Genomic DNA, 122,009 nt, shown 5'->3' with positions numbered 1-122,009 from the left:
AATACCAAATGGTCATCATCATCATCAATCGGCCCTGAGTTGTCCATTGTTGAACATAGGCCTCCTCTAGACTTTTCCATCTGCTTCTGTTCTGCGCCTCTGCTATCCAATTGGTCACGGTTCTTTTGAGGTCGTCGGTCCATCGCGTTGGGGGTCTTCCTCGGCTTCACTTGTCAGCCCGTGGTCTCCATTCAAGTAATTTTTTTGTATACCTGTCGTTTTTCATATATCTCCATTTTTGCCTTGTAATATGTTCGATAATGTCTTCCACTCCGGTTCGTCTACGAACTTTCTCGTTTCTTATTCTATTTCTTAAGCTTATTCCAAGCATTGATCTCTCCACCTTTCGTTGTGTCCTTCTCAATTTTTCGGCTGATGTTTTTGTGAGAGTTAAGGTTTCTGCTCCGTATGTGAGGACTGGTAGAACGCACTGGTTAAAAGCTTTTATTTTTAAATGGATCGGTATATTTGTTTTAAATTCGTCTCTCATTTTTCCGAATGCAGCCCAACCGAGACTTATTCTTCTGAGTAGCTCGCATGTTTGGTTATCTCACGTAAACCTTATTTCGTGACCCAAATACACATATTTTTCCACAAGTTCTATGGGCGACTTTTCGATTTCTATTAGCTCATTGGGGACGAGATTGGTCATCATTTTTGTTTTTCCATAGTTTATTTTTAAACCGACTTTCTGGGTTACTTGCTGTAATTGTTGTAGCTAAGCATAACTCTGGCTTCTCCTAAGTTGTTTGTTATGAGAACAATATCATCGGCATATCTGAGATGATTGAATATCTTTCCATCGATGCTAATACCCTTTGATTTCCACTCTAGCCGTTTAAATGCGTACTCCATAACTGTTATAAATAGTTTTGGCGACAAGGTATCTCCCTGCCGCACCCCTCTGCCAATTTTTATCTTCTCAGTCATGCAATGGAGGTTAACGGTTGTTGTCGCATTTTCGTATATATTTCGAATAATATTTGCATACCTGTGATCTATTCTGCATTCTGATAGTGCTTTTAAGATAGCAACTGTTTCGACTGTGTCAAATGCTTTGTGGAAGTCGACAAAGATAAGAGCAAGGTGTCTATTATATTCGATAGACTTTTCAACTAGAGTTTTAAGGCATTGCAAATGGTTGTTTGTTCCGTGTCCCGCTCGAAATCCTGCCTGTTCTTCTGATTGATAGAAATCAAGTTTTGCTTCTAATCTGTTTGTTAATATTCGAGTAAAGAGCTTGTATAGGTGGTTAAGCAAACTAATTGGCCTATAGTTTTCGAGATCTGATTTATCCCCTTTTTTGTGGAGGAGGATTGTAACCGAATTCTTCCATTTGCTTGGAAAGTTTTCACTATGCAGACATAGATTAAATGTGTTTGGATTCGGGACATCAAAAGTGGTCCTCCTAGTTTAATTGTCTCAATGACTACACCATCTTCCCCCGGAGCTCTATTATTTTTCATATTTTTGAGGGCATGTTGAATTTCCTCTCGTGATATATCTGGTATATTCTCCGATCCTACATTATGTACCTTTTGTATTGGTTGTTCGATGCGCTCTGGAATAACTTGACTTTTATATAATGTTTCATAGAAACTTTCCACTATATGTAATATGCTTAGTCTATCTGAGATAATATTTTCATTTTTGTCTTTAAGTTGGAAGATTTCTTTTTTGCCATTTTCCATTGTTCTCCTTAATGCTTTCATGCTTTTGTTGTCTTCTATAGTTTTTATAATCTTCTCGTTGTTGTATTTTCTAATATCCCGTCTGATGGCTTTAGAGATTTCTTTATTGATGCTGTTTATATCTTGTGAGTCAACATTTCCTTGACTTCTCAGCATTCTACGATCTTCCATTTTTTGTTTCGTTTCTTTACTAATTTTTTGTTCTTTTCCATGTTTAGGGCCAAATTTTTCCTGAGCTTGTGTTAATGTATCTACTATTTCTTCGTTTAGGTTATTTACGTCTTCTCTTGTTGTATTTCTGAGTAAGTTACTGGTGATATATTTTTCAAAGTCAAGTTCATTCGTTGGGCGCATCCAAGGTTTGAATTTTTTACTTTTTATCATCTTCAGTCTTTCTTGCTTAATATTGATTTCTACAGTTGCTCGGACCATTCTATGATCGCTTGCAACCGCAAATTGATTTAAGACTGTAACATCAATCTATACCTTACAGTCTATACCAAATGGTATAGTATTCCAAATCGAAAAAATCAAAAGAATATTTTTTGTCGATGGGTGAAAGTTAGTTAAAGTTGGAAAAAGGGCTATTAAACATTCTGAGGATTAGAAGTTTATTTTTACAAGCACCATGTAAGAACAACACCTAATTATACTAAACTTTTGTTAGTAAATATAAACTCGCTACTATTTTGTACACTTTTAGTACGATTAATATAAATTGTATTGTGATAAATCTGTATTAAAATAAATCATTCCCTCATATTTTACTCTATTATCATTAATTGGCGGGGCTAGAACTACTACAATGTTAGTAACACTCACTGTAGCTATAGGCTCAGAAATGAAATTGAATCTATTTGATGGCATATTTTTCTTTAAGCATTTGACCTCACAATCTGTTTGATCCACATTATCAACTAATGCCACAAAATTTTTAACACGTTTTTTTTTTCAACACTGAAAACACTGGATGCCGTTGGCTCTGCAAAACTCAACGACCTCCAAGGATATATGCGACTCATGGTTGTGCATTACAAGTAAAACTCGATTTTCTGGGGAACATCTAACATTTTTCACAAACTGTTTCAAAACTTGAATAAAGTTTTCACGTGTTATCCTACCGCTGGGATATGCTAAACCTAAAGGTCCGTCATCAGGAACTGGCTCAGGAACATCATTCTGGCAGCATCAAATCTTCGTCGCGGAAAAATCCAAACTGGTGGTAAAGCATTCCCATTTGCACAAATAATACCAACATGGGCCATGAGTTCACCTCTTTCCCTGGATGTTACTTTTCCTATTTGATGTTCACTTTTTTTTGCCTACTATGCTACTACCTTTTGAACGTAAAAATTTTGAAAAAATTGCTTATTTGATATAATGAGAACAATTTTATGTACCTACCTACCTCATCTAAGTTATAAATTTGAGCCGGTGTAAAGAAATAGCGAGTAAGCACATCTTCCAATTTATTCTGGAATATTTCCCTCATTTGTTCTGTTAAAACTAGTCATACGTGCTAAGCTAGTTGCTTGTGGATTTCTTATTGATAGCCGTGGGTGTTGTTGCATGAAATTTGTAAAACAACACTCTGATGCCAATTTTGTCAGTTCTCATTTTTCTGTTTTTATTTTTCATTTCCAACAGCGTATTCATATTCTAAATTTCCAGTTAATTTGAGTGTAAGACTATAAAATATTGACGAACATTTAAGCAAATAATTTTCTAATTGAGTTTACATCTCATTTGTGAAAATTTGTGATTTATGAAAATCTGGTTTAAAGTTCGTTTGTTCCATTTCAATTAATTTTGCGCTCTTGACGTAATTTGCTAAGCGGCTTTTGGTCATCCCATAGTGCCTTCCGGATACCCAAGTTATTTTTTATTACAGCCTCGACGGCTTGTTTCATAATTAAGGGGTCAAAATCTCTATTCGTTTTTTTGTTGTAAATGTTTGGTATTTTTAACGGACTATCCTACAAAATAAAAAGCCATATTTATTATTTCATATGGACACAATGGACAGAGTTAGGAGACTATGGACCTCTGTCCATTGTCTACTCTGTACACACAAGAAACATTTTGTCGTCACGGAATGAAACGTGTTCAGAAATTGACTTTCAAAGGCCTTTGACTGTGTTTATCATGATATTTTGCTAAAAAAACTGCATTTTTACGGTATAAGAGGTACTCCTTTGGAACTAATTCCATCGTATCTAAAGGATAGATACCAAGCAGATAGATACCGTACCAAGTACGGAAATTGTCTCTCTGAATTTAAGCAGATCAAGCATGGAGTTCCATAAGGATCAGTTCTGGACCCTCTATTATTTATTATATATGTAAATGACTTGCCCAATTTCATGGCTCCATTTAAAACAGTTTTATTTGCAGATGACACTACTTTTGTTTTTCTGATAAAAATCGTTCAGTTTTAGAAACCACGTCTGAGTTTGTAAATTCCAATGCTTAATCATGGTTCTTAGCAAATAAGCTTAAACTAAATGATAACAAAACTTCAAAATTTTTTTCGTCTACTTTTGATGTGAGTGTTGAAAAAAATAATATCAAATTGTTGGGCATAACAGTTGACAACACATTGACTTGGTATAACCATATTGACCATCTCAAAGATAAACTTTCTAGTATCTACCTTATTTTTACTCAGACAATTAACCTTGATACCTTAAAAAAAAGTACTTTTCTCTTTTCCATTCATTTTTAAGCTATGGTATTCTGTTGGGGAACTCTTGCAATGTCCTAACAATATTTACATTGCAGAAAAAATCAATAACAATAATTGCAAAAGTTAGCTATTTGGAATCTTGCAAAAAGTTGTTTATTAACTATAAGATAATGCCCTTGTCAACGTTATGGCTATACAGCGTTAATGTAGAAATACATAAAAACGTTGATACTTTAATTAAACACTCTGATTTACATAACTATAACACGAGAGGTGCAAATAACATCAGAACAGTTAAGTATCGTTTGAGTAAATCACAAAAAAACTCAATTGACTATAATATATACAATGTCCTACTACAAGGATTTAAAACAACTTCGATGAATAAATTTAAAGTAGGTAAGTCTAAAAAGATACCTTTTGATATTTGCTTTTTACTCTGTTAGTGAATACTTTGATCACTTCAAGGCAGTAACACGAACATGGATGTACTCATTATGTTGGTATATGTTATTGTATGTATATTTTATGTTTTATTTTATGTTATGCGCAATAATGTATTTTCATCTGCTATTGTATTTTGTGTATGTTATATATTATCTTTGTTACTTATACATATAATTGACTTGCTACAAACACATGTAAAATTTGTAAACGTAGTTAAATAAATCTTGAATCTTGATTATTGAGATATAACCTCAAACATATGTATTTATCAAACTCTCGCCAACATACAAGATTATAAATACTTTTCATATTGAAAGCATAACTTACATATATGTGATCTAAAATTACATATTACTTAACAAAAACACAAAATATTCAATATATTTAACACTATATTTTTACTAGAGTTCTTACTCGGTACAGACGAAACCTTATTTACAACGATTCTTTTAGCAGTTCAGTGAAGTCGCTAATCATATTTTTTCCTAGAAATTTAAACGTGTTCATTATCTCCTTGTGTCCAAAATCTCCCAGGCCTCCCCTACTAATGAATATAGAGGCATCTATATTTGTTTATCAAAAGGAAAATCTCCACTACGATTAAATGAAGATTGATTGAAAAATCCGTATATGAAGTCCATCTGGTACAGGATTGCAGCCAATGGAGACAGAACGCTAACAATATTTAGAGTGTCCCCACCCACAACCTGACAAGGACTTAAGGAATGAGGAGGAGTCGGATATTTGTTGCCAATACTTTACCAAAGAAAATTATACGAATAAACAAGTGTCATGATATCTTTGTTTTATTTTTTTGGTTTCGGGACTTTAGTTTGGAATTGTAATGGAAAACAGATATAGTCATAAAGTAATAAATAAAAACTTTCCTGTACCACAATATATACTATGTCTGGTATTATGTTATACATTTATATATAAAAATGCGTAAGTGTATACTATATTTTTGGACAGAGCGAATATATTTTTTGACATAGAATAAGGTTTTATTTCGTATTTTATGACTATATTTATTTTACATTAGCATTCTTTTTGAATTTTGACGCCTAAAATTCAGAGCAATTTTTTTTAAATTTGCCGCCTAAAATTCAGAACCTGTTTTGAGTTTGCCACCAAATGAAATTAGTTTTAGCCCGTCCGCATTTGGCGCTAGAAACTCTCTCCCAAAACTTTTTATGGGACTTACCGTACTAGAGGACTCTGTACTCTGATATAATTATGTATTCACCTTCAACTAAATAATTGGAATATCACGTTTCATTTTATCATCTAAATATATATTTTTTAACATGCAAGTTCGTACATATTCTTAAGAAATTATTCGAGAAGCTAGAATTTATTATGTTTTTTGTTTTTAGGTTCTTTAGTGTAACTCAAAAATAATTATAAATTTATATGGAAATATGTGTTGCATTAAAATATAAATATTTATTGTCATTTAAACGTTTGCTCTCGTTCTAGCTTTGTTTAAAAGGCGTGCAAATAGATATTTTATGATTTTAACTACCTACTAACTATTAACAACACAAGCGAAAGCAATTGCTGGGGCCCGATAGAATATATTCCAATTCAAATACTCCCGGTCTGTAGCTAAGTCACAGCTTTGCACGCAATTCTTAATTTAATATTAAATTCAATTCATTTATCTCAGTCAAATGAGCTTTAATATTACTTCGTTTACTGTTGGAAATATTAACGTCACTTTTCTTTTACATACTTCACAATATCACAACAAATAATATGCGGCGATGAGACAGACTTGACTTTCATAAAAGGGTAATCCTTTTTCTAGTTCTGCATTAAAATGGCATTTTTGTCGAGGCGGAGACATAATTCTATGTATATTCTAAAATGTTTTGCAAACAAACACTAATAACAGTACAGTAATACAATACGTAATTATACTTCAACGGTCCAACACGATGACGATGAATGACAAAACCATACTATTCGATATTCGGCAACAATCGAAGCCGAAGGTCATTATCCGAATGTTTGTTCAGATGCAACGTTGCACAGTGGGCCAAAATTTAAGTAAAAGTTCCAAAGAGAATTAACTGAGGACAAAGTCTAAGATAATTATTGTACTAAGTACATTCGTATGTCCTTAGAAAGGCTTTAAAGTACATTAGGACAATATTTAAAAATAAGTATTGTCCTACTTAAATAAGTACATAATGGTCACCATAGGTATACTTATATTCTGGTAAGGAGCGTATTGGATTTTAGCTATATGCTGTTGTATTGGCTCATTGGCTGTGGAATGTTGTTTTGGTTTGATCGGTCCCGCCGGCGGTCAATTAATCGATTTTTGTCACCGCACGATCGGATCGTTATGAGCTGCTGGGAATCGGTCGTTCAATACTTTGAAGTGATTGAATCAAAACGAAAGAATCAATCACGATTGATTTGACACTAATATCTACCACTTATATATCATACAGTTGTTTATTATAATTTGTTTCCACTGAATTGATACCTAGAAATTATTAAAATACGTACTTAAAAAAACACACGTATACTTTTAATAGTTACACCAAATAAATAACGTATTTTCACAAATATTTAAAATGTAAAATAATAGGAGAACATTTATATGATTTATATATGTTTCAAGGCAACTTCAATAACTTCAAGAGTAAATTGTGCATCCTCTTTAGTAACACACATTGGAGGTTTGATTCTTAATACCTAAAATAAAAAGTTTATTTAGAAGTTAATAGTTATCGTATTATTTATTAATATAATAGTAATTACTTAATAAAGTATAATAAAAAAAAGAAATAATTAATTTTCTTTCTTCTGAAAGACCTATAAATAACATTTGTTATATTTACTTACATTTCCATGTAAACCTCCCTTTCCAATAATTAAACCAAGCTCTAAACACTTTTCCCAAAATGTCATAACTTTCTTAGGGTCTAAAGGTTTTTTGCTTTCTCTATCCTCCACTAGTTCAACACCTATCATTAACCCTTTACCGCGGACATCTCCAATCACAGAAAATTTTGATTTTAATTTTTCTAGTCCCAGTAATAAAGGTATTCCAACTATTTTACAATTTTCTTGTAGTTTTTCTTCTTCTATAATCTAAAATAAAGAACAAAAATATAGTATCTGAATATTGGAATGATTAGTTTAAAGTTTTGTTGTAAGATCCTTTTCTACAACAGAAATATCTTAGCCATCCTGTTGGAAGCGTTTCAAGATTTTGCTCCCATCTGATATCTCATCTTAAAGTTCCTTCTCTAACTTCTCTAATTAACAGTGTGGAGTTTATGAAATTCTGTGTACAAAGTGCTCTTGACTTACATAAGACAAACAAATCAAATAATGTAAAACAGAATTTATAAACATTATGCTTCAGTCCGCAACTTCGATTCATTTTGTACACTGGCCTAATGTCAATAGTATAGATAGCGTCAAATATTTTACCTTAGGTATTAAAACAAAAAAGAGACAAGCAACAATATTAAAAAATGATAACGAAATAATTATGGGTACAAAAGACAAACTAGAGATATGGAAAGAATACATACAAACTCTTTTTGATGACGATAGACCTTGTTCTCCACCATCCACAGATAATGGAATAAATGAAAAAGGCCCAGAAATAACCAAAGAAGAAGTGATCCACGCAGTAAAATCTCAGAAAGTTTGAAAAGCCACCGGTCCAGACAATATCAATGTCGAAATACTAAAACTAATTGCAGATAACGAAAGTAACAGCCTAGACTTAATAACAGCCCTATTCAATAAGATATATGACACAAGTAAAATACCAACAGACTGGCTAAAATCAACATTCGTAGCATTACCAAAAATCGAATTCTTCACAATGCGATGATTATCGAATATTAAGCTTGATGTCCTTAAAACTTTTCTCAGAATTATCCATACACGCATTTACAAGAAGTGTGGGTTCCAGATGAGTGACACTCAATTTGGATTTCGAAACGGATTAGGAACAGAAGAGGCTCTTTTTGCTTTAAATGTGTTAACGCAACGATGCAGAGACATGAATGTAGATGTATATGCATGTTTTATTGACTATCGAAAAGCATTTGACTGCGTTAACCATCAAAAGATGATCGAAATTCTGAGAACAACTGGAGTTGACGAACAAGACTTGCGAATTATCTCAGAACTATACTCACACCAAACGGCAAAAATTGAAATAGAGCACACAACATCCGAAGATATACAAATCCGACGAGGAGTGAGACAGGGTTGCGTCTTATCACCACTATTGTTTAATTTGTATTCAGAGTCTATATTCAGAGAAGCATTAGACGAGGTCCAAGGCGGAATTAAGATTAACGGAATCAGCATAGACAACATCAGATATGCTGATCATACCGTCTTAATAGCAAGCAACGCACAAGAACTACACAATATAATAAGTGCGGTAGTTCACCACAGCGAAATGTTTGGTTTACATCTAAACGTTTCCAAAACTAAAACTTTAGTATTTTCAAAGACACCAATAAACGTACATGTGTATGCCAAGGATCAAATAATAGAACAGGTAAATTTCATAAAATATTTGGGAGCAAAAATATCAATAGTCGGTGTAATTCAAAAAAAAAACAAATCCTATCAAGAATCGAACAAGTAAGGAAAGCATTCATGAGCATGAAAACATTTTTTACAAGATCAGACCTTAGTCTAGAGCTGAGAATTCGAATGATCAGATGTTATGTTTTCTCTGATTTGCTGTATGGCTGTGAAAGTTGGACAATGAACTCTGAAATAGAAAAAAGAATAGATGCCTTTGAGATATATATACAGACGAATGTTGAGAATTCCATGGGTACAAAGAGTTACTAATGTTGAGGTACTTCGTCGCATGTGTAAACAAAAAGAATTACTAAGAATAATCAAAGAGAGGAAAATGCAATAATTGGGTCATGTGTTGAGAGGCGAAAGATACGAATTACTGCAAGTTATACTGGACAGAAAAGTACAGGGCAAAAGATCAGTAGGAAGACGCCAGAACTCGTGCCTGAAAGACCTGAGCAGATGGTTCTACCGTTCATCCGCAGAAATCTTTCGCGCAGCAGTTTCCAAAACTACAATTACCATTTGGATCGCCAAACTTTGAAAGGAGACGGCGCCATGGAAAGAAGATTAAAACCACAGAAATACTTCCGTTCATATATATACCAACTCCAGAAATATTTTACAACAATCTGGTTCATTTTTAATTTGATGCTATAGATGGTTATCAAATTTGTCGCCTTAAAGGTGAGATAATCTTTTAGCTCCCCAACTTATTAACAAGTATAGGTAATACTCGTTATTTTTATGGAATCGATTTAATGGTAAATAGAAAACGATAAAAAATAGACACTTGGTATAAAATAAGCAACTTTAGAAGTTATTTAAGACTTAAACGACAGAAAAAGAATGTTCGATAAAAATGTGTTAAGGAGCACATAATGAAGTAGCTTATACATATCGTTAGTGGGCTTTGGACGCACTTGCAATCATTAAATTTTTGTCGCGCTCAATGTTTAGTAAAATATTTTTAGTCTACTAGCAAAACTTAACGACTTACTTCACACAAGTAATTATTTATTTTAAATACAAACATATACCTCTAATACTGATATTCCCACCGCACAGGCAACAGGATTGCCTCCAAAAGTGTTGAAGTGTATAGCTTTGGTTAAAGCAGCTGCAATTTCTTTGGTGGTGGCTACTGCTGCTAATGGATATCCATTGCCAATACCCTTTGCCATAGTAACAATATCTGGAACTATACCGTGACTCTCAAAGCCCCAAAAATGATCGCCTGTTCTACCGAATCCACTTTGTACCTAAAATGTAAGTTAACTGTTAGCACAAACTATATACATACAAAATAAATGTAAAATAAAATATGTAAAATATAAGGTATACCAAAAATCGTGCCAGAATAAATCAATCAATTTTAAATTAAGTCGCTCAGAAGCAGAGTTGTCTTTTGACCACAAAGACCAACACAAATATACATTTAATAACACCCGTGGACAAAGATCTATGATAGATTATGTTATAACCAACAGAGATGTACATCTATCGAAAATAATCGACGTAAGATTCCTCAACTCGGCAGATGTAGGTAGCGACCATAGCCTAGTATTTTGTAAAATAAGAATCATCCTGAAATACTTCCCACCCAAGAGAGCGGCACCAACACAAACAAAAATCAAAGTCGAAGAACTAAATAAGGAATCCACGGAATACTTATAAAGGAAAAGAATATTAGAGAAAATCGCTGGGAATGAACTGAGAAAAACTCAAAAATAACATAATTAACGCAGAAACAGAATTACTTGGAGAGAGAAAAGTAACAAACACTAACATATCAAAACAGAAAACACCATGGTTTAGAGAGGAAGTGAAGATAAAATGTAAAGAAAAAAAGAAAGCCTTTTTGATCAGAGGACAAAGAAAAGAGATGAACGAACTAATAAAAACGAAACACATTTAAAAGGAAACATGGGTAGACAACTTTCGATCCCTATTTGCTAAAGGTGACGATAATGAACCACCAACACCAGAAGTGACGACAAACGAAGAAATAAATATTGAGGAGGAAGAGGTAAAGGAAGCATTAAGGAAATTAAAAAATAGAAAATCACCAGGAGAGGACAGAATACCGGACAAAACAGAATTTTTCAAAATAGGAGTTCAAGCATCCTAATAGCTCTCTTCAAAAAGGGAGACAAATCGGACCCGGAAAATTATAGAGGAATTAATTTATTAAACATAACACTAAAATTAATAACCAAACTGATAACAAATAAACTGGATGAAATTATAACACGGAGAATAACAACAAGGTTTTAGGTCGGGAAGATCATACACCGACGCTATATTTATAATGAGACAAGTGCAAGAGAAATCATTAGAATACAAAAACCGACATATCTATGTTTAGTGGACCTTAAGAAGGAATTTGACCGGGTCAAATTAAAAGACGTTATCCACTTACTGCACGCAAGAAAAATATCTCTAGGAATAATCAAAAAGATTGAAAATATCTACCAAAACAGCACAATAAAAGTAAAAGTAGTAGAAGAACTAACCGACCCTATTGAAGCTGGCAATGGGATAAGACAAGGAGATTCCCTGAGTTCTCTATGTAAGACTATGTACTCTAAAAAGTAAGAACTAAAAAAGGATACCAAATGGGAGAAACACAACTTAAAAGAATCTGCTATGCAGACGTCGCAATACTACTCTCCCAAAGTGAAGATGATTTACAATGTATGCTGCATCAATTTAATATAACCGCCAGAAAATTTAACATGTTAATTTCCCCAAAAAAGACAAAATGCATGGTTACAACAGCAAATTTACTAAGATGTAAATTGAAGCTGAAAGGTCAGATAATATAACAAGTGATGGAGTTTAAATATCTAGGCATCACATTATCTAGCAACGGAAAGCTCGAAACTGAAGTAGAAGATCAAGTGAATAGAGCAAATAGAGCCGCAGGCTGCCTAAATAAAACACTATGGAGAAATAAAAATATCGGGAAACAAACGAAAGGCAGAATTTACAAAACAGTCATCAGACCAATAATGACATACGCGGCAGAAACAAGACTTGACACAAAGGGGACAAAAAGGATGTTAGAAACAGCAGAGATGAAAACAATTAGAAAAATTGATGGTAAGACACTATGGGACAGAGCTAGAAGTACAGATATACGACGTAGATGCAAGGTGGGGAACATCAAGAACTGGGTAAGAAATAGAAGAGTAGAATGGAACGATGATATAAGCCAAATGAGAACAAATAGAGTAGTAATGATGACAAGAGACGGTTCCCCAATAGGAAGACGATCAGTAGGAAGACCACAAAAACGATGGAACGACAATTTACTGGAGGCACATTGAAAAACAGACAGAGTCATGTCTATATAAAAAGAAGAAGAAGAAGAAGCAGAGTGGCCCAACTGATTTTTTGTATAAATCAGATAGGTACTACAATAGGTAGTACATTATTTATAACCCTAAAATGAAGAAAGCAGGCTTGTTTTCTAAGTGATGTTGCAAAAAGTATAGATTAATATATTAACTTCACGACAATTTAATTAATTAATAGAGAATATTTTTGTTATATTTTGGAAATGCCGTTGTCTGATGTATCCAGTACTACTGAACCCAACGAATTTGAAACAGATTCTAGCTCTGACTCCATCCACCATCTGATGATGAGTCTTCCACAACTAGGAAAAGCTTCAAAGAAGATGGACTTGTGTAACCTAGTTCAAGTAGGGATAAAAAACGGTAGAAAAATAAGTAAGATCTAAGTCTAAGTTGGAAAGAAATTCAGGAAAATCATATTTTAATTCTCGTTGTAGAATTATGTCTGAGAAACAATTTTATGGAGTGTGTAGCTGTTCACGAAAGTGTCATTTATTGGTATCTTTCTAAGAAAGTAAAAATATTTTCTAAAGTTCCTACAACTTATCTGATTTTAATTTACAGACTGCTTACATTATTATACAAGTAAATTTTGTTAATAATGGACGATATACAGCAGCTTAAAATCATAATAAACGTTCTAAGATACGAAATTATACATTACCGAAAGAATGAGGTGATATGGTAACTGTTTGAAAATCATTTTTCAAAAAAGCTCTACAAGTTTTAGATGTTCCTAAGAAATTTTGCTATAAATAGATTTTCAAATTATTTCACTAAAAAAAACTTTAACTCGTTTATTACCAATCGCTTATAAACAAAACTAAATTGATATATCAGCTTGAAATTTTATGTGTAATCATTAAAAGTGTCGCTGAGCAGTATTGCAGCCAATTATTAATTAGAAGCTAGCTCATACTATTCTTTTTTTCAGTCTAGAAATTACTTACCTCATCAGCTACATACAATCCTCCTTGGCTTCTAACCCGATCATAAACACCTTTTATGAAATTCTTTGGATACTGCACGACACCTCCAAGTCCTTGAATAGATTCGGCCCAAAAAGCTGCTATCCCAGTTTTTGGAATATCGTGATTTAACTCATATTCAAATTGTTCTAAATATTTTAAACCTGCTTCACATTCTACAGTACAGTCACAATGCCTGTCTGTTTGTACAAGACTGTCGCGGCATTTATTTCCTCCCCATATTCCTTGATAGATATCGGGATTCATTGTCTACAAATTTAAAATAAAACAAATAATTAAAAAAGAATATAACGTCAGAAACGACTTGAGACCAATAATTAAATTATAATTACAAGTTAAGAAGCAAACAGTTGGCAATACACTCTTATCGATAAAACTCAACTACGTAACTCAGGTTTTTAAGCGATAAAATCAAAATAATAAATAAGGATAATAATTGACAACCGTACTAATTATTCACTTGAAAAACCGCAAGGCAATGATGTGACATTTTCACCCCTTTTCTTTTCTAGTTTTGGTTAAATCGTTAATAAATTTCTATTGCGTTTAACACTGGTTGTTGCCATTTCAAAACAGTGACACGTGTTACGAATATAGCGCGTAACTAAATCTCATACATCTGGCGTAACACACATTGACAGTTGACACGCGATTGATTTTCAGGAATTCCCCGAGCTATCAATATTGCATTATGCGTCTCCCTAACAACATATAAAAAGTTTCCGTCGACCGATTTACGGTGTAGATATTTAGATAAAACCTCAAATGCATTTTGAATAATGGGAAATCATAGCAAGCGCACGGGTAATCGTATTTCTATTGTAGAACCGATTCATAAAAAACGTGTAGTTTGTAATCCAAGCCATAAAGTCTTACATGCTTAAAAGTTAGAGCGACCAAGAAGAATTAAACACTACTTTGTTACATACCTTAAACATTCCAGCAGCTCCTGGTACAGGATATTTATAATAATTATTTGATGTCATTCCCATGACCTGATACGTCATTCCATGGTAGCAGTTTTTTAGAGACATGACATCGAACTTGCCTGTGTAAGCTCTGGCCATTAGCAGTGCTAAATCGTTAGCTTCACTGCCACTATTTACAAAATATATACACTAAAAGAATTATTACTGTAGAATTATTAAATACTATGCTTTAATAAGATTAGAATTAAGAATGACAAGGTCCACCGATTATAGAAGAGAATAAAAGTCTGAAAGTCCTGAAAAGACAGCTAAACAATGGAAAATGTGAAATACATAAACTAAAGAACAAAGAAGGAGTCCATATCAAATAGAGAAGAACTACTACACATAGTTGAAGACTTCTATCAAGAACTACACCCAAGTCAAAGGGAAGACCAAACGAACTTGGAAGCCGCCGCATCACGCAAAATCATCAACCAGAGTTCAGACCTCATGCTAGAGATCACACCAAGCGAAATCCAAGACGCAATGAAAAAGATGAAAAACAACAAAGCAACAGGAGAAGATGGAGTCGTAATAAAACCTATAAAAATGGGCGGACGTGCCCTTCTCAACCAAATAAAAATTTTATTTAACCTTTGTCTAACAGATTGTTGCATACTGGAAACATAGAACAATGCAGTAACAATTTTACTACACAAAAAAAGACAAGGCGCACCTAGAAAACTATAGACCAATCAGCTTATTGAACTACATCTATAAAATGTTTACCTGAATAATTACGACAGAACTAGAAAGAATGTTGGATTTCTACCAGCACCGAGACAAGCTGGCTTCCGCTCAAAATTCGGAACAAACGATCACCCACAAACAGTAAAAACCTTAATAGAAAAATCGATAGAATATAACAGATCACTGATACTTATCTTCGTAGACTTTCACAAAGCTTCGATACCGTGGAATTAGACAGGATTATAACTGCTTTGAACAATAGTAGAATAGACTACCGGCTTGCAAAGTTAGTACAAACATTGTATCAAAACGCCAAAATGCGTGTAAAACTACATGATACCACCAGTGAAATTCATATAAAGCAAGGTGTGAGACAGGGCGACACTGTCTCGCCTAAATTATTTATAACGGTCCTCGAATACTCCTTTAAAATGCTAAAATGGGAAAATACGAAAATATAGGAATAAAAATAGACGGGAAATGCTCAATCATCTGCGTTTTGCCGACGATACAGTACTTATTACTGAAGATCTACGTGAAACACAACAAATGCTACAAGAATTAGAAAACGTATCTTCAACAATAGGTCTAAAAATGAACATCAGTAGAACCAAATTTGTGACAAATTTGGTTCCCAGCGAACACCCAATCAGACCTGTGAATTTCAACGACGAATAACACTTGCTTGGGCGGCTTATGGTTCACTAAGAGACATCTTTAAGAGCAACATCCCGATAGCTATGAAACGGAAGACATTTGACCAATGCGTTCTTCCTATTATGACATACGGAGCAGAAACTCTTACTTTCACAAAAACAACAGCACTAAAAATGCGAGTGGCACAAAGGCGCATGAAAAGATCGATTCTCGGCGTGACAAAAAAAAGACAAAATAAGGAACCAAGACCTAAGGAAAAGAACAGGTATCACTGATGTCGTCGAACGTATATCCATGCTGAAATGGAATTGGGCAGGTCACATAGCGAGACTAAAAGACTCAAGATGGACCAGAAAACTAATTGACTGGCGCCCAAGAGAAGACAAACGCGGTAGAGGACGACCACCAACACGCTGGATGGACGACATTAAACAAATATCCAAGAAATGGCAACAGAACCGTGAAGAGTGGAGAAAAATGGGAGAGACCTATGTTTAGCAGTGGACAGAAGAGGTTGCATGATGATAATGATGATTTAATTAGAATAAATTATGTAAAATACAATGCTTACTTCCAAGTTGCCTGGTAATTTATCTCCTAATTTTTTAGCATATTCGTGAATCTTAGTTTGATAATAAATATTTGTGGAATGTCCCAATGTTTCAATTTGATCCTTTATGGCACTAGTTATTTTCCTTCAAATTAAAATTAAATAGATTAATGTTTTACTATTTTTTTATCTATGGTAAATAGCAAATATGGTATGAGGCTATTATAAAAATGTTCCTTTCGTTTTGTTCATTTTAATGGCAAGTATATATGCACTTGTAAGAACAATTATAAACCAGCTCTAAAAACCATTCCCAAAAGAACTGGAGTATAATTGTTTGGTTTTCAAAACGCAGAGGTCAGAAGGTTTACAAGAGGTCAGAAGGTGAGGAGGTAAGCAGTCAGCTACTTACTTATCTTCCACTTTATTATCGGAGTCATTAAAGATTATAAAATAACTTTAAACTTGTATGAAGAAAACCATTTAAACACTTTTTCTTATTAAATACTGCAGCCTTTTATTTTCCAGAACCCTTTTTTCAAATTTTTAGAGTAGAATATTTCCAGCTTGTTAGGAAAAAGCATTATTACACTCATACTTCAGTCTGGAGATACCTCTGGAGAGGTTAATTATAAACCTATCAGTATAATACTTAGTTGTATGCCAAAAGTATTCGAGAGCATTGTTTGTGACTATTTAGGTGATAGCTTAAAATCCTATTTTACAGACCAACAATTTGGATTTATTCGTGACCGGTCAACAGAGCTTAATCTATCAACTTTCACTGATTTCATTTAGAAATTTTTGAAGGAAGGTACTGAAGTTCATGCTATATATACGAACTTTATAAAGGCCTTTGATTGCGTAAACCATAAAGTTTTAAATAATAAGTTACATAGTCTGGGTACTCAAGGGCAACTTTTAAAGTGATTATTTTCTTATCTGAGAGAAAGAATACAAATAGTGCGTATTCAATGCTTCTAATCGAATTAGACAGAGGTACGATCTGGTGTACCTCAAGGTAACACCTAGATCCTTTTCTCTTTAATATCTATGTGAATGATATCGTCTGCTGTTTTTTCACTCACTCTCTCCCTCTCCCATGTTCGCGGATGATTTAAAACTTTACAGAAATATCATGAATATGTGTGATTACCACGACCTTTAGTCGAAACAGAAACACCACCAACCAACTATACTATAAAAGGTTGCCTTTCAGAGTCTCTAACCCAAGTTAACGATTTAGGTGTGATCCTTGATTTTAGTTTATCATTAATACCGCACATAGCGATGACTATTTCAAAGTCACTTTAAATGCTATGCTTTGTTAAATACTGTGCTAAGTAGACTACGTCACTCGACACTGAGGAGTAGACAGATTCAGACCTCAGTGCCGAGAGACAGTTCTTGCAATACAGAGTCACTCGACACTGAGGAGTAAGCAGATTGAGACTTCAGTGCCGAGAGACAGTTCTTGCAATACAGAACACGATACTGGTACGACTCGAGTGAGGGGAGTAGGCAGATTGAGACCCCGAACTCGAACCGAACCATATCAATCTTTATAATGGCTCCAAAATGGGTGCCGAAACGTCGAGTAATAAATTCTCAACGCGGTTCTTCCCGAGAACTAAGTAATTTTCATATATATATATATATATATATATATATATATATATATATATATATATATATATATATAGGAAATTTTGATTGTAAGAGTTAGTATAAAATAGAAATTCGTATTGTCAAGTAATAAATATATACATTATAAATTAATTATGATTTAGTGTTAGTGTAGATGAATTAAAATAAGTGTACATAAATTAAAAATAATAAAAACATTGCACTATCCAAAGTTGAAACTTTTTAGCTTCGTCTCATCCTTTTCTTTTTTTATAATACAGTGTAACCTATTTAGACTGGAAACTCCTCTATAAAATTTAAAGTTGTTAATCAATTTTAACCAATTTTTTAAATATCTTTTTGTTTTTAATATTTAAAATGTAATTAAATATATTTTATTACTTGACATTAAAAAAATGGGTAAATCAGTCACCAACTTTAAATTTTATAGAGTTGTTCCCGATCTTAATGTGTCACACTGTATATTTCAGTATTCCTCAAAGCAAGCATGTTTTAAAGCAATATACTCACGGATGACAATGTCCAACAGAAACAGTACAAACTCCTCCATACATATCTAAGTATCTTTTTCCTTCGATATCAAAAAGCCATTGTTTGTAACCTTGATGTAATGCAAGAGGTTTAGTATAGTAAGTTGTCAAAGCTGGATTCACGTAAGTCTTTCGTATGTTGGTCATTTCGTCGTAACTAAGACCCTATAATAAAAAATAGATAAAAGAAATGTTAACGTAATAAAATTTGCCCGATATTTAGTCCATTTACTCTTTCTACCTAGTAAGTTATTACTTCCCTTTTCTATGATGTATAAATGATGTATAATTATCTAAGATCACATCTTTCGTCTAAGATGTATAAATTATATCATTTTATACAGTAGAGACCGGAATATATGCAAACGAATTTTTGTAATCTCGGGCGTATTTTGCATAAATTTCATATTGTATATATCGCGATGTCCAAATTAAGTGCTTGGATTTAGCCATATCCTGAATTACAGCTGGATGGAGGAAAGTATTTTGTCGAGCTTGCTCTAAAATTACAGATATCTATTTTCATTTTAAGACAAATGTAATCTATTTTCAATGCATGTTTCGGTAAAAAAAGAGTGTAAAAAAGTGAACAATGTCCCTTTTACGTCATTTATGCAGAAATATTATAAATTTAACATTCCCGATTAAAGTACCTTAAGAAAAAATATATCGAGATTTGCTACGATTAGAACATAAGAAAAATTCAAAAAAAATTTGCCGATAACTGTATTTTTTTTTTTTGTCGTTGAAGAAGGTACTAATTTACGGAGGCGCTATATGGCGCATTTAATGATAAGGGTTTTATATGAAGACGTAAACAATAAATATTACCTTATTGCGTCAAAGCAATTGGAGAAAGAAAACAAAACCGTTTCCTAGAAAAAACTTACCAAGTAAAAAAACATTTAGAGCCATTGAATCACGTTGTAGAGAAACTGGGATGGAGACCAAATAAAACAAATTCTGGTAGACCAAGAACAACCAGAACAATTAATAAAGAAAATATTTTAAATTAACTTGATCAAGATTCAACAGTTAACATTAGGAATATTAGTATGGTATAATTAGACATAAACCCTGATATCTAAAGTAAAAGTTTTCATCCAACATCAAATTATTCCATATGGTCCACATATAGTTCAGTAAAAAGTTACACTATTTCGAGCATCGGGTTTGCGAGGGGGTGGGGGAAGAAGTCGGCAAATTAGTAGTTTTTTACGAAGTGATTTTTTTTTTTTTGAAGAAGGTTTAATACAAAATATTCTACGTCAGATTTAAAACAAGAAAGATCATATCCATAATTGTTTTAAAATCAATGGTTTCGGAGTTACGGAGGATGTGGTTTCCGTATTTTTTGGGAAAATTATAATATTATTACTGAGGAAACTATTATTTTTTAACAGGATTGTGTTTTGTAAATGTAATTTGCTATTTCAAAAGCTGGTGGTATGTTAGTGATAAGCCCTTGAAGGAAAGTCAACCTCGCCACCTTCGCAAGGGGCGCTACTGTTTAAGGGTAAAGAGGCTTCCACAGACCTATGCCACATAAAACAGTTGTACGGAGAATCTTAGTCTGAACTTGCTATGGATAATATTAATAATGATGATTATAATGCAATGACTTTAAAGTAAACTTATTAATCAGTAAACTTACTTATCAGTTTCACTCCTCTTCAAATACAACATCCTTCTCTTCTACATCTTTGTCTATGATGGTTGTCCCTATTATCATATGCTGGCCTGAGACATTGCTGCATATGTTTGAGCAGTTTAGACCACTCCTTCAACACTCACAGTTACGGATGCATTCTTCTTTGCAAATACACACTATGAGGGAAAGTAATTCCTTGGGAATTACTTTCCTTCAGCAAGTTCTGTTTTAATTAGTGTTAGGTGTTCGTTTATCTTTATTTAACCTAACTTGATTCTTCTTCTCTTTCAGACACTGCTGTACCTGGTAGTAGGTTCTCAACGAATTCTACCTAGAAGCTCCTGAAGTGGGCGGTAGTAAAGCAAAGAATTTATAGGCTGCTTTGCAATTCAATGCTTTACCTTCAAGTAAGAGTGATAGCGAAAACAATCTAGATCTTACATGTTCCTGGAACCAAACATCGCAAGAAGAAAATGCTTACCGCCGTCGGCTACTGCACGGGTCAGCTTTGGTGTTTTTGAAGACTAGAAGTTTTCTACGAAGAGTTTCGTTGGCTTTCACTTTCCTAGACTGTAATTTTCCCGGTATTATCTTCATACTCTCAATGCCTCGCTAAATGTCAGCAATAGTGTAAACTTTTTGCTGCTGATTGCCTTTCTTTGGAACAAAACTAATAGGTCCGTGTCATCACCAATAACACAAAACTGTTTTCTGTTGCATACATCCCGATTTCTGTCTATCAGTAACGTGTTGAATGATTCTTTTCTTATGGGCATATGCACCATCATCTACATATACCCAGAATACTGTGAATTTTAGTTTTACTTAGATATTTTTTCGAAGAAAAAATTATTCTCGCTATTCCACTACAAAACTCGGAACAACTGGATGATGAAACAGAACTATTTATGAAAAATATTCAGCAAGCAGCGTGGAAAAATACTGTTATATTAAATCCAATAGTAAAATAGAACAGTTATCCAAAAGAAATCAAAGATTCCATAACAGAAAAAATAAACTAAAGAAAAGATGACAACAAACAGTTCCACAAGATAAAACCCGTTTCAATAATGCTTCTCAACAATTATAACGTAAGAGATACAAAATTTAAAGAATTTATCAATCGACACCTACCTATACTTCATCTAATTTACTTACCGTTGCACGTCATCCGCGTCATAGCCCGTGAAGCCACATGATACCAACACGAAATATTTAGGCGGTAGGTGTGTTCTTTTTTAGAATCACTTTGCCGAGTACACTGGCATTGCAGCCACTAGACATATTTTATTATATACGCGTTGAAATAATATTTAAAGATTTCTATTAATGTTAACTTAAAGAAATACACAATAATATGTTTCATTTATTTTGTATCAATGCATTATAAAGCGTTTTTATGAAGAACATTTGTTCGGAACACACTGTAACTGTAATCGAACGGAGGTAATATTTTGGCATAAATTGGTAACACTTATTTGACAGTTGCGGTGTTGACACTTTTTGTACTTATTATTATTTATTTTGAATTTTAAAGTGAATACCTCTTGTTTTGTATTTTTACCTATTTATTAAAATCTGTTCTTTTTAGCGTAGTAAAGTAAAAAGAGATGGTAGCGTAGTAAAAAGAGATGGTAGCTTCTTTGATATTTATGCGCAATAATTATGTGACTTATTTGACTTGAAATGGATTCAGGATTTTTTTATACTTTGGCAACTATGTCAACTTTGATCTCTGTCAATTATAATGACGTGCAATGGTAAGTAAATTAGATGGACTGTAAGTAATTTAACAGCTGATAGTAGCACATATTATTCGCTATGAAGGGCAACAAAGGGACTAAAGAGACCGATTATTTAGGCTTCTCCAATTAGGATGCAAAATGAAGGAACAGAAGGTTTCCAGCTTCCAGAAGAAGCTGGAAAACAGATTTAGATAATACTAATCAAGAGGAAGAAGATATATAGGAGGAGCTTGTCAAACAGAGGAAGAATGACCCCAACAACGCGTAGAAAAGTTGCAACAGAAATAAAAGAAAATAATAAACCCCAAAAAAGCTCCAGGATATAAAATGCATATATTGTAATATCAAACGATAACAGGAAAAAATAAATATAACCTCGTTTCGAGAACAAATCGTGAATACAAGTTTTGAACAAGCTCACAACCGTTTACAACAGTCATATCAGGAAAGAGAACCTGAATAAACTATAAACTTGCTGAAGGAAACACGAGAAGAAGATACAAGATAAAAGGTACACAGTATTACAAAACACCTAGAAAAAAAAATGGAAGAGCGTATGCTATGAAGCATTCCAACATTTTGCAAGTCATGTAATGAAAAGTTTTTATGTAATGACTCTTTTTTTGCTATACCTACATAACTATATAAATAAAAATGCATAGGGTAATATATAGAATAAATTTATGGATAAAAAGTAAGTATTTTGTTTCAAGGGTGGTGTACATAGTTTTGAGATAATGATATTTGTTATAAACCGTGTGTACCATAATTTGACAAGAATTTTAAACATTTTCTTTTTGCAAAATTACAAATTTTTATATTATAATATGATTTGTAACTCTTCAAATAAAAGAATTAAATAATTTGACAACAAATAATACACCTCAGTTTCTGTGAGATTTATAAAATACCTCCTCAGTTTGAGTATATTATAGATATTTTTTGACCATATATGAACACAAAGCCCAAGGGTAAAACTTGTGTGCCAGTTCTGATAAATTAGAACGGGGGTCAAAAAATTAAATAATTTTCTCGAAAGTTTATTTAATTAATTTAGATTTAAAAAAGCTTTTACATCTTATATTTATTACATACCTTGTACGGTTTAGGTTTAAAATCACATTTGGGTAATTCTGGTTTCGTGGAATAATATCGAACACATCGTGCTAACAGCTTCATGTTAACGTAGTAAAGAATATTTAGTAACTACTTATAAAACCGGAACACCATAAACAAAATTAAAATTATCGAACAATGCTTATGTTTAAACATATACTAGTAAGTTGCAGTTCAAGTGCAAGGATAAGAATAAATTTTGGTAAAGACAGGAACATAAAGCTACTTATTATTAGGGGAAAGTGGGTATAGTAGTAATAAAACTAATATTGCTTAGATTATTCCAGAGTCTTCTTTATTTACACTTAGAAAAGAATAAACATAGAATTACCAGGTGCGGACTAAAACCAAGGCACGTACCTAGGGCCCGTAATTTTTGGGGCTCTAGGCTTATTATTAGGTTTTTATTTTTTAATTTTTATAATTAATTTTTATTTTTATTTAAAAGAAAAACGTGATATTAATAATTATTGCTAAAACGTATCCAAATTATGCCGAGTCGTTATTTGATAAAGTCTATAGCCCAGTCTAGTTAAAAAAAAAAGGTGGAAAAATGTTTCGCAGATATCTGAAGCTTTTAAGACATAGGTGGGGAATACTAGATGATGAATAGATGAAAAGATACTCCTAGTTTTACCTTGCGTTTTTTTTAAGCAATAATTTATGGTCACAATTTGATTTTTTTTCTATAAATTTTTTCCCTTATATTTTAAATAAACAATATTTATGTATTTTTTTTATGTCAAGAATATCTTTATTTTCCCGTTTTTTTAATTAAAATTGATAAATAATTTACAAAAATATTTGCAAAAAAGCAGTTTTTTTTGCACTAATTTATAAATTTTATTAATTTTTTTATTAACAAAATAAAATGGTATTAATACATTTAAACATCAAGGAATTACCTTCTTTTAGATTTGTGGGAAATTTTCCCCTCATCAGTCAAATATTTTATAAGTTATTTAATTTGTTTATCCCTGAGGCTAATTATTTAAACTATTGAGCTTACCCTATGCATGATGCTAGACACATTCAGCAAATTTCATAGGATTCTTTAAGACTTAGACTATCTCAGAAGTTAAATGCATATTGAGTTTTCATCGAAATTATTTACAAAATAAGCGTTTGAAAAAGAGAATGTTTTTTACTTATAAACAATTGTAATAACTTCTATATTTTTCAAGCTACAGACTTGTACGTACAACCATTGGATAGCTGGTAAAAAAGCTCACATTAAAAAATAAAAAACCTTCTATGACCAATAGGAACGAAGTTAGTGACTATTTTTAAAAAAATCTTATCTCCATTGTTTATAAACATTAAGAAGTAAAATTTGCACAAATTTTGAATGAAAATCTAAACTTTATATTGAAACTTATAGCTATAAAATTTATCTAATTTTTCGAAACGACGGTACTTTCGAAAGATCGACATAGGAAAGTGGAGAGGATATCTGTTTCAGCTCCGTTTTTTTTTCGGCATCAGAACTTCAAATTGCAACACGTAGGAAAAATTTACATTATCTCGGCTTCCTTTGCAGCTGCAAGCCTCTTTTTTTTTATTCTGGGGTAGCTCGTCAAAATATGAATAACTACATAGTTTTCACTGGCCGGAAAATATGGGAAAACTCGGAAAAATTGAGTCCATTTGAAATTCACCCTAAATTATTACTTTTTTTAATTTGCTCGAAAAGTCTGTTGCAGTATTAATAATGATGACATAATTTTCACCCCCCATAAATCTCGGAAAATCCCGGAAAATCAACATATGTTTTTTCATTTTATATCAATGATGTAATAATACTTATATATTTTATAAATTAAATTTCAGGTAATTTTTTACACATTATATTATTATATTCCTTATATTAATTATAATTGTTTGTATTTTTATAATTAACAATATTGATTTTTATTCTATTTTTCTTACAAATATGATATACAATATTAATCTAATCTGCCTTACTGCTTTGATAAAATAAATCGATTTTTTCATCACCTACCTTATTAAATTTTGCAATGTTTATTGAACTTTACTTTTTTTATTTTCTTTACATACATTGGTTTAAAAGTTAAAATTTTGTTCATTTATTCGACTTCACTGTCAGGTCTGAACCTTTTTGTTGCAGGTTGTTTGTCTTCACCTATTAAGTCAGTCTTTCCATATATTAACATAATAATGGGCGATCTTAATGCCAAGGTGGGTCAAGGTAAGGTAGAAGAACAAGTAGGAAAATATGGGCTTGGAAATAGAAATGACAGAGGAGATCGATTGATTCAAGTTTGCCAAAGTGAAGACTTCGTAATAACAAATACCTTTTTCAAATTACCTCCTCGACGGTTATATACATGGACATCTCTACAACATACCAAAGAAAAAATAGTGAGAAATCAAATAGACTACATTATGATAGCAAAGAGGTATCATAATGCTGTTAAATGTACTAAGACGTACCCAGGAGCTGATATAGGCTCAGATCATAACCTGGTAGTTACTGTGATAGAGGCGAGACCAAAAAAGATTAGAAGACCACACAGAAAGGGACTAGATTTAAATAAACTTAGAAACAAAAATATACGACAAGAAACATGAGAAGAAATAAATGAAAACCTCCGTTCAGTGCAGCAACAAATTAACGATACAAACAACGTTAACCAAAAATTAAAGTACATAAATACAAACTGCAGGAAAGAAACATCTTACAAAAACAACAACAAATAATAAGGGGTGGATGACACAAGATATACTAGACTTGATGGAACAAAGAAGAAAGATGAAGAATTACCCAGACAAATACAAAGAAATAAAGAAACACATAAAAAAGAGAATAAAAGAAGCCAAAGAAGAGTAGATTAAAGAACAATGTGAAGAAATGGAAACCTATGAGAAAAAGTACGATGCGTTCAATATGCACAAAAAAGTAAAAGAGATAACAGGAAGCATAAAGAAAATGCCAAATAGGTAAACTTAAAGACAAAGATGTAAATCTTATTGTAGATCTAGAGAATAAAATAAAAAGATGGACAGAATACCTAAATGAATTATTTGAAGACGATAGAAACAACTTAACTCAGATAATCAATGCAACTGGGCCAGACATATTGAAAGAAGAAGTAGAATACGCAATAAGAAACGCTAAAAATGGAAAAGCAAATGGACCTGATGAAATTCCTACAGAACTGTTGAAGCTTTTGAATGATAAATCTGTAACCATAATATTAAATTTTGCAGCGAGGAGCTAAAACAGTTTCCCCTCCACTTTCCTATGTCGATCTTTCGAAAGTAACTTCGTTTCGAAAGGTTTTAAGTTTCGAAAAATTGGATGAATTTTATAGCTATAAAATTCAATATAAAGTTTAGATTTTTATTCAAAATTTGTACAAATTTTACTTCTTAATGTTTATAAACAATGGGGATATAATTAACAAAAAAATTGTGGCTAACTTCGTTCCTATTGTTCATAGAAGCTTTTTTTTTGTTAAATGTGAGTTTTTTTACCAGCTATCTAATGGTTGTACGTACAAGTCTGTAACTTGAAAAATATAGAAGGTATTACAATTGTTTATAAGTAAAAAACATACCCCTTTTTCAAACGATTATTTTGTAAATAATTTCGATGAAAACTCAATATTCATTTAAGTTCTGAGATAGTATAAGTCTTAAAGAATCTCATGAAATTTGTTATGGGATAAACAAATTGAATAACTTTTAAACTATTTGACCGATCGGGGGGAAATTTCGCACAAATTTAAAGGACGGTAATCTCTCAATTTATTAATAACATTTTATTTTGTTAATAAAAAAATTAATTAAATTTATAAATTAGTTCAAAAAAACTGCTTTTTTGCAAATATCTGTGTAAATTATTTATCAATTTTAATTGAAAAAACCGAAAAATAAAGATATTCTTGATATAAAAAAATGGTATAAATATTGTTTATTTAAATTATAAGGGAAAAAACTTATGGATAAAAAATCAAATTCTGACCATAAATTATTGTTAAAAAAAACGCAAGGTAAAAATAGGAGTATCTTTTTATCTATTCGTCATCTAGTAACCCCCACCGATGTCTTAAAAGCTTCAGATATCTGCGAAACATTTTGCTGTGAAATCGATGATTTTTGTATAACCAGACTGGGCTACTACAACTGTGGACGAGCCTCGCGCCTATCGAGTATTACTATGCACGTGTTTAAAAAGTCAAACATAGCTATTTAAAATCAGTGTCTCCGGAACTTTACGTATTGCATCTTGTATAAGTGTTGATTAAAAATTGTGTAAATAAGACTTAAATACCTATACCTAAACTTGATTGCAAATGGATTGTTTTGGATTTATAGTTAATACTTTCTGGAATTCCTAAAATAAAAATATTTTTTATAAAAATATTACATTATTTAGTTAAAATAATATGGTAAAATTAACAACAGGAAATTAAAATTAGCAACAGGGTGCGATGAAATACCAGTCGAATTTTTAAAAGTTTTTAACAAGGACAACCTGAATGTAGTATTGGAATTGTTTAATAAAATATACGATACTGGTCAAATTTCATCGGACTGGTTGAAATCTACATTTGTGCCCCTTTCCAAGAAATCGAATTCTAAGACGTGTAGTGAATATCGCCTTATAAGTTTAATGAGTCACACCCTTAAAGTATTCTTGCGTATTATCCATTCCAGAATACGAGTACAATTAGAACACAGCATAAATAAAGCACAGTTCGGTTTTAGATGCGGTTTTGGAACTCGAGAGAGAGAGATTAAGATTAAAAAATTTTGAATAAAATCCTTTATAAAAAGGTATATAAAAAACCCAGTTGGGCTATGTTGCATTGACAAAACGTTTTCGGAATAAATATTCCATCATCAGTGTCCAAAAATAGTATTTAACCACTTAATTAAAAAGAACATGAAATGATTTAAGTTTTGACTAAGGTTAATGTAAAAGTGTGGTTAATACTTACTAGTTAATACATGGATGTAGCCACTAAATATGTGGGTAAAAACCCTTTAAAAATTATTAAATAAGATTTGATTTACATTATGTCTAATTTACTAACTAAAATTTAATAACATTTGGTACCTGGAAAATGGAAACTAGACACTGGCGGAAAGTTGGGTTCTTGAAAAATATAGGAATTGATATATTTAATATGGGAGGATGTTGTTCAATGAATGAAATAAAACTATTATGATATAAAGTTCATGTAAAAATTAACTTACAACTCAATTATATTAGGCCCTGTATGTCAAAAAACAACATTTGGTACCTGGAAAATGTTAAAACATAAAGGGCCTTATATAAGAATCTTTTCATCACACCACTCGACACTGTATAGTTGGTTGCCTAACTATAATCACATAATTTTCTCACCACAATTTCATTTCACATACATAATTTAAAACAATAACATTGATGGTTGATACTGTTATAATTTTATTTTATTTCAACTTTCACAATTTTAAACAACGTTGGCTTCTGTCTTAAATAGACATATACAGTTACACTGACTGCTCTGTCATAACTTCCGTCTTAACCTGCCAAGATTGTCATTTCAATCAGTTGCTTTGACAAAGTCCTCGTAGACATACCGTCTCAGGACTCGCAACTAATGTAGAGTCATATGTCGCCATGTTACCAATCCAACGGTAACTTTAACATCCTAACTGTAAATTAGACATAATGTAAATCAAATCTTATTTAATAATTTTTAAAGGGTTTTTACCCACATATTTAGTGGCTACATCCATGTATTAACTAGTAAGTATTAACCACACTTTTACATTAACCTTAGTCAAAACTTAAATCATATTATGTTCTTTTTAATTAAGTGGTTAAATACTATTTTAGGACACTGATGATGGAATATTTATTCCGAAAACGTTTTGTCAATGCAACATAGGCCAACTGGGTTTTTTTATATACCTTTTTATAAAGGATTTTATTCAAAATTTTTTAATATATGGTATACAGCCAAATACAGGAACTTTGTTTCCTTGTGGAGATTAAGATTACTTACAACTATACAGGTTATTTTTACCTACACTAAATAAGTATACAGTATGTAAGTATACAGTTAAAAATATATATAACTCTGTATCGCATTAGGGATATGTTTTTTTTTAATGAAACATTCTGTATTTTATTTATCCATCGGTTAGTGTTCTAGGGTATACCATACCCCAGGTACTCCTTTTATTTTTATAAAATCGAAAGTAAATGAAATAACGCCTTCTATCGTCTAATAGCTATAGTTTATACATGGTTTCTCACGATAACCTTGTTGCGAATTTTCCATACAATTTCAGTTTCAATTAGGAGTTGGTCAAAGACGATTGGGGTGTGTCATACTCCGGTACACCACTGTTGTAACTTTTAGTTGTTTTGTGTTCTAGAGGTAAATTTACATATTTTTGATATTTTTTCCAGATGTGCTATTCTCGAGATATAAAAATTTTTATTTTTCTTTTAGCGATACTGAATGATACTATAATTATGTATAATTAAGCAGGAAAGGGTAAAACGTTTATTGGCGGAGTTTGGCACTACTTCTGACTAGGACAAATCGTTCATTGATATAGTAAATCTGAGGAAGAACAAACCGCATTAGAAAGTCAAGAGACAATCATATTGAAGAAGAGGCTCAAGGAGAGACAGCAGACAAAAAAAAGAAGAATAGAAGGCAATTTCGAACAGCACTTCTGAACACACGAAGAAGAGAAATTTGCAGTTCAAAATTTGCCTGCAAAGAAGATATAACTACTGTCTCATATGTGCCAAAAAGGTCAACAAATGTAATCCTTTTTTCTACATGATGATACTATAATCGAAGAAGAAACTGGTGAAAAGAAATTACCTGGAATTATCGACTTTTACAATTCAACCAAAGGCGGTGTAGACACATTGGATGAGTTATCTGCTAATTACAGCGTATCAAGAAATAGCCGTCAAGTTTCGACGTTCGAGACCAACGAAGACAAAACCCTTCCTTTCGTCGACCACTACGTGCTAATCAGCAGCCAGAGGTACATCAATTGGGATTTAAGCGACATATGACAAGCAGTAGATGTTCTGTTTGTCCAAGAACCAGTAGCGCACCTAGAATTTGTCTCTGGGGAGGGGTTTTGGTTAGTCACCGAAATTTTTTTTATGATGTTACCTCCATTTTGTGTCCTTATAAATGTGTGAGTAACAGTGTCGGAATAGGGTCCGGGGGGGAGGGTTAACCCCCAAAACTCCCCCCTGGGTGCGCGACTTCCAAGAACTAAAGATAGGAAGATTTTTTACATATGCATACGATGTGATACTCCAATTTATTTGGAATACGCAATAATGACGTATTGAAATTGTGATAATTTTGTAATCAACAAAATGTTTCATAATATCTGAGTGTATTATTGTTCACTCATGTTTTTTGACTAGCATAATTGCAATATGTTGGATAAATGATGTTTAACATTTAAATGTAAGACTTTTACAGTACCATATTTAATTTATTTTAATCATAAATAAGTAAAAAAACCGAGTTAAAATTGAAAATCCGCTTCACCTCCTCATTAGAAGAATATAAAGTTATTTTTTGTTATACATCATCCTAGATTTTATACCACCATAATAAACTAAAACCAATGTAGTTTAGTTGTTGCTCAAGTATTTCCTCAATTTACAGCATTTATCAAATGATTTTTTTAAAACTGCCACATTTTGTACCCCGTAACTCTACCCACTCTCCCCTATCCATGTTCTAAATCAAGTATTTATAAAAATGAAGAACAAACACATTAGCTAACGAGAATTTTTATCAAAAACTAAAATAAACAATAATCATTCAAGGCAAATAAAATACTTTTTTAGTGTTATAAAATGACCTATATAAAAATGAAGGTCGCTTATCTCTGTAAAATTAATTAAAATATGTTAAATTAATTATTTTAAACACTTTCAAATCAACATTTTCAAGTTTTTTTTTCTGCATTTTGACTGTAATAATCGTGAGAAGTAGCTCCGAAAAACTAACAACTTTTTGTAGAGGAATTTAATACAAAAAACATAAGACACGAGTTTACATTTTTACTTTTATTAGAACAGTAAATAAATTAATAGGCTTACACATCGTCAGGAAGTAAAAGGAGAGTATTCTGAACATTTGAAGTGATTTGTTTAAATTATTATTCTCATTGGTCTTAGTAAATAAATTTACCTATTCTTTAACCTGTAAAATGATTTATTTCTCGTTTTAACAAATTTTTTCTACCAAACTTAATATGTATGAATTAAAAATAACAAATTCTCTTAAAATCTGCAAAAATCTACAGGGTGTCTCATTTAAATTAAAGCAATTAAGGGTATTTCCGGTGAAACCGGAAGTAGCGTAGTAACAAAAATATGGCGTAAGATGCGTTATGTGTCGTTATACTTGCATACAAAAGAGGAGGTTAAGATGCAAGGACTGTGTGGCCACGTGTGGCAGAGTACTTGAGACAGAAAGGTTTAGGTGAAGAAGACCTGATGGACAGAAATGAGTGGCGACGAAGAGTAAGGAACAGCGACTCCTGAAAAGGGAAAGGCGGAGGAAGAAGAATAGGTTTATCAACAGATGTTTCTCGTTGAGCGAATTTTAACACTAACTGTATTATTTCACGGGCTTGAGCTTTCACAATTTTTCACTCCAATTCACTGTTGATCAATTTTTAGAATAAATAAACATTTGCAAGATTCATTCACTATTATTAAAAATTGAGTTTTTACACAAAATTTGTCAACATTATGAATTTGCTTTTCGCCATTGAAGTGTCCAAATAAACAGCTCAACGGTTCTCAACCAACTGAGCGTCCTGTGCCATATTTTGAAATCTGCTAGTGCGCACAGAAAAGTAGAGTGGAACAAACACATCAACATGTCTTCTTCTTCAAGTTCCATCTTCTATCAAAGGTTGGAAATCATCATGGCTATGCGGACTCTGTTGACTGCCGCTCTAAAAAGTTCTGCACTACTGCATTCAAACCATTCCCTTAAGTTCTTAAGCCAGGATATTCTTCGTCTTCCCACATTTCGCTTTCCTCGGATTTTGCCTTGCATAATAAGTTGTAATAATGCGTATTTTTGCCCTCTCATCACATGTCCAAAGTACTCAAGTTTTCGTCTTTTGATAGTTAATATTATTTCCGCCTCATTTCCTATCCTTCTAGTGACTTCCACGTTTGACATTCTTTGAATCCATGATATTCGTAGGATTCTTCTGTAACACCAAAATTCAAAGGCGACCAACTTATTCAGATGGACTCGTTTTAGTGTCCACGCTTCCATCAAAAGGTAGAATGACGCAAAACAGAATAATAAGAATATCTCGAGACAAATCGCAAATAGGTTGAAGAAGCGTTGGGCGACCAATAACTGCTGGTGTAACTGTTAAGTCCGTAGATTGAACAGGCACTTTGCCTATTAGAAGAATAAAGAAGGTCCACTTCTATGGATTAAACAACAGACGATGAATTTTTGTAGGTTACATAGTGGGCAGATTGTAGGAGTAAAGAGTGAGTGAAGAATAATGAAGATCCACTTCTAAGGATTAAACAACAGACAATAAATTTTTGTTGGTTACACAGTGGGCAGATAGTATGAGTAAGGAGTGACTTACTGATTGCAAAAAGTCGAACTTGGGAACTGTGAGTCAATCATGTTTATTTATATATTTCATCTATTATATTATTCCTCTATTATTACTATTGTTGCGCAACCGATAAGTCCTTTTTGAAACCATATCTGTCTGTCTATATGTGCGACAAATCTTGAGGAACTCATAGTTTTGAAACTTGGCACATCGTTTAGTTTTGATCCAAGCAGGAATTCGCTTTAAACAGGAGTAAATTGATCAGAATTCATCAAACTTACAGATAATTCTGGATAGAAAGTACATTAGACTCTTCTGTTAAAAATTAAACAGAAATGGTCTGACAAAACATGACTCGGCTTCTCTAACGAAAAAACAAAATGCTTGCTCTTCTCAAAAAAGCGAAAAGAGGATAATCCAATTTTAACATTGAATGTTAAGAATCTGATCTTTTTAAAAGAAATAAAACTCCTTGGTCTTACATTTGACAAAACATTGGTTTGGAAAAGTCACATTAAAAATTTAAAAGGTACTTGCCAGCAAAGCCTTAATATTTTGAAGACATTGTCGAATATCACCTGGGGCAGCGATACGGCAATTTTTCTACGAATCTTTTTATCCTTAGTTCGATCAAAAATTTACTATGGCTCAGTGGTATATAACTCAGCCAAGCAATCTGTACTTAAAGAACTAGATGTAATTCAAAATACAGAACGGCGAGTCGCTTTGGGTGCATTTCGAACAAACTCCATACAATACTAAGTATATGCAGTGAGTCAGGGCAAACCCCTCTAGAATTTAGATTTTTTAAGTATGTCGTTTGCTTGTAAAGTTCTATCCTTTCCAGATAACCCAGTCTACAATAACGTTCATAACAATCGTTTCAACCACTACTTCTCATCTCATCCTCAATGTAATCCGCCTTTCTATGAACGAATTAACCGATTACTTCATGAATATAGCATAACATTCCCGACAATATACCACTCTACCGAAAACCCTTCTCCACCACGGACTGTAAACAAACCACCAGTGATCACTGATCTATCAAAATGAATCCCCACCAGACATATTAATAAACCACTTCAAAGATATTGTGGATAGATTTAGCGACTACCGAGAGATCTAAACAGATGCATCAAAAACAACGGACGGAGTGGGGGCAGCAATTTTCTCTAATACTCATAATGCTAAATTTAAGTTGCATAACAACTGGACTATCTCCAATGCAGAACTATACGCAATCCTTGAAGCTCTAAAATTCATTACCAAAACGGACCAGAGAAATTACACAATCATAACTGTCTCAATAAATGCCCTATGTGACATCCAAAACATAATACTCCAGCAACCCAAATCATACAGACATTTAGACATATTTACATAAAGAACTTCGAAATGCTGCAAAGGAAAACAAACACGTGGTATTAATATGGGTTCCATCTCATATTGGAGTACACGATGACGAGGTTGTGGACCGCCTATGTAGCTTACGAAGCAGCGTCAAGTGATGGAAGTTCAACTAAATAAAATAGTGCCAAGTGATCTTAAATTGTGCTTAAAAAACATAGTCAGTTGTGCGTGACAAAACAAATGATCGCAGTGTTCCGAAAAACTAAGGCAAATAAAGACAATGCTTTACAAAAACAAGCCTTTTTGTTACCTAGAAGAAAACAAGTCATCTTTACTCGACTCCAACTAGGTCACACATCTTTACCAAATCACAAGAGACAACCCCCCATACTGCAACCAGTGTGAAACCAACACTACAGTAAAACATATTTTAACTGAATGTAAAATTTTCCAGGAAACGAGAAGTAAACTCAACCTTCCCAGCGACACAGGCGAGCTTCTTAGAGACAATAATCATATAAACAATATTATAAAATTTTTAACGGCTATAGGCATAAAAGATATTTAAATTAAAATCTAGTTTGTATCACAAATTTTATAAATAAATTTTCTTTCATGTTAGTATGTAACTAATATTGTAACCTTTCTTTGTTTTAATATATATTTTCCATTGTTGTTGTCTATAACCTCAGTGGCTCAGAGGACATTAAATAAATAAATAAATTAAAGAAAAAAAGTAGGCATTTGGTAAACGCTTTGATTACATTCAAGAAGTCTTTCGGGTCACTGTTATCGTCGTTCTGTCCATTCCGATACTGTCTGTCAGATTATTAGACATATTAAGTTGATTGGTCCTTAATACCCGATATTATCCAACGTATAAGTATCCTTCATCACCTTTCTCCCATTTCACTCACACTCTCAAGACACCTGGTCCGTTTTTACAGTATATAACACGATTGAATTATTAGCAAAAAGCATTTCTAAATCATTTTTAAACACTAATCGAACAAAAACACATACAGTAATAACTAAAATTTATTTAAAAGGAAAATAATAAACCTATCATCAAACTACTCTTCGGGCTCCTCTAACAATTTACTTTTTGGTGCTCTAGAATCATAATTCTCAAGTCCTGGATTTTCTTCACACAGTAAGTTATAAGCATAAAATATCCTGACAAATTCTTCATTACTTATCTGAAAAGGTCTGGTTGTGGGATCCACTTCGGCTAAATGTAAAAGTTTATTACCTAAAATAAAAAACAGTTGTACAACTATTTTTGAAACTTAGTAGAAAAAAACCTAGGGACTATCAAGGTTCTATATAGGTTGATTGACTAGTGTGAGGAAGCTTAGTAGATATATGTTATAGTAAAAGATATAAAGAAAGCTATTTACAAAAATTGTTTTACATCTTAAGCATATTGTAAAATACATCTTAGTTGTCCTTTTCTTGCATACTGGGATTCTTTTGCTGGAATAGAGTTTATATGCGCACAAATGGAATCTTTAATATTTTAGTCTACATCATTTGCTCTCTTCTTATGGTGACCAGGCATATCTCCAGGTGTAAAACCTCCTCCTTCCTGACTATAAATTTTTTTGAATAGCGTAGTTAACCACAAATCTGTTATGTTAAAAGTGCCCACAAATATTTTTTTACAAACTTACGAGTCCTTTAAACTTAGAACCTTTCTCTCTTGTCTGAGAACATATCTACAAAAATATTCTCTCTCTCATGATCAGCCCTTTCCCAAAAATTAAATAAATTGACTAATTGATCATTTTCAGATAATTTCAATTTACATTTTCTGTTACATTTATCGTTAGATCCAGGTCCCAATTCTAGTTAATTTTCCAGTTTTACTAGTATATTCTTAGCCAGAGTTCCACAGTTTCTTTATTTGTCAAACACTTGGATCATTTTTTCTCTAACTTTCCAGATTTTTCTTCTTTGGGTATTATTTTTTCTTAACAAACACATTTAACGATACAATTATACCTTTGGTGCATGTAGAATTTTCCACTGTCAATGTATCTTGAGTATGTAATGCACTGTGAACATTTGGTATCTTATTTTTATTGATAGAAGTTAGTTCAGTCATAAATTATATATGTAGGTGTTATTATTTTTGTTTGAAATTCTAAACTAGTATTTTCACTTGAGGTTTTAAGATTTAAGACACGCTAACTATGGTCAGCAGTTAATAATAAATGATTTACTTTTTGTCTGTCATCTTCTTGATTAGAACAGCTTGGTAAATTGATTTGAATGTTATTTATATTAACATTACACTATCTTACTTCTTGTATCACAACTTACAATGAAGTTGTAAAAACTTACTCAATAAATTTTTCAAGAAAAACATTATATACAATGTTACAGTTTTTTTTTTACCAAGTGATTCAAAATTTGCACCTACAATGAGGTTATTTTGTTAAATAACTCTATATTTACATAAGCTAAGATAATAGTAATACGACCAATATCCTTTATAGATGTTATTTAATCCATAGTTGAGAAACATTGTATGTAGAGTTACAATGTTATTCATATCAGTTGTAGATATTCTCCATCAAAATGTCAAAAATAGAAAAATGGCTTAAAACATTTTTTTGTTTACACTGATTCCTATCTGACTGTCCTCTGTGAGATCTAGGATTCCACGAGCAATGATCATTACAACAATTATCAATTATTGAATTTATGATATGAAACGATAATGATATCAAATAAATTAAAATGTGTACCCACCCAATTCGTTCCTTTTGTCTTCAGGAAATAACCTCTCTGCACCTCTTATGCAATACTTTTGTCTCATATTAAATATATTTCTAAGCACTTTCTCGACCAGTTTAAAAGGAAGTTTCACCAAAGGATATTTTAAAGGCACTAGGGTCATAACAGCAACATCAACATCAGGTTTTGGTACAAAGGCTTTACCAGGAATGGTAAACTTATACTGAACATCACACCACATCTGACATATAACAGAAAGGCGGCATCTCTGTTTGTCCATTATGGGAGCTACCATTCTTTCTCCTACTTCTTTTTGAAATGTTAGAGTCATTGATGACCTGCCATAGTGCCAAGCCGATGTTTTTTCTGATACTGACTGTAAGTATCGAATAATTAAGTTCGTAGAAACGCTAAAAGGGAGGTTACCTACAATAAATAAACTATTGATTAACACGTTTCCTATGCCAAAGTTTATTAAAAGAGGCAATGAATGAAATAAAATTAACAAATATAAGATAAAAGTGTTATAATTTAAGTAGAAGATATTTGTCATGAAATTCATCCCTAGTTTGCAGAGGAATGCAGTGTCTTAGGCCTGATATAATGTGGCCAACCTAAAATGTTTATAAAAATTAGATAGAGAGAGAGAGAGAGATATACAGAAAATATCATCAAAGGTAATGAAAATTGATGACAATTAGGATTTAAAAAACATTGGATGAATGATGGAGACGAAGACTAAAAAAGAAAAATGCTTAACCTCAAATGCAACTAAGCAGTAGGAATTGATAAAATATTGGTGATGTTTTTGATGAGGAATCAATGTCTTAATGTTATAAAAAATGTAGGTAAATTGGTATTTATATCTAACCTACCTATTAAATGAACCGGAGGAGGAGCATGCTGCCATTCCATTTTAGGTGCTCCTTCAAAACCCCGCTTAAGATCATATGTTCTTATATCAGCAATCTCTATTTTCATATCAGTAACATCCTTACCACACTCCTGTAATAACTCTAAAGTTGGAAGAAATCTTGGATCTTTTTCAACAACAATAAGTTTTCTGGGGTTCCTTTTGAGAATTGATCTGGTAATACCTCCAGGTCCAGGTCCAATTTCACAAACATAGTGATTTGTTAAAGGGCCAGCAGACCGTACGATTTTATCAGTGATTCTACAACATAAATAAGAGACTTAGAACTAAGATGCAAAAATGTATTACCGAAAATATTAATTTGTTTTTGACAAGCACTTTTTATTCAATTCAATACAATCACTTTACAATTTACGAAATATGTTCATAAATTAAAAGGAATTCCTTTGCATTTGCATTTTATGAAAATTTGAAGGCAAAAGCCACTTTTTAATTGTTCAAAGATGTTTTATTTAAAATACTACCTAGGTACCTACAGTGTGATTAACTTCTGTGACCAATATATTGGTTATAAAATAAATGAAAACATTTTGTACCATGATGAGCCAACCTGAGGCTAGACTATATATAACATAGAAACCTAACTAATTGTAATATACTATGATAGTCTACTAGTAAACTAAGACATTTAAATGTATATTACATTCAATTACCAAGTCCATAAGGTATCATTATATACTTTATAGAGCATTCAAAACTTATATACACATTAAGTTTTAGAAGTTTGGACTAATATTTATTACCTTTCATCCATTAAAAAATTCTGTGATAATTGTCTAAGAGCTCGAAGACGATATAACTTAACTAAATCTCTAATAGTAGGTAAAGGGGGCAAACGAATATGTTGTACATTTGCAGCCATTATTGAGTAGTTTTAGCCGGTTCATCAAAGTCGTCTAGAAAACTCTCTTGTCTCACAGCATACATGGAATACCCATATATACTAATAATACCAGCCGTTAAAAACCCAGCAGTAAGCAAATTTGTCCTTCTAAGCTTTTTTAATTTCAGCACTCTCTCTTGATTTTGTTTTTCTATTTGCTTTATGAAGTCTAAATCCGTCTTTTTGATTTTGCTTAAATCAATTTTTGGCATGCGATCAGACATAGTTTTTTGTCTTATTTTTTTATTGTATTGTGTTTACATAAGAATGATAGATCAAATTTTTGCAGCCCCAAAATATCATAACCTCAACTGTTTGCTGTTATTTGTTTTATACTTCAATGTGCTCCTCTGCTGTCAAAATAATCTTGGCCTCTGATAAATAGACTCAAGCAAATCAGTTGTTAAAATAAAAAGTTCAAATCGTACATGCCCTAAATGAGCAAAATAAATTTTAATACAATTTTAAATTTAAAAAACAACCACATTCCTAGTGTTAAACTCATTTCTAACACAGAATAAGTAGCTAGTATTTTATTATACCCTGATTTAATTTTAACTTTTTTTTTAGAGTGCTGTGGGAAATTGTATTAAGGCAAAACATCATCGTCGTCATCTATCATAATGTTCTCTTTCAAAATAGTTATTTTGTTAGTGATTTATTGAATTATATTATTCATATAAATAAACATTTATTATAGCTGGATTGGATATATTATAATTGGATTGAAATATTTCTACTAATTCGTAGTTATGCAATTTAGAGATGACTCCAAAGTTGGTATTTCATTCGAGTTTATAGAGTTAAAACCCGCTAGAAAATATTTTGGTATTTATAGGTCCAGAAAAACAGAGCAGTTCGAGAGGGTCTAACTTCTAAATGTGAAAAGTGTGAGTAATCTTGCAGAATTTAATCCGTTTCGAAATATGTGTTGCCTATATTCCATTTGCCCTAATGTACACACATGGTGAGTAGATGGTTGCTGAAATCTAAAATATTGCGGCTCGCCATTTGTGTATACTACAACTCCTACATTTGCTTAAAACTTTTATCCATATCAACTTTTGTTTCTTCTAAATTTTACTGCTTCGATGGTCGATGGACTGCGAGCACAGTTAAAACAGTTTAAAACTTCAAATATAGAAGACGAAACATCATAATCAAATGTCATTGTCACGTCAGCGGGAACGACATCCGTTGTCATTTAAAGTTAAAGTTTATTTTAAGGGTAAGGGTATAACATAAAAAAAATTAATATAGTTTTATACTATGGCAGATGATGATTTATCATTTAAATCACACGATAATAAGGACGATGAAGAAGATAATTCTGATTCAGAAGCAACATCACATCTTGAGCTAGATTTAGGCGTTGACTCTTCATTTAATGTTAGAGAATTCAATAGGTTAGGGAATCATAAAGCAGGAGTCTCGGGAGGTGAGTATTTTTGTATTACTGTACATAATAACATAAAATTCGCTATATTTATCATTTGCATTTTCGATCATATTTCCTGTTTATATAATTACAAAACACTATAAAAAGCTTCTTTTAAAAGTTGACCTGTTTTAAGCAATTTTTAAATATTAATTTATGAAAACGATAGTGACCCTAAAAGTTCAGCATAGTACTATAATTTTGGATATAATTTATGTCCTAAAATAGTTCTACAATTTTTATCCATAAATTTACACCAGAGATGGCTTTTTTTTTTAATTTACCTGACCATCATCATTACCTCTCAGCCAATTTTGTCTACTACAGAATTATTGTATCACTGTTTGATTTTTTTATTCTGCAGTAGTTCTCAGAAGTTTTTAAGACTCATTGTGGTTTGTCTAGTTCAGCTTGTTTGTGTATACTTTGCTTTCTTAATTTTTTAAATGTTTTGTTTGTAATTGTTTTTAGAGTCTGGTTTATAAAATATATTTTAAAATTGAAAATTTTATTCAATGTTTCAGATCAAAAATATTTGTGAAAGTAGAGAAACAAGCATTTCTATTTGATTTTCTTGTTTTATACTGTTAGATTGAAAATCATTTATTTAAATTATTCCTTCTTTCGTTTGATCCTAACTGCCAGAATAAAAAGCCTTTGTAGTTTTTGTTATCGATCATATCAAGTTTGCTTCATAAATTATTGTATTGTGGCATTAAATGCTCTAAATCTGCCTGCTTATTAGGCTGTTTTAAGTTGAAATATTGAGTTTAATCTTATGTAACATCAAATACAGAGCCATCTTATCTTGAAGAGCCAAAAAGGCACTATATAATGTGTTTGAAGAGGAGACAGAAGAAGTATCTAAGGATTATAATTTTTGATGTATTTAAATTCTTTTATTTTTTTTATGTATTGTATCATTTACTAATGTCTTTCTTGGTTTTCAATTATATTTTATTATTAATATGCTTCTGGGAAATCAGTTTTTCATTTTTAAAGTCCCTCTTAATTAATACTCTCATTGGTATGAGTTCTTTAGATAATTAATTTATTAGCATTTATTATTTTTCTACATTATTCTTTTTTTTACTCCATTTGCATGAACCTGTTCTATACCATTATAGTTCAGAAATAAGCAAAAAAAGTACACTCTTGTGACTATGATCTGACCAATGGCATTTGACAAGATTTTCATGTAAAATAAAACAAACCTATAGATTTTTGCAGCGAATTAGTTAGCACACTTTTTTAGTTATTAACTGGTGAAAAATGCATATTTTTTATGTTATAACAAAATTCGAGTTAATTATCACATTACTTGCGTAAAAAGCTTTAAAAGTATGTTTTATGATGGTTGATATATTTACTTGTTCTATAGAAAACTGTAAAAGAAGAATGATAATGAATTCTTAACCTACTAATCCCTAAATTATATTTTTTCAAATTTCAAAATTGTTCTTAATAATTATTTTAAATAAAATATTGTTCTTAATATGGAAATATTCATCAAATTATTTTGTCTTCGCATTTTTGAATTTTGATCTATTCTATCAATACAGCACTGGGCATTAGAGCAATCATAGTAATTGCAAGTATGTATGAATGAGTTAAAAATAGTTATGGAAATTAAAATTTTTATTTACATCTAATAAAAACAAGTTTATGTTTCATAATATTGTATAAAACAATTTTTACACAATGTTACAGTACATTTTCCACATTATGTTAGTGGTTCGTCACTTTTACTATTGGCTTTACTATTTTCTCCTGGACATTGTCTGCTCTTTATGCTCTTTCAAGTAATATTTGACTTGTTGACTCATTTTTAGAAAAGTCATGAATTTACTAATGCTGTATCAATTAGTTGTGTGCATATTGGCCAATATCACTTCTTAGCTGATTTTAGTGGCATATTTTTCAGCAAACCAGTAGTGTTGATCCATGGCTTCTATGAATGTATTATATACTTGTGATTAAGAAATAAATGTTTCCTTTGAGAAACATAAATTCCTTCTTTATTATTTATAGGTTCTTTATTATCAAAATTACGCAGTAACATACTTATTATCGTTAAATTTTACAAAAAAGTATTTCTTCGTTTTCTACAAATCAAAAATTTTTCTTCATTTTCTACAAATAAAAAAAAGTTCCTGTTGCTCAGTATTCACATTCTTGTAAATGAAATAATAAATCTCTGCTGGTAAGTAAGTTATTAAAAAATACTGTGTGGCTTGCAGGTTCAGAAATGCAATCTCACATAGCAAGTACTACTCTTAATCTTAAGAGCAAATATTCGTGATCATCTTAGCAGTTGTTTTGCCAGTATAAAAGTCAAAAATATAACAGTATCCGCTACTTCTACAAAAATCCCAAAATTTGTAACTGAATCAAATATCCTTTCCACATATAAATTGCTTCAATGAGCAATGTCGATATTATTTGACAATAATTTTATATACTTTATTTTTATATTTATTATTCAAAATAATATTCGTTAAAATATTAGTTACGGTGCAATAATTTCGCTAAATATGATAAAATATAAAACTTTTTATGCAAATCACAATAAACAAATGTGAAATTAAAAAAAATACAACGACTTTTGCACATATTTACAGTGCACAGATTCTAAATGTGCCGGTGGGAGATGGCTGCTATGCGCTGTATTATAGTCGATGTATGAGAGAAAGTTTTCAAAATAATGAAATAACAAATAATAATATAAAATTTGTTATTTCATTACTTGGAAAACTTTTTCTCTCATACACCAACTATAATACAACGCATAGAAGCCATCTCCCACCGGCATATTTAGAATCTGTGCACTGTACGTCAACTTAAAAGCTACATATTTTGATAACGCTAAGTGGTAGTTTTATATTTATAGATTAGTAATATAAAACTTATAGTGACAATTTTTACAATTTATATTCTGAGATTTATTCATAACTAATCCGTTAGTCAATATGTCCCGGGCCTAACTAGTAAAACACCATTTTTTTTTGCGAACATTATTCTTTGCCTTCAAAATATGCTTGCCACGGAGCATTTTTTTAGATAGGAAAAAAGGTAGTAATCGCTGGGGGCCAGATCTGGACTACACGGAGGGTCCGGAAGCAATTCAAAGCCCAATTTGTGCATTTTTATCATCTGTTTTATCGACTTGTGGACTATCTGTGGACTATGTGCATTATCTTGGTTAAACAACAATTTTTTCTTCAACAAATGAGGTCTTTTCTTTACGATTTCAGTCTTCACACTCTCCAATAAACCAATATAGTGGTTGCTCTGCGATTCATCAAATATGTTTATCAAATGATTAATCAGTTTATATGTTATTTAAATTGTTTATCCCAGATAATCTTTTTTGCAGTAACATAAGACAAAAAAACAAAGACACAATAATTTTATGGTCATTTTATAAAGTAGTATTACTAGTTATTATTATTATTTATTGCGATAGTAGTTATACTATCGCAATAATTAAAAAAATTATTTTTACTGTTACAAAATTACATTTTGTAAAATATCCAGTTCCACTGGTTGCTGCTGCGCCGTAAAGGGTCATCTGTGCTCATAATTCTCCGATTCTTGTTAGCATATGTGTCTTAAGAACACTTTGATTGTGTTTTATTTAATTGGCAGTTATAACAGTGATACTAAAATGAATGAAGTATGTGACAAAACTGCAGACAATAATTATTATTGTGATGGTTTTACCTTAATTATTAATTAGTGGTTTTTGTTTGTAAACTATGAATTGCAGTTATGCAATATTTAAACTTTGTTAAATATTATATCTCCCCAAAATATTTTGAAGCTTTTTTTTTCCCAATTTTCACGGTTGCATATGAAAGACATGGGTATTAAGCATATCTTTGTAAATATATTCCCACCTTTTAACACCTTCAAATACCGGTAATTAATGATGAATTAGTACTCCAATTTTTCAATTTTTATCAATTACAGTTTTGTCATATTTATTTGCATAAATCTGGTGTTACTTTTATGTGAAACTTTACACTGATCCTTCTAAAATTATTCTTTATTGTTGTGGTAACTAAATATTATCTATGGAACCAAATAATGTATATTTGATAAAATAATTTAACATATTAAAAATAATACAGACAGAATGTAAGATATCTCTGTGTGGTCTACCTGGCACCAGTGGAAATTCCAATATCAGTTAAATGTATTCACACATTTTCTGTTAATGCAGAATACCATATGTTTTTTCATTAAAATTTATGTACATTTTTAGATATAACTGTTATTAAAACTACATTTTAAAATACAAATTTATATATGGTCATCTGTTGACATACATTTTAATGCTAATAATTCTCAATGATATTATAATTTTTACAGTTTCTACCTTGTTCATTTCTTTATATGACATAATTGAAAGTTAATAATAATCAGTGGCGGCTCTAGAATTAAGTCATATGACTGCATCTCCAAAATAAAATTCATGAAAAAAATACACAGTAAAACTATTAAAATTAAACCAAAATCATTTTACGCGTCATTGTCATGACAAGAAATGGAAGATTAAACAGTTGGTATGCCTGTATCGGAATTAACTGAAGTGAGTAAACGGAAGGTAGAAAAAGAAGTCTTAACCCCTATTTGGCGTTGTAGGCCTAGGACTTAGTTGGATATTTCCATTTTCTTTTACTCTTTGCCATAACTTGCTAATTTCTAATGTTTAACTTCTCTAAAGCTTCCTCCGCAGCTGTCAGTCCTGTCATTCCTACTCCTAATGCGATCTCCGGCCCTCTCGCGTGGTGCATTCTCTATACTCCCTTCAGCCACTTTATTCTTTGGGATCTAATTTCAGTAGTTTTCGAAGGACTGTTATACATTTACATTATTTCGTTGTTTGTTCTTCTTCTCCACCTTCTGTTAATGGTGAGATATTTTCTTCAATCTTTGTTCAGCATCTACAGTCTGCATCCGTACATGTGACTGGGCTTATAACTGTGTTACATTGTAATATGGTATTTAACGCTACTCTTCTGCTTTCTTGTCAATTTTGGTCTACATTTCTATTTTAGTGAAATTTCCTGTGCATTTCAATTCATATGCTTTCCTTTCTGAGCAGTTCTATTTAAATTTTTGTCCATACTTTTGTTACCATCGTTCTCAGAATCATGTATTTGGTTTTGTTTATTCTAGACGTCGTTCATTGTCGTTTTCTTCAGTTTTCTGGCAGTCTTTCTTATTAACCAATTTTTGTCATTTTTATGGGGATATTTACTCATAAAAACTGGATATGTCGATGTAAGGAGACAAATTTATTGTATTGTTTTTTGTATATATATATATATATATATATATATATATATATATATATATATATATATATATATATATATATATATAACGAGTTTATTACAGCTGCCACCGTTTCTCGCAACCTAGCTTCCAACGCTTGCGATCGTTCCAGTCATCTACTTGTAGACCCCTATCTTCCATTGCATCTTTTACTTCTTGTCTCCACGATCTTCTTGGTCTTCCCTTTTTCCTGCGGTTGGTGGGGATCCACTGTAACATTCTCTTTTGCCATCGTTGATCATTCATCCTTTCTACATGGCCATACCATTTCAGCCTTTTGCATTCTATAGTTTCCAGGACGTCAATGTCTATGCCCATACACTCTCTGATTTCAGTATTCCTTATTCTATCTCTTCTAGTGAGTTGGCAACATCTTCTCCAATAATTCATTTCCATTGCTTTTATTTTGGATGCGTCATTTTTATTTATTACCCAAAGCTCTGAACCATATGTAGCAATGCTTTCTATGATACTTTTGTATATCCTAATTTTTGTGTTTCGGGTGATGTGGTTGTTCCAAAGTATACTATTTAGTTGACATATTGCTGAATTTCCTTGACCAATTCTAGTAGCTATTTCTTTTGTATTCCGACCATTGTTTGTAATGTTTACACCGAGATATTTATAGCTATCAGTATTTTGAATTTGTTTGCTTCCTAGTTCTAAGTGCTTTCCTTCACCTCCCACTACTACATACTCTGTTTTTGATGGATTAATTGATAAGCCCCACTTAGTATATTCTTCATCTATTTTTCGTAACATGTAGTGGATATCATCTTGATCTTCTGCAAGTATTACTTGGTCATCAGCAAAATGCAAGCTGTACAGTGTATGGTCTCCAATTTTAACACCCATAGGTTCACATTTTCTTTTCCAAATATCCAAAACTCCCTCCAAATAAATCTTAAAGAGTGTAGGTGCAATGCAGCAGCCTTGGCGAAGTCCTTTGGTCACTTTTATCTTTTTTGTCACTTTTTGTCCAATCTTTATTACACTCGTCATATCATCGTACAACTCCCTTACAGCATTAATGTAAATCGGTGGAATATCTTGTCTTCTAGCACCTGCCATAGCTTGGTTAATGGGACACTGTCATACGCTTTTTGAAGATCAATAAATACCATGTGTGTCTCCATATTATGTTCCAAACGCTTTGTTACTCATTGTTTTTTGTTACTCATTTAAAATCAGGTATGGATAGCTGTGTCTAGGTGGTCAAGGATGCTAATTAAAGATGTACCTTATCGTTCTCAAAATATCAGTATCTTCTCGAGGATGGAACTATGAAGTTTACCGAAGAAACACGAATTCTCGCGCGGCACTTGTAGTTCATTGTCCAGTCTACTAGACCACCCATGTCGTCATTTCTGTGAGTTTGAGATATAGTTGTTTCATAGTTGTCATGCATAAAGAATCACAAAAACCAAGAACTCAATCCAATTTAGTTTGTGTAAGGTAACATATGTTACTATTAATCCTATACATGGTATTACATTTATATTTGAATGTCCGTGTGTTAGCTTGCATTACCCATTTTTCTAAGTTTTCACAGTTTTTAGCCATTAACGCTTTGAATATGCGTGATATAGCATATATCATCGAATCTTTTTCTATTTCATGTCCAATTTTAATTTTAGTATAATCCATTGGAAGTGTTTAAAAATATTTAAATCAATCGCTTGGATCTCATTCCTCACTCTGCTTTATTAAATTCCACTGCATAAATGTATAACATTATTCAAACAAAAAAAGAACTACTGTAATTCTCATTCTACTTTTTTGTCCCGGTTTTCCATAGATGAACTTGACCTGGAAATTATCCTGGTGTAGCATTTTTAATTATTTAATATACTTCATGTTGCATAATTTTATCGCACTTCCTTATGGAACTTTAAAAAAAAACGTTAAATTGTGAAATATCAACTTGTTATAGCCAATACAATAGGTGGTACATTACAGTGCAATGCTCTTTAGATAGTCTCAGTATATAAGGACTCTAAATAACTAGATAAATTTTGATTGACACTTGGTTAAGCCGGGAGTGGATTTGTGGTCTGAAAATCTGACCTGTGGACGGGTGGGGTCTATCAGGACCAAACTTTAAATGACCCACAAATTTCAGATAACGTTCACATAGTGTTTTTAAGTATTTTTTCGGTTTACCTGTCTATTACTTAATGAACTTGTGTCATAGTATTTTCGTTTCGTTTCGTTTTTCAAAAATTATAGCAATTAATCTAAAACTTACATTTTCTGCTTTGTTTAATTTTTATTAGCACTGATTAGTAAATAAATGTTTTCCAAAATTCCTACATATATGTTGTATTGAAATACAAATATTAATCTACATAAATTTGGTTATAACAAAAAATAGACAAATTCTCTACACAAACTAGAAAAGTTTAAACTTTACCCTAAATTCTTCTCTGTGCACTCAGAGAAACATGCTACAATATGCTCCATACACAACCAGGACAGACAAAATGTGCAAAAATATCGCGTTTTCTGTCTTTTGCAGTATTTGCAATTTCCTCTTTTATTGGTGGTAACTTCTAAGGGTCCCGGTAAAGGAGTATTTAATAGGCGTGACGCTTATTGTCGTACAACTCAAGCTAAATATTCTTTCATAAATAATCTTCTATGCAATTTTGAAATCTTCTCCTGGATTGTTTTTTTTTTGTGTATTTCGAAAGCATTGAAGACAGCAACATTCATGAGGCCATAGAATACTACCATAGGCCAACGTCTAGTGTTTGTAGTAACATTATTGGAAGATATTTTTTGGTCAACAACGTCTACTCCTCTCTTTGTCAGAAATGTAAATATGTAAATATTTGAAATGTAATAATTCTGGTTTTGTTAATTGATGCGGCAATTCTCTCTGTTGGACTGAATGGTACTGACGACTTTAAGTTGGTGAACTTCTAACAAACGTCCATCTAGTCTGATATCTAGTAAACCATCGCTCCATTATAATATTTCTTCATGTTCCAGATAAGTGTAAACACATTTTTTCGGTTACAGCACCAGTAGAGTTTTCAATCTTGAAAGGTCCATCAGGCTGAGTTCTAGCATAAATTTCTAAATGTGTTGTGTAAAAGGTCCTAGCACCTGCGGTTGAAAATACTTTCAAACCGTATTTCTTGGGTTTGTTAGGAATATACATTTTAAAACTGCGCCTTACTCGAAATGTACCGGTCCTTTTGACCGGTGCAAGTTGATTTAGCGCTTTTCTTTCTTCTTTAGTGTTAATATCAAACCTGACTCTTCTGAAAGCCATTGTAGCAGGAAATATTTCTGCTCCCAATCTAACAGTACCATAAAACTCCAACACATTTTTACGATCACAATGTTGAGGTCCAGCCAAATATAGTAATCCCAATAATGCTTTTATTTCACATACATCAGTGTCTTTGGTGTCTTAGAGTGAGCAATTATTGAAAGATACTGAAAAGGTCATTTGTGTAATATAACTAACATTTAAAATGAAACCATTTTTCATTCTTGCATGGACCGATAGACCACTCCCGGGTTAAGCTGATTAGTACTGGAATTAGATATTTTTGTGCCGAAACTTTGTTTTTAAAAACTTAATTTATAATTATCTTTATAAATACTCCTTAAAATTATGTCCTTTAACAATAAAATATAGCTATAACTAGAAATCTACATTGGAACTGACGTGAGAATCTGTGAGGTCTTTTGTATGTTTGTACGGCATCACTAGGATGAGAATATGTGGCTAGGAATATCTGCTTGATAATAGAAATATAACTCTGTTAACTTTAAAACAAAAAATTCAATAATACTACAACAATGACAAACCTACAACTTAGTCAAACAAGATATTAACGAACATATTGATATTCTTAATATTTTTTAGTTCCCGGTTCCACCAATAGTTGTGATAGTCATAGGCGGGAAGACAATCCATTTTCTTTTAAACATTTTCTTAGGAGCGACTCAACTAATAGTTACCAATCAAAAGGTGCTAGACCTAAAGTTTACGAAAATCGATCAGCATCTACCGATTTTGGAAATCACCTTCAACCTCGGTTAATTCCTGAGTATCCTGCTGCATTACCAGATTTTGTCCAGGATCATCTAGTCGTCGAACAGGTAAATATATTTTATCTATATCTATCACTGTAGATATCACGTTGCACTGTCAGTAAACCTATTAAGCGATATGTTGTGTAACACATGCAAGTATGTGTTATAGATGGATATTAAAATAACTGTTGAACTCAAAACTGTATCGTTTTAATCATAACTAAGTAAAAATAACTTTACAAATTTTATATTGTGTACATGCTTATCTTAATTGCAAAATGTCTGTCCTCGCCATAGCACACTACCACCTAGCATTGAAACTTCCGTGTTAAGGAATAAAACAATGATTGGCGCATCACCTAGTGATCGGGCGCATAACTATATATACATGGCGCTAAATTCAAAAGTTTAGTAATATTACCTAGGATTGTGAACTCATTTTAAAGTAAAGGAAAATCGATATAATCCTAAAATAACAAGAAAAATCCTTATCCTATACGATAATAAATATTTTTCGTATACTTTTTGGGTTTTCTTGTTATGTTGGGACTATATTTATTTTCCATTACATTAAAATGCCAAAGTGGTTAAAAAAATTACAGAATAAAATATAGAATAAAATCTTTATTTATAAAAATGTTACAAGAAATGTTATATGTGTTACAAGAAATATTAATAATACAAGCCATGTGTAGTATAATTTAGTTTTCTTAATGTTGTGACCGGGTGAACGGGTCAGTATTTAAATAATTGTTTTGTCATTCTTATCAAGTTTTATGTGAATAAAAGCCTAATTCTGCAAAAGACATTTTACTACAATTTTATTCGCATAAATTTACAATGGGGAAGTACTTTAGACCAGATAAACTAGAGGCTGGTCCAAACTGTCAAACTTCCACCAAAGAATTCAAACATTAGTAAGTATATAACATTCAAGAATTTTTTAGAAAGCAATGAATCTAAAGATAAATCCCTAGAAGGTAAAGATAAGTACATGCTTTTAAAAAATTAATCTACGATTACATAAGCGAAGCAATCAATCTGGAAAACCAATTGCTTTTTTCACACATACCCTCACAGATTCTGAATAAAAACATTATGCAATTGAAAAAAAAGCAAATGAGTTGAAGTATTTAAAAAAATGCAGACATTATCTGGTAGAAAAGCAATTCTAACCAATTACAGATTAAATCACTATTTGGTTTATATAGAATGACGGTATATATCAAATCTAACAAGGAGAACTAGCTTTACTTCACAAGAATTTATTAATTATCTACACTCTAAAGGAATATATTCAAGTAGAACAACACCATATAATCATGAAGAAAATGGTTAAGTCGAAAAATACAATGAGTTATATGGAAATTGGTGAATCTAGCATAGAAAACCAAAAATTTAGAATTCACTTAATGGAAAACTGCTTTACCATGTGCTCTGCACTATATAAGAAGTTTACTGTTGAATTGTTATATTATTGAATCAAGATAATGATGAAGGTCCAAATAACACACTAGAGAATTCCACTACTAAATAAATACCAGATGAGACAGAAAATTTACCTGTTCAAAAACCTGATGATAATGATGAACCAAGATTGGAAAATTCAGATTTTCATTCTAGCTGTAAATCAGCTGGAGCTAAAAATAAACCAAAATAGTTGCAATATTTTGTTCAAAAATAGGGACGGGTGAATGTAGTATAATTTAGTGTTCTAAATGTTGTGACAGGAACTTATCAGTATTTAAATATTTTTTTTGTAATTCTAATGTCAAATTAAAGCCTAATAAGCAACAGACAGCCATCAGACATTCTGAGTTTTTTGTAGTACTTTCATCCTAATGCAATAACACACACTATCAGTGGTCAGTGAAAACTCTTACAGTCTGGCGTTCTACTCACAGAAAGAGAGAACTCAAGGACCCTGCTAAGTTGGAAACAGAACAATTAAATGATTTAGTTCTAGAAAGAAGTTTATATACATTTATACTCATACTATATGTTATATATTTATATGATAATACTTTTATTCTTATAATCAGAATCATAATATGAGTTCCAGAAAAATATTCTAGTTATCAACAAAATTATGATTTTGATTAGATTAGCAAAATATTGCTTCTTGCAAAAAGAAAACCCAAGAATGAGGAATAACCGAATGATAGCAAATAGAAAAAACGAACAAAAAAAAAGAACAATGGATAAGGTAAATAATTTATTTCTAAGGTATGCTTAAAGTTTTCACCCAGAATGTAAGCTTTGCTAAAACCTGATATAGTAACTTTATTTGCTCAGTATAAACTCCAAACAACAGAGGATAATAATGTTTTTATGCCTGAAATGACAAACACAATTACAATCAACAGATTTTTTCACCAGTATGTCATCTTAAGATCAGACATCCCATCCCTGTCATCAACAGAATAGGAAAGATCCCTGTCAACACATTCAAATTTATTTATTCATAACTCTGAACGCCTTACCGCTGTCTATGTGGATGCAGGCTAATATACGGGACAAGCCGATTAAGTGTTACAACTTAGTGGTTAAGTACACAGTATTTTAAGATAATAAAATTAAATAATGTGAAATAAAAATATATTATGTACACAAACACATGCATGTACACATACATATATATATATATATATTTTTTTAGTGGATTTTCTTGGGCTTAGGTTCATAAAAAAATTTGATTTGGTACTAAGGCATTTTCATATATTTTTTCGACGTTTCGGCAGGAAATCCATGCCTTTTTCAAGAAGTAATATTGACTAAAAAAACATTTTATGTAACATTTTATGTGTATATAAACATTATTTTAATTGTGACGTCTACTTGTTAGTAACAAATTTTTACATGCTTGGTAAGTCAAAAGTTTAACTTTTAAATCGTATTATGTCTGTCATAAAATGTTTTTTTAGTCAATATTACTTCTTGAAAAAGGCATGGATTTCCTGCCGAAACGTCGAAAAAATATATGAAAATGCCTTAGTACCAAATCAAATTTTTTTATGAACCTAAGCCCAAGAAAATCCACTAAAAAAATATATATTAAGGTTCAAGAACTAAACTCAAACTATATATATATATATATATATATATATATATATATATATATATATATATATATATATATATATATATATATATATATATATATATATATATATATATATATATATATATATATATATATATATATATATATATATATATATATATATATATATATATATATATATATATATATATATATATATATATATATATAATTAAAGATGTAATGACATTTTAAAACCTATAAACCCAACAGTTAGTTCTATGATTCTAAAATCCAGCACAAACAATAAAGATGGAAAAATAACATAACAAAAATAAAAAAATATGTAAAGTATTACCTAGTTACAATAAAAACATGAAGTATTTTACACAGGTAAGTTTCCAAACTCTATGGTACCAGTAACTCTTCTACTAATATTTATATATTTATTGAGGGACATATTAAATACATTTACATTTAGGTTGTTTAACAAAGATAAGTATCTATTCAGTGGGCTATTAGCACCATAGGTTGTTTTACAAAATGGAACATTAAAAGTACATAGATGAGGCAAACCATGGTATTATAATATGGTACTCTAAGACCAATCTCACTCACAAGAGAGGGACAGATCCCTCCTCATACTTAAAGCAGGCAAGCTCATAGACCTCTCCATGATAGTGTAGTCATGGTCTGCTAATCTAATCCAACTTTGAAAGGCGCACACCTGTAGAAATTTATGCCGAACCCTCTCTAAGGTGATGCTTTTTAAGATAGTTGTTGAACCACCACCTACAAATAATTCAAATACTAAGCTAAGTAAGACTGGTTTTATAATATATAATTTTAGGTTAAATTTATAAACTAATTTTATAGTAAAAGGTCAGATATAATGTGAATAAGAATATAGGTCAGTGGTATAATAGTTCTTACCTGGTCCTGGTAAAAACAAACTCGGAACGGCTGTTCTCGTAATACCGCTATTTCCAACATTGACTATATCTTCCTCTTTAAAATGACTAGCGCATACACGAAAATTGTTATAAATAGTTTCTTTTGCAGCATTCTCTAATTAGGGCTCTTAACAGCATTCACCCATTTATCAAACATATCCATATAATGTCCTGGACTTAAAAAAGTAGTATCAAAGAATATAGACGCTTAAGCGTCTATATTCTTTGGTAGTATCCATGCAATCTGGAACACATCTTTTTTGTTCAGTTCTTCGTCTCTACATTGTTATTCCATGTAATGTGTTCGATTCCATAATAAAAAATCGTCGAAAATTGTACGATTTTGCACTATTTATACAAAAATTTTTAAATTATAAAATAAATTATAAAAAATAAAACAAATACAAATATGGCGCCGTATTTGTCTAAACTCAACTTTGACTTGATCACAGCACACTCACTCCGTGCAGGAACGAGACTAGCAGCGCCACCAAGCGAATGGGCGCCTAATCCGAACATGATTTGACCTTGGCTATCCCTGTTACCAATCTAGGTGTAATTTATCTATGGTCCTCGCGCACCAGCAGGAAACGGAACTTCGACTCGACATTGTCACATTTGTCGTCGACAGCTCTACAACTAAGCAACACAACCAACACACAAGTACCGCACGAAGTATAACTTGTGGCGTAAACTCCCAGGCGCATATGAATTGGACCTAAATCAATCTGCAATACATTTATATTTTTTTGAATCAGAATTTATAACAAACTATTATAAAATGAACGAATACGATTAAGCTTATTTGATACTATGTGGTTTTGCCAATTAATCAACAATATCTAACACTTTTAACTACAATAATTATAAAATAACCAAAAAGGAAAAGTAATGTCTGGCGCCAATTTATTGAACCATCACCCAATTACTGATACATATTTATTTATCCAATAAAATCTCTTGTATAATCTTTTCTGGAAATTATATTATCAAGTGTGCATTGAAAGAATAATTTATTACGTTAGTTGAGCTTATCAGAATGGTTCGCGGAAGATTTTTACCTAACGATTTACGAAATTTCATTGTTGCAGCCCATAACAAAGGACTTTATGGACATACAATTTCTCCAAATTTAAGTATTCCTCAAGGAACTGTGAAAAATATAATTTCACAAATAAAAAAACGGAAAATATTGAAACAAAAGTTAAAACGGGTAAAGAGATCAACATTGGTAGACCAATTTAAAAAGACGTTTGTTTGAAGAAATGAAAAAAATGGAATATGGATTCTACAAGATAAGTTTTTACAAGGAACGTTTATCATAAATAGTCAAATGTATCATCTCACTTTAGGCACAGGAAAAATCATTAAAAAAAAAGAAACCGATTTTTATGGGCAAATGAGCACCGAAATTGGGTTCAACGTCAATGAGATTTAGTTATTTGGAGTGGTGAATATAAGTTTTGAGTTACGTGTTAGCGATTCACAAAGCAGAGTTATGCTAATGTCAGCGGAATGATATCACAAAGATTACCGCGAAAGAAAAGTTAAGTTTACTCCAGTCGCCAAACTCTAAAATGCCACTGAACCTCTAAAAATCATACGAACAAGCTGAATTCTGCTGAGAGTGGCAATTTGGAACCCCAAAAACGATGCAAAAAAATTTGCCACTCCTACTGCCGAGCTTCCCTCTAAAAGCCCCACCGTAAGAAAACATCCATTTACCAAGAATCTGTACGCTGTAGAAAAAAATGTTTCAATTAAGAAATGTAGCTGAGGTAATTTTGAACAAAAATGTTAATGAGCACTTTTTGTGTAGAATGAACCGTTCCCTCAGAAACCCGGCGGTAAAAAATCGATATCTTTTGATCAAAGTGTCCTATCTACAAAAATTAAAATGGGTTTTAAAGATGAAGAGTGCAGCTTTCGCATGCCTTTTTTATAATTTGCCGCAAATGCAGTAAGTTCCTATAACGCTGTTGAATAAATGTTGCGCCATATTTGCCAATTTTTACGATTCTGGTGAGATCAATTAAATTTATCACCATTATATGGCAACAAATATGAGGCACTTAAATATGCCTAAAACGCTGACATTGACATTCTCAACAGAATTCAGCTTGTTCTTATGGTTTTTAGAGGTTGAGTGGCATTTTCATCTCTGACGACTGGAGTATCTTTTTGTTACAGTAAAACAATTGATTATCTTTTATTTTTAGTGTTATTTAGGAAATACATCATCTGAAAGTTTCAATGTGGACATTGATAATTTGCCCGATTTTACGCCTGCGCGACAGAGTAGGAATAATGCTCTTAATCCAGAGGTTACTAATTCTAATAGACCCGTTCCGTTGGACTTACCTATGCGAACTCAAGAATCATTTCCCTTGGACTTGCCCGTAGTCAATACCCACTCAAATAATATTAGGATTGAATCATCAAATAGTGAGGTAAGTGATACAGAGCCATCGAGAAACAGTTATTAGGTCATTCCAAATAACTTTTTTTCTGTATTTTTACTGAAATTTTTACCCATTTCGCTATTTAGTGACATTAAATCATAAATATCCTGAGTACATATTTCATTCGAAAAATTATAGATACAGCTATCAATTTCATTGGCCCCCTCGTTGCAATTCCTTCCTGCTAGAAAAAGCAGTATCCAATTTTTGATTTGATGTCAAACACGGTAAAGTTGTAACCAGATAAAGTACATTTGTTTAGCATATTCTCATCTGTAAACATACGCACGTTGTTTTGTATTTATTTATACAAAGTATTATTTCTGCTTTCTGGTGGTTGGTACTGATAAATAACTGATAAACTGAATAATAACTGAATTTATTTGTACATTGCTTACACTGTGTTATAAGATCGTTACGACATTAACATGATTCTTTTTATAATGCTATTGTCATACCACTTCATACGTCAAATAACTGTCAAAGTGAAAATTTGAATTTAAAAGTTCTCCGAGAAAAATTATAGTTTTTAATAATTTTAAACAGTATTGATTTAAAATTTAAGTGCAAAAACCATAATAAACCAGTCGGTTTTCTAATTAGTATTGTGATTTACTTTTTATGTATAATTAGGATTTTAATTTTGACCATATAGTTAAACGACAAGTGTTTTACGGTTGTAAACTTATATTTTGTTCCCCCAATGGGGGACTCTAGTGCAGGGACGTCCTCGTTGACGCAAATGTTAGTAGATAATAGTGAGGACCATTTAAAAATAACTAATAATCAAAGCATGATCATAAAAAATGTCAACAGTGTAGGTGCTGTCATGGAACCGGAAAAGAAAACCTTTAATTTACGCTCAGATAAGTATAATATTAAAAATATTTGGGTTTATATTGAAAAAGTAAATGTTGAAAATTTAGGTAGATTACATCCGATGACTGTTGGTCACATATTATTCAAAAAATTAAAGCTTACAAATATTTTAGAAATTAAAAGCATAGGTAGAAATCGCATCAAGGTTTTGTTAAAGTCTTTACTGGAAGCAAATAATTTAGTAAATAATCAAGCATTAAAATTGGAAAATCTTAAGGCGTACATACCTAATCATTTGTTGGAAATCAAGGGTTTAGTACGGGACGTAGATACTCAGTATGACGTAGATTATTTAATAAATACTATAGAGTCATCTTCTAAAGTTATTAATATATATAGAACTAAACGTAAAGTTGTTAATGACAATAAAGTTGAATTTATAGATAAAAAGACAATAATTATCACATTTGAAGGCAACGTTCTGCCAAATTATGTTTCTTTTAATAAGGTATTTTGTCCTGTTGAACAGTATATTGGGAAAGTCGTTCAGTGTTATAAATGTCTTAGATTTGGACATGTATCCAAACAGTGTAAAAGTACACAAGAACGGTGTATTCAATGTAGTGAAATTAAAGAAAAAGATCATAATTGTAATAGAGAAGTTGTATTTTGTATTCATTGTAAAAGTAGGAACCATCTGTCGATATCTAATAAATGTCCACAATATGAAAAACAGAAAAAAATAAAAAATATAATGGCTGAACATAACATATCTTTTGTAGAAGCACGTAATTACTGTGAAAAGTCCTTTTCAAATTTTGTAAGTAACAACTCCTTTGAATGTTTAGCAGAATATGAAAAAGATTTTCCTAGTTTGCCTACAACTAGTAAAATTATTCCGGTATCTAAACAAGTTTCACACAAGCCAAATTCTGTTTTTACTCACACTGATTTAAATATTACGAAATCTCAAAAAAATAAAAAAAGAAAAGTAAATTCACCAACTACACAGTCGTCTACTGAGAAACCAATGTTTCCTTTTGTTTTTGGACCTGATAAACCTTTACCTGTTAATCGAATTGTACCAAATTATGAAAACGTTGAAATTAAAAGAAATGTAACTGAAAGTCTTTCTACTTTTATATATCAGCTTTTACAAAGTATACAAACTTTTGATGATATACGATCTATAGATAAACAATTAATAGTCAATAATATTGAACAGGTATTGGAGGGTACTCTGATTAATACTAAATAAAAAAATGTCTTGTCAACCTAAGTTAAAAATAATGCAGTGGAATGCTCGTTCTGCTGTCTCAAATAAAAATAGTATGATGCATTATTTAGTAACTAACAAAATAGACATAGCTCTTATTAGTGAAACATGGTTTAAAAAAAATGTATTATATGATTTTAATGGGTATAATCTTGTTCGTAATGATAGGTTGGATGGTTATGGTGGAGTTGCTATACTGATAAATAAATCAATTTGTTTTACTGAACTAAAAATTGAAAATAATAATTACAATAACGAAATACAGTTATGTGCTATAAAAATTAAATATGGAAATAGTCAAATTAGTTTTATGTCACTATATAGAGCCCCGAAAATAAGATGCACGATAAATGATTGGATTAATATATTTTCCCAGTTACAAAAACCAATTATAATAGGAGGTGATTTTAATGCCCATCATACTATTTGGGGTTCAAGTACAAATGATGGAATCGGAATACAGCTGATTAAAATGGCAGATGATCTTGAATTTACAGTTTTAAATAATGGACAACCAACAATACTAACTCAACCTAACCAAAATTACTCAATGATTGATGTAACTTTCTGCAGTCCGGATCTTGTTAGTAAGACTGAATGGTCTATCTATTCAGACACGCTAGGATCAAATCATTTTGTTATACAGTTGGAAATTTGCATTAAAGCCGAAACAGAAAAAATATTACCAAAAAATAAATGGAACATCAAAAAAGCTAATTGGCCTTTATATACTTCTTTAGTACAAAACTTTTTTAACCAAAATACTGAAATTCCAAATAACACATCAAGCAAATATGAACATTTAATTAATAGTATAAATTATGCTGCTCACATTGCAATACCACAATATAAACCTTTTAAGCCAAAAACTCGAAACCCGCCACCTTGGTGGAATTCTGAATGTGACACTATTATTAAAAACCGGCAAGATTCACTCATGAATTATAAAAAAGAACGTAATTTTGAGAACTATATAAAATGCCAATCAAACATGGCAAGTACAAAAAAACAACTAAAAAGTATTGCGAAACAAAGCTGGGTCAATTGGGTTTCTTCTCTTAATAAATCAATACCATCATCAGTACTTTGGACTCAAGCTAGAAAGTTATACAGAAAATCACCAACAAAAAAAAAATCTTTTGAAAATATTTGGATAGAAGAGTTTTTTGATATAATTGCTCCTCCAACAGTGATATCTATGCCTAATAAACCTAAGAAAATAGTAACCGACAAAAACCACTTTTTACTTCAACCGATTAGACAGACAGAACTAAGCTATGTTTTAAATAATCGTTCTAGCACAAGTCCTGGTTATGACCACATTAAGTATCCTATGCTTGATCTGCTTCCTCCAATCGCTAAAGATCTTTTATTGGAAATATTTAACGAATTTATGTCTGCAGGTACGGATGAATTTAAAGAAGTTATTGTAATCCCAATTTTAAAGCCAATGAAGGATCCGAATCTGGCAAAATCATACAGACCAATTTCGCTTATGTCTTGTGTTCTCAAAGTATTAGAAAGGATACTAAAAGTAAGGCTTGAATGGTGGTTAAGTGAGAAAAAACTACTTCCAAATTCTCAGTTCGGTTACAGACAAGGATGTGGTACTTTGGATGCACTCGCTACCGTAGTAACTCACATTCAAAATGCATATTCTCGCAATACGTATGTTCCACTATTATGTTTGGATATTGAAGGTGCATATGACAGTGTTAATTTAGATATGCTAAAAGAAAAAATGATTCAACAATTCCAAATACCTTTCCTGCTTGCCCAAAATATTGTCAATTTCTACTTAAACAGGAAAATATATATTAGGATGGAAAACAATCAACTCATTGGACCACGTTTTAATAGTTCGGGTCTTCCACAGGGCTCAGTTTTAAGTCCACTTCTGTTTAATCTTTACACAGCCGATTTTCATAATATTAGTATCAAAAAAATTTCATTTAATACAATACAATATGCAGATGACTTCTGTATCTATACTGAATCTAAAAAATACAATGACGGCTTAAACACATTGGAATGTGTTCATGAACATTGCTGTAGGTGGTTTAGAAAAAATGGTTTTGAGTTGGCAAACAACAAGTCTAACATTTGTATATTCACTAGACATAACTTGCCTCAAAGAGAACAAATAATATTAAATGATAATTATTTTCCCCTCTGTAAGTCGATAAAATATTTGGGTATGATTTTGGATACAAAACTGACCTGGAAACTGCATGTTGATTTTATGCTTGATAGGTGTAATAAAGCACTAAACTTTCTCAAATCAATTACAAAAACTTGGTGGGGTGCTGATGTTGAAACATGTCTTCTATTTTATCGTTCTTATATCAGGTCCATTATAGATTATGGCTCTGTACTTTACGGATCCGCTAGTAACAATATTTTAGGCCGTATAGATGTTTTTATAAACACAGCTTTGCGGTGTTGCATGGGTGCTATGAGATCTACCCCTATTGAACCACTTTATGTTGAGACAATGGAACCGCCCAGTAAATTTAGAAGAGAATATCTCAGTCAAAAATTTCTCCTTAAAGTTCGTGGTTACAACACTTGTTTATATAAAGATATTAGTAGTTTAAACTATTTCGACTTAACAAATAAATATTGGACTCACAAGAATTCTCCACCCTTATGCGAAGCATTTCGAAATATTGCAAATAAAGATACTGAACTTACAGTTGCAAATAAAGTGGTAAATTTTAAAGATTTCTTTGAGTTACTGGATCAAGTACATATAATACAACCTATTTATCATGAGAACCCTTTAATAAGTCGTATTGTTTTAAACAACTATCTAACAAATTGGCCAAAATCTGTTTGTATTTATACAGACGCATCTAAAAGTTCAAAGGGTACTGGTTGTGCCTTTTATATTCCAGATAAATTTATAGAAAAAATGTTTAAGCTGCCCACAAATTTCTCTATTTTTAGTGCCGAGGCTGCGGCCATATATGAAGCTTTAATTTATTTTAAATTTGCATCCTATAGTTCAGCAGTAATTTTATCTGATTCATTATCTGTACTTACAGCTATTCAAAAACCGCAACTACCATGTAGTACTTCTAATCCATACATTTTTTTAATTAAAAAATGCTTATTTGAAATTAATAAATACACCCAAAAAATACAATTGATGTGGATCAAAGCACATTCAGGACTTACATATAATGAACACGTAGACCAGTTAGCTAAAAATTCCATCATTCATGGAACACTAACCAACTATCATCCTTGCATTATAGATGCTTTTGCTTGTTCAAGAACTGAACAAATGAACAACTGGAAAGCACACTGGGAAAAGTACTGTAGTATTTCAACAACACAATATAGTTTGATACAACCAAATATTCCAAAAAAACCTTGGTATAACAATTTCATCCTCCCTCGCAAATATATAACTACCATCAGTAGACTTAGATTTGGTCATGCATGTTATCCTGCACATTTATTTAAAATAAATATATTAGATTCCGATATTTGTCAAAAATGTCAGATTAAAAGTGACTTAAACCACATATTTTTTGAATGTCAAAAGTATAAACAGCACACCAACAACCTTATTAAAAGAATGATGGACAAGAACATCCCACTTCCTGTTAATATTCTCTTTCTACTATCACTTAATGAAAAGAAAATGTTTGACTGCTTGATAAACTTTTTGTCTGATAGTAAAGTATGCCTGTAATTAGATTTGTAACCTATGTTTGGAAAAAATAAAAAAATAAAAGATTAAAAAAAAAGGAATATAAAAAAATACTTAAAAAAATAGATTAAAAAAATAAATTAAAAAAAAATAAATAAAAAAAAGACTAAAAAAAATATTAAAAAAAAAATTAAAAAAAAAGAAAAAATAAAAAAAAAATAAAAATATAGTAAAACAATCACTAAGAGGATCTAAACCTCCGAGGTGTTGAATCGGGTTTATGTCCTAACGTAGTGATTAAAAAAAAAATATATTACCATAGTTGTATTTATTAACATAGTAGGTAGATATTTTTATTTGTAAGATGTATACACTATGTATTTCACGTCTGTCAATAACTGAATTATAATTAAGGTATAATATAGTATTTATTAACATAGTATGTACATTAGCTAAGTACGGAATAATTATATTATTATTATTATATTAATCATGTTTCACTAATTCTTTAAATATTTATATGCATATTTAAATTCGAAAATAAAGCTCATGCTGATTGTGACTGGCTGAATGACAATTGTCCAAGCCAAGAAAAGAAAAAAAAAAAAAAAAAAAAAAAAAAAAAAAAAAAAAAAAAAAAAAAAATGCTATTGTCATGCGCGCTGTCATCAGCTGACATGCGACGAGCACTTATTTGCCCTACACTTGTGTATTCTGCAACACACCGCCAGCCTTGAAATACCCTGGCTATTTCAAAATGAAACAAGAAAAAACAATAAACTAAATTACAATAAGGAGTCATAAGTGCCCAGTATACATAAAAACATAGAAATGAACTTAAAGGTCTGTTGGTAATATGCACACGCGTGAGAGAGCTCTTATCGCTTCACCATTGTTTGTTTTTATTGTCACAACACGTATTCTATTGTCTCTGCCTCGATGTACCATTGAAATGCGTCCTAACTTCCACTGTAAAGGTGGTAAATTATCTTCTCTAAGACACACTAGCTGATCTATCTTCACTTCTTGGTTGCTAACAGGCCTCCATTTGGATCTTGATAGTTATGTTTAACTCTTAAAAGTAATGCTATTATTCTTTGTAACCTTGAGATTGAAGAATATTTTTGGATTATACTAAATGAGTATCTATATACTATGGATTATACTATATCCCTTTGTTTGATATGAGCTGATAACTGGTATTTAGGTCTTTTTTCTGGCAAATTCTTTCCTGATTTAAATTTTGGTATAGGCCAGTTGTCTTCACCTTCTGATAACCATGAAGGTCCATGCCACCACAAGGAAGAAGTTGATAATGTTTTTGAGTCTATTCCTCCTGAAATAAGGTCTGTTGGATTTTCCTTTGAAGGAACATGTATCCATTCATTTGCCTTGCTGTTTTCATGAATGTGAGCAATTCTGTTTGATACAAAAGGTTTCCAAACATGAGATTCACTGTTTATCCATTGAATAACTATAGCTGAATCTGTCCAAAATGTAAATTTGGCAAAATTAATACCTGAACAATCTCTTACCTTTTTTACTAAATCTGTTAGTATCATTGCTGCGCATAACTCCAATTTTGGAATTGTAAGTACCTTTAACGGTGCTACTCTACTTTTTGCAATAAGTAACTGACTCTGTTTCTGATCGTGATATTGACTAACAATATATAAACAAGCTCCATAAGCTGCTTCTGATGCATCGCAAGATCCATGCAATTCTGTATATGTTCCTTGAAACAATGTAACATGTCGTGGAATACTGATTTGATTTAATTCTGTTAACTGATTTATAAAGTCTACAAAACAAGTATGAAGTTCAGCAGGAACTGATTCATCCCACTTTAAATTAAGTTTCCACAACCTCTGTAATATTATCTTTGCTTGAATGACATAAGGTCCTACTAAACCTAAAGGATCAAAAATTTGAGATATTGTTGACAAAATGGATCTCTTGTCAGTAATTTTGTAATTGTAATTTTTTCAGTGTCTTTACATTTTATTTTAAATAACAAGTTATCTTGACCTGACTGCCAAGTTATTCCTAAAGTTTTATTTTCCTCTTTGTTGGAGATAAAATATTCTATACCTACTTGCTCTTGCTCTCCTGGTGAGAATATATCTTTGTCGTTGGATATCCATTTTCTTAATATAAATTTTGATTTGCCAAGAATTTCTTGTAATTTTCCTTTTAACTGTTTTGCCTGTTCTGCAGTTTCACATCCATATAACAAATCATCAACATAGAATCCATTTCTGATTACTACTGCTACATCTGGATCTGTTTCCTCAATTTCATTGGCTACTTGGGTTAAGCTTCTTATCGCTAAGAATGGTGCACTTGCTGTTTCATATGTTACTGTTTTAAGTTTGAAATGTTGGATCTCTTCTGAGGGATTTGTACGCCATACGATTCTCTGATAGTTCTGGTAGTTTTGACTTACTAAGATTTGTCTGTACATTTTCTCAATGTCTGCTGCTAAAACTATATTAAAAAATCTGAATCTTATTAAGATAGAAAGAAGATCACTCTGTATAGTTGGTCCAACCTTTAAGCAATCATTTAATGATAAGTCTGTAGTTGTTTTTGCTGAGCCATCAAAAACAACCCTTAATTTAGTTGTAGTATTATCTGATTTTAGAACTCCATGATGTGGTAGATAGTATGAGGGATACTTTAAATCCTCTGCTGTTACAACTGACATATGTCCCAAATCCTGATATTCATTGATAAAGTCTGTGTATAATCTTTTATATTCTGGATTTTTGATTAATTTTCTTTCTAAACTAGAAAATCTGTCGAGTGCTGTTTGCAAAGAATCTCCTAAATTCTGTATATTGTCTTTTACAACAGTGGAACAACAATTTGTCCTTCTTGATTTTTCTGGAAACATGTCTGATATTCCTTTTCACATGCTTCTTTTTCTTTAGTTAGACATTTTGAATTGTCAATATTTTCTATTTCCCAAAATTGTTTGAGCTGATCATGAATGTTGTTGACAGTGAAATTACACCTGATGGTTGGTTTATTTGAATAAAATGGAACATTCCCAGTAATAACACAACCTAGCATGGTTTTTTGGAAAATTGGTAAAAATCTGTTAAGTCGAATTTGTCCAATACATAATAAATCATAGAATATAGAAGCACCTAACAAAATATCAATTTTCCATGGTTTATAAAATGTTTCATCTGCTGAAGTTACATTTTCTGGTATAATAAATTCATTTCTGTTAAGATTCACTGTAGGTAATGTTTCTGTAATTTTATCTATAACTAAGAAAGAACTTTCAATCTGATATGCATTTACTTGAGATTTGATATTTGTAGTCACTGAATGGTTTATATGAGTTATTTTTTCATTTATACCTGATACTGGTATTTTTATACATGTTTTATCAAGTTTCAATTATTTGCAAAGATCTGCTGTGATAAAATTTGATTGTGATCCTGAATCAAGTAATGCCCTTGCTTCAAATGTATTATCTAGAACAGATGATAAAAATAGAATAAAATTACTTACGTATAGTAAATTTTATTATAATTTAAAAAAATAAAAAAATTAATACATATCTGATTACTTTCCTCTGTAGATTTAGTATTATTTGTCTCGTGTAAATTATCATCGGGCAATAAACTATTGTCTTTTAAATCAAACCAGTTGTTAGATAAATAATTTAATGATGCCTCCATCTTATTGTTTCTAATAATTTTTTCGATTACTACATTACCATCAGTATCTTGAGGTGGTCTTCTTCTGATTCTCCCTACAATTTCCAATATTTTTCAGATTTTTTTTGCACATTTATTATATTCTTAGTGTTTGAATAATAATTTATAACTTTAATTTATAATTTATAAAAAGTAGGGTTATGTTTAATTATGTTGCATAAACACTTTCTTATCACTGCATTTTCGTTGATTTCTTGAACAGTGGTTCTTGCCAAATGTAATATGAATGCACCACGGGCAGGTCAAAAGGCTTTTTATTCATATTAATTAATTTAAATTCACCCATTTTTAGAGAAAGATGTAACAACTAAGAAACCGCGTGTTACATTGAAAGAATAATCATTTTTGTTCAATACTGTAACAAGTCAAGTTGTTACACTTTTGATCTAAAAGATTTATAAATTTGGAGTTGTTACATAAATTGTTGGTAAAGATATGTATTACGAATTTCATGATTGCAATAACTAAAATTTGATTTTTTTTTACTTGTTATGCTATTGTTTTTTTATGTGTTTATGCTACTGTTTTCATTATGTGTCCGGTCTACCTTTATAAACGTTACCGTCTTCTTTTAGCGTTTTGGATATATATTATGATAATAATATGCTAATTGCTAATAAAGTATTTTTGCAGGTCGGGAGTTCGAAAAGTCTTCCTGATTTCCTAGCTGATGGTGCTGCTTGCACTCAACAAAGCGAAACCTTAACGGTTCCACAAAGTCCAGAGGGAGAGCTTGAAAGACTGAAGAAAGAATTAGACATCACGAAGAGGCAATTAGCTGAAAAGAATTTAATGTGTGATAATTTAAGTAGGGATTTAGAAATTGCTAGGAATAAAGAACATGAATATACTCACAATCTTGCCGGGGCGCTTGAAAAAGTAGAGGATAATTTAGAAAAGAGCAATGTAAGTAGTTTGAACAACGATTTTTATTAATCACTTGTGGAATAATATTGTGTAGCTAAATTTTTGATTTTTCTAAAATTTGTTAGTATAAAGTTGTTGTTCCTTATACAACAACTTATAGTTGTGTCATAAAGTTGAATAAAGTATCGTATTCTTAGTTTAGAGCTTTTGGCGGTATTATATATACGAGGAGTACATTAAAATTTTGTACAGAACCACCTGGAAGAAGTTGGGAATAAAGTTTCTTTGGAGTTGTGCCAGGAGCCATCCGTTGCTTACATGCAAACATAAGTCACGGATAAGCGCTGTTAGCGGTAATATCGTCGTGTTAGCAGCGCTGAGTCAGGAATAAATTATATGAACGACATTGCCGTCGGCGAGTCCGCGTTATCCCGGTAGCAAGCTTTGTCAGCTCGGCCGGTCACGTTGCCGATACAAGTGCGGTGCACATGAATTATATCAAAAGAATTCACTGTAAAGAACTTCTTATTAATACTGTAAATAGAGATTATACAAGGATTTTTTTAAATTCAATTTAGACATGCTGCTGCTGGCTTATATAATGAGGACGCACTATCTCGAAACAACTAGCTGACCAACGATCAAATGATGGAAATTCTCGAAGGTAATCTCTGCGTCAAGGGAGTAGTATTTTATCGGAGTTCGTGGAATATTTCGGCGACGGGAGAAATATTGATTTCTCTAACGTACATGGTCGCAATCAGGGGTATCTGACTCACAACAGTATCATCAAGGAAGTGAAAAATCCGCGGGAAGAAGTTATAGGAGGGGCAATATAGAATTTAAAATATATTTTCTATGCTGATGATCCGGTGATAATATCCAAAGATGTGGACAACTACAGAAGCTGTTATACAGATTTGAAATAGTAGCAAAATAATTAAATATGGTTATCTCTGTTCAGAAAACACAGTCTGTGAGAATATCATACGAACGTAGATGTAAGTTAGAATTTTATAATAAAAGTGTGAAGCAAGTCATTTGCTTCAAATATCTATGCACTAATATTACAAGCAATAGAAATATAAAACAAGAACTACAAATACAAGCGACAAAAGCGGCTAGGACATCAGGATTTTTCTGGGATGTAATATGGATAAACAAATATATGAGTATCAAAAGCAAAACATGAATTTAAAGAATCTGTGTAAAACCTATTATGACGTAAGCCACGGAAACGCGAGCAAATAAAACCACGAATGAGCAAATACTAAGAATAATAGAAGTGGAAGCTATGAAGATCAATTACTGCCAAAACACTTTTATATAGATTGAGGAGCTGCGATATGCAAGACATTGTAGAATAGTATATGGTCAGAAACAGAACATGGAGAGACACCTTTGATAGAATCGGTGCTAATAGACTTGCAAAAATTGCAAAGGAAGAGAAACCAATACCAGCAAACCACCTTTTTTTTCTCTCGTCTTTATAGAGGGTGGGTCTGGAATCTTCAAAAGACATCTCAGGGCAGGACGCCGCCTGACTGACCTTAGTGCAGGATTCGTTCGTCGCACTTCCGACGATAGTTCCCGAGGTACCCTCCTCTATCATCCAGCGATCCGGAAGCGGAATGGCCGCTGTAAGGCCGGCATCACTTCCGAAGCACCACCTTCATTCATTCCATGATAGTACTGTAGGCGCATGCCACTCGCAACAGTCTTGTTTTGTCCACTTGTGCCATGAGCCTCCTATAGGCCGTTATCTCTACCGCCTCGCTCTAGACTGGTGCCGCGTAGAAGACGATCGACTGTACAACACCGTGTACGTCCCTCCTCCTTTCGGATTTTTCACTCCTAGGTACTTGACTTGTTTCTTGGGTGTAGCAGACTGGTAGCAGACCACTTTGAAGACCACCAAACGCTGGTGTAAAAGTTGGACGTGGAAATGCCAATTTTAAAAAATATGACATTGCCTTAAAATAGGAAGAGGAAGATAACATTTAAAAATTGTTACTTTTATCTTGTTTTATTTTAAATAATTTATCTCCCTTAAAGGACACAAAATTTGCATATACTATTTGCATATATATATATATATATATATATATATATATATATATATATATATACATATATATATATATATATATATATATATATATATATATATATATTTCTTAAATTTAAACATTGGTAATTTCAATATAACTTTGTTCTTATTTCAGAAATTAATATTGTTTATAAACATTTTTTTATATTTTAGCGAAGAGCTGCTGCGGCTGAAAATTTGGTGCTAAAGTTAAAACAAGAAATCAAATTGTTAACTGTAAGTATACAATGTTATTGTTTTTTTATAATTTTTAATGACATAGAATAGAATAGAAATATGCTTTATTGTCACTGAAAATTGTACAATTTTATGGCCAAAGCTGACAAAAAGTCAGAAAAATAACAATAACAATTTAAAATTTACTGAAATTACATAAATCGTCAATATCACAAAATAAAAGATAATAAAATATACAATCCACTGCAAAATTTAAATAAATTGTACAATAAAACCTTACGAACTAATATGTTTAAGTTGCTGCATGTGATACCCAAATACAGGGTGTCCCATAATTAATTGGACATTAGCTAATGGGTGATAGCTGACATTAAAATAAAGCGTTTGAGCTCAAATTACTTAGGCAAGATGTTGCTAGTTTTCGTTCTTCAGGGTGATTCATTAATATTTTTTTATATTATTTTTAGGGGTATATTGAACACTATTCAACCGATTTAAGTGAAATTTGGTATCTTGCTATTATTTAGTATGCTTAATATGAAAATGATTTTTTTTTTCGAATATAATTAAATTTCTTTACTAACTCAGTGGACGGGATCGGTAAATACACATCAAAGGTTGAATTTCTGGTGGAGTAGTCATGATTAGGCCTTGCTGGAAAAACATGTAGGTGTTTACGAATTAAGCAAACGGTTTATAAAATATATAAAGAGAGAAGAGGTAAAATTTCGTGATTTTTGAAGTAGCTTCTGCAATGCGTTGCACTGAGGCCAAAAGATACCGTATTGCTCTTTTTTGTAATTTAAAAGTACCATTAGATTGAGCAGCTATACTAGAACCCCAAAAAATAAGACCATATCGAAGATGAGACTTAAACAAAGAAAAATCTGTTGTTTTGGAAGATGCTAAATTGATTTCCTTCGAAACAGTCTTTTTTCATGGCAGGCTGAGACTAGTTTCTTACTTAACAAATAGATATGAACGGACCATTTAAGGTTGCTGTCTATAAAAATACCAAGAAATTTTACAGAATCAACGATAATGATATGGCTGTTATTAAGAAGCAACAGTTGAAGAGCTCCTTTATAGGATAATGCTACTGTCTTATCCACGTTAAAAGAGAGAGTAAATTAGAGTCGGACCAGGGTTTTATTTTAAGTAGATTAGAAGTTATACTTGCATGAAAGTTGCAATATTAGATACTATATTAGTCCCTCCAGGTGATACTGATATCATCAGCAAAAAGAAAAATTTTTCCATCGATTTTTAAGTTAGCGATGTCATTTATAAACGCAATTCCACGAAATACCTTGAATTCCGTAGAAATTTAGTTTTTTTTATCAAAATGTCGTAATTTACACAATCAAAAGCTTTGGAATAGTCACAAAAAACAGTGGCAGTGTAAAGATTATTGTTTAGTGCTTGATAGACCCCATGTAGTACAGTAAACAGCATCACTGGTACATTAATTACATAAAAAGCCGAACTGACTTTGTGATAAAATGTTGTTTTTAACGAGAAAAGACATAAATCGGGCTTTTATAAGCCTCTCAATAATTTTGGATAGGACCGGTAATAAGGCAGTAGGTCTATAGTTGCAGACATTCGATTTTTCACCACGCTTATGAAGAAGAATAATAATGGCTATCTTTAGGCACTCTGGAAATATACCTTCTTCAAAGGAATCATTAATTAGTGGGACCAGGACTTCCAACACATTGTTTGGGAGATTTATGAATATTTTTATGGATAGTCCATCAGTACTACAGGAAGATTTGCTTATGATACTACTGATTGTTTGGATCAGTTCAGATTTATCAATTGGTCATATAAAGAATGAAATCGAGATTTTTTGGATTGGGTATAAAGGAAATGGGATCTTGTTATGACAAAATAGTTGATGTTATATTTTTACTCACATTAACGAAGTAATCATTTAGATTTTCAGGGTTTGGAAGAGAAAATGTTTGAGCGGTGTTAGTTTTATTTGGAAGATCGTTTATTATGGACCAAGTTTCTTTCCAACATTTTTAGAGCGTCGCAGATTGATTCTGATCTTGACATTTTTTTAGCTGTTTTGATAAGTTTTTGATAGGTTCTTCTGTACTTGGAGATAATTTATATTCGGTGACAAAGACGTTGGTACTAAATTTCTTTATGTACAGTAGTAAACGCATATTCTTGGCTGATATGCGGATACTTTTGATAGTCCAGGGTTTTTGATGTTTTGACTTAATTGTAATTAAAGGAAATGTCTTGAAAATACAGACAAGCACATCTAAAAAATCACTAAAATTATAGTCCACGTCCACAGAGGGAAAGTGCCACCCAGAGGTCAATCACAAATTTTGGAATTTACGAAAGTTCTGAGCGGAAAAAATCGTACCTAAACGTTAGGATTTTGAGGATACTTTATTAAGAGTGTTAAACTTGGTATATACGGCTTCATGATCAGATAGTCCTGCATTAATAATTATTGTAGAGCGTACATCAAGGGGTGAGAAATATTGAAGAGCATCGCTGTTAAAACAATTCCCTGTGGGAGGCCGTTTTTTAACTCTCCACTTACTTACCTTACCCTCCAGCATAACGAAAAAACGTTTGTTTTGCAGTAAGGAAGATACGAGCTTACCCAGATGGTGGTCATTGAGAGTGTCGTATAATTTGCGGAGCAATGTGTTGTGCCTTACTGTGTCATAGAATCCTCCTTGTTGTGGGAAGAGGTGCTTGTCGACATTTTTTTCTATTCTAGCGAGTATGAGTCTCTCGTATAGTTTGAAAAAATGACACAACAGCGAAATAGGTCTGTAGCTACTGGGATTTTCTGGGTCCTTTCCTGGTTTTAATAAGGCTATTACTTAAGATTTCCTCCATGATTTTGGAATTTTGCAGGCTTTGCAGCACGTGTTTTTTAACCTGTTCTACCGTCGTGGAATTCTTTTAGTGTAAAAGAGTTCCTAGATGGTTTGTCTCCGAATCCAATCTTCTTCTAGTATTTGGGTCCTTATATCGGTTCGTAGTTCTTCCATTCATAAGAAGTTGAGCAGCGACTTGGTTTGCTGTAACCTTGCAAGGTGGTTTATTTTCTTTTGAATCACCGCTAAGCTTTTTTACAATGTTTCATGCTATTTTGCTACTATGTGTCCTGTTTCATTTTTCCAGTGTCTCAATCCACTTTTCTTGTCTGGCTTGACTTAGCTGTTGGAGTAGTACTGCTCCGCGGTCAACCGTTTCTTGGCTAAAAGGGTCAGTGGAAAAGAGGGATTCGTATGTTCTCATTAGTTCTTTGGACTCGCTGGACATCCCGGGAACATATTGTTCTCTACATCCTCTGGGGATAGCCTTTCTAGACACATTTTTGAGTACCTTTACAAATTTTTAGTAGTTCTCTACTTTTGGTTCAAGATGTAGCAGCTCAGAATCTAGCATGTCTGCATACTCATAGCCAATATTAATAGTAAACAAACTAAATAGTAAATAAAATAGAACTTTGCGAATTACCGGCAATCAATATTTATTTATCTGCACCATATAATAAATAGTTATGTTAAATTATAACAACTAAAATATATTTTTTAAATATATACTACCCAAAATTTGATGGGTTTAGTATACATTTCCACTATTTAGAATAATTCTTCTTTTCTTAAAGAAAGAAGTCTGCAATAGTAGGATACTTGAGCTATTAATACTAAGAAGTAGGAATTGTTGTGTTGTAGGTTTCCGACAATGAATCTGTCAAAATATGACCGAGCTAAGCGAATGGAGTATAGCATGCAATGTATTAATAGAAGAAACTTTGGGAACCACTGCTCTAAGATAATGTGAATTATCTTCAGAACTTCATGATAGAAAAGTGTTCTTTAAAGAAAATTTATTTTTAATTCTACATTATAGTCGAATTTCAAATATTTCCCCTTGTAGGGAAACTCTTCCCCGTATGAAGTAAAAATTTCTCAGGCATACTTTTTATTTTATTTTTGTTTAAAAATGCCTACTTGGTAGAAAAACTACATATTTGTGTGACATACTATTACACAATTTCGCTGCATTTTGTAATTCTGTAAAATTCGATTTTAGACTCAACTGAATGTCGTAAAAGCTGAAAATCAAACTTTGCGCGGTGAAGGAGCCGCTGGCGGTTATAATACATCTAATCAAGTACAGTTTAATCGATTGGCTCAAGAGTTACGGAATGCTGCCGGCTCAGCCGAACATTCTTTAAGGTAAGTCTGTTCTTATAGGTGTAAGATTGTTATACAGTGGAACTTGGTTATACCGTCATTGAAGGGTCCAGTAAAAAAATGATGCTGTATCAGAGTGACGTTATAAAGGAGGTAGAAAAAAATTAAATTTTAACGAGACAAAATTTTAATACAGCACTATATATTATTACAGCTGCATTTAGAATAAAAAAATTGCGAAATAAAACATATCATGTATATGAAACTCACATTTTTTATGAAAAAGTTATCTACTGGTGAAAAAAGTCAATTATTTTCATCTGCACAACCCTTTCCGAAAAATAAAGTTTTTCTGTAGTGTCCTTAATAATCTGAGCTGCTTTTTTGATAGTTGTGGATGCCTCCCTAAACTGGTAAACCTGGATACGGTCTCAGTAGCTCTCATTGCTTCTTGGATTGTAGGACAATCAACGCCGTCTTCCTCTTCTTCTTCATTATCTTCATCAGCATCTATTTCCACATTTTGCACTTGTTCCACAATTTCTTTATCATTTAAACTTGAAATGTTTCTACCTGATTGTCTACGTAAATGTAGGAGTCAAGATCAGTTCCAAACTATCCCTGGTTTACATTAAATTTTTGCATCCACTCTGACAAAGGCATTTCGTCATCCTCGTCAACATCCTGAACATTGGGAGAAACTACAGTCAATTTAGCTTTGAAGAAAGTACTAAAAACTGAACTGCATCAAGGAGGGCAATGTTCACGGGTTCCCCATTGTCCCTACAAAAAATCATTTTTTCAAAAGCTGTTTCTGATAATGGCACTTTAAACTTCTTATGACTTCTTGGTCCATAGGCTGCAAGACACTCGTGCACTTGGCTGGTAAAAAAACTATGTTGACGTTGGTCAAATTAAGCTAGGGATGGGGCTGCACATGGATGAAGACAGTTCCTTGTTCCACTTTCTCAATTCTTCTTAAAAAATAGCAGAAGTCTTCCACGCTTTTTTGTTGACTGTGTAGTTGATAGGCAGTGTTTTTTTTTTAAACATCTAGGATGTAAACTTTTCCCAATAACCAAAAGCTTTCTTTTCTCTGTACCTGTCATGCTCCTGCAACGCGCCACCCTTAAATGGTGTCGGACTCGTAGTAGGGGTTAGTGGCTAGCTAACGGTCGTATGCCGAAAAGCCAGGTAGACCAGGGTCCAGCTGATGCTTTATCATCAGAGGGTACACGCATTCGTCAATGTACCTGTCATGTTTGCACAAACAAAAGTCGTGACTCTTTGTTTTGAAAGCTGTCGACCGACACATTTTTGATTTTTGAAATTTAAAGTTTTGTCTGGCGTTAATTTGTAAATGACACCAGTTTCATCGCCATTGAAGATATCTTTATCCATGTGTGGTTGCCTTAGTTGTGGCAATGTGTTTTGTAACCAATCACCTGTCACGTTCTCGTCCACACATTTTGCCTCTCCAACAATTTTTGCGAAGGAAATTGAGTGCCATGCTTTAAACCGATCTAGCCAGCCGTTAGAGCATGTAAAATCTTCATCTAACAGTTTTCCGAACTCTGTAGCTTTTTGCTTTAAAAGTGGCCCTGACACAGGAATATCAGAACTGCGACACCACTTTAACCATTTGAGTAGAGCTGAATCTACATCACCACGAATGCACTTCCTAATCTTTTTAACATTTTCTCCCTCATTAAAGGCTTTTAAAATATCCCTGTTTTTTATGATTGAGCCGATAGTCGAATTAACAAGTCCAAATTACTGACATACATCAGCAATTTTTCGACCACTTTCAAATGCTTTTATAACACGCACTTTATCTTTAATAGGCAAGCCTTCCTTTTAGTACTACAACTTGCCATTTTAAAAATAAAAAGTTAACTATATATATATTTAGGGATTCTACAGTATTCACTGCCTTCCCTCGCTCAACCGTTTCCATCTCTCTCTGTTGTTCCATTCTCCATCGTTTAGTCCTCTCTTACTCATGGCGTCGTCTACTTCGTTCTAAAAAAAGTTAACTACTAAATTAAAATCTAAAAAAAAGAGCAGAACACAATTTCACGGTAGCGAAAATTTCTTAAACTGACTTCTGAAACAGAAAATTTGACTGTTAGGATGGCACCATGGTACAATGAATACACAAGGTATGATATTGCGCATGACATTTGACAGCTGGCCCAGGAGTGTGACGTAGTTAAGATCGCCTGAACAACCCCGAACCCATTATTACAGCTTAACGTACACATTAATTTTGAAATTATGGTTAAAAAGTGATCTAATTTTTTTTTAAATGTTTTGTTTTAGTTATAATTGAATAAAAAATATATTTTCAGTAGCGTAAAACCTTTACTTCTCCTAGAGATTCAGGCGAAATATTTATTTTTGTTTTCATACATATACTAATAATATAAGTACTCTTTTTGTATGCAAATCCCTTGAAATTTAAAAATTTTCTGCAGAGGAAATACTGTGAATAGGTAAATAGTAGTAGATTTGCTTATTCTGATTCACTGTCACTTACTTCCAAGCAGTTTTACTGAAATAAAAACAAAATAGAGTACAATAGAGAAAAATCTGTTTTACAATTCAATATGGTATTTTAGATGAGTTATAATGAAATTTAGTAAAATAAAAAATATACACATTACTATAACCTACCGATTACTATATGCAAAATTTACTTATAAAACAATATAATAATATGAAAATAAGACACAAATTAGTTCAAACGCAAAACACAATAAATATCGACTTCAGACGACTTTACACCGGCAAGACAGAAAGCTTGTATAAAAACAAAAGTTCAACAATAATATCGGTTATCAATGGTGACTATTGCAAATTGCAAGTTATGAGAAATATATTTTAAAGTAACTCAATACTGACTGAGTCATGTATTTTATAATAGAAAAATAATTTAGATTTATGCTTGTGTCTTTATACAAATGGTGTTTAGTTACTATTTATTTATACTGTAGAGTATTTTTTTGTAAAACTGAAAGTTTTTATTTGCCATTGTATATCTGGTTTTGTACCTTTTTCAAAGTACGCTGTGCAATTGCTTGTTGCAATAGTGACAATGAAGATAAAATCTTTAGGTTTCATACATTTCCTAAAGATAGTGTGACCAGAAAACTGTGGATTATATATTGTTGTAGAAAGGATAATTTTAATTGTAATACTGCAAGAATTTGTTATACACATTTTAAAACTGAAGATTACCAAAGAAATCTACAACAGGAACTTTTAAATTACGTTTCTAAAAAGGGTCTAAAACTCAAACCTGAGGCAGTACCTAGTCTTTATTTGCCTAAATCAACATCGGCTACCCTTTTAACCAACCAAAAGAAACCCGTACAAGGAGGCGAACACAGAGAGTCCAAAAAGTATGTTGAGCAGCTTCTTACTACTTCTAGGTCAACGACGTAAGTCTAAATCTTTATTTTTATTAATTATTAGTCATGAAACCTTAAATGGTTTTTTTATATCGATTTGTTAAGTAAGAAACTAGCCTCAGCCTGCTATGCAATTTGCAATAAGAACTGTTTCGGAGGAAATCAATTTAGCATCTTCCAAAATAACATATTTTTCTTTGTTAAATCATGTTATCATTATTAAAATATACAATGTTATCATTATTATAAACAATACCAAGATAATTTTAGGTGTGAATATTACAAACATGTCATTTTAAATGTTGTGCAATATTGTGTGCCCTCACTACACTCATATTCGATGGCCAGCTAGCTCATTCGATATAAATAAATAAAGTTGACTTTGTCATTATTTATTTTGATTTTGTGTTTAGTTCAGTAGGTATATATACGTACAAATTTTGTGTACCTCCATTACCACTTTTCTGTATCTTTTTAAACATCTGAAATATCGAACTCTGGAGTATAAGTTAATTAACCTGTACCTACGTGTAATAAAAGATAATTAAAACTTGTCTTATAAAGGATATCTATGTTTTATAAAGGATAAATATTATAATAACATAATTTTATTATCTCTTTATAATTACTATAATTAAATTAGCCAAATTATATAAAAAAACTTAAAATTAAAAGTCTTTCCTATACAACTACATTCAAATGTTGCGGGAATAAGCGTTCATGCGCGAAAGCGAACCGATTTTGGAACATTATGTATCATACCTTGTGTATTCATTGTACCATGGGATGGCACTGATAAATGAGAAATCATAGAACTGTCCAGGTCACATTACTGTACACAGAAGGGATAATCGAGCTTTCTCACATTCTTGGAAGGAACAATTCCGCAAAGCCGGAAACGCATTGCACGTTACTCTTCATAAAGTAGAAAACGACAACCTACTGTAAAATTTTATGACGCTAGACGAGGCTTACTTTATTTTTAGCCCTATAAAACCGGGTTTTTAATAATGTTATCGAATAGTTTTTGGCCGTACCTATTAAAAATTGACGTTACAACCGAGATGACGTAACTACCGAGGTCTTAATATCCAAGTTCCACTATAATATCCTACTTTGGGACATATCTTATTTTTTATATTCATCTCTGAATTTGTTCATGTGTTAACTTGTTTATTATAATTATTAATACGATTTATTGGCTTTTTATTTAGACAACTGCTTACTGGTGTAGACAACCTAAGAATAATGGCTGCTTCTTTAGAAAATATGCATCGAATAGAAGAAACCAGGGACCCCTTTTCAAATTTTGATGAAGACGCTGGACCTGCACTCTAACCTTTTATACCATAGTCTGTTTTTAAAGTAGTATTACTAAGTAATGTACATAAAAACAATTTTATTTATTGTTACATTGAGAAATTTTTGATACATGTGATTATATTAATTTATTAACTACTAGAATTGCGTTCGCGCTGTATATATTTATACATTTTTAAAATATCGCCTATAAAGATATCGGTTTTTCATATTGGGTATTTGTTTTAATTTTAACATGTATACTGCCATATTCGGTTCATAGTATTTTGCACACATACGATTTCCAGTCATTGCATTTAGTTTGGTATATATATTTTTAGTGGACAATGAATGTATAATAAACTTTATTCATTTATTATTGAATAGACATATATTCAGTGTACAGTTGTGGTAAACCTGGTGGTATTGTGAATGCCACCGTATGTTGTAAAACATAAAAATTTACATTTTATCACATTCTAAATACTTGAAAAAGCGTATTTTAATTAAGTTCCATTTTGAAAGGAAAATAAAGAAGTTTCTAAGTACTAGTTAAAAACAGTTCTTAAATATAATAACTAGCTCTTATTTTATCTCTTATTTTACGTAGATTATACATTAAAAGGTTATAATTATTAATTTGACATGTACATGAATAACCCTTTTAAGAAGAAATCGGTTCTGTGTCTGACCGTCGAAGAATTTTAGTTGTTGCGTAACCAGACAGTTAGATCGTTGTGTTTAAATCGCTGTTATTTATAAAGAGTTGTTAAACCCTGAAATAAACTATTTCCTAGTAATTAAACGTAATAGAATAATAGTTTTCTTTGAAAGTCTCTTGATTGCATTTCTTTTAATTCAAGCTTCACTGTTCTTTTGCACAAGTTTAGAGGTTTCACCTCTCATCAGGAAGCCTTATGGTACCTTTAATTGAAATGAAATGCTTGACGTAGGGAAAAGTCATTAAAATAAAAGTAGACTATTGCATTTCTTTTTATTTTTAATTCGAGCTACACCATTCTTCTCCATGTGTTTATATAATACATACATAAATCCTATATAAACATATTCATCATCATCATCACCGTACAACAGCCCTTAAAGGACCTCAAACTTTTCAAGCTTTCTGCGCCGATCTTTTCAGCATCCTGTGTTACCCCGTCTATCCACCTCAGCTTTAGTCCACCTTGTCTTTCCATTCCCACTGGTTGCGCTATTAGAATCTAAACATATTACACGTACTATAACGGCCAAATATATAAACAGCATTTCATTTGAATTTGATCTTCTTCTCATGGCGCTGTCTCCTTTCGAAGGTTGGCGATCCAAATGGCAATTGTAGTTTTGGAAACTGTTGCGTGAAATATTTCTGCGGATGTAGAAAATTAGCTGAAACTTTGCAGGTAGGTATAGTTTATACGATGTCAACTAAACAAGTATAAAAACAAAATTCCACGCTGAGTGTCGCAGCCTTGTAAAACATATTAAAACAATAGAATTTGAACAAAAAACTGAAACCCATACTAACTGATAAACATTATATTCAAAAAAATTTTAATGGTCACCGTGATGATTGCTATAACAAAATTCCATTAATTGCGATATCAAATGAGTGGACTGCGCAATCTTGCGTAGTCAAATCTCGCATATAATATGTGCTTATTAATTTGAGAACTAAAGAAATGAGCCGCAAAACCATATACCCGAGGCGTTCAAACAGTTTATCAATGGCGCATTCTTTTTGAAAATTTCGTTGCTTCATTAATTGTAACAATTTCTTTTTGGTTTTACCTAGTATTTATAATTTTGGTGTAGAGTCTTGAATGTATGACGCATTGTCCATTACCATCACGGAATTTGTTTTAATATTCGGTAAATGCTGTTCTGTTGCCCATTTTTCGAAGAGCTCTCAGTACTCTACAAAAAGTAATTTTTTTTATTTGCACTGTTGGCATTTTTTCACGAATTCAGAAAAACATAATATCCTACGACCTCTAAATTTGAGTTAGCCTTTTTTTTTTCAAAAAATCACAGGGACTTTATAAATAACAAGCAATTTAAAAAAAACCATTTGAAAGATTAAGAGTTCAAGTTTAGACAAAAAAAAATTAAAACCGATTCTTTTAAAGATGAGCCGTCCATGATGTGCCAAAGGTAAAGCTTAAAAGCAATTTAGCGATTTTACTATTTCAAAAGCTGAATTTATAAATTCAAATTTATAAAAGTCACACGGTTCTAATGAACGAAAATTTATGTTTTTTTTTAATTTGGGGTACCTAGTGGTATAAATCATAAAAATGCATTTAGTTAATTTGTGAATGGTTTATTTAACCGAGTAATTGGTTACAATTTAAAATAAATATTTATTTTGCAAAATTATACGTTTCCATTTATTTACTGATATCATTTAACAATAATTTTTATTGAAACTCAAATCTATACATGATAATTTTTCTTGAATTATGGTTATTACAATTACTTTTTCTTAAAAACATTACAAATATATTTAAATTTTACACAAATTAGTTTTGTATAAACTTTGTATAATTATAAGTAAAAATTATGCAACTAATCTGGATATATAATTAACATATTACAATTTACATACTTTATTTTAAAAAGTTTATAACAATTAATTTGTTTAAAATATATTTGTAATATTTTTCAGTCAAGAAAAATAATTATTGTAAAAATAATAAGCATAATTCAAAAAAAATTAACAAGAATAGATTTGATTTTCAAATAAATAATTAATTTTTTCACGCGAAATCAAAGATTTTTGTGCATTTTTAGAATAGTTATTTATAATTTTTCAACTTTTGTTGAGACTATTTTTGCAATAATAAAGCAACAACTTAACAAAAATAACTTTACAATCCCCCATTTTAAAGGATTTTCTATGCTTTTTGGTAAAATTTTGTCACTTTTCCATATAATTTACAGTTGCACTCTTTATCCACCTTGTAAATCGCTAAAAACAAAAACTTTATAACTGACGACACTATAATCTAATGTAAATATTTTTTAATATTGTTCTGAAGCTATTTTCTTGTGGCATTTTAAATTTATTACTATTTAAATGGGAATAAGCCACAATTAAAGGTAAAAATACGTTTATTGACGTTTCAATTTCCACTTCGGAAATCGTTCTCAAAATACAAACATTAATAAATATTTTTTAATTAGCGATTTAAACAGCAGAGCCGGCTGACAGTCTGGTCACATAACGCCACATCGATTAAAACTCTTCGACGATTAGGCTCAGGACTGATGTGTTCTGGAAAGGGTTAACTTAAATATTCATCTTTCATCGTGGAACAATAATATTACAAGAAATTTGTTTTTTTTTTGTTGAGACTGCATACAATTTACACTAGTTTACTAAAAGAAAAATATAACCTGATAGGCCCTATTACCATTCGCAGTGTAAAATGTTGTTAAAATATTGTCGTCAAATGTCATATTTATATTGTGAATCCATCTTCACGTCTTATTCTCATACAACTTATTATTTGATAAACCCTCTAGGATTATAGGTGCAAAGGCTGTTTGTTTTTATGATCTATGGCTATATTAAAAAGTACTACAGCTAAATTGACAAAAAAATAATTGGCAGTATATATGTTAATAAGTGCTTCTTAAATATGTTTTATTTTAGATGCTGTTTTAAGATAATTTTTATAAGAAACGAAGTATTTACAACTTATGTATGTTTGAGATCAATACACGTATATTACTGGCATAAAATCGATTTTATTTTTGGAAAGAACTACACGAAAAACATTATTTAAAATGCTTGTGTTTATGAATTACATCTTTTCTTCAATAGCGTTTAGATTTAGAATAGTAAAGCGTATATTTAAAGCGTTAACTTTAAAATAACTTATTTAGGTGAAAATTTTGCTACAATTTTAGTTATACCATTGATTTCGTTGAATCTGTGTATCAGTAGTGTTTAGCTGTTATTATTTCCAAAATTGCCGTTAACCTTTGAGTGCCCAAGCAACTAAAAGTAACGGAAAAGGCAAAGGCGGGTACTTTAGGAACTCAAACTAATTTTAATGTAAAATATCAACTTTTTAGCAAATTGTTAACAAAACTTATTTTTTATTATTATTTCACATAAATTTACTTAATCTAGATATTACTAAATCTCTCAACACCTAGATAAAAACAAAAAAAATATTATAACTAGTTAAAATTAACATAAAATTTTTTTCCGGTATATAACTTGTAATAATAAATTAAAGTGGAGGTAATATATTTTTTTCAATTCACGTTATTGGTTATTGTAACAGTTTCCACAAATTATGATTTTTTGTCTGTTTCGGTGCTCACCACACACAAATCTTTTAGACTGATCACAAATTGTTACTTTTTTGTCAATATTTCTCTTACACTGGTAACATATAGCTTGTTTTCTAGTACATATGGCATTCCGCAGTTACTCAGAGCTGTTTTCACATATAAATGAAGATTCCTGCATGTGGCACGCTTGTTCATATTGTTTCTAGCAAGTTCATCTTCTAGTTGTAACAAAAACACTTGTTGCAGCTAGGATTTTTTTCATTCCATATGACAAATGAATTCAGAGTACAAATATCTATTATATTTGTGAAGAGTCTGTAGGGCCATCTAGAAGTTTTTGACTACACGAATATTCTCGTTTGAGTTTGTCAGCGTTGTCGATCCCACCTTTGGTCCTGTTATAATCTAATATCATAAGAGGCTTGTTCTCTCCATCTTTTTCCACACTGTCATTGTGCTGACTTGATAAAATGTGAACCATTTAATTTTTCTTCGGAACACATGACACCATAGAAAGATCCTTTGCAAATGCAAATTGACGATTGTGGAGGTCTAGATTCAATGATTAGTAATACTGGTGTATCTGGTTTGTTTTTGGGAAAGTTACCTAGTAAAGTTGTCACTTTGTCAGTAGATAATTGGCTAATGAAAAAGTTATCAGCGGTAATGGCCTGCCCGCTATTATGGTATGGTTTTGCTAAATCGGTTACTACTCGATAGCCTTAGTTTTGCCCTGGTTGACCTCCAGGATTCTTTCCAGTGTATATTTGAAGGTTGCACAAATAAGAAGTCTTGGTATCAGCAGCTGTCCAAATTTTAATGCCATACCGCCCTGGTTTCGATTTGATGAATTGTCAGGAATTGCAAAGGAAACTAATTGTTCATCAATTGTAATACATTCGTATGGCTCGAAGGCCTTTTGACAGTTGCTGACACACATATTACAAATTTCTCTAAATATAGCAAGTTTATATTTTCGTTTCTTTTTTCTCGGGTACTCTTGTTACCAAATCTCAAAAATACCGAAATGTGTTCAAATGTATCTCTGGACATGGCCGCAGTGAAAAATGATTGACATATATATGTATAAGTAGACCACATCTCTCTTGTAGATTCTTTTTTCACATCTGAGGGCACCTGCTTTGATAAGAACACCGATAAAACAGTCCAATTCTTCTCTTGTAATCGGAATCCTTTGCTTTGGATTAGTAGACTTTTTATTTCAGTCGTCAAAATACTTTATTTGTGTAAAAACAAATTATGTCTTTTATTTCTGTTGTTATAAATAAAATAAATATTTCTGTAAATGTATTGGGACTATTACTTGACTGGTTAATTTAGGGACTGCCTCATCTATATCATATTCGTTAACTTCTGGTTCCTGGTCTAAGTCCTCTTTACTACATTGTCTTCTGTTTCTGAAATCACGTCTCATAAGATCCTCATCATCTTCGTTTTCTACAATTTCGTCATAATCCATTTCCGAGTCATCTGATTCATCATTCCAATTTTGAATAATGCTTTCTAACTCCTCTTGCGTTAACGGTTTTTTCTTGTTAAACTCACTCATATTTCTATTTCGTCTATTTAACTCACTTTTTTCGTCATAATAAACAACCAACACGCGACAGGTCTCAGCATCAACTAAAAACAAGTCAAGAGGCTTTGTTCCAATGCATATCTAGACGCGCCGTTGCCAACTTGTGCAATTAAAATATATATTAAAGAAAATTTATTACGGGAGTTCCTAAGGTACCCCGCTTAGGCATTCAAGGGTTAATGAATCATAATAAGAAATATTATTACTCAAAAAGCAAATTAGACGATATTATGCAGTAATATAAGTGAATTGATCCAAAAAATAAGCAAAAAGTGTGGCAGCAGTAAAATATTTTAAATGGCATATCTATAACTATAACGATATTAATAAAATATTAGAGACAACTGCCATATTATATTATTTTAATCGAAAGGAATTTCAATTTAATAAAAACAACATAATATTTTAAGGAAATAAACCTTGAAAATGTAAATGCAAATAAAATCACAAATAAATAAAAAAGAAGAAACATAAATACAGAAAATTGTTTACAACTTGTTATGCTCAGTCAATTTGTTCAACAAACATTTTTGTTTTGGTTTGTGTTTATCATAGATAATATTTAAGTTTCTTTGTTTTTTTGTATAATAAACATATTTTTACATAATCTTGTTCGTTTTACTCTCCTAAAAAAGCTCACCTTTTTCCAAAATTTTCTAATGGTAGTCTTAACAGCATGTGGTACTCCGGTAGTGACCGAGGAGGAGAAGCATAGCTTTCTTATCGTATAAGCAAGAAGCGATGCGAGTTTTTAATTTAAATAATATAATTTTAACAGGTTGACTGCTAGGCGGTCGTATACGACCGACAGTTCAATAAGTACTTCATGCCACAGTTGTCGTATACGAACGATTTGATACGGTCTGTGATATAGTTCCTGTTTTGCCAGAGGTCGTGTAGAGAAGCGGATTTATTACAGTATTCGACCGCCGTGGCATACAGTCGTCGCATGTACATATCAGTTTTAATTTTGGCTGAATAGGGGAGACTGAAATGATATCAAAATGTTGACAAATCTTTATTTCGAGTAAAAAATATAAAACTAAAAATATCCATTACAAACTAAAAGACACAAAAATTAAATAAGAACCTGAAAGAAATTAAAAATTATCGGTTATTTGGAGTGTTTGTTGAAACAATCTAAACAAAGGTGTGGTTGACCTTCACAAGTGTCACAGTAAGTTACTACTTTTTTGACCCGATTTTTTGTTGTTTCCCCAAATCTTGGAACTCTTTTACAATTCTTTACTGAAGAGATACCTTACATTACGGATGAGAATATAGATCCTTTGGTAGATTCTATGTCCCAAGATGATACAAATAATTTGAATCTGGTTGAAGCAGCACTGAATGGAATTATTGAGACTGATGAAGATACTGGAATAGATAACTTAATAAGAATAGATGAGACTGAACTTCTTTTCGACGGGTTTATTAACTTTAATCACAAAAGAAATAATGAAAATGTGACTAATATTGACTTCCGTGAAGTAACCGAGACTGTTGCTGAACGTGACTTCAATGAAAAAAACCATAGTGAAAACGTGGCTAATATTAACTTGGGGGAAGTTAATCAAAATGTTGCTCAAGAAGAAGTTGAGGAGATAACTAAAACTGGACGAATACGGTCAAGAAGACATTTAGTTGACAGGAAGACTTGGAAGAAACAGACGAACATGAAACGAAGACTACAGGGCGATTAGGGTCAAAGAAAACAAATGAGAGAAAATGGAAGTTTAGTGAGCAGAAGAAAAAAGAGCAGTTAAAGATCGATGTACTTGCAAACGTAGTGCACGAAAACAAAATATTAGTATGTTTTGTCATTTATTTTCGGAGAAAGATAGACAAGATGTATTTGAAGCCTATTGGAAAATCAAATCTTGGGAAGATAAGCGTAGGTATATTCGTTAAAAACAGGGTAATGTATGTCTCAGTTAAAAGAAGAACTGCAAATAAAAAAGAGTCAGAAGAAGGTTTGGAAGGCAGATTGGATGAGGAAATAAAAATATTTGATAAAGGCTCGAGTGAGAAGAAACAACCAAAATATAAAGATTAGAGTCTGATTTATCGTCTTTTTTTAAATGGTCAACTTGTTCGAGTATGCAAACATTTTTTTTAAATACCGTCGATATAGGCGAATGATCTGTGCGGAACTGGGTTTCCGAAGATACAAGAAATGAAAAAATGGAGAGAGAAAGTTTTTTCTAAATCTTCAAACAACCAAAACAGTAGTAGCAGGATGGCAGCAAAAATGAAAACAAAATTAAACAATGATAGCACTTCATTGATCTTTTTAAAAAGGTTCCTGAGTGATTTAAACAAACTTAAGTCCCATTACTGCCGGAAAAGATCGTCCAAGATTTATTTGGAACCTATTTGGCAATCGAAAATGAGTTTATATTTGCAGTACAAAAAAGAATGTACGGCAAGTAAAAATCAGTTTCTGTCAGAAAATCACCTCGGAAAAATCACGAAATACACCGAAAAATGGAAGATCAAAATCAAAGCAGAGAAGACGCAATTCATCATGTTCACCCAGGAGACGAGTCCACCAGTGCTAGAAATTGCAGTAGAAGGAAACAGAATCCAATCAGGAGAATCAGTCAAGTAGCTAGGAGTCTACCTCGACAGAAGACTAAACTTCAATTTGCATACTCAAAAACCCAAGGTAAAAGCAAACGCTGCTAAAAAACTAATACTTCCTTATATTGTTAGGCCCAGTCCACTATCGAAGGCCAAGAAGATTCAATTATACCAGGCCTACGTTAGATCGATTATACTGTACGCTGTCCAAGTTGGGAGTTCCATCGCGGAGTACAACTGGAAGAAGCTCGAAGCAACAGAAATACGCAACCATCAAAGAAAGACTCCTGTTCACACCACTGAGGGAGGTGGCTGAGAAAAGGACCAGATACTTTTTTACCAGATGCAAAAGGCAAACTTTTTTCTTTCATTGGTAGTATGATTAGAAGCACAAAAAGATAGCCCTGGTGTGCTTAATTAAGTTTTTAGAACTAATTTTTAGATAAATATATAAATTAATAATATAAGCGAAAATACAACCGAACGTAAACGAAATTAGAGTATAACTTCAAATACAAATAAAAATATTTGAAATTAAAGTATAGTCCATCTAGAAAGTATCCGGAAAGGGTGTCCGAAACGTTAAAAAATTAGTGCAATTGACTGAACTTGGAAAAAGTGCAGTGTATGAGACAATAAAGAGGATAAAAAATGGCATAGATATGAGACATAGACCAGTTTCGGGTAGACCGCGTAAGATTCGCAGAAACAATTTAAATGCTTTAGTGGCTTTAGGATGACAAAATCCGCGCCTAGGGTTTTGAAAATTAGCGAACAGATTTGGAAATCAACGAAGAATAAAGGCAACAAAGAATAGATTTTAGTCAACGTTTTCGAGAAGATAATTTTAATAATGTTTTTATATCTGATGAAAGTTGTTTCCAGCTTGGTGCAAATCATCTAAAAAGTCCTATCAAGAGAAAATGTTACCATTCAAATTTCCAAATTTCCCACTAAAATAATGGTTTGGGGAGCAATATCTCAGCGTGGTGCTATACCTCTCTGGATAGTTAATGCTACTGTTGATAGTGCAAAATATTGTGACATCCTAAATGGTTTTCTTCTTGAAATGGCTTATGTTTTATATCCAGAGGGGTGGCGTTTTCAGCAAGATAATGCATGATGCCATAGTTCTGCTTATACTCAAGTTTGGATGCAAGAACACGAATTGGCAACAATTCCGTGGCCAGCAGCATCTCCATATCTTAGCTCCACTGAAAACATATGGGGACTGATGAAGATTGAAGTGGAATGAGCAGCGCCACGAGATAAAGAAGGTTTGATTCGGTCAGTTTTAGAGGCCTGGAACACCATTACCGAAAATTATGGCCTTGACCTAGATTCGGGTGTACCTGGACGTTTAGTTAAGTGTTTAGATTTAAATAGAGGTTTAAAAAGATGAATTATTTGTTGAAATTTTATATTTCAAGTGATAGAAATAAATACCGTAAAATTATAATTCTGCTTTCTTTTTTCCGGATACTTTCTAGACGGACTATAATATAATCTCTTGTGTAATCTGGTTTTTAAATGGATCTTAGTGTCGTTTTATTTTATCACTAACTTTTTTAACTTTTAACATTTCTATTAACAGGCAAACCAGTTTACCTTACTATATTTTTTACTAGAGTTCAGTGAAGGTTATGGTTATATGTATATATTACCATAATTCTTTTTAAATTCATCGTAATTGTATCCAATTGAATTGAATTGAATGAAATGAATAGTTAAACCGACAACACATCTAAAAAATTCGTTCGTGTTGGTGTTTTATTGTACTTGTAATGTTTATATTGTGTTTTATCTTATCATCGAGCTATTAATAAGATTACTGAAATTTTGAAGGTGTAAAAAAAGCATTTGATATAATTTGAATGAATTAAATCATGTAAGTCCATATTTATTTATAATCTTTAAAATATCAGCTAGTTTTTAGTGAATATATATAATTATTTTTATATTTTTGAGTAGTCTTAATAAGAACTGGACTTACTTTAAAATTTGTCATTTGTCATGCTTTTTCCAAGTCTAATAAGGCCATAATAAGGCTACTTGAATTTTTCTATTTTTCTCTACTCATTTTTTTTCTACGTCGATTTTCAATGTAAATAAATTATCTATGGTGGATCGTCCATCTCTACACCCTGCTCAGTGGTGGACTAAGGCTAAATCGTGCCCTAGGAAACGTTTCAATTCCGTGCCTATTTTTTAGTTATGACACATAATATATTGCATTTGGTAGTTTGGCTTCAAAGCATATAGTACCTATGTAGTTCTATTTAATTGTCGGATTTCAAGAAAAAAATTGGAATGGTTAAATAAAGTCTCAGAATTTTGTTTAAATTTGGGAATGTGGCAATATTATTTTTCTTTATAAATGACCACATGAATACACGCGAAATAATATTTTCTTTACTTACAAAAGTCTTAAATTATAATACTTCATTTTTCAGTTCTGCTAGGTTTAAATCTTGTTCATAATATTTTTATTTCTCTAATCTTTCTCTAAAATTTAATAGTAATCACAGCAGATAATATGGTCAGTAAAGTTTCCATGTTCTGACATTTTTCTATGTGCATTTTTCCAATCAATCGTCCGTTTTGTCATTAGCGTTGTTTGCTTGGAAAATAATTTACAGACCTAATAGTACAGTAGGTTGTTGATTTCAGTATAGTCCAACCAATCTCATTTAACTTTTTTCCCGCTATTCATTGTTCTGAAGATGGAGGCAATAGTTAATTTTTTTGTGATTTGTTTTGACCCTTCGTTACATCGAATAGAAGACGTTTCCAAAGATTAATTTATTAATTTTAGTGGATTTTTTATATAATACTCTCACACAGCGTCTGTTAAGTGTCTGGCCATAATGCAATGTCGTTTACAAAACTCTTACTTTCATCATTACTTTGAGATGATTTTAAATTTAGATTGTCTTCTTTTATTTTATCTTTACAATCGAAATTGCTTGGTTTTTCCTGCTGGTCTTTTCGCAGAATAGTTTCGGACATACATGATGTTTCTGGTGTTTAAACAGGTGAAATTTGTGAAAATGATGACGATTGTCGTAACTGTTTTCCGTCTTCAGTTAAAAAATTTTCCAACGTTCTTTTCATTTGTTTTGCCACTTTATCTCGATCTACTTTTTGTTTTATTTATTCACACTCCCTTATATTTTTAAAAGAACTCATTTTAAAGACTACGTACTAAAAAGAAAGAACAAAATTAATTTCAACTAAATTTATTTTACTCAATATCACAATCACAATTTGTGGTATTTTATATTATATATTATTTAATCAAATAATGTAATACTTTTATAAAACTTACATTTTTTAAAATAATTGGAAGATATTAATTAGTCCAATTACTTTTTCTTAGGTAGTTTTAACTTTTTTTTTTACTTTTTTTTTGTGGACTTGCGGTAGCCTTGCCGATCTTTGGCTTAGGCGCTTTTGGTTTTTTCGTATGACTGCCTTTATTTTATTTCTTCTCTTTGGTTGGTGTTTTTACTTTGGCGTCTGCAGAAGTCGGAACTGGGGATGAAGATGACGCAGTTTTAGGAGCTGACTTCTTTTCAACTTTGTTCGACTTGGTCGGCTTTTTCTCTGTCTTTGATGCTTCTTTAGCCTTAGTCACTTTCTTTACATATTTTGCCTTTTTGCTGGTAGCAGAACGTTTGGCGGCGGTGGCAGTTTGTTGTTCCTCCAGCTTTCATTTTTCTCCTGAACTGGGTTTTGTAGATCCAGAACACAATGATATAGACGCTAATTTGAAGATCCTGACGCTCCTTTTCCCTTTGTTTACACCAACGATCCAGTAGCAACTGTAGTTTTTAAATATTTTTTGATGAACGGTGCAACTTTTTCCGCATCTACTTTGTAATTTGCAGCGATATATATATATATATATATATATATATATATATATATATATATTTATATATATATATATATATATATATATTTATATATATATATATATATATATATATATATATATTTATATATATATATATATATATATATATATATATATATATATATATATGTATATATCTTGATAGCTTGAAGATAAGAATCACCTCTTTTTGGATTTTTTGCCTTTTTTTCATTTTTGGATGGTGAAGGTGTTTGTCGCGTTCCAGATTCCGACGTAGCCAAAGTGGGTGATGATTGATTTTTTATAATTAGGAATTTCATAAGGTATTAACTATGAATTAAAAACAATCTATTTGCAATTAAGTATATAGGACTTAAGTACCTATTAATTGCACAATTTTCAACCAAAACTCACATAAAATACCATACGTAACGTTCAGAGGACTGATTTAAATAGCTTCGTTTGACTTTTTAAACTCGATCGGCGCGCGATTCTATCATATTTTCATGCATCGACATCGATACTTGCGGGTATGGATGCATAAGCACGGGAACGGTCGTCCACACTTGTCAACTTCATCAACAATGATTCGGCATAATTCGGGCTTCAAAAATTGCGGGCCCTAGGTTGCCTAGGCCTTAGTCCGCCCCTGACCCTGCTTGTTGTTTAATTTGTTTGCCGATACTGTCTACTTCTACTAGGTTTCGTAATATTTTCGTGTATAATCCGCATGCTGTTGGTATTAGTACTATTCCTTTAATTAGCTGGATAAGTTTTTTTGCCTTTCTTATGCATTGGAGAGATGTAGCCTGTTTCCATTCTTCTGTTCTGTTCAGTTTTATGTTCAAGAATGAAAGTTGAAAGCAAGTTGATCATGATAATAAACTAAAGCTAAATAAAACATCCGCCTAACGGTTGTTTAGTATCCCCTACAAAAAAAAGATTTGTCATGTTTTCTAAATCAAAATGACATTTGTGACATTTTGAGTTTTTCAGAAACAACAATTTTATTATATCTTTATATTTTTATGTTTAAAAATGGCTGCAATACAAGAACGTAAATACAATAATTATGAAAGTGTCAAGAAAACACAAATTGTAGAAGTACTGCAGAGACTTTTAGAAATAAAACAACGATTACAGCGATATTTGGCAATCTTATCAATACAACTAAAATTTATGCAGCTGCAATTACAGTTAGATAACATGAAAAAAAGATTTTAAATATACTTTATTTAGTTGTTTTAAAATGTAAGTAGATCAATACAATAAATAGTAGATAAGTTAAAAATTAAAGATTGATAAATTAATATAGAATTTATAACAGAATAATTAATATGTGGATTTAAGATTAAATTTATGTCTACGACTATAAATGTGTAAAACTGATGGTTACTTGGTTATTTAGTAATTTGGAGGTTTTAACAAAAGCAATTACTTTTTTTGAGAATTTTGTTACAGTCCGTCTGTAGCAGTGATTCCCAAAGTGGTTGCTTCCCCCCTAGTGTTTTATGCAGCGATTCAAGAGGATGGTGATGACCATAGGCGGATTTGTGTGCGATGAACAATTTTAAGGGGGCGGTAAAAACATAAAAAAACGAAAACGATTTAGAAAAATTGATTTATATATTCCGATCATAGCGCTCAATTTTTCTTTGAACAACCCACTGAACGTTGGCTCGATTCCCGCGTATTTGTAAGCAGTACGAGTACGAGCATTGTTGCGGGTACAGTTTGTCCAGGATAAGCTGTGCGCAAACCAGATAACCAGAGGAGGGAATCAGATTTCATTTATGGCTTACATTACAGGGTTGCCACGGTTCCTATAAATATTAACTTATTTCTTTGTACATAAAGAACTGTTGCATGTTTACATGAATTATTCTTTTGCAAAATAATGACTGTATAGAGAGTTGCATTTAATTATTTAAAATTTGTAAATTTTAAAAGGTGTGAGATGATGGTAAATAAACTAAATACATATGTAGGGGAGACCGGGGTTAGTTGTTGCAATTTTTACATTTTATTTTTTTGTGCATTCAATATGTAAATAAAGAACATGTCGTTTATTGTACCATGAATAAAGAAGCACTCACTTCGATATAATTATTTTAACTATTAGATTTGAAAGAAACTGGCCACGTTTGGAAAAAAATATATTTGTTTAGTCTTGCAAATTGTATCAAATTACCCCCCAATTGGCGCCCACCCCTTAAAGTCTACACATTGCGCCCATTTTTCTTTTGATTTTGAATTAGTGTATGAATCACAACATATAATGCAGAAACATTCTTCATTTTCTTCATCGCTTTCTTTTGAAACAATTTTCCTTTTGACTTTTTGTTTTCCTTTTTTATTAGCTTTTAAGTTTCTCAGTTGCTCTTGCTGTAATCATGCTTGCTTTTCAGGCGTGTCCGTCAAAATAGCCGAACGTCTTCGTTTCCAATTTTGTGCAGTATTTTTTTGGGTTGAGCTTGAGGTATAGGACGAATATCTTTCAAGAAGTTGAAGGTTGTGGATCTTGGTCTGGTTCCTTGTTGATAACTTGTGGTGGCGTAAAAGTTATAAAAAGAACGGACTCAATAAAAAATATAATTGGGAATTCAATCAAATCCTCATCGCTATCATCAATGTCTATGTTTGGGAATATATCGTCGTTAATGGCTCCTTCGAAATAAAATCATGCTCAGTAATGTTCACTTTGTCCACAATGTTTTCCCACTCTTTTACGGAAAATATTTTGCAGAAAACGACAGCAAACTCAAATTATCACATCGTATAATCTGGCGTACCTCAGGGTAGCGTTTTGGGCACATTTCTGTATCTGATATTTACAGCAGACGTTCCAACCAGCAATGACACCTTCTTAGCTACTTTTGCCGATGACACTGGAATCTTGTTAGTGGATAACGACCCTAGTGTAGCATCACAAAAAGTACAAAATCATTTAGTTCAATTACAAAACTGGCTTAAGCGATGGATTAATCAGTGTTAAAGCTATCAAATCAGTATAAATTACTTTTACAACAAGAAAATCTACATGTCCACAAGTTTATATTAATAATACTCCCATTTCTATAAAACCAATTGTCAAATACTTGGGATTGCATCTGGATAAAAATTTTGGCTATTTAACAACAGATCTCAGTTATCTCTTGAAAATAAACTGCTTCTGTACAAAGCTATACTCATAACAGTTTGGGCATATAGAATAGAACTATGCGGCTGTAGTAAACCTTCAAAGACGAAGATACCTCAAACGTTCCAATCCAAAATACTCCTTATGATAAGTAAAGCTCCATCGTATGTATCTAACCAAACACTTCACAATGATCTGGACATCCTATTACTTAAGGACATAATAAAGAATCACTTAATAAAATACAAAAATCTGTGTATAGAGTTGATTGTAAATATTCAATGTAACAATAAAAAAAAAGAGGTCCCCGATCTGAGAAAGTTTGGGAAACACTGATCTAAGAGATTCTTGTTACGTGTGGATTTAAGCGCATCTAAAACCAACCGCAGAGGTTTGCAATGAATGCATTCTGATTTTTTTTAACCCATTTTGTGCCGGTGATGCGTTTACGCAACACCTTAAATAATATTTTTTTATTTGGCATAACCCACTCGTGAGGATAATGTAAGTGGTTTTCATAAAATTAAGGTTTATCATTTACTAAAAAACGAATAAAATTTATAATTTTTAAAAAATTTGTATAGAATATCTTTTCATAAAAATGGAAATAATTTGAACTTTTGAACATGTGAAATTCAAATAAACGTAATTTATTCTGTAAAATAAAAAAATATTTTTTGAAGTTATACTTCTATACGCACGGTCGGCGTTGGAAATTTGCATGAGAGTGAATCTGTGAAACCATTACATATGTAAGATAATGAGTAAGAGAGAGACAGAAGATATATTTTCTCTCTCTTCCTCTCTCGAGAATAAAAATTTCCTTTTGTATTTAATATTATATAATATGTATATATATATATATATATATATATATAAATATATATATATATATATATATATATATATAAATATATATATATATATATATATATATATATATATATATATATATATAATATTGTATATATATATAATATTATATATAATATGATATGTATTAATATTATTATTTATGTGATATGTTTTGTATTATTTAAAATTAAACCTTTAATAATTTTAGGCTTTCGTATTTCAAAAATAATCACTGTTTTACCGAGAACTGTCAATTTTGAAATCCGTTAATGTCATGTCTAATTGGCAAATCCTTTACGTGTTTGGTTCATGCGCTGGTGGTTGTGAGTTCGAATCCCATTATGAATTTCCTTTTTTATTTTTGAAATATTTAGAAACCTCACATTAATCTTATTAAATATATTATGTAATATACGCAAAAAATAAATTTTAAAATAAAATGAAAATTTACAACATAATCCGAGTTGTTGGTTTTTTATTTTTATCTTCGTAAAGTAAGTTATGTATATTGGCAGTTTTAAATACTTATGAATATTACATTTTAATTTATATTGTATTATTATATTGAATTATGTTGCAGTGTATTTATTGTATTGTAATTTTTATATTAATAACAAAATAAACAATGAATTTTACTGCAGAGTATGTGTAAATGTGTTTTTTTTTTGCATTCAACTCCTTTTATACATATATAAAAATAAAAATATATATTTTCATTAAAATATTGATACAATCCTTCATTTACTATACTCCTATTACAGGTCAAATGTTTATATACAGCAAACGATGCACCATATACCTATATAACTAATTCTTTTTCTCTTTCTGCTCTCTCTTACCTATAGCATTACATATGTAATGATTGTGCAGATTGACTCCTATATAAATTTTTAACGGCGAACGCGTGTATAGAAGTATAACTTCTACCGGCAGTCCCACTGGACTGCCACACTTTTTTTTGCTTTTATTTACTCGACAAGATGTTAAAAGTGATGTGTTTCATATAAATAAGTATATACAAGAAATATCTTTTTTTCTAAATCAACTTCAAATTTATGTGTTGCGTAAACGCATCACCGGTCAAATAGATAAGCGAGAACGAAATTTTTAAGGTTTGATCTACCAATCTGTTATGTTCTGGTTGGTATTTACCGCCATAAATGAAATACAGTTACTGTGCGTTTTTGCTAGTTGCACGTGGTGTATCCACCTCAAATGTGGTGATGATGAGTCAAGTTGGCAGTCACAATCAGACCAGCTGCTTGTTTTGAGATCGACATTGTTATAGTGAGAAACAAATCCCTTTGTTTTATAAATATGAATAAAGCTTTAACGAAAATTTAACTTCAATTAGCTCCGTGGGAAATTGTTAAGCGGCCACTATGCTACTCGCGAAGTTGATCGAAGTTCAGCGAGTACGAGAGGTGTTGACCTTCACGATAATGGAGTAGCCACTTATCAAAGGAAAAAAATGGTGGTGGCCCTTGTTCACAAATACCATGGATAATATTCTGGTAAATTCATGGAAAATTTATAACACTACACATGAAAAAAAGATGTCGCAGCTGGATTTTAGATCCTACATTGTTATGTGCCTACTAAAAATGTACATTTCACCAAGAAAAAAAATTTCAAATCCATCAACAAATGTCAAATTTGTCACAGTCAGACATTTTATACCTGCAAAAATGTAACGTCTACCTTCATATTGGCTGCTTTCAGAAATACCACACATAGTACACGGCATTGACCGGTGATGCGTCTACGCAACACCCAGTTTTTTGCAAAAAAACATGTTTTCATTTTTTTTCTTGATTGTTTAGTTTAATTACATTATAACAATAAAAGTTATAAAAAATGTCCTCACTTTTCTTATTTTTTCATACCGTGGTAAGTAATGGGTTAATATATTCTTTCATTCTTTGCATTTAATTTGATTTCTTTACATCCATTCTCTGAATTTTTTTAATCCCATAATAACTAAGAACTGACTTATTCGTCTTCTTATCGCTGATATGTTTTACACGATACTTTAAGAATAAAAATACGTGTTATCTCCCTTGCTGGGATAAAAAGAATTTGCATATGCAATTATGTAAATTCATAAGTTTCTAAGTTGGCTCATAGCTGGATTTCCTATTTTTTCGCCTTTATTTTATTACTCTCGAATATTAAACAGCAGCAATGCTAATATTTCATTTCATAAGCGTAATTTTTAATTTTTGAAATTTATCACCCGCTTATGAATAGCATAAATCATTAGACTTTTAACTAGTGTAGCTTTGAAATATTTTTTGTTTTAATTTTACTCTAAAAATGATTGTTTCATTAGTTTGATTCATTCAGTTGACATTACTTTACCCAAGAAAATACGTTTAGAAATAGTAAAAAGTCTGGTTTTCAAAAATCTTTTATTTTTCATAAAATATCGATTGTATTAATGTAATACAAAGGGATAAAAACATTATTCTGTAATTAATCGCAATATAATGACTGTTTTCAGTTGAATGGAATATATTATATATAAATGAGGTTTTAAGGTTAAATTAAAAATTTTTAAAATTTATGAAAAAGAAAGACTCTTGAGATTTGATTTTAATACAGGGCCTTTGCCATCCGCTTATACGTATTTCGACCTTCTTTGGTCTCCTCAGAGCGACGTATGCAGAAGATCTGGATTGAAAACAAATCTCTCCCGTCATAAAAGTATAATTACAGCAATTAAGCTCTTCTTTTTCGAACCTCAGAACATTACATTGGTAGTGGCCTAATTTCGGATAGAGACCGAATTGAAGTTGATGGCTCAGGTTGAAATGTTTTTAATCAGGAACATCTATAATTTCAACTCGATCCATACTGGTGTGTTCAAAAGAAAAAAATTTAACTAAGCTACTGATTTTTTTCAATATTGATATCTAAGGAAATTTCACAATCTACCACTTCTAATTCATCATGTGACTAATATTTTACTCCCACACTTCCTCACATATACTAGATTCTATCTCCTTTTCGTTTTCTCTGTTTGAGGCAGATTATGCTGCTTCCGTCAATATTTTTTGTTCAGGTTGCTTTTGAGTATCTAGTCCATTAGAAACTTACCATAGAAAGAGCGAAGTCTTCTTCTGAAAATATTAGTTGGTTGAACGCAAAAATTCCGGTCGATTTAAAAGGGTTTACAGCCTTTTCAATTTTAGCAACAAATAAGCTTTTAAAAACAAACCATCTGTGTTAGTCTGGTTAATACCTTTACCAAGATGACTGATGAGCCAGCTGTCATAAAATTGACTATAAGTCGACTTAAAAGACCCAAAAATCCCGTATCAAGCAGTTGATAAGGGAAGCGTTTGGGGTGGAATAGTCATAAGATGAATATGATTTTTTTCGGCAACAATTAATGACTTGTAAGGTACGATGTGATATATAATTATCAAAAATAAACAAAATAGTTGTTTCTTGATTAGATCTTACTGCTTGAACAACATGTTAAATCCACTGAAAGAACAAATCTGCATTCATGGACCCTGGTTCTAAAACTAATTTTAAAGTTCCGCTTGGAGTTTCTTTGTAGAGAACTTCGCACGTTTTGCACTTGAGGCCTTTTGAACACTTCTTTTTCCTTTAATGTACTTTAATAGTACACCGTTGGGAACCTTAAAATGCGTACTCTTGGGGCCGCACACCAACTTGTACATAAAATTGTCTTTTTTTTATTTTCGAAACAAAAAACGTAGTAAAACAAGGTAAAATAAATAAAGACAAACATAGTCAGTAAATTAATCATATTCAAGTGTAATAAATGTGCCTACTTACCACTTAACACGTTATTTTCGGCAAGAGCAAAACTATACATAAACTATACTGCAAGCATGTTTTTACACAATGACCTCTAAACAAAGATGTAACTTATCAATTTGCCAGCATAGAGTCTGTATTTCTACGAGTAAAAGTTGAAAACGTATAGAATAGATGTCACTACAACTTCTTAAAGTATATATTCGAAAAAAACAGGTACGCCCTCTTGGGCGGGTGCGTACTCTTTGGCCACCTTACACTAACCTATAATATAACCTATAATACTTGTTAAAGGATAGATCTACAAAGCCAAATTCGTAACTGTCCTAAACATTTAAGACTCTCTAATAAAAGAACAAACTGGAACAGATATAGAGAAGAAATAAAAACATCCATTAACCTAAACTTGTCTCTTAAAAGTGATAGCGACATAGAAAATGCAGTTGCTCATTTAACTACAGTTATTCAGCAAGCTGCTTGGACGTCCACCCCAGAAATTACTTACAAACACAACTTATCCTATCCTGCTCATATAAATACACTCATATTAAAAAAAAATAATAAAACTGCGAAAGAGGTGGCAGCTCACTAGACACCCGGAAGATAAAGCAAATCTTAATGGAGCTTGCAGACTACTCAAAAGAAAACTGATCCAACATAAAGACAATGGAAACAACAAATATTTAAAGAACCTTTCACCTGCAGATGATACAAACTATTCGCTGTGGAAACTAACAAAAAAATTTAGACACAACTAACAAATGAATACGCCAATTAGGACACAAAATGGCACTTGCTCCAGATCTGCAATGCCCCTTGATATATTACGAACCATAGATTACACCAAGATTTACAGTTACCAACAGTTAGCGAATATCTGCTGTAAACTCTGCATACAAGACCAGACTATACTTCCATCCAAATCTGCTGGCCGCGGATCTGCTCAATATTTCAGACGTAAGAAGATTAAAATGACAAAACCCTTTGGGTCTCTAGTAAATCTGGAGAAACAGAGCATAGTGTCATAGTGCGGTAAAAGTTTTTATTCTGGTGTTTTCTAAAACTTTTCTTGACTTTTTTTAGTCTTTTAATACTCATAAAAATGTTTGATTACCACTGATTAAATGTCTGTTTTATGTAAAAATGTATTCTAAAATATGGCCTTGAATTTTTTTTTAACAGGAGTTTCAAATTTAAAATTTTTGATTGTTTATGGATTAGATATCTTGACACTGTTGTTAATAGCGTATTTATTGTTTCAGCATGAACAGCATTAGATTATTTATAAAAACATCGTTGGTAAAACGTCCAATTATTACAAATTCAATTATATATGGAACTTTGTGTACATTTTCGGAATTTTCACAACAAACTTTATCCAAAAAACTTTCGGTAAGTAGGTATATTTTAAAAGTTATTGTGTTTTATATACCTATTATGAATTTATAAGGATTTTAAATGGTAAAATGGTGGTTTTAAATAACTCCGTTAGTTTTAGTATTGGTTAAAGTTTTCTTTATTGTATTCTCTTCTTTTACAATACTTTGCTGTCATTTTCTGTTCTGCAGTTTGTTTTATATACTTGTATTTTCTACTAGATTTTCTTACATGTCCATATTACTTTAATCCTTTTTCTGTCCATTCTTGATTTCTGGTAGCATTTTTAAAAGCATTTCATTTGTGTTATATCTTACTGCTGTTTGTTGTTTTTCTAATTTTCTGCACCATGTACCATAACATTTTTTACATAATAGTTTTAAATCTGTATTTTTCCTAGAGTTTGTAATATCTTCTTCTCTTGACGCTGTTTTTGTTATTGTTAAGCCCAGGTCTTTTTTCTCCAAATCTTCTACATCCTTTTCTATTATTCTATACAATCACCACTTGATTATCTTGAAAGAATAATGTATATTAGTATTAATTTCTTACTATTATTCACTTTAGTTCACATTTGTTATTCCACGCTTCTAATTTGTTTTCCAAGCATATTGTAAATTCTACTGAAGATGTGAAACATCCCTACAAAAGCTTCCATATTTCTATGGTTCTTGTTTTATACACTTCATTTTGTTTGTGCAGATTTTTTGTGACGTCTATGAATTATTTTTTTCACTTGCATGACATTATAAACTTTCTTATTTAACTTAGTTAAAACAAAATAGATATTTTTTAATTTAGCAACCAATAGAACCATATGACACCGACACCATTATCAAATATGTTATTTATGGAACCGGGATAGGGGGTCCGTTGATAGCAACTTGGTAGGTAAGTTTTAATTTATATTTAAAATTTTAAAAGAAAATGAAGAAATCCCGTCCCGTGTCCTCTATTTGTTCCTTTACTACGTTTTGGAAAACTGTAAAAATTATGTAACATATAAGAAACCTGTGAAAGTGATGCTTTAAAGTATCAAACATTTTTACAGTTTATTGAATATTGATTTTTAAACACCAAAACTTTGTTATAAATCATCCTGCATTCATGCATTAATCCATCGCTGCAGTAGTGACCCAGAAATTATTCTTCTTCTTTAGGTACCGTCTCCTCTAAGGAGGTTGGTAATCATCACAGCTATTTTCACTTTTGAGATTCCAGCTCTGAACAAGTCGACGGAACTGCAATTATACCACTTTCTCATATTGTTGAGCCAGGAGATGCGTCTTCTTCCAATAGTTCGTTTTCCCTGTATTTTTCCCTGCATTATGGTTTGTAGCAACACATATTTATCCCCTCTCATAAGGTGGCCGAGATACTGTAACTTTCTTATCTTAATCGTATTCATGATTTCCATTTCCTTTTTCATCTTTCTGAGGACCTCAACATTTGTTATTCGGTCTACCCAACTTATTTTTAATATTCTTCTGTAGGTCAACATCTTGTTGCTTGAATGCTTCAAGTCGATCGCTTACCTCTTTCTTTAAGGTCCAAGCCTCCATCCCATACAGCAGGACCGAAAACACATATGAACGTAATATTCTTATTTTGAGTTGCAAACTAAGGTCTCTACTGCATAATACTTTTCTCATCTTATTAAATGTTGCTCTAGCTTGTCCAATTCTCATTTTTATTTCTTCTGTATACTCGTTATTTTCATTAATAATTGTACCAAGATATCTGTATTTTTTTACTTTTTCTATTGGAACCCCTCTTATGTTTAAAATGTCTTGTTGTTGTATTTTGGAAATTGTCATAAATTTTGTTTTATTAGCATTAAGCGTTAGTCCGCTTTCCTCATCCTCACTAGCATTTACTACATTATCTAAAAGTGTCTGTAGAACTTGTATATTCTCTGCAATTAGTATAGTATCATCGGCATATCTGGTATTGTTGATGGGTCTGCCGTTGACTTTTATTCCAATTGTTACATTTTCTAGTGATTTTTTAATCATTTCTTCCGAATATAGATTGAATAATAAGGGGGAGAGTATGCAACCTTGCGTTACGCCTCTTTTTATCTCTACTTCCTCCGAAAGTTCTTTGCCTACTCTAACTTTTGCTGTTTGGTTAAAGTAGAGATGAGTTATTATTCTTAAGTCTTTTTTGTCAATGTGTTTATCTTTAAGTAACTGTATAAGACGGTTGTGTCGGACCTTATCGAACGCCTTATTGTAATCAATTATTAGCTGCTAGTATAATGAGTGCTTTAGACAAATTTGTAGTTTTTTTCTGCTATATCATCGGTTCCGAGCCATGGGGAATAAATAAAAAAATATATAGTAAAAAGAAGGCAAGTAGGATTGAATAGTATATAATATAAAGTAAACCAATGTTTAAAATTATAACATCCTATGGTGTCGATATCAACTGATCACCTTCTTACCCAGTCAATAAACACAAAATTTTCTCAAAACCCAAAAATTTGGGAATCGATAGTTAAAAGCGTTTATTCTAAAAAAAATTTACAATACCAAAGTACCTTAATTTTGCAAAAGGGTTGATTTTCATATACAGTCCATCTAATTTACTTACCGTTGCACGTCATTATCATTGACAGAGATCGAAGTTGACATAGTTGCCAAAGTATAAAAAAATCCTGAATCCATTTTAAATCAAATAGGTCACATAATTATTGCAAAAGTGGATTATACAACAAAACAAATTAATATTTAATGTAAATAAATAGAAACAAAACAAGAGTTAAAAAATAATCTGTTAAAAACAAAAATCCACTGGGAAACTAAGTTCCTGTAGCTGGCTGTATACCATGTATCACAAAAAAAAAGTTTATTTCAAAATTTTTAGTAAAAGTTAGTTGGGTGTTTTATTTATACCTTTTACTAAAAATTTTGAAATAAAAATTTTTTTTCTGTTAAAAACAATTTGAGCCGCTTGCTTAAAAAACAACATAGTTTAATTAATAGTAAATAATAAAAACAAAACTAAAGTGTCAACACCGCAACTGTCAAAAAAGTGTTACCAATTTATGTAAAAATAACACCTACGTTTAATTACAGTTACAGTGTGTTCCGAACAAATGTTCTTTATAAAAACGCTTTATAATGCATTTATACAAATTAAATGAAACATATTATTGTGTATTTCTTTAAGTTAACATTAATAGAAATCTTTAAATATTATTTCTACGCGTATATAATAAAATATGTCTAGTGGCTGTAATGCCAGTGTACTCGGCAAAGTGATTCTAAAAAAGAACACACCTACCGTATAAATATTTCATGTAGGTATCATGTGACCTAACGGGCAATGACGCGGATGACGTGCAACGGTAACTAAATTAGATGAAGTATATTGGGCTGTATTTCGTAAAATAATAAAAAAAGCGAAATTTTTTTAGAAAACTATTATCGGCATGACTTTAGCTTAAAAATTTGCCTAATTTTTGAAGTTATACTTCTATACGCAAAGTCGGCGTTGGAAATTTGCATGAGAGGGAATCTGTGAAACCATTACATATGTAAGATAATGAGTAAGAGAGAGACAGCAGATATATTTTCTCTCTCTTCCTCTCTCGAGAATAAAAATGTTCCTTTTGTATATATATTTAATAATATATATATTATATATATATTATTGTATATATAAATATAATGTTATATATACTATAATATGTATTAATATTATTATTTATGTGATATGTTTTGTATTATTTAAAATTAAACGTTTATGATTATTTTAGGCTTTTGTATTTCAAAATAATCACTGTTTTAACGAGAACTGTCAATTTTGAAATCCGTTAGTGTCATGTCTAATTGGCAAATCCTTTACATGTTTGGTTCATACGCTGGTGGTTGTGAGTTTGAATCCCAATTATGAATTTCCTTTTTTATTTTTGAAATATTTAAAAACCTCACGTTAATCTTATTAAATATATGTAAAATACGCAAAAAACATAAATTTTAAAATAAAATGAAAATTTACAACATAATAGTTGGTTTTTTATTTTTATCTTCGTAAAGTAAGTTATGTATATTGGCAGTTTTAAATATTAAATATTGAATTATGTTGCAGTGTATTTATTGTATTGTAATTTTTATATTAATAAGAAAATAAACAATCAATTTTACTGCAGAGTATGTGTAAATTTTTTTTTTGCATTCAACTCCTTTTATACATATATAAAAATAAAAATATATATTTTCATTAAAATATTGATACAATCCTTCATTTACTATACTCCTATTACAGGTCAAATGTTTATATACAGCAAACGATGCACCATATACCTATATAACTAATTCTTTTTCTCTTTCTGCTCTCTCTTACCTATAGCATTACATATGTAATGATTGTGCAGATTGACTCCTATATAAATTTTTAACGGCGAACGCGTATAGAAGTATAACTTCCACCGGCAGTCCCACTGGACTGCCACACCCGTTTTTTTTTTATAGCTTTAGTAGTTTCTGAGATACCTTTTTTAAATTTCTATCTGGTTACACATAAAGTAAAGAAAAAATAGTAAAGTACAAATAATAGTAATATAGTAAATAGTAAATATAGTAAAGTAAAAATCGCTATTATCATTTTTGGTATAGTATAGTCAGTTAAAACAAGATCTTCTGTTTTAGGTACAGATTTCTAGATAAAAAATTTACAGGGACAACATTAAAAATTTCAGCAAAGAAATTACTCATTGATCAGTTTACTTTTACAGCTGGTCTACTAGTAGTTTTTTACACTTGTAAGTATCTAATAACTAAGATCTCTTCATCTATTTTTATAATGAAAAGCTACTCCCGTATTTATAAAAGATTCTATTATCTCGTTCAACTCAATATTTTGCTAATGTTTTAGCTTCATTAGAAGTGCAAAAGAGAAATCGTTAAAATGCAAACCAGCACATCACAAGACTTTAAAAATTAGAGTGTAATTTTTAAAGCTCGAGTCAGAGTGTAAAGTCTTTAGGAGCGTTATTCCCCTGTAGTTAATACAGTGCTTTGTGTTTACTTTTTTTGTGGATTGGTACAATAAAGCCTTCTTTGTATTCATCTGGCATTGTTTCTTCTCGCCAATTACCTTTAATTAGATTCTTTATCGATCTGTATTACGCTGCGTTACCATCGCTGCCTGGAGCCTTATTATGTTTAGCTCAAGTTTTTTAATTGCATGGGGTACTTCTTCGTATGTTGGGGTATACATGGGTTGGTCTTCTATTTTAGCTCTATGCACTTCTATGTGTTATGTATTTTTGCTACATTGGTCGTTGGACAGTTGATGGAAGTATTCCTTTCAGGTTTTTATAATTTTCTTTTTATCAGTAATTGCGAATTGTCGTCGGAAACGGTGGGTCTGCCACTTTTGAGCTTATCTCGAACATTGCCAATATCATTAAATTTATGCAATATTTTGCTTTACTTATTGGTACTCGATCAGGATATTTTTCATTAAAGATATCGCATACTTCCGCTATACTCCTTTTACGATCGCCTAATCTAACCTTTACGTAACCTAAGATCATCTAAACTTCTATTTGTTGTTTTTCTGACAGCACCATCGTAATTTCAAATAATTTCTATTAGGGTAATATTTCTCAAAAAGATACTAGTGCATACTTCTAAATCGATGTGATAAAACAAATCAATTTAATATTGACATATCCAATGGTAACTATGAACTTTTTGTCTGGTTGCTAAGGAATTTGACATATCTTCACAGCCTACTTGATATTTGGCAATATCATTACATATGCCCTTTCTATTAAAAAAAAAAATATCGACGACGTCACATTTGCTAAGATAGTAGGGAGAAAAGTTTTTTTCCAAAAAATTTAGAAAACAAAAATAAAAATCGACCTGTCAGAGATTTAACTCTGAAAATAATTAAGTCATGAGATAATAGACTGATTTCACACTTTATGAACACGCTGTATATTTTATTATAATATACTTTATTTTATTTCTCGTTTATTTTTAGCCATGAGCATAATGGAAGGTAAAAAAGATATTTTCGAAGAATGCAGGCAAAAGTTTATACCTACATTTAAAACCAGTTGCTGTTTTTGGTTACCGGCACAATTAGTGAACTTCATGGTGGTTCCAGCAGTTTATAGAGTCACATATATCGGAGTATGTTCATTTGTTTGGATCAATATTTTATGTATGTTAAAAAGAGAACAGGTCGAAAAATCGGATTAGTATTGTATAAGAAATTTGTATAAAAACTATTTTATTATAATATTAACAAGTATATAACATTCGTATTTTTTTAATACTGTCATTCATTCTTGCCTGTTTTATCTTCTTTGGATGTATTAGATACTATAAGTACTAATCCTATCATTATTAACGATATTCCAAACCACCATAACAATGATGTGGTCTCTTTAAAAATGAGGAAACCAAATAAAGCCTGGAAAAAAATTTAGTTATTAGTAAACAAGAAATAAACTCTTTCATAAACTAAAAATTAAGTTATACTTCATTTATAGTGCAGAAAAACTTGGGATCCCTTCTTGTCCGTATCTATAAATCTTATTCAGATCAAAATTTCTTCTTTTTTTGATGATTTTTTAGGTATAAATGGTAATTTTTCTTTTTTTAGTGCTGTCTCCCAATCGTATGTTGGATATCATCTTCACTATCTTCGCTCTATATACCACTGCTCTACAGAGTTGTATTGAACTGCATCTAAACCAGCCCCTTACATTTTTCAACCCTAACATTATTTTTCTTCCTATACTCCTTCCTCCTCTGAACGTTCCAAGCAGTTCAACAACTCATTATAATTCTCATCTAAGACGTTTTTTGTCTTACCACTTCATTATATGTTGATATTTAAATAGGAAAGTCGTTCTAGTCGCATGATCTTTACTTTGTCCGCAGCGGACCTAAACAGGGTCTTGATTCAGGGTGTTCTTCGTCGTCCAGGTCCACGTTTCCTTTCTATTTGTCCCTATGATATCTGTCTACATGAATAATTTCAAGTAACAACTTACATTGATTCCTGTTCTAAGGCATAATCCTGTTTCTATGAGCTGTATGGTTTTAAAGTCTATCAGTAGGGTGCTAACCTGGCTGTAGACCCCCTCCTCCTTTATCCGGGTTTGGGACCGGCAATAGTTCTGTCGAGCTACTCGATCCACCCAACAAAACTATAGGCGGAGTTATACCTATAGAAGAACCTATATAACCTATAGAAGAAGCTATAGAAATAGGCAGCGGAATAAGACAAGGGGACTGATTGAGCCCTACGCTCTTCAATTTAATCATGGATGAAATCATCAAAAGCGTTAACAAAGGAAGACGATACACAATGAGAAACAAGGAAATAAAAATACTCTGTTACGCAGACGACGCAATATTGATAGTCCAAGATGAAGATAGTCTGCAAAGACTGTTTCAGAGATTTAACGTAAGAGCAAAAGAATTTAATATGGCAATCTCATCTCAGAAAACTAAAACAATAGTAATCAGCAAAGAACCAACCAGATTTAAAATAAAAATTGATGGCATCAGTAATGAACAAGTAATGGAAATAAAATTGGATTCTTCTGGACAAAGAAGTGAGAGATCAAGTACAAAAAACGCTATATGGTGAAACAGACACATTAACACAGATGAAATCAAGAATTTATAAAGCCAGTATAAGACCAATAATGACATATGCATCAAAAACAAGACCCGACACAGCCACAACACAAAGGATACTTAAAATGGCAGAGACGACAGAACTGAGAAGAATTACAGGAAATACGCTGAGAGATCGAAAGAGAAATGAAGACATTAGAAGAAAATGTAATGTACAGTGTATAAATAAATGGACACAAAATAGGAAAAAAGAATGGAATACCCACATAAGCAGAATGGGGGAGACCCGTGTCGTCAAAATAACAGGAATAAGTCACCGATCGGCAGAAGAAGTATCGGACGACCGCGCAAAAGATGCAGTGACAACCTTCAATAGAGGTATTAATCCGCCAATTAACAAGCAGAATTACTCATTCATCACGTCGACAAAATACTCTTAATATTTCTTTTTAAAATTTTCTTATTTTTACGGTGTTCAGAACATCTCTTTGTTAAGACGCTGAAGAACTACTTTATTCGTCACTATGTCCATCCACGATATCCTCAACATTCGGCGGTACTCTCACATATCGAAAGCCTTTAATCTCTTACACATTATTTTAGCGAAGGTCCATGCTTTCGTTCCATATAGGATAATGCTGAAGAAATAACAAAATAATACCCGCATTATTAAAGGAATTCTTAGCGTTCCGTTTTTTTGGTATTTTTTTGGAATTTCATTTTGTACTGAATGATTTTCAGAAACTACTTTAGTACATGGCTTATCAAAACAATTGTTCTGTATTTTTTGCAGTACTTAATCTTCTAAATCTAAACTTCTTTCTTTGATCATCTTAAAAATCCCTTATATTGCACATTGATCCCAGACTTACTTGCAAAATGAGGTACAGATGTTTTTCACTTTATTTTAATTGCATATATCTTAGCAGGAAGTATTACTCCTAACTGATGATACATCCCAAATATTGAACATTTCTTCTTTCTATTGCTGTCCTGATTTAAGATCGTTCCCTCAATATCATTCGAAGGAGTGGAAAACACATAGCCGCACTACATACGGATCGGAGACCAAGATGTGAGTCTTGGTTTCAAAGAAACTTTCTCATACTGTTAAATACTGTAGGTGCTATACGCATTATACTTCTTATTTCCTTATTCTGATCACAGTTATCAGTTATACAAGTTTTCATATATTTGTAATATATTTTATCAACTACTGTTTCATCAACAAACAAATCTCCTTCCTGATTTCGAATGTTGTGTGATTTTCTGTTGGTTTTCTAATACCGTAGTTATTACAATAATAATTCGTTCATTCGACTAGTTGTTACTAATTTACAATATCATCAGAATATCTTATCCATCAGAGTGGAATACTACTCCACTAATTATTATTATTACTTTTGTAGTACCTCCAAGAGCTTCTTGGAGGTTTTATGAATAGATATCATTAGAATTTTTGTAAGATTCTGAAGATATCTATTCATAAAACTAAAGCATCTGCATCCTATTCTGCATTTTTTCAAATTTCTCCAATTTGAAGATTATTTTTATGGCTGGTTATATGTCTATATAATAAAGTAATGGGAAATAAAGAAAAACTTGTGAATAAGAAGAAGAATCGCTATACTTACTGTTATAATGTAATTTGTAGCAGAAGATATTAGTGTAGCATTTATCGATGCAATTTTTTGTAAGGCCTTAACAAAAAATGTTAAAGATGCTGTATTTGTAGATAACATTAGAGCGAAAAATATAATCCTTATTAAAATGTAGCCCTGTAACAATAGACAGATATAGATTAGCTTGCCTAATCTAAAATCTTGGTATAAATATTTTAAATTTAATTAATCAGTAAAGTCGCCAAATGTGGAATATCATTCGTATTTAAACTCACATTTAAATTTATTTTAATTTCCTATACATCAATGTACACATTTTAAAACATATTCCATCTTTTGGTTTTGCACATTATAATAATTACATTGTTTTTAAAAGATAAAAATAAATAAAAATAGTTGCATTAAAAAACTATTGTGAAATAAAACTGAGCAGTTAATCCACAAAAAAACTACAAAACTTACCTCGAAGTCAGGCAACCCCGATAGCTTTCCGAACGCACTGCCAGTTGCCGCTAGTCCGCCGGAGATAAAAGCAAAATGGACGTCTTTATGCATTTCCGTATTTGTTGGAAAATTTATATCCTTTACATTTGTTATTGTGTTTGGAATATTTACATTCGTTTTAAAAATTCTTGTGATGTTTTCTTTATAGATATACGGAAATGTCAGCCATCTAGTAAATGCACAACACAATGTATCCCCCTTACATATTTCACTTCTTGCTTGACATAAAATGAACATGAGGGTTCACTCGGGCGATGACGCAATATCCAGCTGTTACAATGTAGAGGTGGAAGATAATTTTATTGCGGAACGGTTATATTTAAAAATGCTAAGATGTATTTAAAAACTAAATAGAATTTTTTTAATTAAGTTGTCTGCACAAGATTACACAAGAGAAACATACTTAAATTACTAATATTGTCATTTGTATTTAAAGTTTGTACTTATCATCAATTTTGTTTATGTTCGGCTTGTTGAATTTTCGCTTTTATTAGTAATTTCTTTGCATAAAAAGTCGCATAACTTAATTTGAGCTTAAATGGTCTATAAGTTCTTTTACCAGAGCTCCTACCTGAAAAAGTTGTATCAATAATGTAATTCCAGAAATAAAGAATATAAATTAGTGAATGGCCAACGTAGTTATACGTTAAATAATTTCTGTACATTCTGCTGACAGTGGTAGTATAGTAGTATAATCTCATTAGATGGTGAATAAATTTGAAGAACTGTGATAATCAATGAGAAATTATTGATAAGATTTTCTACATAGAGTTCGTATTCATCGTTACCATAAAGGTATAAATTATTCCTTTTGTCTATTTCTTTTAATAATTATACCTACTTGGGATCAGCTTCCCTAATATTTGTCCATAAATTTCCATCTTGGGTACCGATATAAATTCTTTTCATTGACATATCCTGTCAAAGTACCTCGCACTAGGTCTTCTAACCCTTCTATTATATTTTCGAATTAATTTTTGCTAAAATAAGAATTTTTAATTTTATCTTCTCTCACTTCACTCACCAATCTAAGCATTTTCATTATAACTACACAAATTTGTTCTCTTCTCTTTTTAACTAATATTCACTTCTAAAAGGTAGTTTTGTATTATTGTCCGTTCAATTTTATTTGATTCTTTCATTGGATTTTTGAAACAAAAGTTCTGTTTTTATTTGGCACGGATATGTACAGTGAGAATGACCAAAGAAAGACGAGAGGAAGACTAAAATCAACCAGTGAGAGACATTGTAGTCCAATGTCTCTCACTGGTTGATTTTAGTCATCCAACCTGTCATTATAGAAATACATCTAATAATATAGTTTTAATAGAAATTAATTAGTGTTTGAAAATGATATTTTTTTAAATGAAATTCAATTACTTTTTCTTAGTTTATTTTGACATGTTAAATGGACTTTCTTCTCAGTTTTTGTGAAAATGTATTCCGTCTATCTATCTATATAAGGATTTTTAAAGCTATCACCGCCTTCCTTCTTTCAGCCAACGTCTCCAGTCCTTTCTGTTCTGCCATTCTCCATCTCTGATGTCTCGTCTTTCCATGGCCTCGTCCACTTTATCCATCCATGATCTTCGGGGCCTACCTCTTTTCCTCCTTCCTATTGGGCTCCAATCCGAAATCTTTGCTATCCACCTTGTATGATCTGTTCTTCTCACAGGTCCATACCAAATTAAACGTTTTTCTTCGATGTAGCTGAGTATGTCTTGTTCTACTGCCATTCTTCGTTTTATCTCCTCATTTCTGATTCGATCCATTTTTGTCACTCTGCAGCTTCTTCTCATGAACTCCATTTCAGTTGCTATGATTTTGGACCTGTTTCGTTTATTTATTACCCAATTATCTGCTCCATAGGTCATTATACTGCGTACCAAGGTGTTATAAATTCTCTTCTTTGTATTTCTGGTAATCTGTCTATCCCACAGTACCCCGTTCATTTGTTTAATACATATTGTTGTCTGTGCTAATCTGCTGGTATTCCGTTGCATCATTAAAATATTCTTAACATATGCAAACGTAAAAGTGATATGTTTGTTTCTAGTTTTTTTTGTAGGGTCGTAAATTAGTTCTATTTAATTAAACTCACAATGATGTGGTGGAAGGTAAAAAATAATTTTTCTTTATTTGGTCAGTTAATTGACATTATATTTGTTATAAGTATGTATTATCATAATATTTAGAGCGAGAAAATGGTTTTCTTCGTCTCCAAACTATTTCGAAATCCAAACTAATCACTTTCTAGTTCTTCTTCGCATTTTTCAGTAGCCTGTAGTGAAGTATCTTTAATATAGTTTTAGAAGTCCAACTTATAAGAACTATATTATTTATTATTATTATCTGTACCCGCTACACTTCTTTGAATGTGCGTGTTTCAGCCATCATCATAATAAGTAGCCTGATTATGATGATGAGCCTGATTTTGAGTCTGTAGTTGTCTTCAATACTTGTCCTATATGTGCTTGATGTCATCACATTCTCTTGTTGGATAATGTCTTCGATTACGATAAGCATCGTGTCTAGGTCTACATTCTAAAATTTTCTTGGTCCATCCTCCATTTCTGATTCTGGCAACATGGCCTGTTCAGTTCCATTTTAGCGTTGTAATTCTTTTAACTACTTGACTTGAAACTATGTATCTGAGCGATATATTGAACATTGAACTCTCCATTGCTGCCTATGCCACTTGTTTTATTTATTATACTTAATAGGTATACCCTTGTTCAAATTACGTGCCAAAAGTTGAAATATTTTTAACCAGAAAAAGGTTGGTTGTGTATGGTGTTCTAGAAAAGTTAATTTAAAACCAATTTATGTACAAGAGTTCTGAAGGTCTTAAAGAACAAAGGGGTGAATTAATAATAGTTAAACCACTAATTGAAAATTTTCGGAAGGTAATACATGGTCGTATCTACAATAAATGCGAGGAATACCTGGATGACATACAGTTTGGTTTCCGTAACGGGTTTGGAACGAGAGAGGCTCTGTTTGGAATGAACGTACTTGTTCAAAGATGTCGAGATATATCTGTAGACATATACTGTTGTTTTATTGACTTAGAAAGGGCATTTGATCGTGTTACGCACTCTCTATTGATTGAAGCTCTAAAAGACATTGGATTGGTCGACAGAGATGTTCGAATAATTGCAAATTTATATTGGAATCAAAGAACATCAGTTTTAGTAGATAGTGTGAAATCACAGGCTCTTAATATAAAAAGAGGAGTACGGCAGGGATACCTCTTGTAACCCCTGCTTTTCAACGTTTACTTCGAAAGAATTTTCAGAGAAGCACTTTCTGAAAAACAAGAAGGAATACTTGTGAACGGTGAAGTCATCAATAGTTTGCGATATGCGGATGATACAGTACTCCTAGCTTCTAGTCAAGAAGATCTGCAAACACTACTTGATAGTGTCGTTGAGAGTTGTAGGAAGGCAGGTCTGGATCTGAACATACGGAAAACCAAAATACTCGTAATAAGTAAACATCAGCATATAAAACCGTCTATATATGTAAATAATACCAAATTTGAGCAAGTTGATAAAATCGTTTACCTTGGACAGCAATTAAATTTTAACGCAGAAAGTCACGGCGAAATTAGATCTAGGATAGAGCGGGCTAGAGCGGCTTTTAGAAGAATGTCCAAGGTGTTATATAACAGAGACCTACAATTGGCACTGAGGATCCGCCTACTTCGCTGCTACGTGTTCTCGGTCATACTTTATGGTGTCGAGTCCTGAACTTTGAATAAAATCGATCTAAATCGCCTTGAGGCTTTCGAAATGTGGTGCTATAGAAAAATTTTAAAAGTTTCCTGGGTGGAGAAGATTCGAAACTCCACAATACTAGAACGTTTCAGCAAGACTACTGAGATCATAAAAAGCATCAAGCAGAGAAAGCTGGAGTATTTCGGACATGTAATGAGAGGTCCCAAATATAGGTTGCTACAAAATATCATGGAAGGAAAAATAGCAGGCAAACGCAGTCCAGGACGAAGAAGAACCTCATGGTTGAAGGACTTGCGAAATTGGTGTGGTGTTGATACAAGCATGCTATTTAGGGTGGCAGTGAATAAAATTAAGATAGCTATGATGGTAACCAAGGTTCTGAAAGGACAGTGTATATGAAGAAGAAGAGGTGAATAGTTTAGGAGAGATGGTATCTCTTTGCCTAATACCCTTCTCCAAGGAAAACGTGTGTTTATCGACATAGTATATTCTGACTACAGCTGCTGCGCTCTTATGTATATTTTGAAGAAGAGTTGCGTAGCTATGATCAATACTGCATTCTTAACATGGAGCTATGCTGGACTGAGTCAAATACTTTGTCAAAGTATACAAATATTAGTATAAATATTATAGTGGTTTTTTCTCTATTAAAGACTTTATTAATTTTAGATAATTCAGCAACAAAGCTGAATTTTGATGGGAATGTGAACTTTGAGACCCCAAAACGATGCCAGAAAAAGTTACTGACTCCCACCCCCGGCTTCTTCACAAAACACCCCTCGTAGGTGTGTGTGGGGTAGGGGGGGAAACATCGATTTACTAAGAATCTGTACGCTCTAGAAAAAATGTTTCAAATAAGAAATGTAGCTGGGATAATTTTACACGAAAATATTGAAAAATAGAATATACCGTTCTCTCAGAAACAACGCTTGAAGTGACCGGCTATTTTAAATGTCAGTTTCGTATACAATTTTTGAGTTTTTTCGCAAATTATTAGAGTTTCTAAATAAATGGTTAAATAAATAAGCGTGCGATTTTTGCCATTTTTTCGTTATGCGATTTACGATGAAATCAATAAAATTTTATTTAATTTCTAGATAGTTGATTTCGCGCGTGTAACTAACATTCAAAATAGCCGGCACTTCTAGCATTGTGTCTGAGAGAACGGTTGCTTCTACAGAAAAAGTGCTAATAAATAGTTTTATTGAAAATTATCTCAGCTAAATTTCTAGTTTGAAACATTTTTTGCTACGGTGCAAAGATTTCTGGTAAATCGATCTTTTCCGTTTTCCTCCTACGGGGAGAGGGTTTAGTGGGAAGCCCAGGGCTAGGAGTAACAAACTTTTTTGTATCTTTTTTGGTATCCTAAAATTGACGTAATTCTCAGTAAAATTCAGCTTGTTCATATGAGTTTTAAGAGGTTAAGTGGCATTTTCGTTTCTGACGACTGTAGCACTAGCGACAAAAAGGAGAAATAAATGGGATATCCAAATATACATAAATAAGTAATTGAGTTATATAAAGCAAGATTATAACATATATTCTATCAATTTATTATTTATTATTATTATTTAAAACAAAGTTTGTTTAATTACAATATATTTTAAATATATTGTAATTAATTCTTCCGGAAATCCAGGTCTACACAGGATGCTTTCACTTCACTAGTTTCCTCTGTTCAGGTCAATTTCACAAATCAAGAATCAACAGCTGCAGCATTTATAGATGTAACCTTTGCATTTGATAACATAAATTTATATATTCTACATAAGTAATTGTTATATCTTGGAATGTCAGTTAAAATTTCAGATTTCATTATATCCTTGTACAAGAATAGATGGACTTACTTAAAAATAAATGAGACACTTTTAGCGCCAAGGCTAACGAATATAGGTATACCACAGGGTAGTATTTTAAGTCCACTTCTTTTTTCATTGTATAATATAGATCTAGAACAGATAGTTCCTCCACACTCTAATATATTGCAGTTTGCAGATGATGTTGTGTTATATACCTCCCATACTACCCTTGACATTTGTACGCGTCAACTCAAATCTACACTAGATTGTGTAAAAAATTATTACCATTCTCTAGGCTTATCAATATCAACTACAAAGACTGAAATTGGTTTTTTTTCCAAAAACGCCAAACTCCCCAAGGTAACTTTAAATTAGGAAAAATAGAATTTCCAATCAAAATTGTGTAAAATATCTAGGCACATATTTGGATCGTAAACTGTTATGGAAGGATCAAATTCATTCTATTATAAAAAAATCGGAAAACTCCATGAATATCCTTAGAGCATTTTGTAAAACCAATTGAGGAGCTGACCCGAATATTGCATTGCTATTTTATCGCTCAATGATTCGACCAATTTTCGATTATAGTTGTCATTTATATGGGTCTGCGTCAACAGAACATCTTAATAAAATTGAAACCCAAAAGAATAAATGTTTGAGGCTATGTCTTGGTTACTTAAAATCTACTCCTATTAGTATTATTGAAATTGAAGCTAAAGAGCCACCCCTTACACTACGCAGACAGTTTTGTACAGATAAGTTTGTAACTAGAGCTATATCAAAAAACTCCAGCTATTTAAAAAATATTCGTAACTTGAATATATTAGACTTAAACCATAAATATTGGCGTAACAAAAAAACTCCCATATACGAATGTATATACGAATGTGTATACCAACATATTACTTCCTGTAAATTTATATGTATTATAAATAGGCTTAGGTAATAAAATCAAAAATTGTAATTACCGCAAATAGTCTGGCTAATTGGCTATGCCAAAGCCATTATACAATAAAAAAAAAAAAAAATAACAATAAAATCGTAAGGACGCTTATCTCTGAAAGTTAGCCTAGTTAGATATTAATGTTATTGTTTATAAATATTTTAAAAGTAAATATTTAACTAAATTTTTTATCGATTACAATATCCATTCTATACTATACTATCCCAACTCTACGATCTCAATCCAATATGCGAAGTTAATAAAATTAGCTGTATGCCACGATAGAAGACGTCTTTAGCGTCAAAAATTGTTTTGAACAACGAAATAATGTTCTTATATGTTTTATAGATTATGTGAAGCCTTTCCCTTAATTCAAATAACGAATAAAATGTATTTAGAAGCTAGGATTGGATCATCATTATTCTTTTTTTTTCGAAGTGTAGTCGGCTTTACTAGTTTCTCTATTGCTCGTTATCTTTCTTCCGCAATATTCTTCTCTAATGACAAATTTAGAAATAATCTAGTGTCTATCGAGCAGTAGGAATATATATTAAAATATATTGAAATTCCCTCGTACGTATTAAAAGACGAAGTAATTTTTTTAGTTCCTTTTAGCGTCGCCGAGTAAAATAAACCATTTTTAGAGTTGTTTATATTTTCTCGGTATTCTTTGATCATTAAACCCCTCCATATATGCGTTTCAAATAAACATTCATTTAGATCGCTGAGAAGTTTTTGCCGGAAAGATAATTGTTCACTCTCGCTTAAGTCGCTGTCAGAGCTAGTTGCCTACAGCGGAGTCCCATGCCTCAAAGAAAGACCAGTGCGAAATATGTGTTGGTTATAATAACGCTACGGAAGAGGAGATAAAGGGTCTACAGATCAAATATACCGTGCATCGTGTAGAAACAGATTTATCTTGTAAAGAAAAAGAAAACGATAAAAGTTCTAACAACACGGTTGCAGTCTATGATCTTCAGGCGGTTTTAGCAATAGTTTAGAAAAAGAGAAAAATAGGAATTTTTTTTCTGATAACTGTACAGGCCAACAAAAAAACCGTTTTATGATAGCTGCATACTTATACGCCATTTTGAATATCGATGAGCTGCAGAGCGTAACACATAAGTTTTTGATTACAGGACACAGTGAGAATGAGGGAGATAGTGCTCATTCAGTTATTAAACGCCAAATTTAAAGATCAATCATCAGAACCAATATCGAATTAAAAGCACTCTACAATGACGCCGATATTGTCCAAGAAATTAAATCACAGCGACTAAGATGGGCAGGCCACGTGCACAGACTGCATAACGATAGACTTGTAAAACTGGTATGGGAAGAGATTCCCACAGGCAAAAGACCACTCGGACGTCCCAGAATGCGATGGAGAGATAACATTTAAGCAGATCTCCGGAAAATGAACATTCCATTTGACCCTAGGTTGATGGAAGACCGAACAAATTGGAAAAAAGTTGTACAGCCAGCCAAGACCCACCCAGGGTTGTAGCGCTACGTAATGATGATGAAATTAAAAGGTCAAAAAGGTCAGGACCTGTATATATCCCTGATCAGTATGTGACGCTTGTTACGCACTGCTAAAAAAATCTGGAGAACCATACAAAGTTGATGAAATTTGTCATCAAGACATTTTTGATCTGAAGCAATTAGCAGCTGATATTATGACTTTAAACTCTTTTTCCAAGAATACTAATGGCGAACCCATAAAAATTTCTCATATAAAAGTTTTAAAAATCACAAAAGAATTCCCTGGAATATTGTTTTATAAAACCTCTTACCAGCAAGAACATTTCAATAGTGTGTTGCTATTGAATCAAAGAAAAAAAATATCAAACCAAATTTGAAAAAGGTTTATAAAAATAAAGTAGGGATATCAGAACAAAAGAAAAAAGGGCTGATGTTATTATTTAAAAAAAAATTGTATCCCCAAGTGCTATATGCCATTTTATGAGTCTTTGTAGAATACCTATTATTTACCTGTTATCTTCAAGTATTTTCATTTTATAGAGACAAAGAATTAACAATTCTTCTGGAGCATTCCAGAATCTTTCTGGTCCATCTATCATCCGTTAATCTGGCAACATATCCGGCCCAAGCTTATTTAGCCATGGATATTTTTTCAACTGCATCTGTGACTTCTGTTCTTCTTCTTATTTCTAGGTTTGGTACTTTATCTCTGATGGTAATACCTAATATTGATCTTTTCATAGCGCGTTGTGTAACTCTTATTTTATCTATTGTTCTTTTTGTCAGAGTCAGTGTTTCTGCACCATATGTAAGAACCGGTAAAACGCACTGGTTAAAAACCTTTCTTTTTAAACAAACTGGGATAACAGACTTGAAAATGTTATTCAATCTACCAAAGGCAGCCCATGTGAGACCTATCTTACTTTGTATTCCAGTTGTCTGATTATCTTGGCCTAAACGAACCTCATACCCTACATATTTGTAAGCTATTACTTGGTCGATGCTGTGGCTCTCAATCAGAATTTTACCGCTGACTACAAGGTTGGTCATAAATTTTGTCTTTGAGGTGTTAATTTTAAGATCAATTATTTTTGACTCTTTATAGAGCGTGTGCAGCATTTTTGTAGCTTTATCAACTCTATCAGATATTAAAGCGATGTCATCGGCAAATCTTAGGTGGTTTAGATCTTCCCCTTTTATATTAATTTCCATGTTATCCTCTCGTTCCATTTGCTTGAACATATATTCAAGAACAGCTGTAAACAATTTAGGGGAGATATTATCACCCTGTCTAATTCCACGTTCTATTCGAAACTTCTTGGTATCTTCATGAAGGCGGACACAAGCTGTACCAGTTTCGTAAATACTTATTTGGATACTCGAGCAAAGATCTGTTCTATCTAACAAACAAAGTGGATTTCGCAAAGATAGATCCACTTTAGACAACTTAGTTGACCTTAAGTCTGAAATACATGAAACGCTAGCAAATAATCAAAGCTGCATAGCGGTATTTTTTTAAAAAACCAGATCATTTAATACATTGATACATTTGAATAATTAAAATTTTACAGAAATTAGGTATAAAAGGAAATATGGTAAATTTTATCACTAACTTTTTAAAAAACCGAAACTTCCAAGTAAAAGTAGACGATTCCATTTCTAAAACAAGAATACAGCAAAATGGTACCCCTCAAGGATCATCGAGTAGTGTTACTCTTTTTCTTAATACTATTAATAGTGTTATGGAAAATGATACTCCACAAGTAAAGAGTAGGCTATACTCATATGATCTTATAATTGATTGTAAAGGAAGAAACATAGAACTAATTAAACAAACCTTACAAGATACTATTTCTGCATTAGAAAAATGGTCAATGAAATCGGGAATGAAATTTTACTCGAACAAAAGTAAATGTATACATTTCACCAGAAAACGTAATGTTAGTAGTCCAAAACTTACAATATTTAAAACAAAAATAGAATATGTTGATTGTATCAAATTCCTTGGAATTAATTTTGACAAACATTTAAATTTGAGGCAACATATTTATTATTTTAAAACATCTTGTCAACAATATTTGAACATAATGAAAGTCCTATCTACTAAAAATTGGGGATGTGATCAAGATATCCTATGGACTATATATAAAAGCCTTATCAGATCTAAAGTCGATTACGGTTTAATAGTGTATGGGTCTACCAGTAAATCATTTTTAAAAGAGTTGCAAACAATCCAAAATACTGCTGTAAGAATAGTCTTAGGAGCTTTTTGTACCACACCTACAAATAGCTTACTATGTTTAGTAGGAGAAATGCCTCTGGAATTAGAAAGACAATATCTTAGCCTAGCATATGCTGCAAACGTTTCAGAAAATAGTGAAAATCCCGTCAGAAACAATGTCTTTGCTTCTCGTTTTCACACAACATATCTTAACAAACAAAGATCTAAACCCCCTTTTTATGAAAGATTTAATAGATATATGACCAGCAATAATATTGTCTTCTCTAAAATATACCAAGCCATCCTTTTAACCGCTCCCACTTGGATGGTCAGAAAACCCTTCCTAGACATGAGTTTAACAAAGACTAGTAATCAACTTAATGCTTCCTCTATGGTTAAACAATTTTACAGTAAGATTGATGAGTACCAGAATTACCAACATATTTATACTGATTCCTCTAAATCAGAAAAAGGAGTGGGACATGCCTTCATGCACAACGACTACACTGCTTTATACAAAAATCTCAAATTTTAGCACAGTATATATAGGAGAACTATTCAAAATCTACAAAGCATTAGAATATGCACTGAAAGCCAACTTAGACAGATGACTAATCTGACAGATTCCTTAAGTTCCATAAGTAGCTTAGGCACCATTTACACAACTCATCCATTGTTGTGATTGATAAAGAAACATTTGTACCAACTTCAGCAAAAGAATACGATTTTAAAATTTATGTGGATTCCGTCACATATAGGTATACATGGTAATGAAAGAGTAGATGCTGCCGCCAAATCTTCAGTTAACAACGAAGACTTGACATAACCTACCTGTAAGAAATATTTTCATCACTGGATTAACTCGACGTTGAATGAATGGTTGCTTCAAGAATGGAATCAAGCTCAACAGAAACTACGAGACATAAAAACATCAGTTACAAGATAGAAGAATAAGTGTATCAACAGGAAAGACCAAACTATAATAAACAGACTGATATTAGGACATACACGTACACACACACAAATGAGGGGAAAAAGTGTAACCTACCGACAACGCTACGCGAGTGTCTAGGAGAAAACTGTGTCTATTTGTCAGTTTTAACTATTCTTAAATCAATAGGACTATACAACCAAATATAAACATCAGTGCATGTACCGGGTGGTCCAATAAGCCGATCTCTCGGCTATATATCAAAAACTATTCATGTTACAACTTTAGGAGAAAAAATTCCTTAGTAAAAGTGGCCAAGAGAAATCGCTGGAAATAACTTTCAAGTTTCTGGGTTAACCGCTAGGGGGAGTAACCTGTGAAGAAAACTTTGAAAACCAGTTTTTTGGGAAATATGCCCAATTATACCAAGTGTTAAATAAGTAAACTAGAAAGAGGCCTAAATTCTGCACAAAGTTGTTCACGTACTTTTTTTTTTATTTTTTCAAATAAAGGGTGGGGGAGAGTGGGAAAGTATTTGTGGATAAATACCTATAACTTTGGTTTTGATCAACCGATTTTAACGAAATTAGTGTCATTAGAAAGAATGTGGAAGATTTAATTTACATCTACTATAAAACAATTACATTTAGTTGTAATTGTCATAGGTAGAGGGTACTTTCGGATAGAAAAAATTAAAATTTGTTTTTCTTAAAAATGTTTAATAGTAACACCTATTTATTGTAAATTATCATGGAACTGTATTAAATTCGTAACAAAATGGCGCAAACCGCATGTTAATAGCTTTTGTCGAACTTGAGATATGAATAAAAACGCATAAACATAAGTAAGTATAGTATTGACCCACCCTGTATTATAAATTAAATTAAAAAATAAGTAAGTAGGTATTTTCAAATTTTTTTATAGCAGAAGAATCTTAATGTTGATGCCTATTTTGACCATTGTTATTTCAAATGATTAAAAATAGTGTTTTCGAAACTAAGTAGGCTACGACAATGAATTTGACGGGGAGTTCATATTGTTTATTTATTGACAGGAGTCAAAACATTGTTAAGAAGTGTTATATTATAATTCGAATTGAAGAGTGCACTTTTTTCAATAGATATTAATATTGGTAATATTAGTAATTAATTATCAGTACTAATAATTCGTGATGAGTACATCAAATGCAGAATTGTATGATATGATCGAAGTTTATTTCGAATGTCACCAAAATGCCGCTATTGCCTCACGTATATATTCTGTAAGATATCCTGACAGGAGACATTATGGCAAAGAAGTATTTGAAAGAAAGGCAAGAAGATTAAGAGAAACTGGTAGTTTTCATCGTCCTTGTTTTAAACGACGTAGTAGGGGTATGACCGAAAATAATTCAATCAATGTTCTTGCTTTAATTCAACAGAATCCACATATAAGTAGTCGGCAAATCTCTAAAGAATTAAACATACCCAAAACTACTGTTATAAGGATTTTAAAACATCACAGGTTGGTTTTTCATATTATAAAGTGAACGTTTAGGTCAGAAACTTGGAATTACCTTTAAACTTTAGATTCAACTGTTATTTTAATATTCCAATAAAAACGGCAACAGGACGCTTTTATTCTTTAATCCGTTTCTTAAAAATACTTATGCACGATTTATCTTGTGAACCAATTGTGGATTTTTCAAGATTTTTTGAGTCTTAGTAAATATAGTGGTTTCTTTTTCACCAATATTTGTTGTTCTGTTTTTTAGACTGCATCCTTATCATGTAGTTCTTCACCAAGCTTTGAAGCTGAAGACCTGTGAGGTCTGCTAGAAGAACAACCGCATATCATGTCAAAAATTTTGTGGACAGACGAGGCTACGTTTAATAGTGCGGGTGGTGTTAATCTGCATAATATGCAATATTGGGCCGAAGAAAATCCGCACTGGATACATGAGGTGCAG

General features: G+C 31.7%; 4 protein-coding genes and 1 long non-coding RNA gene across 6 annotated transcripts; 2 read left to right on the top strand and 3 right to left on the bottom strand.

The window, feature by feature from the left end:
- Positions 1-7,344: 7,344 nt before the first annotated feature.
- LOC140448591 (alanine--glyoxylate aminotransferase 2, mitochondrial-like) lies at positions 7,345-23,519 on the bottom strand. Its single transcript, XM_072541675.1, has 8 exons — positions 23,290-23,519; positions 18,779-18,963; positions 16,643-16,766; positions 14,683-14,871; positions 13,715-14,002; positions 10,443-10,664; positions 7,684-7,932; positions 7,345-7,533 (listed from the first exon to the last, which is right to left on the bottom strand). The coding sequence occupies exons 1-8, from the start codon at positions 23,371-23,373 to the stop codon at positions 7,444-7,446; spliced, it is 1,431 nt and encodes a 476-aa protein (XP_072397776.1). The 5' UTR covers positions 23,374-23,519; the 3' UTR covers positions 7,345-7,443.
- Positions 23,520-35,302: 11,783 nt separating this feature from the next.
- LOC140448043 (mitochondrial dimethyladenosine transferase 1-like) lies at positions 35,303-38,956 on the bottom strand. Its single transcript, XM_072541087.1, has 4 exons — positions 38,698-38,956; positions 37,896-38,194; positions 37,036-37,446; positions 35,303-35,530 (listed from the first exon to the last, which is right to left on the bottom strand). The coding sequence occupies exons 1-4, from the start codon at positions 38,814-38,816 to the stop codon at positions 35,352-35,354; spliced, it is 1,008 nt and encodes a 335-aa protein (XP_072397188.1). The 5' UTR covers positions 38,817-38,956; the 3' UTR covers positions 35,303-35,351.
- A 1,056-nt stretch (positions 38,957-40,012) lies between these two features.
- LOC140448041 (uncharacterized) lies at positions 40,013-84,174 on the top strand. The gene is made up of 7 exons (XM_072541086.1): positions 40,013-40,275; positions 49,502-49,737; positions 55,887-56,117; positions 66,253-66,525; positions 68,750-68,812; positions 72,854-72,999; positions 77,585-84,174. The coding sequence occupies exons 1-7, from the start codon at positions 40,107-40,109 to the stop codon at positions 77,706-77,708; spliced, it is 1,242 nt and encodes a 413-aa protein (XP_072397187.1). The 5' UTR covers positions 40,013-40,106; the 3' UTR covers positions 77,709-84,174.
- A 3,673-nt stretch (positions 84,175-87,847) lies between these two features.
- LOC140448039 (mpv17-like protein) lies at positions 87,848-105,485 on the top strand. 2 transcript variants are annotated; one of them, XM_072541084.1, is made up of 5 exons: positions 87,848-88,048; positions 99,089-99,218; positions 100,005-100,090; positions 103,859-103,971; positions 105,204-105,485. In XM_072541084.1, the coding sequence occupies exons 2-5, from the start codon at positions 99,090-99,092 to the stop codon at positions 105,422-105,424; spliced, it is 549 nt and encodes a 182-aa protein (XP_072397185.1). In that variant the 5' UTR covers positions 87,848-88,048; position 99,089; the 3' UTR covers positions 105,425-105,485. The 2 variants fall into 2 exon arrangements, with proteins under 2 accessions (XP_072397185.1, XP_072397186.1); XM_072541085.1 differs by lacking the exon at positions 87,848-88,048 and adding an exon at positions 91,013-91,291.
- LOC140448040 (uncharacterized) lies at positions 105,439-109,188 on the bottom strand. Its single transcript, XR_011951648.1, has 3 exons — positions 108,901-109,188; positions 108,451-108,594; positions 105,439-105,638 (listed from the first exon to the last, which is right to left on the bottom strand). It is a non-coding gene; the product is annotated as an uncharacterized lncRNA (long non-coding RNA).
- Between the last annotated feature and the right edge of the window lie 12,821 nt (positions 109,189-122,009).

Source organism: Diabrotica undecimpunctata, chromosome 8 (genome assembly GCF_040954645.1).
Source record: "Diabrotica undecimpunctata isolate CICGRU chromosome 8, icDiaUnde3, whole genome shotgun sequence".
Taxonomy (NCBI): domain Eukaryota; kingdom Metazoa; phylum Arthropoda; class Insecta; order Coleoptera; family Chrysomelidae; genus Diabrotica; species Diabrotica undecimpunctata.
Note: the sequence above shows the minus strand (reverse complement) of the source record. Positions and strands in the feature narration are given on the sequence as shown.

Bases quoted from the DNA above. Each gene is read 5' to 3' on its own strand.
- LOC140448591 (XM_072541675.1), bottom strand. From the start codon at position 23,373: ATGAAGCTGTTAGCACGATGTGTTCGATATTATTCCACGAAACCAGAA. The intron at 18,964-23,289 runs GTATGTAATAAA...TTTTTATTATAG, and splicing joins TTAAACCTAAACCGTACAAG to GGTCTTAGTTACGACGAAAT. The intron at 14,003-14,682 runs GTATGTAACAAA...TTAAATTTGTAG, and splicing joins GAGCTGCTGGAATGTTTAAG to ACAATGAATCCCGATATCTA.
- LOC140448041 (XM_072541086.1), top strand. From the start codon at position 40,107: ATGGCAGATGATGATTTATCATTTAAATCACACGATAATAAGGACGAT. The intron at 49,738-55,886 runs GTAAATATATTT...TTTTATTTTTAG, and splicing joins ATCATCTAGTCGTCGAACAG to TGTTATTTAGGAAATACATC. The intron at 56,118-66,252 runs GTAAGTGATACA...GTATTTTTGCAG, and splicing joins TTGAATCATCAAATAGTGAG to GTCGGGAGTTCGAAAAGTCT.
- LOC140448039 (XM_072541084.1), top strand. From the start codon at position 99,090: ATGAACAGCATTAGATTATTTATAAAAACATCGTTGGTAAAACGTCCA. The intron at 100,091-103,858 runs GTAGGTAAGTTT...CTTCTGTTTTAG, and splicing joins GGTCCGTTGATAGCAACTTG to GTACAGATTTCTAGATAAAA. The intron at 103,972-105,203 runs GTAAGTATCTAA...GTTTATTTTTAG, and splicing joins ACTAGTAGTTTTTTACACTT to CCATGAGCATAATGGAAGGT.
- LOC140448043 (XM_072541087.1), bottom strand. From the start codon at position 38,816: ATGGCTGCAAATGTACAACATATTCGTTTGCCCCCTTTACCTACTATT. The intron at 38,195-38,697 runs GTAATAAATATT...TTTATGTTGTAG, and splicing joins AATTTTTTAATGGATGAAAG to AATCACTGATAAAATCGTAC. The intron at 37,447-37,895 runs GTAGGTTAGATA...TATTTATTGTAG, and splicing joins TCCTCCGGTTCATTTAATAG to GTAACCTCCCTTTTAGCGTT.